Source organism: Scophthalmus maximus, chromosome 5 (genome assembly GCF_022379125.1).
Source record: "Scophthalmus maximus strain ysfricsl-2021 chromosome 5, ASM2237912v1, whole genome shotgun sequence".
In the NCBI taxonomy this organism is placed as follows: domain Eukaryota; kingdom Metazoa; phylum Chordata; class Actinopteri; order Pleuronectiformes; family Scophthalmidae; genus Scophthalmus; species Scophthalmus maximus.
Genome location: NC_061519.1, coordinates 21,031 through 143,927, shown reverse-complemented (window position 1 = coordinate 143,927; position 122,897 = coordinate 21,031). Strand labels below are relative to the sequence as shown.

Below are 122,897 nucleotides of genomic sequence, written 5' to 3'. Positions count from 1 at the left end.
CAATTCAATTCAATTCAATTCAATTTTATTTGTATAGCGCCATATCACAACATACATTGTCTCAAGGCACTTTACATAGTGAGGTCAATATTACAATATTACAGGGAAAACCCAACAAATCCCACAATGAGCAAAGCACTTGGCGACGGTGGAGAGAAAAAACTCCCTTTTAACAGGAAGAAATCTCTGACAGAACCAGACTCAGTTGTGGGCGGTCATCTGTCTCGACCGGTTGGGTTGAGGAGAGAGAGGAGGAAGAGAGGAGAGGTGGGCAGAAAGAGGGTGGGAGGAGAGACAGTAGGAGAGAAGAGAGAGAGAGGACAGTTGTACAACCGCCGCTGTAATCTCTACCAGACTGATACTTATAATTAAAAAATACAATTATGTTGTTGTCATTATTAGTGATGATATTAACATTAATATTAATAATAGCAATAATAATAATGACGGGTTTGGGTCCTGCAGCTCTGGGGTCAGAGATACACTAGGAGAGATAGAAAACACAAACAGGGTTAGTGACATGTACTGTAAACATATCGGGGGATGGGGGGGTAGTATAACAGTTGCTTTAATTTCTACCAGACTGATACTTATAATTAGTGAAAACTGATACTTATAAAAACAATGATGTTATTAATAATAATGATAGTAATAATACTAATGACGGGTTTGGATCCTGCAGATCTGGGGTCAGATCTACTAGGGGAGAGAGAAAACAGAGTTAGTGACATGTAATGTAGATACATGGGGGCAGAGAGAGAGAGAGAGAGAGAGAGAGATTGAAAAGGTGGGAGAAGGAGAGAGATATAAAGGGAGAGAAAGAGGGAGAAGGAGAGAACGGGAGAGGGAGAAAGATGCTCATGATATAAGTTCCCCCAGCAGTCTAGGCCTATAACAGCATAATAAAGAAATGGTTTATTAAACACCTGAGCAGTTCTAACTATAAGCTTTATCAAAAAGGAAGGTTTTAAGTTTAACTTTAAATGTAGACAGGGTATCTGCATCCCTGACAAACTGGGAGCTGGTTCCAGAGGAGAGGAGCCTGGTGGCCGAAGGCTCTGCCTCCCATTCTACTTTTACAGACTCTGGGAACCACAAGTAATCCTGCATTTACAGAGCGAAGTGATCTATTGGGATAATATGAAACTAGGAGCTCTGTAAGATATGATGGAGCTTGATTATTAAGGGCTTTGTATGTTAGGAGCAGTATTTTGAATTCTATTCTGAATTTTACAGGAAGCCAATGCAGAGATTCTAACACTGGAGAAATATGATCTCTTTTTCTAGTTCCTGTCAGAACTCGAGCTGCGGCATTTTGGATTAGCTGGAGGCTTTTCACAGACTTATAGGGGCATCCTAGCAGTAATGAATTACAGTAGTCCAGTCTAGAAGTAACAAAAGCATGGACTAGTTTTTCAGCATCCTTTTGAGAGAGGATGTTTCTAATGTTCTTGATATTGCGCAGGTGAAAGAAGGCTGTCCTAGAGACTTGTTTTATGTGTGAGTCAAAGGACATGTCCTGGTCAAAGGTAACTCCAAGGTTTCTCACAGTAGAGCTGGAGGCCAAGGTAATGCCATCCAAAGTAACTATATGATCAGATAATGTTTCTCTGAGGTGTTTAGGGCCGAGTATAATGACCTCAGTTTTTTCTGAGTTTAGAAGTAAAAAATTATAAGTCATCCAGGCCTTTATGTCTTTAAGACAATCCAGAAGTTTGTCGACCTGATTAGTTTCATCTGGCTTTATAGATAAATACAGCTGGGTATCATCAGCGTAGCAATGGAAATTGATGCGGCGTTTTCTTATAATATTGCCTAAAGGAAGTATATATAGAGTGAAAAGTATCGGTCCCAGTACAGAACCTTGTGGTACTCCATGTCTCACTTTTGTATGAATGGAAGATTTGTTATTAACGTTAACAAACTGAAATCTATCAGATAAGTAGGACTTAAACCATTCTAGTGCTGTTCCTTTAATCCCACTTTGTTCTAGTCTCTGTAACAGAATTTTGTGATCGATGGTGTCAAATGCAGCACTAAGATCTAAAAGGACGAGAATAGAAACATATCCACTGTCTGAGGCCATGAGAAGGTCGTTGGTAACCTTCAGTAGTGCTGTTTCTGTACTATGATGTTTTCTAAAACCTGACTGAAAGTCTTCAAGCAGACTATTCCTGTGTAAATAGTCACATAACTGGTTAGCAACAGTTTTTTCAAGGATTTTAGAGATAAAGGGGAGGTTTGATATGGGTCTATAGTTAGCTAAGATATCTGGGTCCAGAGTTGGTTTTTTGAGCAGAGGTTTAACTACTGCCACCTTAAAGGCCTTTGGTACATAGCCTGTCAATATAGATAAATTGATCTCATCTAATATGGAATTATTAATTAAAGGTAATACATCCTTAAATAGCCTTGATGGAATAGGATCTAAAAGACAGGTTGATGGCTTGGATGAAGTGACAAGTGAAGTCAGCTCAGCCAGATCTATAGGGGAGAAGCATTCTAAATAAAAATTAGGCGATACTATTGGTTCAGAACCTACAGTACTGGACCATGTGCCATTAGTGGGAAGAAGCTGGTAAATTTTTTCTCTGATGGTAATAATCTTATTAGTAAAGAAACTCATGAAATCATTGCTACTTAGAGTTGGAGGAATAGACTGTTCAGTAGAGCTTTTACTCTCAGTCAGCCTGGCTACAGTGCTGAAGAGGAACCTGGGGTTGTTTTTATTTTCCTCTATTAGTGAAGAAAAATAATTGGTTCTGGCATTTCGGAGGGCTTTCTTATATGTAATTAAACTATTTTTCCAGTCTAGGAGAGAATCATCTAGACTATTGGAACGCCACTTCCTTTCTAACCTACGTGACGTCTGTTTTAAAGCGCGTGTCTGTGCATTAAACCATGGAGCTATCCTCCTCTGTTTGACTGTCTTCTTTTTCAGAGGGGCGACAGTGTCAAGTGTGGAACGTAGTGAGGCTGCTGCACTATCAACAACATCATCAATTTGTATGGGAGTAAAGTTTTGATAACGATCCTGCACTGTATCGACACATGGCAGTAGAGTAAATAACGAAGGAACTGTTTCTTTGAATTTACTAACAGAGTTTTCTGATAGACACCTGCTGTAATAGAACTTTTCTCCAAATTCAGTAAAGTTAATAATGGAGAATTCAAATGTAACTAAGTAGTGATCGGACAGAGGGTTTTGAGGAAATACTATAAGATTGTCAATGTCTATGCCATAGGTCAGAACGAGGTCGAGGGTGTGATTAAAACAGTGAGTGGGTTTGTTTACATGTTGAGTAAAACCAATTGAGTCTATGAGCGAATTAAAGGCAGAACTAAGACTGTCGTTGGCAACATCCACATGAACGTTGAAGTCACCCACTATAATAACTTTATCTGTGCTAAGCACCAACTCAGATAAAAAGTCTGAAAATTCAGATAAAAATTCAGAGTAAGGGCCTGGTGGTCGATAAACAACGACTACAATAACTGGTTTTTGACAATTCCAGCTAGGGTGAAGGAGGCTAAGAGTTAGGCTTTCAAATGAGTTAAAACTATGGTTAAGTCGAGCGTTAAGCAATAAGTCTGCTTGGTAGATTGCTGCTACTCCGAATCAATATTCATCTTCATGACCTCCGATTGACGTAATCGGGTGTCATTACTGCCGACGTGAATAATAATTTTACCATATCTACGTTTATCCTTAGCCAGCAGTTTTAGGTGGGATTCAACGAAATCCCACCTTCCTGAAATAGGAAGAGAGCTGTGAGTGTTTAGACTAAACAAGGGAGAGTGGAGCGGATAGTTGTCCCAATAGATAGAGGAAACCGCAGTGTTAAAGAGAGACGAGGAGGAGCGGTGGATAAACACAGTTCACAGAAGCGACAACAACCGGAAGTGACACAATACGTTACCGCGAGAGTTCCAATCAGCCAATCAGATCGTAGAATTCCACTGTAGACAACCAATCGTATGCCTCGTTTCAAGGCACCGTAGACAACTGTAGACTACCAATTAGTTCCGAGATTTCGACTGTAGACTACCAATCGTATGCCCGTTTCAAGTGTCCCGTCCGTCATATACATAACGTACGTCTTTCCAGGTTGAAATTAACTTACTTCTCCCTAAAAAACAACGTTTGACGGAGACAATTTTCTGGTAAGTCTAAAATAATGGAGTCTTCACCATACTTTGCTTGTATCTAGCTCACGAGCTAACGAGCTAGCTAGCTAGTAGTTTAGTTCAGGGGCGGAATTTTGATTTCAAAGGTGGTGTGGGGAGGGGCATAGTTACAGTACTAGGGCTTTAGTTTTTCAGATACCCCTACCCGAGGTTGAACAAAACGCGACCATAATTTTGATATATCCCCTTCATGAAATGGATGGTTGTAACAAAAGTATTTTACAAAAAAATACGCAAAAAGTAATGATCTTTGGCTTTTGAAATGTGTTTTTGTAGACCTTGGTGATCAGTAAAAAAAAACATCGTAACCCAAAATAAAAAATGGGCCTTTACTGGACCCCTTGTTACACATTTTGATCAGTCTCAGGTGGACATGTATTTATGAATTTTCCAAAAGCTTTTATTTTGAAAGCCCACATCAGAACATCCTGAAAATGACCGAGTGTCACTGGGTGGTCTTCTACTATCAGTCTCAGGTGGATTTAGTCTGTGGAAATAGGATGTTTCCTATTAATTCTAATCTTAATTTAATGGGAATGATGTCTGAAATATGAATTCTCCAAGAGCCTTTATTCTGAAATGCCACATCAAAACACCCTGAAATTAACTCAGTGACACTGGGGAGTGGTCTACTATCAATCTGCAGTGGAACTGGTCTCTGGGAACAGGAGGTTTCCTTTTAATTCTAACCTGAATTTGAGGGCAATGATGGCTGGAATGGAACATTTTTCAAGGGCATTCAGAGCATCCTGGCTGAGTGAGATTTACGGCTCTTACCGATTTACGGCTCTTACCGTAATGCTTAGAATAAACGGTTAACTCAAAACAACGTAGGGGCTGGCTTGACTGTGTATTCCGAGGTGGAGGCTGGCTTGACTGCTTTACCCATGTCCCCTGTCCCCCCCCCGTAAATTACGCTCTTGGTTTAGTTGTCATCCTGCTCTAAGAGATTTGATCTTCCTCACTGTGCTTGTTACAGCCATAGAGCTGTGTGTGTGTGTGTGTGTGTGTGTGTGTGTGTGTGTATATGTTTGTATGTTTGTTCTTACCTCTTCTCTCTTTTGTTTAATTGTAAGTAAATTCAGAATTTGGTGATGGGTTCCTTTTTTTTTCTATCTTTTTTTTTTGTGTTACTCCCCTCATCCCCTGGATTGTTTTTGGGGCATAACAGTACAAAAATGGTATTAATGACCTGTTAACTAACTAACTGTAATTGTTTTCTTAGTAATAATATATGAATAAATAAATTGATATATATTCAGAGATAGTTCTATTTTAATTTGTATGAGGATAACATTATTGTTTCTGCAGTTGTTATCAGGCAACATACTGAAGATATGCCGTCACTGTATCCAAGTCCACTTTAGATGCACATACTGAAGAGGAAGCAGCCGATGAAATGCTGGATGCCATCCTGTCCAAAATTACGCTTACCAGGAACGAAACCCACACTGTTCGCCATCCAGCCTGTGTGACTTACTGGGTGTTTGCTATAATCAATCACAATGCACTGGTTTTTGGTTAAAATACACATTTGAGCTTACTGCATTTTCATTACGGTGCATCCCCCATCCCTAAATGTGCTGTAGTGAAGTGCAATTGACCCCCGCCTGATAGGTCAAAAGCCTACAATGCCTGACGGTGCACCCAAGTGACCAAACAAAGACATTACTCCTACAATGACTGTTGAAAAACCATGAATAGACGGATTAATACGTCTAGTTCATGTGGTACTGTTGTGTGGAGTCATGACAGTTAACACTAATTCCATGTTTTTTACATGTATATTTGTCTGTTGCCATAATGTATATCAATGTTATGATAAATGATAGAACTAAGGGTCAAGAAATTTATTTTCAGATATTATTACCAGGAACAATATGTTTATAGATCTTTAAGATTTTCTTTACATATTATGACAGGTGATTTTCTTTGTGTATGATTACAGGTGAGTCTCCCCCACGACCAGAAATGATGCAGTTGAGATTCCTTCTTTGGGGAGGGAGACCACAGGAGAAGTCTACGATGCAGCCCTCCACCCATCCAAACAATTGTTACAGAGACAGTTGACCTCATCCCATTTATTCCATGTATGTAATATTGGCTGTGACATATTTTCATCATCAATTTACTCCGATCCCTTTTAAAGCTATTGGAGTTTAATGCTATATCATCAGTCTCATGTATATTAGTAGAAGCAAATTTTACAAAACCCACGTCCTTAATTAATGTCACTGCACATTTTTTCCTCAAATAAATGCAGATTATTTTTTCATGTGTATCATCTCTTTCTACATGCCATCTATAAACTGTTTCACTTGCTATCCGAATCCCTTTGGACTACTGGGTGCCTTATTAATATTAGTTCAGTATTTATGTTGCTAATTGTAGCTACTTAAATGTTCAAAATGTTCAGATATTGTTGTATTTATACACATGTATAATTAAACTCTCATTGTAACATTCATTGACTGAAGTTCCACAACACACTATTTGTTTAGTACTGAACACTGTAGTGAATAAATAAATAAATGGGATCACAAAAACAAAACATGAACAATATGAACGCAAAAACTATTAACACAAAACAAATCAATTACCCTGTGTCCAATGAAATGCAATTATTAACAGGTAAATAAGCTTAAATTAAGAATTAACAATATGAACATAAAATCAAACTATTAGAGGCTGCCAATGAAATGCTATTATTTACAGGTAAACAACCTAGATGAAGACTTCACTATATTAATATGAAAAGAAACTGTCTCCACTATTTCAATTGAGATGCAATTATTTACAGGCAAACAGCTTCAGTGAAGAATTGTTCATTATTAAAAGATAATAATCAACAATGTTATGCGATAATTTACAGGTAAACAACATTTCTTACTTAAATTGAGACCATTTACGATTTATACAAGAAAAACTATTTAAAGACTTCAGTGAGATGGAATTATTTACAATGCAATCACAATAATTTTTGTTAGAGGAACCTTGCCTTGCTCAAAACTGGATCCTCCACCAAAATCTGGTGCTGGATTCGCTCATAAGATTTCAAGATGGGGCACCTCTCAGGACTGCTGCGAGAACTCTGAGGTGAAGGCAACCACAATAGTTCCACCAGCGTCAGTCTGTTGTGCTGAGCACTGATGTCCTGTTGTGCTGGTGCGTAGCACTTGGCCATCTTCAGCCTCTGTACCACAGCAGCATCAACAAGATCATCCCTCTTTGTAGGGCAGTAGAAGGTGTTGCCACAGTGTGTTCTGTACAGCTGGTTGAAGTGCTCTGGCTGCTTGTCATGGTCCTCCACTGTATTCCAGAGTTGCAGGACCTTGTTCCTCTGTTCAGTGGAAAGTGTTAGCTTGTCCTGCATCAGACCAATGTCCACCAACACAAAGGAGAACATTTCCAACTTCTGGAAGCCAGGAAGAGGATTTTGACTGCAGATTCCTGCTGTTTGAAAAGCAATTGTCATGTAAATGCAGTAAGCTCAAATGTGTATTTTAACCAACAACCAGTGCATTGTGATTGTTTATAGCAAACACACAGTAACTCACACAGGCTGGAGGGCGAACAGTATGGGTTTCATTCCCGGTAAGAGTAATGTGGTGCAGGACGGTATCCAGCATTTCATTGGCTGCTTCCTCGTCGCTGTGGTATGCTTCATCTGCCTCAGGATCGGGCTGCCCAGGCCTCTGGATCAGATCCATCGTTGACAATGTCATAAAGAGAGAAGAGTCCAGATTCACCTGAGCTCTGGCTGAACAGGTACTCAAACCATGCAGCTCATTGGAAAGGACATTAGCAGGGACCTGGAAATTCTCATCCACAGTGGCCACGAACAGCATCCAACTGCGGGTGTTGAAGCTATTCTGGAGGTTTTGGAAAGAGCATCTTCTCGTCCCGATAACAAGGAGCCTCTTTGGTTGCCATCAAAACAGCCTGTTGATGACTTTACAGGGGCATTTGGATTCAGGACACGGATCACCGGAGTCGCCATCTTCAGTAATGTATGCTGCCTAATAACAACTGCAGAAACAACAATGTTATCATTTGATTTTTTCATAAATTAAAATTGAACTATCTCTGAATATATAAATATGTATTTATTCATCTATTATTACTAATAAAAAAATGACAGTTAGTGTACAACAGGTCATTAATACCCCTTTTGCACTGTGGCTGTAACAAGCACAGTGAGCAAGTGTTTGAGCAGAGTGACAACTGCTAATTAAAAAAAGTAATATAATTTAAGTTTTTGCACATAAAGTTTTAAGTTGTCATAGGTAGGTTATGTTACATATCAGTAGTGGCAGGTACCTAGGAAAGGCTATTAAAACAGCAAACACAACACAGCAATGTTGCTCTAACAAGCACAGTGAGGAAGATCAAATCTCTTAGAGCAGGATGACAACTAAACTAATAGCTAGCTGGCTAGTGAGCTCGTTAGCTCGCTCGCTAGCTAGATACAAACACAGCATAGTATAGACTCCATTATTTTAGACTTACCAGAAAATAATGTCAACGTCAAACGCTGTTGTTTAGGGAGAAGTAAGTTAATTTCAACCTGGAAATACGTACCTGACGTACATGACGAGCGGGACTTTTGAAACGAGGCATACGATTGGTAGTCTACAGTCGAATTCTCGGATCTAATTGGTAGTCTACAGTTGTCTACGGTGCCTTGAAACGAGGCATACGATTGGTAGTCTACAGTCAATTGTACGATCTGATTGGTAGTCTACAGTTGAGCCGACCCAATCACTGGGCGTAATTGTCTGCAGTGTCTACAGTTCTTTGCACCACTGTGCAATCGGAGCTGTGAGTGCAGTTTATATTGTTTAGTATTTTATGTTAAATAGGTAAGCATGTTTCTGTCACTTAAAGAGAAGTAGCTTTTCGCAAGGCTTTGAGTCTTAGTGCCTTTTAAGTTTGTTAGCTCATTGCTTCGAAGTTAACTAGTTCATTCAGTTGAGATTCAAGAACGGACCGAGCCACATGGTTTTCCTGCTTAGTATACTTTTTTGTACGAAAAATACTTTGCTTCCGATACATCTGTGTGGTCTCACAATCTGTGGTGTTTGGTTTTATCCTTTATACCGGAGTGCTGCGTAGTACGGTGGCCCTGAGAGCTTACAGCACTGCAACTTGAGAAAACACATGCAAATAGACAAAAAAGGAGCAAATTAATAAAACATATTCAGCAATTTGACAACACTTTAGAAAAAGCGCTGCAAAGACCGCGACACAACACATTAAGAAAAAGCGCTGCAAATAGACCGCAACGAAACGGGAGTGTTTCCAGAGGACACTTAAAAGTGATGCACGTGCCTGGACACCCTTGTTGTTGCTGCATTTTCTAAATGCTGCGCATGTGTTGTCAAATTGATGGAGATGTTTTCTTAATTTGCTTGTTTTTTTCCTAAGTTGCAGTGCTGTGAGCTCTCAGGGCCACCGCAGCGAAGCTTTTTTCTTCTACGATTGGTCTATCCGAGGAAACCAACGGAACTGGATCTCAGCTCCCACTGCGCCTTTACTTGTTAAACGATTACCGTTGGATATAGCGGAACAAGATCAAGACCAATTAGGACGTTCGCATTAGGTCACATGACCCGGAAACAGGAGCCCTCATCCGAAAATGGCTGCTTCATGGAAAAGAAATAGCAAACAGTAACACAGCAAATGTTTGGGTCTATAAAATAACCGTATTACTGGGAAGTCATTATCTACTCCGTTTTTACGGTTTGTAGTCGGTCAATGCGACATTCTGGATGATTCTGTAGATAATGAAGCTCCGTGTCCAGCTGCAGTGTAAGAATCTGCACGGGTACTTGAAAGAGCTGAGCCCGGACGTCCTGGACAGACTGTACAACCACCCCGCGACATGTCTGGCTGTCTACAGGTACAGTATGACGGAGGTGATCATTTAGGGCAGGACTTCATAAGCACTATAATTGTAATAATACATTATATTTATACAGCGCCAATACCGGCAGAGGCGGATGTGAGGGACCGTGTGTGTTGGTAAGGGGAGAGGAGAGCAGTGAAGGTCTTTTAGGACTGGGGTTATGTGGTGCCAGGATTTGGTGTGAGTGATGAGTCGGTCGGCTGCATTATATGCATATATGTAACTATATAAGCACAATACTTCTCCCTGTTCCTTCTCGAACGCATCCTTGTTTTGTTCTTTGGTGGAATCTCAGTGATTTATCTGTTTGTGTTTTATCTTTGTGTTTTTATCTGATTTTTCTTGTTGTTGATTGTCTGAGATGAATAAAAATGAAATCAGATAGTGTTAATGAGGACTGTGATGCATGTTTTTACATGTTGCTCGATCTGCTCTAGGGAACTTCCCTCTCTGGCCAAGAACTATGTGATGCGTATGCTTTTCCTGGATCAACCCCTTCCACAGGCTGCAGTGGCACTGTGGGTGAAGAAAGACAGTCAGAGGTGAGTGTGTAAAAGTTCCCCCTCTGACAGGTGCTGGGGAATGAACTCCACAGTAATTCTCCGTGACTCTGTCATGACTGTGACACTGACACTCCTGAAAGGTTTGATAGCAGAAACTGTCCTTCATGCCTTAATGAAAACCTGAAACAGGGAAGCACTGATCCAAGTCTTCCTCCCTGATACAGATTCCGCTACCCCAAATCAGGTGTATCCAGATAGAGTACCAACCTGATACCAGTGCCCACTCCAAAACGCTCAACGTGAAAAGGCTTAACGCTATCTTACATTAAGCGTTTTTCCAATAGAGGCTTAACGTAACTTAATGTGCTTAATGTAAGATAACTAGGATTTCAGGTTTGATTTTTTTTCAGGTGTAAGTGGCATTCAGGCACGCGGGGGCCATACACATTAATGAGTAACATTATGAGTTGCTGTGATAAAATTTACACAAGTTGGATCAGCCTGTGATTTAATTTTTTACTTAGATTTTTTTGAGCAATGTATTTGTTTGGGATGGTTTCACCAGAATTATATTCTTTGTGGGTAAAAATCCTTCGTAAACATAAATAAAGATCTTCCATCATCTCTTCAGTAGAAGAAGAACAGTGGACTGCACATTTCAGATGACCAGATGACCAGCTCAGTTCATGCTTTGTTCTTTTGTGTCTGGCTTCCACCTGCAGGGATCATGATGAATGTGTGTCAGTGTTGGCAGGACTCAGCCTGTGGCACAGTCGGCAGCTTCAAGGTGGTCTGCAGGGATACACTTTAAATCCAGTTTTCAAAGACAACCTGAGAATCGCTCTGCTTGGCGGGTAGGTCTGCTCCTCTTGAACACACTTGCTATGCTTAGTTTTTTTTAAACTTAGTTTTTATTTGAGTTTCAGCAACTTGTACAAACATGTCCATACATTTTTCACTCTGTCTGCTGTTTCCCATCCCATAGCTGCTTAATACACCATCAAAAGAAAATAATAATTTAAAAAAATTTAAAAAATGGAAATTATAGTTTTATTTTTTTCAGAGATCTTCAGTGTGGCCCTAGTCCATTCGCTCAATTGGGTTTCCCTTAGGGGGAAGTCTGAGAAAGGCCAGGTCTGTAAGGGCCACGTGCATCCGCTTTTCTCAATGTTGACCCACCGAATACTGGTGGAGTCTTGCATCCAAACTGTTAAAGGTTTCAACTGTGCAGCCCAGAAATAATACCTTAAATTCAGGAGTTTGAGCCCTCCGTGTGCTTTAGACAACTGGAGTGTTTTTAGTCGAATTCTAGGCCGTCTCCCTTGCCATATAAATTTTGAAATTAGCCTGTCCCAATTTATCAAATGTAGATTTGGGAATATCTAGAGGTAGCATCTGGAATGGATAGAGATGGTTAGGTAACACATTCATACGTACACTCTCAATGCGGCCTGACATACATAAGGGAAGCACTGACCATCTGTCCAAATCCCTATTATATTTTGGATCATGCTTTTGTAATTTACATCGTAGAGGTTTTCTAGAGATGGGGGGATTTGAATACCAAGGTATTTGATTCCATCTTTGGGCCAGTTGAACCCACTCTGGATTTTGACCACTTGAGGAATTTTGTTACCTATGTCCATGGCCATTGTTTTATCCACATTAACTTTGTAACCCGAGAAATACCCAAATGTGCAGATAAGGTCCTTTTAGTGTGGAATTGTTGTTGTGGGTTCAACCAGATATAAAAGTAAATCATCCGCGTACAAAGATAATTTATGTTGTTCCCCATTTATCGTCAACCCCTTTATGTTATTATCATCTCTGATAAGCTGTGCCAATGGTTCGATACTTATATCAAACAGCAAGGGTGATAAGGGGCAACCCTGTCTACAACCACGTTCTAGGGAAAATCGGTCTGATAGGAACCCATTCACCCAGCAGCCTGTGGATTGGATTATAGTATTTGTATCCACTTTATGAATTTGGGGCCAAATTGGTATTGTTTCAATGTTTGAAATAGATATTGCCAGGATACTCGATCGAATGCCTTCTGAGCGTCTAGGGAAGGTATTATTGCTTCCTCCTCTTTGGCTTTTGGATGTGTCTAGTGCTTAGTTTAACTTGCTTTTTAGCAATGGCCAACCAGGACATGGTTGGTTAGAATTAGAGACAGGGATTCCAAATGTTTATTGATATTTAGGGTTACTACGACTGTTCTTGTTTATGGAATCCAAGTTTGATTTCATATTTTCAACGTGGCAATCTCAAGGATTTTAGATTCATCACAGGATGAGGCAAAACAAAGGTGACTGAGTCTATGGCCCGCCGATGAACGCATTGCAGTATTCAGTGTGTCTGTGGTGACAAGCTGTATTAGGTACTGCTAATACGAAACAATCATTTCCCACTGCTGCAGCTTCACGTAAAAGCTTTTAACTTTAGGTTAAGGGTTAGTATTTGTCAGTGAGCTTTTCATTCATCAAAAAATGCCTTTAGCAGACAAGACTTCTTTATTAAAGGGGCAGTAAGCGATTCTAAAGCAATACACGTTTTGGCCAGAGCAGTAAAATCACAACAACAACAATAACAAAGAGAGAGACATGCTTTGTGAGGCGTGGTCCGTACCATTTTTTTTCCGATTTACAGAGCCAGGGCTAAGATGAAAACCCAGATTATTTTTCAGCGCGCACACAGAAGCGTCAACTAATGGACCGTGAGGTGTATTGCTTTAGAATTGCTTACTGCCCCTTGAATCCATCTAGACTGATTTGAGATGTTTGTTTTAAATAAAAGACTCCACTGCTGTGTCAACACACAGGGGCCGAGCATGGGCCGATGAGGGTAGCACCCTGGGTCCGGACCGCCATGCACGGGACATTGAGAGTCTTGACCGCTATGCCATGGAGCGTTGGGAGGTCATTCTGCACTTCATGGTGGGTTCTCCCAGTGCTGCTGTTAGTCAGGACCTGGCACAGCTGCTGGTTCAAGCAGGCCTCATGAAAAGGTACAAAATCTTAATACACAAAAGTTTATTTTTATACTGTAAAATGTCCTGCTCTGTACTAGAGCCATGCAGTTTGCAGTGGCAGATAAAGCCATGGAAATTCATAGTATTTCTAGAAGTGAGGAGGAGCCAGGAAAATGGCAAAAGAAATCCTTTTGTGGGGTTAGCTGCTGTATTTAGTTTGGGGCTCAATCCATTTAACATTATTTTCTCCCCGCTGCACTCAGTAGGCCCCTTCTCTGGGGGTACAGATGGGTTTAATCCCGAGGTGGGGCAAGTCCCACGTTCCAACAATGTATGTTCGATATTAATGATGCACAGAGTGCAGAGTGAAAATGATTCTACAACGTTTGTGAACCAGTGTTGTCGTTTTTTTGCGAGACATTTGAAAATATCAGGTTCTTTAAGTCAAATGCTCAAATGTTGCAAGCGGCAGCCATCTTGGTTGTTTACAAAAGTCGCTACTCTCCGTGTCGTGGTATAAACCCTGCCCATTATCAGATAATCGGTTGTGACTGGACCAGCAAGTTTTCTGCCATAGGAAATCATTTCCCAATAGTGGAGATCCAGCCCGAGTCTGACAGCAAATTAAATGAGCTCCCAGAATTAATCTGCTCCTCCAGGCTCCAGGCCTTTGGATTTGTCAGCGCATCTTCATAATTTTTGAATACATAGTTTTTAATCAGTAGGTCGTTGACTTTGGACTCAGAGCCTTAGCTATAGGTTGAATTGTTGTTGTTATTGACTCAGAAATGAATGAAGACCTCGGCCTCATGTTTTCCTGTCATCTTCTCTGTTGGTCAGTGAGGCCGGAGAGGCGCCCTACATCACCTCTGCTGGTTTCCAGTTCCTCCTGCTGGACACTGCCTCACAGCTGTGGTACTTCACCCTGCAGTACCTCAAAACTGCTCAGGTACCTGTGTCCTCTGCTACTTTGACCTGAGGCCTGTGATAACTTCAGGTTTCCCAGTTTCAGACCAGCTCAAAGCTGGTGCCGCTCTGGAACCAGATTTTCCGTCCGGGAACCGGTCCTCTCGCGGTGGAAAACAAAAGAACTGGTTCCCAATTGGGCACCGGCTCCAATCAGGCCCCGATTTTGCCTCGGTGGAAAAGGGGTATCAGACAGACGCACAGTGGAATGGGAGGAGAGAACGAATGAGCTGAGGAAGGAGTTTAGGCGATTTGACCAACCTGCAGAAGGATTTAAATTTCTCAAATCAAAACACATCTCAGATCCATATCAACTTGGACATAGAGCTTGATATCAGATTTAGAGTCAGCAATTAAACTTACCTGCATGTTGTCAGACTGGGAGGAAACCAGGGAGCCTGATGCAAACTCCACACAGAAAAGTCCGGACTGGCAATACCGTTATACTGATGAACAGTCAAAAGGATTGATGCAGCTGGACAGGAGACTCAGACATGTTATCAGCAACGTTATAAAAGAGATGGGGTGAGGTAGAATTGTCAGATTGGCTTAGGAAGTTTCCTAAATCTTCAAGTCACCCGGAAGTATTTCATCGGCAGCCATGATAAGAGCTGTTCTCTAAATGCATAGGAAAGGAGCTTCAATCTCCTATCTTCCTTTCCAGAATTCGTTGCGGCAGCGATATTTAATGTGACGCGCCATGCACAAACGTATACGATTCAATCCGAAGTAGAGGAAGAAGAAGTAGGAGAGTTTGAATATGACCCAGAAGAGACACGTCATCATGTGAGTTACGGTTGCATATGAATAATTTACATCTGATGTCATACGGTGGTAAATTTGTAGTTTCACCATGGCACATCAATAACATCTCCCGTCGCGTGATGACATAGTATAGTGAAAGTCGAGTCGGATTCTCTGAGCAGCGCTCTCCACTTTTCCTCAGTCCTATAAGTTCTCCTTTACACTTTTCCTTGACCTCAGGACATTTTCCACTGAGGTCAAGGAATAGTAGATAGGAAGGATATTTCGACCGCACCCAGAGAAAAAAAGAAACTTTCTTCTAGTGTCTGGGCTTGTACGGCCCTGCTAGCAGCAGTATTCAGCGAGCATATATGTTGTCAGGGTTTCACTTGAAGGCAACATCAACACAGTATCTTAAACATGAAAAGGATATTAATGGAGGATGTTGATGATACCTAGGATTAGGGATGCACCATATGGATTTTTTCAGCCGATAACGATAACCGATAATTTCCTGCTTCTCATGGCCGATACCGATAACCGATAATAATTTCACATTTTTGTATTTTAAAAATAAGTTCATAACTGTAGTTTTCTAAACCCATGAGGGTTAAAAGGCTCAGATGTAGTGAGCTAAGATGAATTATTTAAAATTCCTATTGTTAACACAGCAAAAACAAAGAACTGGGGTCTCATTTATAAAACTGTGCGTAGGATCCTTACTAAAATTAAAGTGCGCCCAAAAGCCGAAAATGGCGTATGGCGAAAAATATTCAGACTTATAAAAACGTGCGTACACACACCTGTGCACAATTCTCCCTTTATAAATCACAGATCACCTACAAGTGTGCGTACGTGAATAAGCCTCATATCCCACCCTGGACACGCCCATTTTAACCATAAATAGTCAATGCATATCACCTCATGAATGCTGATCCGTATATCAATGACCCTGGCATCCAATTGTTCTTTCGTTCCGACAGGTGAGAAAAAAAAAAGTCACTTCTCAGACACTAACATAAACAAGCCTGTAGGGAGGTGGACGCCCGGAAAACAGCGTTATTTGGTGCCACAGCAGTGGGATCACTAATAAAAAGAAGCAATGCGAGTCTGAAGTGTTGCTGCGGTTGTCAACTGTCAGTTGGACAGAGCGTACAGTGGGAGAAATTAAGAAAAATAGGTCCGATCTGAAGGTTCACTAAATCTTTCTACTCCTTTACCAATGTACCATGTATTTAATTTGTGTTGCTTGAGTTTTATTTTAAATGTGCGACATAAAGAATCTCATTCATTCGAGGTGGAGGCAAAGAGGAACGTGTGCGCCCTCCCGCACCCTTTCCCTCTCTCTTGCTCACAGGGTGGGTGTGTGTGTGGGGGGTGGGGGACAGTGAGCAGAGAGGTCCGAAGAAACAGTGTTGCAGTAGTGAATTTGCAGTCTGTCTAAATGCTGCAGTGACTCAGGGCAAAGGGGAAGTTTCTGTGTTTTGACGCTGTTGAGGAACTAAAAGGAGTTGGTCACCGGCGCGAGAAAAAACTATTGCGAGCGCTGTGTGTGAGGCGTCAGTGCTCTTCTCACATTTACTTTCTACAATCTGACTTCAGTTCACTACCTCACCATCTGTGTCGCCTATTCCCCTTGTCTCCAGAATGTGCGTAGCCTGTTTCCAGCCCACGTTTATAAATGAGACCCCAGTTCTTTTTATTTATTTTGAGTGAGGAAGGTTTTTTCTGTTATTTGGTTTTCTTATAACAAAGCTTATCAAATATTCTGCATATAAATGCAAAATGAATTGAATGTACTGATAATCTCAAATTCGACATGTTGATGTATTTAATACTGTATTAAAATAATTAAAACAAAAAATCAAGTGCATCCCTCAATACAAAATAAAGGGATGAAGACAAGCTTATGGCTGCTTAGTCTGCCTACAAAACATCGGCAAAAGACACGTAGTTGGCGTTCACATTTCACAAATCAACAAACAAAATACCTTTCATATCTCAGCTCAGAATGTGTGTGTGGGTCTATCTGTCAATCAGTCATATCTCGAGAACCGTTCATCTTCTCAGTCTCACACTTGTCATGTATGTTGTTAAGGGACCAAGAAAGTGCAGTGCTGGACATGCGTTACGTCGAGTGTTGAATCAACAGCTGGTCAGCTGTGGAGCAGCGACAGTAAAGACGTAAAGACGTTGCCAACCGCGACAGCGTTGTGTTGACCACAACAGTTGCGTCTCTGTTTCAGGGTTCTGTGTTTTCGCCACAGCTGGACAAGATCCGCCCCAGGGAAAAAATATAATATCGCCCCTTTTTTAATCGGACCATTTATCGGCTATATTATCCGATAGATAAATAATAGTATAAAATTCCCACTATTGCGCATCCCTACCTAGGATAATTAATCTATTTTACTCTAATTTGTGATGAAAATATGTTAAGGAGATAACTGTAACTCAACTGGATAATTTACATGTTGATATCCAGCTACCTTTCCTGCACAGGTGCTTCTCAAAAGCCTTCCATTGGCTCAAAGATATTCAGCCCCCATCCTTCTCCTCAGGGTTCCTACGCAGTATGGACAAGTATGGAATTTGATTTTAGTAATTTCCAGTTCTGGATAAGTATGGAAAAAATAAAAGAGTATGGAAAAATATTTGTGTTTCCAGACTGAAGTCTAAACAGAATCTCTTGTCTAGTGAATCATTTTCACTAGTCGCCAAAGCGACACACTCTGCACCTGCCACTGTCACTACTGTATCTACAGAGCCCAAGTTCACATGACTAAGACCTGCAGAAGGAAGAAGTAGTTCCTATCAACCTGGCATTATTAAAATGATCCTGGTGACAGCTAGTTACTTTAATATGAGTATCAGTCCTAGAACAGGTAACGTCGGAATTGGGCAAATCAATATTTCAATATCAATCTGCACATTACAATCAGCTTTCTTGAGAAACCATGACTTTCTGTGTATGAAGTGCAGAATAATAGCAAAAAGTCAGAATGTAATATATTTAAACAGTTGAATTTTAAAATGATTTATTTACATACTAATATTTACTTATATAGTAATAATATATAAAATAACCTATACTATTCATTTATATAATGATATTTACTCAGATGTCAAATATGGTCTGACAATTCTACAGAGAAGTCTTTAAATTTGAGTCTGGAAAAAGTCTGGAATTTTCAAATGTAAAATGTGTAGGAACCCTGTCTACTGTATGTTCGCTGTGAGCAACTCCTCTCCCTCTCAATGCTACTTGTCTTTAGACCAACGTTCATTTGTTCACAATATAGGTATAAATACCTTTGAATACCTGCTTTTATTTGAGAATGTTTTATCTATTCATGTATGTATTTCATCCTTTGTCTTCTGCAGTCCAGAGGGATGGACCTGGTGGAGATCTTGTCCTTCTTATTCCAGCTGAGTTTCTCTACTCTGGGCAGAGTGAGTGTGTTTGATTCTCAGTGTGCTGAAAAGCAACACAACAGTATCATTATGCGGTGGACTTGATTTTAAGAGAATCCTGTGCACGTTGTCTGGGCTCCATGCGACCAAAAATCTGTGAAGTGCGACTCAAATTTTTCTTTGGTCGCACTGGTGCGCCTAACATTAGGGATTGGTACTGAAACCTGGTATTATACTGTGACCTGGTTCATAGTGAAAGGCCTACAACCCTTTACAACAGTAGAGTCCAACAGTCTGTCTGTACATATTGAGTTGTGTTACTTTTTTCCTCTGACAGGCTTTATGTTAGTCCCATCACTCAACACACAACATCATGTACTTTATATTAGTTATTCATTTAAATTATTGCAGTTCAGTGTTCAACAATTTACTGAGTACAGTACCATAAACAAAACATTTGTCCATTCCATTCTATTCTCATTTTGTTTATTTTTTTCCTATTAATTACAGGATCGATTGGAGTAGTAGTAGGTTGGGAACACTGGTTTAAAGGGGCAGTAAGCGATTTGGAGAGAGCTTGTCTCTCTTTGTTGTTGTTGTTGTGATTTTCCTGCACTGGCCGGGCCGCAAAGCCAGTTCCTTGGTGTGAAAAACCACTAGGGCCAAAAAGGGAGTTGCGCTGTCAATCGCCAGCATGTCTTTGTTAACAAAATGTACTTGCTGTGTGGTGCGGTCCGCACTATTTACAGTGGATTTTTGTTCCGCCCACACAGAACCGACAGCTAGCGGACGGTGAGGAAATTATTGCTGATTTTTACTAAACGTGTACTGCTTTACAATTGCTAACTGCCCCTGAATGGATTATATTTATAAATCGCTTTTCGAGTCTTATTGGCCAGTCAAAGAACTTTATGGAACAAGTCACATTCACCCATTCACACACACAACGCGTAAAACGTGAATTTATTGTGCTGGTGCATCTAAATGAAATAGTTAGTCCAGATCCCTGAGTGTTTCTATGTCGTAATCAAGATTGTGTTGCTTTGTGCCTCAGGATTACTCAGTGGAGGGAATGAGTGAGTCGTTACTCACCTTCCTGCAGCACCTGCGGGAGTTTGGACTGGTCTTCCAGAGGAAGGTGAGGATGAGGATGATGGAGATGCTGTCAGAACCTCTTCCCTATCTCTTTCACTAAAACAATACAGAGAGAGTTCTGTGTTGCTCTGCAGAGAGCGGCTACTGTATTGACATTTAGTTGAAAACAAATTCCTTATATTTCAGGACATCAGAATTGTGTGTTCATTCATCACAACAGATATTACTTTTTCCTTAACCACATAGTGTTGCATTATGGGTAATATTGCTAGACTATGAAGTTTTTTCTTTCAGGGTTAATGTTAAATCTAGCAACGGAGGAAATTAATTCATGTCCCGTGAAAATGAGTTTAAGAATCTCCCGACATCTTTACTGCACATCTCAGACACAGATGATGAGGTGACCTGTGCAAAGTGTTAAGAGGAATCTCTAGACTAACTAGGCGTGATGTTCATGTAGTTATTGTTATCGTTAATGGTTTCATGGCAACATTTTGTTAAATGATGTTAAAAGGAAATGTAACCGTAAGTCAGCTGTTTAATAGGGCCGTCTATTCACTGGATGTTTTTCCAGGGTCGTCTAGTTGGGCAGTGAATGTTTCCTAAATCTAATTTCATTGAATTCAAGGCTAAAAATTTCAGCATCTAGAACATTTTACAAAAATTTAAATATGGAACATATATTCGAGTAAACATTAGAATATAACGCCCTTGGAAGGAAAAAACTGCTATTTTTCCTTCTATTTTTTTAGAATGGAGGCAGCACAGACAGTGGTGTCTTTAATTGCCCAGTATGAGTCAGTTCCTGGATATTTCCCACTGCATTTTTCATAGCTTTTCCTAGATCCTTTAAGACTTTCAGGCTAAATTCCCACATATTTCAAATTCCAGTTTGTAACATTGGTTAATTCATTGGGATAACCCTGATAACACAACCATGAAGTTGTAAGGATCATTTATTCAAGGGTTATGTAGGTGTCACTTCCAATGGTGACGGGATATTTTATCCCTCTGCCTATTTCGCTTTTGACTTATAACAGCAGAATTCGCTGAGATGAGAAGACACTCAGTTTAGAGCATATATATATATGAAACTGAACTTGGTGAAATTAGTTTAGATATACTGTGTATAGCTATAGTGTTTGTGTTTACAAATTCTTCTGTCTTTTGTCATCAGAGGAAGTCGCGGCGGTATTATCCCACCAGACTGGCCATCACTCTGGCTGCAGGGGTAACTACCAGCACCTCCTGCGCTTCCTCCTGCTCCAACTTGACTTCCACTCCTGGTTCTGGAGATGCAGGCTTTATCGTGGTGGAAACGAATTATCGTATTTATGCCTACACAAGTATGTCAGAACACTGGGAGCTTTTTGTGTTTCATGTAAATACTAAGAAATAGGTTAACCCGGTGGGAAAATGAGGTGCCTTGAGATAATGTATGTTGTGATTTTGTAGCTATACAACTAAATGGAATTGAATTGACTTCAAATACATTTTACACATTGTTCAAGTCCCTATTCCGCTTCATAGATTTCCCTGTTCCAAGTTAGGTTGCTGTGGTAGTCTGTGTTATATGGTGTTAACTTGTCCACCGGCCTACCATCTGCTTAAATTCTTTATGGGAAAAAAAACCAAAATATAAAATAAAGACCTGGCTGACCGCATGGTGGAGTCTTAATACTTCAAAGTTTGTTTAAATGAAAAAAATTGAGTTTGCCATGTTGGTGGTTTATCAGTGAATAGATTTGATTGATTGTATGGATAATTGTGTTGATTATTAAATGATGGTCAAGTGTCAGTAAGCGATTTTGGAAAACGCTTGTCTCTTTGTTGTTGTTGTGATTTGATTGCTCTGACCTCAAACCCACAACCTAGGGTTATTAAAATAATTAAATTCCTGGTACCTCAATGGTGGACCGACCTCTCCATTTACATCAGGACAGCAGCATCCCTTCAATGCTTTCGTCGCAAACTGAAAACTCACCTGTTCAAACTTAAAACATTTTTTTATAAATGAGCACTTGAAGCTTTTTTAATGTCTATTTAATAAATGTTTATACTCTATCGATTCTTGCACTTTGGGTAATATCTTCATGGTTGAATGCACTTATTGTAAGTCGCTTTGGACAAAAGTTTCTGCTAAATGAATGTAATGTAATAGAACGGAAGCCATGAGTCCATGCTTGTCAACAGTAATCATCATAACATTTACATTACAGCTTTTGAGATGCTGCACAACTGGGCCAGTTTAGGGAATCTGGACTGACTTGTTTGTGTTTTTGTGTCCCGCCCAGACTCAGAGCTTCAGATCGCTCTGGTGGCTCTCTTCAGTGAAATGCTTTATCACTTCCCCAACGTCGTGGTGGCTCAGGTTACAAGGGAGTCAGTGCAACAGGCAATTGCCAACGGCATCACTGCACAGCAGGTACTCAACTACTGCACACACATACAGGGGAGGTTTCCACTGTATGTGTATGTGTAGATCAGATTTTCCTTGAAAACATTGTCTAATCCACTTAAACGTGTTCCATCTACAGATAATCCACTTCCTCAGGACCAGAGCTCACCCTGTCATGCTCAAACAGGTACATCAGACCCATCGGTTCTGTGTGTCAGGTCTTTTCGCTTACAGGTCTGCACAGTCTCTTCATCCTCCTCTGTTCTCCAGACACCGGTACTGCCTCCAACCATAACTGATCAGATCCGACTATGGGAGCTCGAGAGAGATCGATTGCAGTTCACAGAGGGTAAGCATGCACCATCCATTCATCCATCCACCCAATATCTATACCGTTCATCCTTTGAGGGCTGACTGGAACCAACCCCAGCTGACATTGGGTGAGAGGCTGGGTTCACCCTGGACTGGTCGCCATTGTATCGCAGGGCAACATACAGAGACAATTAACAATTTACACTCAAATTCACACGTTGCGGACGAGTCTCCAATCAACCTAACCCCTGTGTCTGGACTGTGGGAGGGGGCTGGACACGGGGAGAACACGCACTCAGAAAGGCCCTGGTCCAACTGGGAACCCAGAACCTTCTTGATTGTGAGGCGATTGTGTTATCCAATGCCATTGATTGCCTTTATTTCTAATTTCCCTCATTTTAAAAGTATATATATATTTTTTTGTATATTTTAGTAATACCTTTGTTATTCTAATTTTGCAGTTTAATGCAAACCCTCACTCCATGTTTGCTTGTTGTCCTGAAAAATTCACTTGAAACTTGAACTTTTAGTTCCAAGAACGTATTTTTCAAGAAAATAAAAGCTTCCCTCGCGTTATTGTTCGCCTGCGTCTCCACAGCAATCTAAACACCAGGGGTGGACATGCAGTTCAGCAGTGCAAGAGATAAATGACATTAGACAGGAATTCAAACACCTTTGAGGAACAAATAAATGCAAACTGTTGGCTTATAACAAGGAATTACAAGAACAAAAGGAAAGTATTAACTAGACGAGTGGTGATGCAGCAGGAGACCCTATTTTAAGACGAAAATGAAATATTCAGAACACTGGGATTTTTACCCAGCCTGTATTAGTTAATACATTTATATATGTTTGCCACAGTCATTCTTAATCATTTTTTGAGTACTGGCTATTTGAGTACTGGCTTTTAGGGGGGGTGAAATTAATTGTTACTACAATGCATCACAAAGCGGGCGTGACGATGCTGCATCGATGCAGTGAAGTACCATAATCGATTATAGACTACTGTTGTTACTTGTTGATTTTAGAGTTTTAGAGTTCAAAATTACTTCCTGGTAGTAGTAACACCTGCCAAGGAAATAGCAGACCCAGCTCAGCCAAGAATTGATGCTCTAACCGAGCATTCATTGCTACACATGTACTGTATCATTTGTACGAAATAACAACACATAGACCGAAGTATGAACCAGAGTGATCCAAGACGAAACAACTTTATTTATCACCGCTCCCTTTTTCTGTTCTGCCCTTCACGATAAAAGCCCAACTTAAAATCACAATTTTGCTGAGGCAACCCAAAAACAGATTCCAAATAAATTGTAATGTAACATAAATAAAGTGTGTTGCTAAGTGTCCTTTTTTAGAGCAGTCAAAATAAAAAAATAGAAAAGGGAGTCTGTATATAGCTGACTGCTTTGTGTCATTGAATAAAACGTAGCTATGATGTGCAGTAATATCTAAAATGGAGGCTGCAATCGCTTCGTGATATCGAATCGAATCGTTGACAGGATAATCGTAATCTAATCGAATTGTGAGACCAGTGAAGATTCACACCCCTGCTGGCTTTTATTTGAGAATTTATCAAATTCTTAGCTTCGGTAACGTTACATATTCTTCATCATTCATTCATTTAGGACTGTGGAGGAATTTAGAATCAGACAAGTGAAAGGACATTTAGTTGAAGACAGTCTGTGTGTGATGGAACAGGAGCTCCATTCACAGAGCTGCGCTTTAACTCTGAGCTGTTGAACTGAGGATGTGCCGGTCTCCATGTCTCCATGTTTCCCTCAGGTGTGCTGTATAACCAGTTCCTGTCCCAGGCTGACTTTGAGGTTCTGCGAGACAGAGCTCAGGTTGGATTTTGTTTCTTAATTGAAAAAACATACATGATGAGCCAAAATATTATGCTTGCGCACAAATTAAGCGAGTACCTTTGTTGTTATCTTGTAACAGTAAGTGAACAGGGCTTATCGTCAGCATGTTGGATGTTGACAACACATTAAGAAAACGCGCTGCAAAGTGTCAAGACCGCAATGAAAGGGAAGTGTTTCCAGAGGACCCTTATAAGTGATGTACACGACTGAACTTATTACAATGTTAGAATAAATCAAAAACACTTACTTTTTATCTAATTTTCCAACACCACTGACAGAAAGAGAACCTTAATAGCGCTGTGAGTCAAAATCCAGGGAAACAACAAGTGTGTCCAGACGTGTGCATCACTTTTAAATGTCCTCTGGAAACACTCCCTTTTCGTTGTGGTCTATTTGCAGTGTTTTAACTTAATGTGTTGTGTTGCGGTCTTTTCAGTGCTTTTTCTAAATGCTCCGCATGTGTTGTCACAGCAGTGCTGTGAGCTCTCAGTTCTACCGTAGACCTGAGATACAGAAAGTTCCCAGTTTGCTGTAGTGAGATGAATCATGAGTCAGAGACAGTCTGGTCTCACCACTGACAGGAATTTGTGTCCTTAACACAATGATCAGGGTGGTCATAGTGTTTTGGCTCATCAGTATATTTTGTAAATTATGTTTATTTCATAAATAATTTGTATATTTGTTTTTTTTTGCCTGTGTTACTCAATGATTATAGAAATATGTGAAGCCTCCACATATTCCATATCTGAATCAGCCAGTAGAGCAGGATTTGTGATTATCGAGGTAACTTCAGGTGTAACTCCTACGAAGATGGTTCACGTATGACTGGGGTTAAATCACCATGGTAACTGATGCTGAACGGCATCCAGATAGAAGTTCCAGATAAGAGATCAAAACCTTTCAACAGGTACTACTGACCAATCAGATCTACGTCATCATTCTACACGTTCCTGACTGGGACAAAAGAGTTTAGAGTAATGTGACGAATATTTAGGCACAGCTTACCTCCTCTACCTCCTGAGGCACAGCTGCCCCCTAACATTATCTGTGTGTATAATGTTGTCATAACTAAGAGAAATGGTGAAAAGAAATCATGATAAAATAGTTATCTGACTAATAACCTGAGCAGTTGTAATAAACCATAATTTTTGTTGTAGCATTAAAACTAGTGACCTACCAGGGAATGTTGATGAGTCAACTCCCATCTGATCTGTTCCCATCTGGGCAGCTGTGGCGGGCTGTCCACTAACCAGATGGTTGATGGTTCAATCTCTGAGCGCTGTATGCATGTGACTGTACTGTAAAGTGCTTTGGGTGGTCAATAAGACTAGAAAAGGACAATATAAATGCAGTCCATATCCCATTTCCCATTTATGCACAGCCTGCTCTTCTATATTTTTGATGATCAGGTAATTCCTGAGTCATCTCATCAATAATCCAGCTCCTCCACCTCCTTCACCTTTCCTACTCTTTGCTCTACTGTCTATGTTTCATGACATAATCATCAGCTCCTTGTAGTTACAGCACCTGTCAGTTCCTCCAGTAGCCGCCTGCTGTCTAACAAAGTGTTTGTGGTGCAGGGCCTGGGCTGTCTTGTGTGGCAGGACGTGGCTCATAGGGTGATGGTGGTGACATCGCAGGGACACAGTGAGGTCAAGAGGTTTTGGAAACGACAGAAGTCCCACACGTAAAAGAAAAATAAAGAAATGTGTTGTTTTTTTTCCCCTTTTTGAGTAGTTTTTGTGTGAATTGCAATTGAGCCAATGCTGAATGACTTTCTCATATACTGCAAATAAAGTGAAGAAGACCGGTAGCTAGTAAACATGGATGTATAATTTAAGTATCAGTTTTGCAAATTATTTTTGTGGAAAGCAATATATTCTGTAGGTTTGTTTGAACTCAAGGACATGCATCACACTGATTGCAATCACAACTTTTGTTTAACAAGAAAACACCACAGGGACCTTGCGTTTTACCTGGGCTCATGGATTACATGTGGATTTCTTGAATAAGGAAACTTTTCTAAAGGTTAAAGGGGGGTTTCATTAATTTTCTGAGGAAATTGTGAGTTTACTTTAATGGCACACAGCAAGAAGTACACCTTACAATTTTTTTCACATCAATTTTTTAGCCTAGTTGTTGAAACAAGACTACACATAGAGCTCAGACATCCAACATCTGATCTGACTGAGAAACAGGAAACCAAAATAAAATGTCACCAACAAAGAAAAGCTGAAATTCAGACGGTCCTGATGTGGCCACATGTTCTCACTTTATGAGGTCTGACACTTCCAATGGCTGTCTAAAAACAGACATTCCATCAAACTGTCAATCAAATGTGGAAAAAAATCCTTATTCAAAAAAAGAGATAATGAAGAGGGATGAAAATACAAATGATGTGCACTTCAAACTGATTCAGCAGTATGAAAATGCAAAAGCAGCCCATGGGTCAGTTAGGAACAAGAAACACGAGTGATTGGGTTATACCAATAACAAAGTGCGGCAAAGAACCTTAATAAAGATGTACTACAAAAGCCTTTTGAAACTGCAAGATACACTTTGCCAAAGTGTCATGTGTATGATTTACCAACCACTGCAAATTCAGAAATTGCTCCCATTCCACATGGGGAGGCACCTTTTTGAGTAATGGCATGAACAATGTCAACTACAAGCATGAGCTCGACATGTATGTTAGACAGCCGCCCTCAGTCGGTCGGACACCCCCCACCAGTACTCTAAGGACAGTGGATCAGAGGAGGCTGTGGAGAACAAAACATCTGTACTCTAGTAATGTTACGTGTCATAGTCAAAGAAAAAGCTCTGTTAGAAGTCAAATTATTATTTCAAAATATTTGATAATATCGAAGTATACAAGTACGTATATGTTTTTGAAGAGTAGGACTTCTTAATGGGCAGAGCTCTTTATATTATTATTTCATGATGACTCGTAACACAATACACGAACCTTTTATGGTTTTAAAGTAAAACTAAAACTCGTATAGCTCTTGCAAACTGATATTTCTTGAATCAATAGCTGTCAACTAAAAAAAAAAGGTTTTATGTTTGAAGGGCAATAGAAAAAATGACTTGGTGTACCAGTGTAACATCATACATTCATGTCCAGAGTTGTTTGAATTCCCTCACAACGTTGAACAATTTAAACAATACCATACTAGTGATGAACAAATAGGAGAGTTTGACCTGCAGTTCGTGCTCCGACCTCGTGAAGAACAATCTGAACTTAATGTAGGGGGAGAACTAACCACAGATAATAATCCATACCATATATATCTTACTATACCTGACTGAAAAAATCTTGGGACGACTTTGTTGCCTGTTGTTTGAAATGAAAATGTTTTTGTTTTACATATGCACTCCACATTGCCAGATATTTCTTCCTGTTAAAAGGGAGTTTTTTCTCTTCACGGTCACCAAATCGCCAAGTGCTTGCTCATTGTGGGATTTGTTAGTTGGGTTTTCTCTGTGATATTGTAATATTGACCTTACTATGTAAAGTGCCTTGAGACGATATACAGTATGTTGTGATTTGGCGCTATACAAATAGAATTGAATCACAAACTGAATAAATATGAATATTTTAAGTATATATTTTTAACAAACTTCACTGATGTAAAACTGTTGGGTGTCAAATGGCTTCCAGTGGGTACAAATGTCTAAAAATATTTGTGAAATCTTTGTATTATTTACAGATTATTGAATGTGTGTGCACGGATGGCTGGATATGCACAGATCATCTTACATGATGTGGACTTTTTGAGACTTTTTTCCATATCAGATTGACAAACGTGAGCTGCATCAAGGCCTGGTGGAAACTGAGACATAAGTGAATTTGTGTAATTTTAAAGTGGAAAAGATTATTTTCTAAATAGACAGAAAAGCTCATCACCCGTCGATTAGAATAAAAACAATATAAAGTAAATGTAAATAAAAGGTAAATAATTTATATTTTAAATGATTATATGCACAGGCGTGCTCAAGCACAAACACTACACCGAAAGAAAAAACACAGCGCTGAAAGAATAAACACTGTGCCAAGAGTGGGGGGACTCAGTCCTCAGAGTTCCGAAGCCCCGCAGATAAGCCCCTCGCATAAGTTATGCAATACTTAAACAATTAGATGACATGGTGTTGGATGAAATTATTTCACTATATAATTATATCTGGGAGGCAGGCAAGTTGCCAACAAAATGGAAGCATGCAGTAGTGATTCAATTTTTGAAGCCAGGGAAAAATCCATCCTGTCCAACATCCTATCGCCCAATGGCACTTACATCTGTTCTGTGCAAATTGATGGAAAGAATGGTGATAAACAGATTTGTATATACCCTTGAAAAAAACTACTGTGAACTATCAAAATGGGTTCAGAAAAGGAAGAAATATCATGGATTCAGTAGCAGTTTTAGATCTGGATATAAGGAAAGCTATTGTCAATAAATAGGCTGTAATCTGTGTTTTCTTGGACATTGAAAAGGCATATGATTCCATGTGGAGAAAGGGTGTGCTCATTAATCTACAAGATTGCAGGTATTAATAGCAAAATGTTTTATTGGGTTAAGGATTTCCTTGATCATAGGTCAATTCAGGTGAGAGTTGGGGGAGTTTTTTTCAAGCTGTTCACATCAACAATGGTAGACCACAAGGCTCATTAATCAGTCCAGTCCTTTTTAACATTATGATAAATTACATCTTTCAAAATGTTCATTAGGGCTTTGGGAAATCTCTATTTGCAGACAATGGCGCCATCTGGAGGAGAGGGAAAAGCATTGGTTATTTGATCTCCCAAACTCAGAAAGTAGCCTTGGACCAGGTTGTTCAATGGGCAGATAAGTGGGGATTTAGGATCTCTGCTGCTAAAAGTAAATATATGATCTTTGGATTTAAGAGAAAGGCCCCTTCTCTAAATCTATCACTGTCTGACAGTTTGCTAGAAAGAGTCAAGGTCTACAAATTTCTTGGTGTGTGGATGGATGAAAGGTTAACATCGAAAACTAGTTATAAAAATAAAGTTATTTGTAAGTGTGAGAAAGTAAATAACATTCTCAGAAGTTTAGCAGGAAGTGATTGGGGGGAAAGAGATATATCCCTGCTTGGTCAGACACGCAGTTAAAAACCCTCAGGAAATCTAATTCCTGAATGAGTATATGCAGATTTTTACTGATGGATCTAAGGATCCAGTCTCTGGGAAAGCTGGATGTGGTATTGATGTGGCTATTCTCCAAATTCAACAGAGCATCCACATTTCTGATCATTTGTCTGTTTTTTCCTCTGAGTTGCTGGTAATTTTGTGGGCCATGTCAAACCCCACAGAAGTGTATTCTGTTCGGATTCTGTAGCTGCTTTGGTGGCTTTGAAAGAGGGGACATCAGGGCCCCGCCCTTACCTGATCCAGGAAATTATGTCCAGTTTACTTTGACTTAAGAACTTGAACTGTCATGATGCCAGGTCATTCAGGGATTGAAGGAAATTAAATAGCTGATAAGTTGGCCAAGCAATCTCTGCTTAAGCAAACTATAGATCTAAAAGCCCAATTAGGAAAGGGTGAATGCTTCAGTATTTGCAAAGAAAATTTAGAGCGTCAGTGGCAAGAAGAATGGAAAGAAGAGCAAAGGGGCAGACATTACTACTCTCTGCAGCCATCTGATAAGAGAAAGAGACTGATGTTGGGTTCTAACTAGGCTGAGACTGGGACATTGTGGTCTAGCCAAATATTTGAAAGTTGTTGGAAAACACCCAAATGGTCTATGTCAATGTGGAGACTTGGAATCCGTCCAGCATGTGGTCTTTGAATGTTACAAATACAGAAATGAAAGACAACAGTTATTCAGGGAGTTGTCAGATCTGGGCTTTTCATCTTTCTCTTTCAAGGCAATATTTTCATCTGAAAATAATTCCAGGTAGAGAGGTCCTAAGGTTTCTGCGCCTAACAGGGCTGTACAAAAGAATTTAGATTAAATAGCCATTCTGAGACTGTGGAGGGCAGCATTACATTCTAAAGTGTACAGCCTGCCGGAAACTCATTAGAAGAAGAAGAAGACGCCCATAGATGCGCAACGGGACAACAGTGACATGTAGCTGACATATTGTAACCTCCATGGAGCATCAGTTAGTCTCATCCCGTCAGTCTGATGTTGAAGCAGCTAGCAGCTAGCTAACTGTTGATCTTGTGAATAATCTCAGTGAGTGCGGTTATTACAGCTGCTAGTTTACTGAGCACCTGCCTGCGCGCTGCCTTCGGGGTCTTCTGTACTCCCTCTGCTACACATCAGGATATAACGTTCCACCTAAACCGTAAAGACGTATCATGGAGTTTCCTTTTGATATCAACCAGTTATTTTCCGAGAGGATCTGCTTCTTGGACCAAACTTTTGCTGCGGAAAATGGTCAATCAGCAGCAAGGTAAGTTCAAAAATCTAACGTTCCTATCCTCTTTGTTGTCAGTTAGCGGTTTCCGTTGTACCTACCAACATGCAGCAACTTGTCTGGACCTGCTCAGCAGAGATCATAATCCCAATAACTCCATTCAGAGATCTCAAAATGTAAGTGCTGAGGGTAAAGTGAATGTGTTGTTTTTTGATTGATCCTTAGCTTTGTGTGTTCACTTTTTTCTTTCGCTATTGGCATAGAAGAGACCACCTCTTTGTTCAGCCTCTCCTCGTCTAATCATAATTTGCTCCACCGTGTCCGTCTTTGCAGGTCAGATCTTCAGGCCCACATAGTCACAGTTATCGATGAACTTGGGAGAGCCTCAGCGAAGGTGAGTTTCTGTAGTTGTGGGAGTTATATGTGAATGTTACGATTATGCACAGTGACCACAGAAATGGAAACCTTGTCACTGGACAATATAATACCTCAATAGCAATCGTTGACCATGCAGACATCAGCGCTTTGTGCCTTTGTGAATGCTTCTGTTTTACAGTGCTGCTCCTCTTCTACACTTTGTGCATCTATACCAAACCCATCAACAGTAGTGTCAAGATGTTATGACATCACCACAGCAAGGGCTGTTCATGTATGGAGTTAGAACAGTGACAGTAAACAGGTTTTAGCACAGTAAAAATATTCAACCCAAAAATAAAACACAAACATTACAAATTATAATCTCACAATCATATTATTTTATATCATTTTTATATTTTTATGCATTATGAGGGGTTTTTCAAATTCAATCTTAACATTATTCTTGATGTCTTTTTATAAATGACAGTATTTTACGGAAAAATATTGGGGCCAGGCATAAGAAAAAAAATCAGAGGAGGATTTTTTTTTTATCTTGCATTTCTAGAATAAAGTCGAAATGTCGAGAATAAAGTTGAAATACTACGAGAAAAATGAAATTTCGAGAATAAAATTGAAAAACTATGTTGAGAATAAATTCGAAAATTGTGACACAGAAGCACTTTTTTAGCAGGACCAAACAACTGGATGTTGTTGTTTTGTTGGCCAGTTTGCTAGCTAATGCTAGCTGCTAACCAAGTTGTAAAGTTGTGATATTATTACTGACAGCTGAATCTGGAAGAAACGATGCCTGACAACGGGTGTTTGCACATGAACGTCAACGTGTGTCCTGACACGACAACGTTCATTTGCAAACAACCGTTAAGGAATTTTGAGAGGCGTGCAGTTACCGAAGCTAGCGTAGCTTTGCTAACGTTAGTGAACGTGGATGTGTGACAGCTGGCTGAACTAGTACCACAACACGGACGCTTCAACTTTAATCTCGAAATTTAGACTTCATTCATGAAATGTTAAATAAATAAAAAAAATCTCCCCCCTCATTTTATTCCTTATGCCTGGCCCTAATACTGTTCCGTATTTTTTTATTTACGCGTCAGGATTTTTACAATGTCACTCGTTTTCAGTTTCAACTTTCTGTCACTGTTTTGGAGTGGAGAGGAGGGGCTTGAGGGGAGGGACAAGGAGTGCGCCATATTTATGGTTAAATTCACCATCCGGGGCCGACAGCAGAGTCCGCGGGCAGCGGAGCTCTGTGCCTGGGGTGCTTATGGGCGAGGTGCTGGCAGTGTGGTGCAGTCTTTAACGGGCCAAAATAGATCTGCTGATTAACCATGTTGATCAATTTGATCTGCTAAGGATAGCATGCTCGGAACCCACTGATGTCTTCCATAATGTCCGCACTCTTCTTCTCTTGCGTTACAGCTCGGTATGAATCTGAGAGATAGCCACGCCCCCTGAAATTATCCGTAAATCGCGCCCTCCTTGTCCCTCCCCTCAAGCACCTCCTCTCCACGCTAAAGCAGTGACATTGTAAAAATCCTGACAGCGTAAAAAAAACTGTCAGTGCCAAAACATGTTGCTTCAACGCCAATTTTTAATACCTCAGTTTACTGTCACAGTTCTAGCTCCATATTCATCTTGTTGATAATGATTTTGTCTCAAAAATGCCTGAACCTTTTCTGATATATATATATTAGGGGTGTAACGGTTCGATGCAACACAGTTGTGTCAAGGTTCGGTACATTTTCGATACAGCAAAAAAGTATAAATGCCAGTGAAATTTCGTTGATTTATTAAAACTAACATAATAATAAAAAAATGTTTTTTGACTTTGAACAATGACCCATCCTCTGGGGTGTCTTCTTAGCAGCTTACAAAACAAAAGCAGATCTGAATTTTAAATGGAACTCACAGTCTGTTTTTACTCAAGTTTTAAGTTTTTTTCAGAAGAAACATGAGAATGTCCTCATTTTCTGTAAACACCACAGATCTGCTTGATGTGACAATGTCACCTGCAGTGTAAAATACCCTCTCACTAGGGACAGACGTTCACAGACAAGTAGCGCTGTGCGCTGAGGTACTGTGCCCTTACAGTCAAGTAGCTTTGTTTAGCCCTTTGTTTAGACATGCAGACGCCTACGGTCAGAGCAACAGCGGGTGCGTTGGATAGTTGGCTCTCTGTTTGGGCTTTTATTAGGAATATGCGGCTATAAATGCACCAAATTCCCAGTTATTAGTTTTTCCCTGTTTGAATCAGTTGAACTGCTGCCTAAATGCTGCAGGGACAGTTTGTAGCGTGTGTGTTGCTCCTTGTTTCCGCCTTGTTCCACCTATTGACATGCTGGGGTGATGTTGGCGTAAAATGAGTTGACATTTCTGAAGTAGTCCCATTGATGTAACCTCTCGGCACATGCGACATACCATTGTTTTAATAGCATCACTAGCCATGTTGCAATGAGCTTGCTTAGCGTAGCGTGCCTCCCGACTGCCTTACTGGACATAAATGTTTTGCTAAGGGGAGGGGAGGAGTAGACAGCACCCTGACGCTGCCTGTTATTACTGTTACTGTGGGTTGTGTCTTTGAGCGCAGTGGCTCTGAGAACATTATATTTCACAAAATGTAATCTTTATTTATTTTATTTTAAAAAACTCACGCATCATACTGTACCTGCACTAGTATAGCCAACCCTTTATGCAGGGTCATGTTCTCATCGACAGTGTGGATGCTTGTTTTCCACAGGCCCAACAACTCACAGCTCCCATAACAAGTGCTTCCAAACTACAGTCTCAGTTTCATCAGCTTTACCTGCTGAAGGACGGAGAGAGCAACAGGTACAAATGCACACACACACACACACACACACACACACACACACACACACACACACACACACACACACTCACACTCACGCTCACGCTCACGCTCACGCTCACACTCACACACAGAGACAGACAGACAGAGACAACACAAGACTGTGTTTAATGCTCATGGCAGCAGCTTGTCTCAAATCACCCAACTAGTTTGGTGCTTGTGACATGAAAAGTTATTCAGAGCACAGTCTTCCTCGCTTCACTTTACTATACACAAAACCAAACTTGCTACCCCTTCTTTTTCCTGCATACAGAGGACATGGTGTGGTTGTGGGATTTCTCAAGGTGGGCTACAAAAAGTTATTTCTTCTCGTGAGTCACCCTTTTTTCTTCTTGAAAACACAAATATGTATTTTCAGGCCAGCTACAATTCCACCTGTTTATATCTGTTTCAACATCCTTCATCAGCTGTACAGGTATATGCTTGTTGTGCTCCCTTAACAGGACAGACGGGGTGTGCACATAGAGGCAGAGCCACTGTGTGTTTTGGATTTCTACATAGCAGAGAACTTGCAGCGACATGGCTGCGGATTAGACCTTTTTGATTTCATGTTGCAGGTGAGACATTCCTCTCTCTGGGCCAAGTGACTAGAAACCAGACTGTGTGTTGGAGTCACTTTTTCATGTTCTTCAGTTAAAGAATCCTGAGCAGTGTGTAGTCTTGAAACATCTCAGTGAGAATGTTTACTTAGCCTCATTGCTTGTGCCCTTGTTATGTCGGTCCACTCCTGACTTTTTCTCTCCAAAAGAGCCTTTGGAAAATGCTCAAGAAAGTGATGTCTGATTTGCTGACCAAGATTTTTTCTAACGACCACTGCACAACGACACACTTGACGTTTGCGGAGGACACATTCTTTGGCTTTCCTCATACTCCACAATGTGTTTTGATTTGAAGGGATAGAAAAGATTGCTTGTCCGACATAATTTGCTGAGTATCATTTTCTGCTTGATACCTGACCAAAAACCCAAACCATGTCCATGTAATTGAAGTTGCACCGGTCTTTTTTTACCAACTCTTTCTCCTCTTCGATATGTGCAGCACTTTTAGTCATTTCTTTGTTTCCAAACAAACGGCGTTTTCCAGAAGATTCGCCAGCGCAGGCTGATGACGATGGTGTACTTTCTATAAAATTTATACTGTCCAAACCTAAAATTGAATTTATCTTTCCAACTCCAATAAACAGTACTATAGAGCTGCAACAGTTAATTGATTAAATTATTAGTTTGAGTTACATAAGTTTGAAGTTATCAAACGTAATCATGAAGTTAATGAATTCAAATTTCAAAGTTTTATTTATTTAAGTTTCATTTTTGATGCTGCAAATTAACAGGATTTGAGGAAATCATGCTTTTCACAAAGTAATGTGAGAAATGGAAAACTGAAAAAAAGTATTAGTGGCAGTCCAGATGCTCACAGTTCATTGCTACATGCTGTTTTTCACTGAATGCAAGTTTTCTCTTTTTCTACTATAGCACAAGAACTTAGAGCCGGAGCTGATGGCTTATGACAGGCCCTCACACAAATTCTTGTCCTTCCTGGCAAAGCATTACTGCCTGATACACAGTGTTCCACAGGTACAATCTTCAATTTCCTATTGTGCTATGAATGTGTATGTACTGTTAGTTCTCTCTTCCAGTTTTACAAATTAGATCTCTCTATGATAGCACACATAGAAAATAACATGTGCTTTAATCTGACATATGAACATCTAGGACTATGGGTATGAGATTTTGATGGTATGATAACCGTGCCAAAAATACCGCTATTTCACGCTATCACGGTATCGCGCACCTCTAAAATTTGCTATTGTAAAATCTCTGGGTAAAAAAAAAATTACTATTTTTTTGCCATTGACCAAAATGTATTATATTTCTAAATAACATATAAAACATTTGGAACATTAGTAAATGTTGTATGTAAACATGTAGAATATAATGGAATTATTTTCTTTAAAAAAACAAACACTTCTAGATGAAATTAAAATAAATGCAGTCTCTTAAGTTGTTGATGGTGATGTTTGACGGCTCTGTACTGCTCCTGTTGGAGACAGTTGCACCTCTGCACATTACGTGACCTGGAGGATTCCACTGCACTTTTGGTTCCTTAGTAAGGAGATCTGTAAACACTGGTGGAGATGCGAGTGGTTCTGGCTCTCAGCTGTAGGAGAGAGAAGAGATGCAGAGTAGAACCAGTGTTGCCAACTTAGCGACTTTGTTGCTATATTTAGCGAGTATTCATACCCCTCGGGCGACTCTTTTCAAAAAAGCGACTAGCGACAAATCTAGCGACTTTTTCTGGTGTTATTGGAGACTTTTGGAGACTCTGACGTGAAAGCATGTATCGTTTTTACTCTTCTTAACGAGCAGTGGGCGCTGCCTAGGCCCCTCCCCCGTCGCAAAGCACTCAAAGGCGGCGCAGCAGTCACTCCCAGCTGCAGTCAGAGCAGGGGATGACGTTCACCCCTCCAGGTCCAGACTGCAAATGAACCGCGCAAGCACGTAGGGCGAGATGTAAATGTAAAATTTTCTTTGTCTAAAATAAATCACTGTTTTTATTGAGATAAAAAAAACAAGAATCGACAAAAGAAAGTTCATTTGTAGTTCTAAAAATATTTAGGGTGTTTTTTACTCCCTTTTTGTCTCTCCCACGACGTTATTCCTCTCTCCTACAGCATCCGTTACAATTACATGCACATGGCCAATTATGCAAGTTAGTCGATGACGTCATTCAGTGACTTCTAGCGACTTTTAGGACAGCCAATAGCTACTTTCCTCACTGAGGAGTTGGCAACACTGAGCAGAACCGGCTCAGCGTAGTAGTGCTAGGTGTGTCATTAGCACAGCTGCGGTGAGTCAGCTCTACTTTAAACTTAAGGCCCTGCGGCATTTATTAGAGTGAGACAGACTGCAACTGGCACTGCACGTTAGCACATTAGCCAAACAAACGGCAAACGCGCTCTCTCTCTCTCTCTCTCTCTCCCTCTCTCTCTCCCTCTCTCTCGCTCTCTCGCCTGCTCGATCATACAACACCGGGCAGCGCACAGGAATTAAAAGACAGTTTATACCGTCAGGACGATTTCACGGGAAATGTTAGTGGTTTCGGAACCGTGGCTTTTTGATACAGTGGTTTACCTCAAAAGCTTAACATTTACATGGAAACATAGTGAGTAACAATATAGTGGATTTTATCCTCTCCTCAGTGAAAGACACCATGAAAGCTCCTAAGGACTCTGAGACTGTGAGAAATAGGATTATCTGGTCTGATCAAACCAAGACTGAACTGTTGGTAATGTCTGTAGATAATGCTCATCATCTTCCCAATACCATTCCAGCGAAGAAGCATTATGCTGTGGGGGTGTTTTTCAGCAGCAGGGACAGGGATATTGGTCAGGTTGGAGTTTTTCCTTTTTCAATAAATTTACAATTTTTCAATACTGTTTTTGCTCTTCATTATAGGGTATTCTGTGTAGCCAAAATTAAATCAATCATCAAACAATTGTAATCACAAAGCTGCAACATAACAAAGTGTGAAAAAAGTGAAGTGGTCAAAATACAGTCTAATGTAACCACTGAATGAAATGATTGCCTCATACCAGTTAAGTCACATTCAACTTTATCCTCATTTACATGTAAGTACATATACGTATCGATTGGACTTGGTATCAGTAGATATCCAATATTAAAAGACTAAAATCAGGATTTGAAAACTTGATCACCAAAAAATGTGTACAATATCTGCCCCCAGGAACCACTAATTTAATGGTCCTCATTTAATTAGAGGTATCTGTACTGGTCTTCAGTCAGGGTGGGATTCTCATCATCTGCTCCTTGTATATGTTGGCCCAGAGTGGCAACCCCTTGTTACCTCCGCTAAGGAGGTTATGTTTTCTCCAATGTATTTAGGGGACTGATCATCATTAGTGTGAATTGAATCGGACTGTTGGACTTTGGAGACGGTACACACCCTTACTGAGTGCCATTCTAGTTTTCCTTTCATCACACCTGAGCAAGCCAAGATTATTTTCGGCTCCATACATTGTTCCCAGAGGTTAAGACTGAACTTCAAGGATCTAGTCTTTACTGATGGCAGACCAGATCCAGTTCAAATTGGCATGTACCCAGTGTCACTGCCAGAAAAGGGGCTCCTGTACAACAAGCTCAGTAAATTGTTCACTCTCTAAAACAATGTAACTTCACTAAAAAGGTAGTGGGAATCCGGGGAAACACACAAGGTTACAGACAGACAAAAACTTAAAGCTACAAGTGTGTAATATTTAGAAGACGTTATTCACAGAAAATTCAATATATTTTCCATTACTATGTGTTCATATATGTTTAATCACCTGCAACAAAGAACCAATGTTTTTTAGGCAACTTTGAATGAGTTACATGAGGTGGACCCGACCTCCGTGTAAGTCGCCATGTTTGCTACGTCATGTTGAATACGGTTGCACAAAACGGTCCAGAAAATTTCGCATTCACATTGAATTTTCAGCGCTACCGGAAATGGAATTAGCAGTGCGCCACCATAAAGTGTCCCTGTCTGGTGTTCAGTTGATTGCGGTTTGCAACTTCACCACCAGATGCCGCCAAAGTAAAAAGAATTACACACTGGGGCTTTAAAGTAAATTGACCGTGTAATACACTTGGGAATGTTGTAATGTAATTAATTGAAGTCCTTTCCTTTTTATCTGCCTTGTATCAATTCTATTTTGTTATCATGTCTTTCTTTTTATTCTGTCCAGGTCAATAACTTTGTGGTATTTGAAGGATTCTTCCTCAACAAAACAGGTAACCTTTTCACTGTCTGAGAAACATGAGTGTGGGCAAGTGGGTGTTTTCAAAAATGTAGTCTGGCTGAACCTGTGATTGGTTAGGATTCTTGGCATTTCTATATCAACCCTAAATCTGCTAACATTTGATCTGAAAAAACAAACTGCACACATTGTAGCACAACAAATTAAATTTTTAGTTTTGGAAGTAAAAAAACCCCACACTGACTGAGAGATTTGAGTCTGAAAAAAGGTCTCTCGACCCAAAGTACTGATTTGCCTTCATTTTAGTTGCTTTTTTGTTTCACTAAACTTCCTCAGGCTCACCCTCCTCTTTGATAGGTCAGGAGTACAATTCAATTCAATGCAATTCAGTTTTATTTGTATAGCGCCAAATCACAACATACAGTGTCTCAAGGCACTTTACATAGTGAGGTCAATATTACAGTATTACGTGGAAAACCCAACAAATCCCACAATGAGCAAGCACTTGGGACTGTCGAGAGAAAAAACTCCCTTTTAACATAGAAAAATCTCTGGCAGAACCGGACTCGGTTGTGGGCGGTCATCTATCTCGACCGGTTTGGGTGAGTAGAAAAATGTGGAAGAAAGGAGAGGTGGGCAGAAAGAGGGGGAGAGGAGAGACAGGAGGAGAGAAGAGAGAGAGAGGACAGTTGTACAACCGCTGCTTTAATCTCTACCAGACTGATACTTATAATTACAAAAATAATACTGACACTTATTAATGCAATTATGTTGTTGTTATTGTATGTTATTATTATTATTAGTTATAATAATATAACAATAATAATGATGGGTTACGGTCCTGCAGCTCTGGGGACAGGGATACACTAGGAGAGATAGAAAACAGAGTTAGTGACATGTAATGTAAATACATGGGGGGCAGAGAGAGAGAGAGGGAGAGAGATGCTCATGACATAAGTTCCCCCAGCAGTCTAGGACTATAGCAGCATGATAAATAAATGGAAACAGGCTCTGCCTCCAATTCTACTTTTACAGACTCTGGGAAACACAAGTAGTCCTGCGTTTACAGAGCGAAGTGATCTATTGGGCTGATATGGAACTATGAGCTCTGTAAGATATGATGGAGCTTGATTATTGAGGGCTTTGTAGGTTAGGAGCAGGAATTTGAATTCTATTCGGAATTTTACAGGAAGCCAGGTAAAAGGTCTCATTTTCTTTCACATAATTTTTTTTGTATTTATCTACCTTTATACGGACAATATAAACTATTTCATTTATTATGCATTATATTGAACCTACCATCGTAGGTTTCAGGTCATCCACAGAGAGCCTCACCCCCTCAGAACAACTAACTGACTTTTTAAAAAGCACTATATACAGAAGCGCTGTATGAATGTTTGTTCTATTTCATCCTTACTGACCGCCAGAGGCAGTGCTTAACACTGGATATCTATGGTCTCGCGCATTCGCAGGACGAATATTAATATCACCAGTCACATGTGACCTTGGATGACCCCCGGCTCAGGTATAAGTTCTAGTGTCATCTCGAGATCGTTTACTTTTCATCTTCTCGCTTATGCAGGTTAACGCACGCTACTGCGATAACATTAACTTTGGCAAAATTATGAACTATTCAGCTCGTCGCTTGTAGCCTTGTGATCTCATCAGTCGTAGTTGTGGGTTGCTCGCCCTTCAAAGGCTGCGGCAAGCTTTTCCTCTTACAGAACGGAATCGGCGGATTCGCTGTTCATATTTTCGCTCGGACTGACGCCGCTGTTTTTGGGTCCTGTTCTTACAGTTAGCAGAGTGCTCTCACTCAGTCTAACTTGGTGGGACGTTAGCACAAGCGTGTGCTCTCCCCTCTCACTGCATAGACTGTAACATACTATTGGAGCCACTACTACGATGGACTCTCATGCTTGTAGGATCTGTATGGCTCCTCTCCAGACCGAAGATGGCCATGACCTTTGCTCCTCTTGTCTTGGCCTCGGACATTTGAGGGAAGGTCTCTCAAAAGACCCATGTATGAATTGCAGTTACATGCCTCACGCAGAAAGAGCTGCTAGACTGGCTGAGGTGGAATGCCTGACGGATGATGCTGGCTCCCCATCAAAACAATTGACTCCAGCCCAGCCAACTCTTTCCAAGTGGCAGGCCGCAGAGGCTGCAGGTGCTCGCTCCAGGAAGACAGCTAAATCTGACAAGCTGTCCTCTAAGGTGGATTTGCTAACTGCAGAACTGGCCCAGATGAAGTCTCTCCTCCTGTCCCTCCATTCTGATGCTGGAACTGCACCCGGTTCGGGTGGTTCACCCATGCCCAAGTTGGTTCTGGAGGAGGATATTAATTTCAGTGGCAGCTTCTGTCACTAACTTTCATGACGTTGGGGGGATGAGGGGCCCTCCCAGGCCTCTGAGCCTGGCTCTCGTTCTTCGATCAGAGCTCTTTGGAAGGGACGACCATGAGGTCCATCATTCGCACAGAACTAGCGCACCAACAGCTGTATCTACAGCAGTCAGAGCCGGCGCCTGCTAGTGCTTTCTTTAGGCGCACTCCAGCCCTCACCACATTCACTGTTCCTCCCTCTGATAAATATCTGAAGGGGCTGCATGCATGCTGGAGGGACACTAAGGTTCTCATCCACCTTATATCAGATGGCCGGTCTCTGGCAGCCATGCAGGATGTGGATTGTTCTTGACCACATGCCAACTATTAAGCCGACTATTGCGTCCCTCATAGTTTCCCCTGATGAGGCCCTGAGGCCAGATGCCAGGTGCCCTCGACCACAATGTCGGTTCACAGATGACCTTCCTCTCTAAGGCTTACGACACATGTGTCATATTGGCAACTCTGTCTCTAATCTCATGCCCCCTAGAGGTCAAACCCTCTAGGGGGGTACCATGCCCCTGGAAAAATCCATCCATCTGGTGAACTTTGATAGGCATTTTCTGTATAAAATTATGAGCAGATTATTTTTTGCGAACATTGCAATGTATCAGATGATTTTTCCTCATATTTTTATCTCCATAATTCTGTCTGTATTATGATTTTCATTTTATTTAAAGTTAATTTTCAGACATATTATATATATATATATACACACACATACACACAAGATTAGTCAGTTAGTCTGTCTGTCGGTCATATCGCAAGAACGTTTTTCTTATAAGCCTGTCACTTGGTATGTGTGTTGTTTAGGGCCCAAGAAAGTGCAGTGTTGAATTTGGACGCACGTTATGTTCAGTATTGATACATTTTGAATAAACAGCTGACCAGTGCTCTGTTTAAATACTGCCAGACATCAGCTTCTGACATTCTGTTTTGGTTTACCCGTCTTATGTGGAAAAATCTTGATACTAACGCAAAGGATACAGTAAATGGCATATATTAAAAATTTGATCTAAGGATTTTATGAGTCGATATCTGATGTTTGAAATTAAGATCGATATAAATCAGATTTTTTTTTTTCTTTTTAAACCCAGTTTTATATGCGTTACTTGTAATACAGTTGTTACCATCATAATATCTCTCAATTGATTCTTTATTGCTCATTTATTGGCACTCTTCTGCCAATTTTTAGAGGCTATGTAGGGCTATCCTGTTTTTGGCCTTGCTGAGTTTGTTTTCCTCCGCAGCTGTCCCGTTGAGAAAGGTTCCCCTAAAAAAGCCAGACGGAGAGATCAAACCCTACTCTTTGGTGGAGAGAGAAGGTAAATGGTCATTTTACTCAGCCATACACAGAAATTAAGAAGACTCATTCAACAGATGGGAACATTGGTGTCTGAAAACCTTTTAGCCATGTTACCGTGAAAGGACAAATCATAGTTACAGTATTAGGATGCAACAGATGAATGCATTGTATAAACCCCTGACATAAATATTTAAAATCAATTATATCATGTTTGTATTTGATTTGGTTAACTTAAATGAAGTCTTCGTGTTAAATCAAGGCCTATTGGCCTTTGAACCTTTTATACCATATAGATAGAAGTAGAAATTATATTTTGTAGCATTGTGAAAGCAATGCTAAGATCTAATGAACAGTTAAAAAATAAAATTCTATTAGATATTAATGAACACATTTAGATAAGCATTTACAGCCAGCTATTTGTGTGTGTTACCAACTCCATCCATCCAACCAATCTATCCATCCTGTTCCGCTTATCGGGGATCGGGTCGCAGAGGCAGGCAGCTAAGCAGGGTGTTCTAGACATTCCTCTGCCTGGCCACACTTTCTAGCTCCTGGGGGATCCCAAGTCGTTCACAGGCCACATGGGATATGTAGTCCATCTAGCGTGGACTGGGTCTACCTCTAGGTCTCCTCCCAGTTAGATGTGCCTGGTAAACCTCCAAAGGAAGGCACCCATGTGGCATCCTGACAAGATGCCTAAACCACCTCAACTGACTGCTTTCGGCGAAAAGGTGCAGCAATTTTACGGTTCTCCCTCCCAATGTCCGATCCTCACCTTACCTCTAAGGCTTGAAGAGCACAAACATGCTCTTCAAGGGGCAAGGGGCAATCTGGGCGAAGTCCAACACCCACAGGGAACGAATTTGACTTTATGCCGTGAATATGGACGCAGCTCTCACTTTTGTTATACAAGGACCGGGTGGCCCATAGCAAATGGTCAGGTACCCCATATTCCTGCAGTATCCTCCAGATGGCTCCCTGGGTACACTCTCCCAATCTAAAAAACACATGTTAACTGGCTGGTCATACTACCATGACCCCTGCAGTAACCCAGCTTGGGTAAAATGCTGGTCCACAATTCCACGACCATGATGATCCTGGTTCTTCTTGTATCTGAGGTTCAAGAATCAGTCTGACCCTCCTTTCCAGTACCCTGTAATAAACTTGGGGAGGAGAATAAACTCCTTTAGGCTGAGGAGTGTGATTCCACAATATAATACAGTACTTACTTAGTTCCTAATTTGGTACACCAATTTTACTAATTCAGAAAACCAAGTCTTGAACTAAATATTTGAAAGATGATTAGCATGACTAAAGAGATAAGGAAGAAATGAAAAGGAAAATACCTGGGAATAGGATCATGATTGGAAATATTTTAGATTCTTGTGCTTAAATATCTCACAAAAAGCACATTTTTAATTTACTGTTGTTTTTATATAAATGGATTATCCTTGATTGAGATTGGGTGTACACCATGTGTACACCCAATCTCAACATGGTGGCCATGTTAAACAAATCTTATTGTTGCCTACAGCCAAGATATATAAACATGTAAACTGCTCTTTGCATGTTCTCTTGATAATACGGAGACTTCAAGTTTTCACTTGAAGTCTCCGTATAAATTAATTTCTTGTGCAGTGGTACATCAGGAGCAGAGGACTCTTCCTTGGCCATTCGTTCCTCCTCACTCTCCCCAGCGGCTGGTATCCTCCCAGTGCTCTGACTCCCTCAGCGCGGGATCCTCCCCCAGCAAGGTGCCCCTTCAAGTCACCGCAGCCTCTGCTCTTGCAGGGAATAGGGATCAGAGCCCACATTCCCCTGTTATTGAGCGCTCCAGTGCAAGACGCACCAGGTAAGAAACTGCACACATCCAGTCCTTCATTGGAATTACAATGTGATCTTTTTCTTGTTTTCTTTTAAAGGTGACATATTATGCTCATATTCAGGGTCATGCTTTTAATTTGGGATATAACTTGAAAAGGGTTACATGCTCTAATGTTCAGAAAAGGTATCAGTGTTCTCATACTGCCCATTCCTGCAGCTCCTCTTTCCACCCTCTGTCCAAAACGCCTGGATTTCATTTAGCTCCTCCCTCCCGATAAACCCCAGTCTGCTCTGATGTGTCTGTTGTGATTTCAAAATGTCTAGGAAATGTCACGCCCCTTCACTAGAAAAGTGAAGATTCTCGGATTGCAGGCAGAGTTAACCCAAAAGAGTCCAACTGTGACATCACAGTGAAAGAGAAGTCTGAACCAGTGGTTCAGATCCAGGCTGTAGCTGTAGTTTATGCAGTGTGAACAACATATTAAGTCCCTAACCTTTTTGTCTATTTCATTTAAGAAACATTGCAAAACTCACCCGTATCGTAACAATACCGGAACTAGAAATGATCATTCATGTATTTATTTCATCCAGACTCGATTACTGCAATTCCCTTTTCACTTCCCTCAGCAAATCATCTCTTGCCCGCTTACAAATGGTAAAAACGCTGCTGCAAGGCTCCTGACTGGATCCAGCAAAATCACTCACATCACACCCATTCTATTTTCTCTATACTGGCTTCCTATTCAATTCAGAATTAGTTTTAAGGTCTTCGTTTTAACTTATAGAGCACTTCACGGACAAGCCCCTAAATACATCTCTGATCTATTGCTACCCTACACCAGGGACCCGCTGGTGGTAGCAGGTCACTTAGGTCTTCCGACTTACCGTCCCCCGCACACGACTGAAAACTAAAGGTGATCGCGCATTTGAATCGATGGCTGCGTCATTATGGAATGCTCTTCCGGCTCACATAAAATCTGCAAGTTCTGTCACTGTATTCAAGAAAAAGCTCAAAACTCAACTTTTCAAACTGGCCTTTGAGTAGTTTTCCTCAAATTTACTATTGTCTGGGGCTTTTATTGTTTAATTTTTATAATTGTATGCCTTTGTATTCTTGTATGTAAAGCACTTTGTGACCTGGTCTGTGAAATGTGCTGTATTAAATAAACTTTACTTTCTTACTTACTTACTGTAGGGTTTAGCCAGGGTGGTCTTTTTTCACAGTTTGTGGGCTGGCATGCTTCACAGATACACACATTTATGTGCACAAACACAGAAAAAGTGATTTTTGCATAATATGTCACCTTTAAAAGAGTTATCATGTAACTCTCCAAGGGAGACATTTTACACTTTTTGATGTAGGTCTTCTTGGATATCCCAGAAATATAATCTGTGCAATGTGTTGGCCTTTTTTTTAATACTTTGTGAGCTTACAACAGTGTAATTTTCTCTGCCATTACTACTGTCATGCAACTATTATCCTAACATCCCTGCATATTCGGTGGATTCCAGCCACAACATTTCAATGTTCAAGTTTTCACATAGGATTTATTATCATTCTCTCCATATGAAACACATTTCCATTCCTTCAATCCTATACTGTACACAATAATAGCAGATACAATTTCAAAATAAGAAAAAATTTAATTACTGTAACTGTTTTAAGTGTATTGTTAGGAATGAACAGTGCCATCACACTGTTCTAAAAGGTAAGTGAGTGTCTGTCACTGTGTGGGAGGAAGGAGAGGGGTTGTCAATTATTATGCTGCGTTCACACTGGATGCACGATGCGAATCAGGCAAAATTCGCGGCGCGTCCATCGCTCGAACTGAAAGAATTTGAACTCGGGCGACATTTGCATGACGCGATAGCCAATTAGCGTTGAGATCCTACCTCCATCACACTTGACAGACGTGCTGTCATTGTATCAGGAATGGAGGATCACTACGCTGTCGCTGTGTGTAGGCAGCCCGACCAAGTTGCTTTTTGCCTTCTTGATCAGGTGAAGGAGGAGAGGGCTCGGCAGAATGTGAGAGAGGAATTTGGACCCTAGCCCCAGTTAGCACAACCGTTTTGTGTGGCTTTGCCATTGGCATTCCTGTCTGACTTTGTTTTCCTTCAACAGTTCATGTTTACCTTTGTGTGTGTCTTTGTCTGCGTGTGTTTGTTCAGATGAGGTTTGTCGGGGAAAGTGGAAGGAAGAACGAGCAATTCGCCAAGGACACATAAGCACAAATGTTTGCTTGCGACCAAACTCAAAATTCATAACGCGTCCGGTGTAAACGCACCATTAGAGGGGTTCTGTCTGCAGTGCTTGGTAGGATGGAGTAAGCAGTTGAACCTATGTGGAGTCTTTGATCGTGTGGATGGCCCTTCTGTAGCAGGGCCTACGTCACGTTACATAACAGTGTCAGCCACTGAGAAAAAATGTATTGGTAGATAATTTTGTAAACCTATTTGTTCACCTAGCCATACAAGGCCAGACCGTTTCACACCATAGAGCAATCTGACCATATGGCTCCAAGTATTAAAGAGTAACTTCAGACACTTAACACTTGTAAATGAGACGCACATGCTAAAACATATAATAGGGGATCAGATCCCGCCCGAGCCAAGGCCTAATCACACAAGTAAACACAAATCAAAACACTTCTTTAAGCCCTATTCAGTGATGGCACAGTACTCCTGGTGGCTCCTGATTAGTGTGCCTTCGAAGCTTAGTTGCATTATGTTCCTGCATGCATGTCTTTATTATTTACTGATGTTTAAATGCTACATTTATTATTTTTAATGACAATTGTAAATAAGGCTGGCGTCAATGTTTGGCAGATGATTACTACATTCCTTAATAGTAACTAAATTGTGTCCAGCACATAGAGGCAACACTTGCTTTCTCCTGACTTTTTATTCTACCACAGCTTAACTCTCTAAACACTGTCCCTTTCTCTCTCTTTCTCTTCTCATTTTTTTTGTTTAACCATCCCACCCCATTTATCTTCTTCTACTCACTTGATAAATGCTGTTATCTCCTCTTTACACTGTCATTATCAACTACTATAACAGTTCTCTTACTAGATCTCAGCTGGGCTTCCATTGACCAGCCTCTGACTTGCACCATAGTTTCTTCCCTTTAAGGGAATGGCTGTGGTGTCTTAGCTTGATAGACAAAGTGTTTGCCATGGAGAAGGAATATGTTGTTGTTAGAATCTTTATTTAACCAAAACAAAAAAAAACGTTCTCACATACTCATTGTCTATGCAGCAGAGGGGAACATAATAGCTATGTTATCTGCTTGCTTTTGCTTCTTTGTTTGAACAAATTAAACTATGTGCCACACAACTGCATGTGAGATTGCCTTTTTTCATACTGTCACATGTATTATTATTACCATTGTTGGTAGGCAAATAATACCAAAGTTTGGTATGAGATAGGGCTAACTCCATTCTGTGGCTTTTTAGTTTGGTCTCATTTAGCTGTTTGCAGACATGAACTCTGAACAATGTCCACAGAATTTCATCCAGACATTCTCCGGACTTTGCAGTTCATATACGACACACGCAGCAGGAGATTGTCCGAGTCAGCCGTGTTAACAAAAGCAGGATAATCTCTGGAGGATTCTGTGGTGCCTGGGTAGAGAGGAGGCTCCAGTAGCTGTGGAAAGCAGAGTTTTTTTGATTACAGTCATCAACATGGCCACTCGCTCGTTGTGAAATCTCCAGAGATACACCATCTCGAATGGACTCACTCAGACTAGATTATACTTGGGGGCTGACAAAACAAACTCTCAGAATGTTTGGTGCTGTGGACATCCGCGTTATGATAAACAGACCCTCCGGAGAAGTAAATCCGGAGAAACTGTATAGCTGGTATAGCGTTATACCCTCAAAGCATTTGTTGTTTTTTGTTTTAACTCTGTTTTGTTATTGTCCTTCTTTCCTTTTGTAACCGTGGTAACCTACTCTAAGTAAGAAACACATCTGCTCTGGGTTCTAGAAGACCTAAGTGACACAACCACACTCTCCGAAAATTATCTTAAGAGGTACTCAACGGTGGACACCATATTTAGTGCAGCAATTGCAACAATAAGAGTTTTGCAGTGCTTCACAGTTTAGCATACAGTATAAACAAATTCCATGGATCTGGTCAAATGCACAGTTCCCTGGAATGCAATAAAATGTTCCTCGGCTGTGGCCTTGTTCCTGTTTCAACACTCCTGTGTTGTTATAAGTCAAGGTGTCTTCAATCCGGAATGTAATGTCAAGTCACTTAGTCATAAAATAAAAGAAAACAGTCAAGTTTAAAGCAGTCTTCAAAAGTCCTACCGCACCGTTTGACTCCAATGATGAAGAAAGAATAGGTGATCCTTCCCTTAGGCTAAAAGGTATCAGCTTCAACTCCTCTGGTGAGAAGGTGATTGGGTTCAAGGTTGGCTCGCCATCTCCTTCGTCGAGGAGAATTCAGGATCCAAATCCAGATCAATAGTTGTTCTCAGGAAAAAAACCTAGCCGAAACAATGCCAGAAGCAGTTCACCTCTGGTACACAGGTTGTCCTTCACTCTTCAAAGAAAGCATAAAACTGTCGTTTCACTCCCGCTTGTAGTTCAACTAGTTTTAATCAACGTCTCTCAGTGTGTTTTATTTCCCTCAATGCCGTGTCGAACCTTTTAATTTTTTTCTCCCTCATCCAATCAGGAATCTGCATTCCTTGACATAACCAATGAAACGATTCAATGCAAGAATGACATTGATTGACATACTATTTAAGCGAATAGGAATAGTGGAAATAAAATAAATGATAAAATAATCTTATAATAATACATTCTAATAATCTTAACATCTACTGAGTCACAGGACATTACATTGTCTTAATAATGTATTTATTTATTACTTTTAACCCTCTATTTGTCACTGGGTTACACTTTGTTCCCTTTTTTACTTACTGTTGTCTTACTTAACTGTCACTTGGCTTGCCCCACCTTCCTTTCTTTTACTCCTGTCTTCTTTTTTTTTTTTTTTATCTTGCTCTCTATATTTTTGTTTTTCTTCTCATCCTCCATGATGGCTGTTGCCATCTCTCTGATAGCCAACAGGGTCTAGTTGCCAGATGCCGCCTATACAGTCGGTACTTGGACAGCAGAGATGTTGGACAGCTGGACAGAGACTTACCAGGTAAGATTCAGTGAAGATGTTTAAGTTAAAAACCTAATCTTTTACATGGAAGTCATACTGACCTCATCAGCCACACTGAAAGGGATGCCTGATTATTTGCATCCTGCCTTCAAAAGCAACTTGTTGCTCATGGTTACAATGTGAGACATTCAAGAGGTTAAGTTGTGTGAAACACTGCTGCTAGGTAACGGCAACATAGACACAAATATTAAAGGTCCCATTTTACACAAACAATACACATTTTCATGGTTTTCTAACATAAATTTATGTCCCCGTCATATCTACAGACCCCCCCCCCCAAAAAAATTGCTTGCTCCACCTTTCAGAGAACTTGTATTCAAATACACCATTCAACTTTCTCGTCCTTATGAAGTCCTCCAGGTAGGGTGACACTTTCCGGGCAAAGTTAAATTTACCTCGCCAACTGGCCATGTTTTATTTCCTCACTAACGTTGGCTTTGTCAAACAAAGATGACGAAGGTATGAGAAAAGCGAGCCCGTTGTTCTGTTCTTGACTTCACAAACACACAGAAGTTTCCATGTTCACCAAAATGTGACAATTTGAAGAAAAAACAAATAAACACTTAACTTGGGAGCTGTAAGTTTGGGCATTTTTTGTTGCTTTACAATGTATTTTGATGGGTAGCCTGGCGTTGGCACAGCAGCTAATGTGGTTAGTTTTAGGGATGCACGATATATATCGGGCCGATAGAGGGAATTTTATACTATTATTTATCTCTCGGATAATGAAATGATAGCCCATAAATAGTCCAATAAAAAACAGCGTGCGGTTGTCCCGCTCATGACGTCATACTGTGGCGAAACCGCGGCTCACAAGCGGCATGCGGCTCTCTGGCTGCTCCTGCGTGGCTTGTGTGTGTTGAGCGTTAACAACCGTTAGCAGAGCTGCTCTCACACTGAACCCTCGCTCCGCTCACGTTCTAACTTCACACGCGCGGATAACAAACTGTATCGGTGAATCGCGGCCATAGGCTTGTCTTTATGCCTTTATTTTTGTATTGAGGGATGTACACAAACTTTTTTGTTTCAATTATTTTAATACAGTGTTTAATACATCAACGTTTCTGATTTGAGATAATCAGTGCATTTAATTTATTTTTAATTTATATGCAGAATATTTAATTGTTTGTTATGTGAAAACCAAAGTACAGAAAACCTTCCGCCGTGTCAAATGTTTTGGATAGGAACGTCAAATAATTCATTTTAGCTCACTCCTTCTGAGCCTTTTTACCCTCAGTGGTGCATAAACTACAGTTATGAACATATTTTTTAAATACAAAAATGTACAATTATTATCAGTTATCGGTATCTGCCATGAGAAGCACGTAATTATTGTTTATCGTATCAGCTGGAAAAATCCATATCGTGCATCCCTAGTTAGTTTCTATTGTGGTATCAGGTGTTGGAGTACATATTGATGAGTGAAAGCCAACTAACTAGTAAGGGTAGAAGCATTAATCCGGATACCTGTAACAATTTTTTCATGTAGCTTTTTGTGTAATTTCTTCATCTCATAAAGCTCAGATATGTTAGACACCATAGATTAGCCATTTGAGGCTGTAGGAAGTAGGACTTTGTCCAAATCACTAGATAACCATAAAAATATTTAATAATCTGAATTAGGGAAGGGATAGCTTCATCTGGATTCCAAACTAAAACAAGATATCGTCAGCGTAAAGTAAAAGTTTGTGTGTAAAGCCCCCAAACATGATCCCAGGAATGTTGGGGTCCTTAAGAATCACTGCAGCAAGGGATTCTATTGCTAAGCAAAATAATAAAGGTGAAAGTGGAGAGTCCCGCTTGGTCCCACGGCTGAGCCCAAACTAAGACAAGATCTTTCAAACAGCTGAACAGCTGCCTCAGGAGCACCATATAATAATTTCACCAATTTTATGAATGTCTGACCGAAGCCAAAGATCTCCAACATTTGAAGAAGATATGGCCATTCCATGCTATTACTGTATCGACTGACATAGCTGCTATAGGCGTATTATCAGTCCTTTCTTTCCACATTATATAAATAAAGGATCAAATATTGTCATAGGCAAATCTAGTGCAAATAAATCCTTCTTGGCTGGGGTTTATTAGGGTGGTTATAACTCTACTGAGGCAATTTACAAGGATTTTATAAAGTATTTTGGTATCTATTGAAATCTGAAAAATATACTGATAGTTTTTGTGTTCAGTAGGTTCCTTAACTCTTTTTTAAAATTATGGTTATCAGGGCCTGAGTCAGAGTGGGAGGCAGCCTGCCCCTTTAAAGGCCTCATTATACATTTGTAACAGCGAGGGAGTGACCTCTTTTAAAACTCACTTGAAAAAATTGGTCGTGAGACCGCCAGGCCCGGGGCCTTGTCTGATTTCAGTGACAGCTACTATTTCGTCGTTGTAATTGGGGCATCAAGGGTATTGCGCTAATCAACCCTCAGTGTAGGAACATCTATCCTTGAAGAAATATCCTGCTAAGGTACCATTGCACCAGTTATCACCCATCCAGACCCCTCGCTCCAGTTTATGGTGAAGGTGGATGCCTCAGAGACAGGAGTTGGGGCAGTCCTGTCTCAGCAGTCCCCGAGGGACCAGAGATGGCACCGGCGCATGTCCACCACTGAACGAAACTATGATGTGGGCAACAGGGAGTTGCTAGCGGTGGTATTGGCGCTGGAGGAATGGAGGCACTGGCTGGAAGGGGCTGAGCATCAGTTCGTAGTGTGGACGGACCACAACTCCCATCAGGCTCTGATGGCTCTTCCTCGGGAGGTTCAGATTTACCCTCACCTACCTTCCGGGGTCCAATGCTTTGTCCCGCCAAACAGAGCCGGAGAAAAAACAGGTAACCCCAGAACCCATCCTACCACCCTCCTGTGTAAATGGCAGCTGCAGCCTGGGATGTAGAGATGGGAGTCTCAGCGCACACATCCTGATCCAGGTAACGGTCCCCATAACCACTTGTTGGTGCCTGATCCAGTTAGGTCCGAAGTGCTGCAGGGGGGCCACTGCAACCAAGGTTTCCACCGGACAATCTCCTTCATCCGCCAAAGATTCTGATGGCCGTCCATGTCCTCTGATACTGAGGCCTTTGTGTCAGTCTGATGCTAAGGAGGTGTTCTCCAAGGGCACTTTACAAGCTAGAACCGCCACTGCCTTGAGGAAATATAGCTGAATTTTAGAAAAAGTATATTGGATTCAAATCGCTTACTGCCCCTTTAAGTGAGAAGATATCATTTTCATGCTGGGTAAACTAACCCCATGCTTAACTTTCCAAGCACAAGGGTTCACTGCTTATCAGATGTCAGCATCTACAGTGGCAAGAAAAAGTATGTGAACCCTTTGGAATTACCTGGTTTCCTGCATTAATTGTTTGTAAAATGTCATCAGATCTTAATCTAATTCAAAAATATAAACAAACACAATGTGCTTAAGCTAATAACACACAAACAACTATAACTTTTCCGTTTTTTATTGAATACACCAATCAAAGTGCTAGTGGAAAAAGTAAGTACCGTTGGTTTTAAAGCTGATCATACATTCTTTGGCAGAACTAACCTTAAGCAAGCGCTTCTAGTAGCTCCAATTAACCTAAGCCCAATCTGCATGTCTTTGGACTGTGGGAGGAAGCTGGAGTAACAAGAGAGAACCCACGCATACACGTGGCTAACCACTACACAACCATGCAGCCCTGTACCATAACAATGCAATGTTATCAGTTAAACCAGATTGAGTGTTGTTCTTCTTGTAATTTAGAAGAATATCAGACTGTTTAATGGCAAATTTGTACATAGATGCTGGTAACTTTAAATAACTTGTTCGTTTTTCTTGTGTTTACACATATACATGTGTTTATGTATATGCTTTTTGGCGAAATGTGTTCAGCTGGAGCCAATCTCAGCTGACGTTTGGCAAGAGGCGGGGTTCACTCTGAACAGGTCTTCAACATATCAACATACAACCATTCACACTCACATTCACATCTATGGTCAATTTAGAGTTTCCAATTAACCTAACCCAAATCTGCATGTGTTTGGACTGTGGGAGGTAGCCAGAGAACCTGGAGAGAACCCACGCAGACCTGCAAACTCCACACAGAAAGGCCCTGGTTGGATTGAACCAGGACGCAAACCAAGAACCCTCTTGCTGTGAGGCAACAGCGGTCTGCTCCTAGTCTTAAAGCTAAACTAAGCTAACCATATGCTGGCTCTAGGATAATGTTTTTTCCAGATATTGTTAGGCAATACTATCTTACTTCACACAGACATGAGATATTGGTATTAATCTAAAAATCCCAAACATTTCCCATAACAAACTGACTGATGTAACTGAACTAAACACAGTGTCCATGGGCATCAACATTTTCTCCAGATATGGTATATTTTTACACAAACTTACTACACATCAGGTCTGCCTTTTGAAAACTTGTTTAGTTTTATGATCTACAGATTTAAGACAATCCACTGAGAAAACCACTGAGCCACTTTCCTCCTCGTGAGTCCAGGTGTGTCATCAACATGTGATTTCTAGTCAGCCTCTTGGAGTAAGGACAGGTAGATGTTGGACTGGAGGAAGCGGGGATAACAATCTGCATCCAAAAGTGAGTAGATGCGTTTCTGTGCATGGGACAGAGAGGTGTGGGAGGGAGCTTGCAGCAACTGGATGGTCAGATCTCTGGTCTTACTGTCCAGGTTCACCTACAACAAGACAACATAGTGATTGTGCTACACTACTTTACAGCCAGATGAATACGAATTTGGACTCTGTACACAACCACAATGGATTTGAAATAAAATAATCAACATGTGATTCAAGTGTGGAATTTTAGCTTTATTTCAAGGGGTTTAGCAGAAATATTTTATGGCTCATTTAGGAATTACAGTTGTTTTATACATAGTCCCTCCATTGTCAGAGGCTCAAAAGTAATTGGACAAACTTGCATAATTAAAACACAATGATAAATATAATGATTGTTTTTCATGCTTGGATGAATATCCTTTGCAGTCAATGAGTGCTTGAAGTGAAGAGTTTCCTTCCTTGAGATGCTTCGCCAGGTCATTACTACAACTAATTTCAGTTGCTGCTTGTTTGTAGGTTTTTCTACCTCCAGTTTTGTCTTCAGTAACGGAAAAGTGTGCTCTAGGTTGCCTTCAAAGACTGTATTTAAAAAAAATGGACGTAGACATCGGGTCCAGAAAATGAAGCCAAGGCATTTGGCTGAATCTGAGCAGAAATTAAAGCCCAATACACCTCATAAGTCCTCCTGCTACTTCAATCAGCAGTCACATCATCAATAAACATCAGAGACCCAGTTAACATGCCCATGTTATAACACTGCCTCCATCATGTTTGACAGATGATATGGTATGTTTCAGGTCATACGCTGTTCTTTTCCTTCTCCATACTTTTCTTGTCCCATCTATCGTTAACCATAATGAGTTAGTTAATGTCAATATTGTTTTCATCTGTCCAAAGCATCTTATTCCACAACAGGGCAGGCAATTTGAGATGTTTTCTGGCAAATTCTAATCTGGCCTTCCTCAATGCACTGCTATCAGTAGTTTGCATCTTGTGGTAAATCCTCTTTATTTACAGTCTTGAAGGCATGTCTGGATTGTAGACTTTGACAATAATGCGCCCACCTCAACAACTAGTCAAGTGAGTTTTACACCGCACTGCACGCACTCGAATGGCTGGACCACCATTACAACCATGCACAACAAAACAAAAAATAATTAAATCTGCCTTCCAAATATTCGAGCTTGGTGACATTCTGAAATGCTGTGCATTGATCAAGGCTGATGGAACCAGGATCATTAGGTAAATTAGCTGCAATGTCATCTATTGTCTCAGGAACACGATTGCTGACAGTGGGTGGTCCATTGCGTATTTTATCATTCTATCACACTATAGACTGTTATAGACGATATAGCACTTTACTTAGTTTAAAAATTTCTATTTTAGGTATTTTATATGGTCTATTGGTGAAGTAGCATTGATCACTTTGAGGGGGGGCAGGCGGGGCATTTTGTCCCCACTGGGGATAAAAATAATTCAGCAGAGGTGGGATATGTAGACCAGAAAGGGGGAAATCCCACTCATCCCCCCGGCAAATCGCTCCCTGTATACATATGCATAGGTGCAGCTCAAAAAATCGAATATTGTGAAAAAGTTTAATATGTTTCATCAGTTAATTAAGGAAAGAGAATATTTTATATACTGTATATTAGACTCATTACATCTATACTAAAATGTGTCAAGCATTTCTATTTTAATTTCGATAATTACAGCCTACAGCTAAAAAAAAAATCAAAATATTAGAATATTTCGTCTCACTAAATTACTTCTCATACAGTATTAAACAAGTGTTTCTCTCTGTCTAATTCAGCGCATGCTACCACAATCATGAAGAGGACTGTTGACTTGACAGTTGTCCAAAAGATGATCATGGACACTTTCCACAAGCAGGGTAAGCCACAGAGGGTCACTGCTGAAAGGGCTGGCTGTTCAGAGAGTGCTAGCATATTCATGGAAAGTTGACTGGAAGGGAAAAGTGTGGTAGAAAAAGGTGCACAAGCGTAGGGCTGGGTGATAAAACGATAACAATATATATCGCGATAGACAAGTAATCAATATCAATAGAAAATGCGTTCGATACAACGTTGATAATTTTTTTTTCCTCGTTGGAAAAACTGGAGCAAAGAGTCTAGCTACGCCGGCCGCTGGATACGCCGGCACACGCCTCGTGGCACATAGCAACGTATGGAGTGACACGCCTAATAGCCAATCATGTAACAGTATCACGTTTGGTTGCGCCATCTCGTTGGGCCGTGTTTGTGTTTCTTAGGTCATGAAAATTATCAATAATTATCGATAACGACCGATATGAAACACTTATATCGTGATACAGTTTTCAGCCATATCGCCCAGCCCTACACAAGCATAAGTGATGACCACAGCTTTGAGAAGATTGTCAAGCATAGCCGATTCTCGAACTTGTAAGAGCTTCACAAGGACTGAGGCTGGAGTATCAAGCCACTCCTGAACCAGAGACAGTGTCAGAAGTGTCTTAACTAAGAACAAAAATAACTTTATTTTTGCTCAGTGGTCTTAATTCCTCTTTTCAGATTAAAGTCAATTTAGCATTTCATTTGGAAATCAAGGTCCCAGAGTCTGGAGGAAAAGTAAAGAGGCACAGAATCCAAGTTGCTTTAAGTACTAAGGGTGTTGGTCCACTGTGTTTTATCAAGTCCAAAGTCAACGCAGACGTATACCAGGAGTTTTTAAAGCACATCATGCTTTGGTCTGCCGACAAGCTTTATGGAGATACAGATTTCCTTTTCCAGCTGGACCTAGGACCTGCACACAGTTCCATACCTACTACTAAGTGGTTTGCTGACCATGATATTACTGTGTTTGATTGGCCAACCAACAATGACTTGAACTCCATAGAGAATGTATAAGGTATTGTCAAGGGGAAGATGAGAAACAACCAACCCAACAGTACAGATGAGCTGATGACCACTATCAAAGCAACCTGGGCTTCGATAACGCCTCAGCAGTGCCACAGGCTGATTTTCAGAATTTGGACATTTGTGTATAGTAAATCCTTTTAAATCCTTTTTTTAACGATCTTACTGATATATATATATATATATATATATATATATATATATACACATATATATATAATATATACATATATATAATATATAAAGGAAATAATTCACCTTAGGTGTATTGAATCTAACATATATGAAATTTTTACTTTTTGAATTGCATTACAAAAATAACTTTTCAACAATATATTTTCTTCCGTATACTTGTTATCATGTACATGATAACCAGCTGTTTTTGCAGATCTTCTCCAAAATTTCAGTCTAATTTGTTGTTGAGTTTGTATAACAGATTTTTACTCCTGCTCCACATAAATTGATGTTATACTGTAAAATTAAACCACCCACACAAGCTTATGAAAACACAAGTAGCATTCAAAAACATACATGGCACATTGTTTGGAGGAAGCATACTGTGAGTAATAAAACAGTTGGAACTAAATTTAGTGGGGAAAAAGCAATGTGTAGACATAACAGGACTTGAATCTGGGATCTTGTTCCGTTGGTTTAATTTTGTAGCTTATGGAATGTTTCATATTGCAGCAAGATTGAATATAATGTTAATATTTCATGTAAATTCATTATATGTATTATTCTTATTCTCTATATTTTTCGCAATTTGTATATTTTACATTTATTTGTGTATATATTGTTTGTTTGTTTTTTAAAGTGTGCTGTGTGAAATGTGCTACTGTAACACCCGAATTTCCCAGCTTGGGAAGTCAAAAAGTGGGGCCTAAATGAAATAACTATCTATCTATCTATCTATCTATCATAAAAGCAGGTGTGTACCTCCCGAGGGGCTCCTGGTTGGATGTAGGTGGCACAGATGTCCTTGGCCCTTCTCTGCAGGCTGAAGTTGTTGGATGAGTGTCTGTATTGCTCACAAGCCAGAAAGAACTGGAGATTTTCCTCACTGAACTCAGAGCGCAGGAATGCTCCAAACACTGAAACACCAGCTGAGAGGAGGAAGGAAATAAGTGGGGCTTAACTTACCATGCAACATCACTTGACATATTACAAAAGGAGGACATCCAATCAATTCAATTCAATTGAAAGGAGCTTTATTGGCATGAGAAAATTATGTTTACATTGCCAAATCAAGTGTGAAGTAACACTGAATAAATAAAGAATGTACATAGCAGTAAACTCATATAAAGTGTAAACAGATCTGTGGAATGTTGTGTTTATATATATATATGAAATAGATCAAGTTTAATTTAGAAATATGAACAGCAAAATTTTGGGATTTTTGTCTTTAAAAGGTTATTTACATATAGAGCTATCTAAATTAAATGTATTATTATCATTATTATTATTATTATTATTATTATTATATGTACACAGGTGAGTAAATATAAATTAAGATACAAATATAAAAGTGTGAAAATTGCAATAAAAAAACATTTACAGCTCAAATTAAAGTATAAATAAGGAGTGAACGTTGACTCTTTTTGGGGGTGGGGGTAAAATGTATTCAAATATGTGTAGTGTATGTACAGTGAGTCTATATTCAGGGTTCAGCACAGTGCACATGTTCAGTGCAGGACAGCTTGACAGTCTTTATGGTTTTGTGCCCTTTGACTCCTCTTCTTGTCACAGCAGCTCACAAATGGCGCTGCATTGTCATTATAACTACTATCAACAAGTGTCAAAAATTAAATGGTGAATTAATATTTATATAGCACTTTTATAGTCTTATCGACCACTCAAAGCGCTTTTACAGTTCAAGTCACATTCACACATATTCATACAGCGCCGCTATTTACAGCGCTTTTTCTGTCATATTCATACACTGTCCCGGAAGAGAGGTCGGAGGCAATTTAGGTTTAAGATTCACATGCAGACTGGGTGAAGAGGAGATTGAACCGCCGGCCTTCTGGTTAGTGGGTTAGGGTTACTATTGTTATTTTCACTATTGTCATTATATGAACCAGTCTGACAGTGCTTAAAATCATGGCCACACAACTATTCCAGGGGAGTGGTTAACATAGCTGACTCCAGTTAGCTTATCACTCCCCCTATCAAATGTGCAGGAATGGACAGAGAGGAAGCTGTTCTGAAGCTAGGCAAACCACAGGAAAATTTAGATTGGATTATAATTGTTGTGTTGTTAATAAAAGAGTGTTACCGGTGAGTGGCTGTCTTTTGATGTGTATTGGGTGACCCATGGTGGGCAGTTTGAATGAGCAGTCAAGAAAATTGACGAACAGACAGACTGACAGAAAGAAAGTTAGAGATCTCTGAATTTATTTGTATAATACTTTCTTATGTATCAAGCAATTGATAGAGTGACAGCCAACATTGCCAAACTTAGTCCCTTCAGAAGTTATTCTTGTTCACAATTCGTTAGACCAGTAGAGCCAAAAAAAGTTCAAAAATATTATACATTTCTTTACCTCCCCAAAGAAAGGCTTCCATCAACCAATAAAATGATTATTGCTTCCAAAGAGTGTTTGGCTAAACAAAACTCCAATCTCAGAAAGAAACGGACTTACTTTGGCTGGCCAGCAAGGTGTTCAAAGACTCGGCCCATTTTTCCAGCTCTTTTTGACTGATCCTCCTCTTCTTACTATGGGCCATCTGACTCCACTGTCGCATGAAGAGCAGTCGAGACCGTCTCTCTGTGGCACTACAGATCAGGGAGTGGCAGCAGACGTCAACGACAGATTGTACCAGTAGATACTGTAATCATCACATTCCAGAGGGTTCTCAAAACAAATGCCAGGACAACATGTGGTCAAAGAAAAATAACATTGATAGCATGAAATAATTGTGACTCACCATCATGATCAAATGGATTTTTAAGACATTACATTTTTGTCTAAGCCAGTAAATGAAATGCCTTGAATGAGGTGAAGACATTCACAGTTGTGAATATTTTATGTGAGATAAGATGAGACAACTGGCGGCACAGACGGCCCAGTAGCAACACTTGACATCCACTAACGAGAGTCGTTGGTGGTTCAATCCCCAGCTTCTCCAGTCTGCATGCCTTGGGCAAGACACTGAACCCCAAAATTGACCGAGACAGCTGTGTTTGAAGGTGTGTGATAGAAAAAGTGCTGCATATAGAAGTGTCATATAAATGTGTGTACATGACTTGTACTGTTAAGTGCTTTAGGGGTAAATTAGACAAGAAAAGTGCTATATTAAAAAAGTGAATTTACCATTAGTCTATTTTGAAAAATTGCAGAAAATAAACAAGATTCTTACCTATCAATCTGTTCTGTGTTGGACAGGTTGCTGTTCGAGGAATGAGGACTCTGAAACAGCAAACAAGCAGTTCAGTGGAGGTGTTCCACCTGTTCATCTCTCTTTTTTTGGAAATCCTGCCAGGTTTCACTGTGAGAGCCTGGTCAAAATGATTGGCAGCCCTGAATCTCATGTGTATAATCCAGAATATCTTCAGTAATAAATGCAATTCAATCAACTTTGTACAGCCAGCATATCTTAATAGAAATGTTCAAGGTTACAGAACAAAAACAAAGAAAATCAAGTGCTCAGAGCTGCAGAAAAATTAGCTGTCTCCAAAGGGCTTTAGATTGGATTACGGTCAGGAATAATTGTTGGTCAGTTCAAAACAGTGCATCTTTAACTGCTGCTAGATGAGTACTTTGGGTTGTTGTCCTGATAGTTTTCTACCACTGGGTAACATATTTCATTCCAATTTCTTGGTATTCTTCTGATCTCATCATTCCTTTCATACATTCAAAGCCTCCAGTACCAGATGCTGCAAAACAGCCACACAGCATAAAACTTCCACAATGTTTCACTGTAGGTAAAGTGTTATTTTCCTCAGATGGGCTTAATTTCGTCATCTTTAACAAAATTATGCTGTAAATTCACAATGAGCTCCACGTTAGTTTCATCTGTCCGTAGAACATTATCATAGAAAGACTGTGGCTCGTCTTCGCATTTCGTTCCTCTCATAGTGCTGTCCTCTAGGTGCCATGTTGAGGAGGCATTCTAAGCTTTAATACTAAAAATTCCTGACAATATTCCAAACTATTGAAACAGGTATTTTTAAGAACTTTGGTGATTACTGTACTGCCTTCGGAAGTGCATTTCTGATGCTTTCAGCTCTTTGGTCTTTGCCACTGTGAAAAAGGAACTGGTAACAATCAGCCCTGTTTTTTTGTTGTTGTTTGGCAACTTTGTACCTTTTATTAAAATACTCGATATTGAAGTATGTACTTGATTTTTAGGGTTGCCATGAAATTTGACCAAGATTATAGGTGTAAATGCCCACACAAAATACTACAGTAAAGGAGTTGAGAGCCTTGTAGGATAACATATAGGTTATGATGATGCAGACCAGGATATGTTTAAAGCTTTAAAAATTTACATAGTATATTATATAGTGACAATCACTTCATTATACATCAACTTGTAGCACTTCTTGTACAGTGTCCCAAGGCTTAAATTGGTAAAGGTAACTTTTGAGTCAACCAATTATCAGCTCTATGAGCTATACTTAATATTTAATATAATCAAATCACTATGTATAATGTGAAAAGTGTCACTTATGGTGATGAACCAACTAAGAATTATCTAAAACTGCATCTACCCTCATCTAAACTAAACTTCTTTAAGCTCAATGTTTTGGTTTAGTTACGCAGTGTAAACTTTAAGTCAACTTTAACATGTTTTCAGCTCCTGAAAATCCATTTTAAAGCACATCTGAATTTATAGAGTTGTGGGGAAAATAAGGGAAAAATCTAAATCAAAAATCCATAATCTTAAAGAGGGTCTTATGATTGCAACCTTTAATAGGGATAATCTAAATCAGGTCTAGGTGTAGGACTTTTTAAAAACCTGGCTTAGTGCTGCTATAGAGTGAATGTCCCACCTGCCCAAACAGAGTTTTGAGGTGCAGTTTAGCAGCTGTCCGTTTGGGTTTATGGTTTTGCCTGGACTGGGAACTAAAAGAGAATGGGTTGGAGGAGAATGGAGGAGATGGGGGAGGCAGATCCTCTCTCTCTACAGTGTCAGAGCTGCCCTGGGCGGCAGAAGCCAGCTGGCCGTCACTGTAGGCCCTGCAGCCCTCACTGATGACACACACTCGGAGGTGGCTGTTGTCCAGTTTCCCGAGCTCGCTCATGTTCTCTGCACTGAGGCTGTGCTCCTTGGTTAGCTCCTCGTTGCCGCCCTCACCAGCACGTGGTCTGGGCTCCTGGATAGTGGGAGTCAGGCCAGCTGACATTTGCAGCTCGACTTCCTCCATGTGAGGAGTGTAGGTGCCAGACCCAAGGTTCTTCTTCTGGTTCTTCAGGGCTACCTTCTTCCACGGGAGGAAGTCAAGATCCAAGAGGGATCCCTCCGAGCTGAATCTACGCATGGTAGCTGTATGAGAAGTGATGCAGCAGGGTAGGAAAATGAAGTGCTGCAAAAAGTCAAAAAGACAGGCAAAGACTTCAGAAGAGACCAGAGGTGCAGTGAAGCACAGCCTGCTTTCAAAATAGCCTCAGTTCTTTGTGATATGAATTCAAAATGTTAGAACTTTCCTTTGAGATTCTGCTTCATGTCGACATGACCGCATCACACTTTTGGTCAACTGCACATAAATGCTGCCAATCTCCTGTTCTACCAACTGGCGACTGAGGTCACTGAAGTTCGCTGACCTCACTGTTGTGTTCTCCACGAGGGTGTTGAATCAGGAGCAACTGGACTTGGTTGTAGTTTCTTGAAGTCCAGTTGCTCCTGATCCAACACCCTTGTGGAGAACTATGAACTGAATGAATGAGAATATCCACAGACATTAGAAGAACTGTGGCCACAAAGAAATGAAAATGGTCACCAACAACACTACAACTGACTGGTATTAAGGGCCCAAAGAGGAACATTTTTGTCTCATCAGACCAGAGTCTTTTTCTGAATGCCTCAAAATTTGTAGCACCGCTGCAAACATTGAGAATACTTTTGTAAAAGAGATATTGCAGATTCTTTTATTTTTATTAATGTTTGGCATGGGGTTGCTGTGTATGGACTTAAGGTAAAAAATTGAAATCTTAAACATTAAAATGTAATTCTTCAAGGACAAAGAGAGCAAAAAGAGTGATGGCATATTTATACAGATTATAAAGTCTGCAGGTGATGTCGCTTACAACAATTTGCAAGCATGTTTGTATCAAATTACTATACTACTATTACTAGAAGTCTAATGGAAAAAAAATTATAAATACAGAAAATAAATTCAGAAACTGTTGAAATATTACATAATATGTTGTAATTTTGTCTTACCAAGACTATTTTAATAATTCATAACCTTTCATGGTTGTTTATAAAGCATTGCTATCAATCCTAACTTAATTAACAATAACCTGTGCTTCCATAATTAGGCTACTAACTGAAAATAAGAAAATACAAATTTTCATTGTTATTGTCCTGAATGTCCTTTTTTTTTTTTTTACTGTTTGAGACCATTTAAGTCCACCTCATAAACCCAACCTACAGAAACCTCTGCTCGCCGCTGCTGTAGGAAAAAGACATTTGGCTGACCATTGTACTGCTGTGGGTTTATCGTTCCAGTAGAACTCGGAACTCGGAATTACCGGAAAAAAAATCACCACCCCGACTTCCGGGTTCTGAGATCCGAGTTCCGAGTTATAATGGAACGCAGCATTAATGATTACCTCTTTGACCAGCAGTTAAGCTCTCTTCATGGCAGACCTCATGAGCTGAGAGTTCGGGATCTAGAAGTGACATTCAGGTCCCCGGAGAAAGCAAACGCCAACCTGCAACGCTCCTTCCGCTGCTGTCAACTCGACCAGCTGCTAGACTTGACAGCCGCTCGTCCGCACACCTCCTTCCGCCTACAACACATGAACTCAAAGGGCTCGGGAAACGACGAGAGACATCATGTAAAGTTCATGTTCAGTTTTTCGCCGGGACACACCTTCACTTCTGTCTCAACTTGTTAGTCAGACTAACAGAGAGAGAGAGAGGGACAAATGTCCAACACATTTATATGTTGATGTGAAAATATAAATAATTATTGTATTTAGATTATTACCAAATATTTCCAACAATGGTTAAACTCAGAGAAATCTGTAATTTCGCTTAAGTTAACAGTCACGCCAAGCAGTGTAGTGACGCATAACGCTCCACCAGTACAATGGAAACACCCCGTCAATATTTGCTAATTCTCATTGATCTATCAGTTGTGGGTAGGACAGCTTCTGCGGGTCCGGCTCAAACGATAGACCTGATCCAAATGAGGAGGTGCAACTCTGGAATGCAGTGGAGGACCATGACAAGCAGCCACAGCACCTCAACCAGTTATACAGAACACACTCAACACCCTCTACTGCTGCACAAAGAGGCATGGTCTTGTTGATGGTGCTGTGGTACAGAGGCTGAAGATGGCCAAGCGCTACGCACCAACACAGGACATCAGTGCTCAGCACAACAGACTGATGTACATGCTGGTAAAACTATTGTGGTTGTGCTCTTCTGCAGACCTACCTCCAGCACCACACCAACCAGCAGTCCTCCCTCCACCAGACTACCCTGTGATGAATTATGTGCCCACACCCAGCACAGCAGATACAAAGTTGTTTAAGGAGAGGAAAGACATAATCATGCCGCTCTCCCAGCCTCACCCACCTCTGCCACCACTAATTAGAAAAATCCCTTCCACTACTATCATCACCAGACCTGCTCCCTCCATCTCTATTCATACAGCAACCTCTGGGATTGCTGCCCCCCCTTCTCATAGCCAATAGTGTCAGATACATTGACATCAGTCCTTCTAAATCTGCCCAAAACTCAATTAGTTGGCTGGTCTAGATCAACACAATATAAACATATAGTGCAGGAACACCCCTCTGAAGTTCGTAGCAAGCTGTTACGGGTGCAAAAATTGCCTATCTGTTCTCTCTGTGGCCAAATAACCCAGGGACATTAAAAGATACAATAAAAATGACTTTATGCCCAGCAACCATTACTTCCTCTTCAAAGGATCTGGGCATCAGAGTGTTCTCCAGCTACGAGCACTTCACCTCTGTTGTTGACATAAAAAACTGAACTGTAAATGAATTATTTTGATTGTATTGTAAATAATTCCATCTCAAGATACAATATAGCTCACCCTGCGAACTAATGAGTGATCGCTTTCATCTATCAATAGTACACTGAACTGTAGCGTCCTCTGCTGGATGATAAAGATAACTGCAGCTCATTCATCACCTGCTTCTCCTGTTAGCTACAATTTTTTCAGTTAGTCGAGTTATATCTTTATCTACGTTTCTCTATATTCAATTCACAGCAAGAGGAAATATTAGAACATATGTGCGTGAGTGAGGAAATTTAGGAAATAGATTTGACAGGGGAAACTAGCTGAGAAACAGCAGCAGCATAAATCATGCAGAGTGGATTTTCACATCTGTCTCACTCAACAGTTACTACTTTGACCAATTTAGAAATCACACCAGGTCAGTGCAGCCTCCTGCCTTTACAACAATGGTTACTTAAACAGTAAAACCAGAACAGTGTATTACAGATTGTGTATCAATATTTAAGGTAACTTTGCCCTGATCACAATCGATTCCGTGCATGAAAACTCCTCCAATTTTTTTAGACTTGCCAGACTGGTCAACAAATATGTGGAAAATGAATCTTTAGCATGGGCGTGGCAAAATGCATCTATAGCGCCCCCTAAAGTGATGCCCCGACATTGCATTTATCCCACATGTACGAAATTTGGGTGGCAGAAGTATTATGTCAAGACCTACAAAAAAGCCTCTTACTGTCAACAGGAAGTCTGCCATTTTGTGTTAAAGTCAAATTTCTGCTCAAACACTTGATGATGTCATCGCGACAAATCTGTGGGTTTTCGTCAGATGCCCTCCCCGTGGTATACATTTGGTTGAGTTATGGCAGTCTGATGTTTCATGGCAGCACCTTGATGTTTGCGGCCACAAAATATCAGACTGCCATAACTCAACCGTATGTGGTCATATCTTGCCAAATTTGTCAGGCATGATAACAGTCACGCCCTCTAAACATCTACATGTCAATCTTGACTGAACGTCATAGCGCCACCGACTGGCAAGAGGAAGTTACAAGTTTCAGACTTGTCATCTGCCTTGCAGGTTCACTAGATCCACCTCAAATTTGGTCTGTATGATTTGTGAGACATGGGTGATATCATTATATATGTGTTGCCATGACGACCTATAGTTCGCCATCAAATACGAATGTGTGTTAGAGGGACTTGGGATGCTTAGAATCTGCAGATGGGTTAGGAGTGGCAAATCGTCATTTCTGAAATGGCACTTTTGTCTAAATTTGCCAAAATGGCTCCAATTGCTGCAATGAAACATCAGAATGCCATAACTCCACTCCACATGCTCATAGCTTCACCAACTTTCTCAGGAATGATAACAGCCCCACCCTCAACATATTTACATGTCAATATTGAGCCATGGTCATAGCGCCACCTACCGACAACAGAAAGTATGACTTATGTGACAAACCGATTTACATGGTGCACCCAACGGATTATGTACGTGGACACAGGATGTGAAATCCGAAACACATCCCGACTTGCGACATGTACGCGAGGGCCTGCTTGACACTCCTTGCAGTTTCAAAAAACTGTACACAACGACAAGCTCTAGTTAATGTATCTTATTTGTTTGTATGCTCTTTGACTGATACTTAATTTAATTTGAGGGTTATTTCATTTGAATGATCTTCCATTGTAGCAGGACTATGTTGTCTTGTTAAACCATCATGGATTTTACCAATGCCAGAGATAGACTCACTATGTTGGAGACAGTAAAACCAAGTAAGAGTACTGCAGCTTACAGTGGTTTAGTGGGGGAAAAACTGAAGAACTCCCGGGGGCAGTATATTCAAATGTATACAGACGGGGCCCAAGACCCCAAAACTGGGAAGTCAGGGTTCGCATTTTGCGTACCAGATTCAGGGATTATAAAATGTAAGCAACTGCCTGAGGTAGTTTCAGTCTACACAACAGAGCTGATGGCCCTTCAGTGGATAGAGAAAGTGAAACCAGTTGTATGTTCAGACTCTGCGTCAGTTCTCATGACACTGAGAGAGGGAAAGTTGGTAGCCAGATATGACCTTATGGTGGAGCTTTTGACAGCACTGTACAAAATTGAGTGGGCAGGAAAGTCAGTGGGGTTCTTGTGGGATAGAGGATAGAGGGATAGAGGAATGAGCTTGTTGATGGGGAAGCAAAAAGGGCATTGACATCAGAGTGACTGTAAGGTTAACTGAGTGGAAGTCCATCATAAGGAAACACATCACAGCTGTACAGCAGAGAAAAGAAGGGGCGGGATTACTTAAACATTCAGAGGAATGTGATAAAGAGCTAGCCTGGCGAAGTCAGACTAATTATACTCAAATACGTATTAGTCTGAGACTTTTCGGTTCATTTTCGATTTTCAAGAGTCGTTACCAACGGACGCAGAGCAATGCGACTAGAGCAGAGAGGAGATGTCTGTGATGATGACGGGGCATAACAGAGGTTACACACAATATATATCACAGAAATACCCAGGAAATGCATCACAACACACAATACTCACTCTCTCTTCACGAACACATTCCCCGTGAGAGAGCTACAGTTGCCCTGTAACATGTATAAACAAACCCGTAAAAATGTAAACAAAGGTCAGGACCCGCAGCTGCACTACACGGGCAGCCAAAAAGGTGCATGAGTAAATAATGAAAATGTAAATCAAAATAAAGGGGGATTTACATGGTTATCGGGTACTTTCAGTCAAATGCTTGTTCATTAGCGGCAGCCTCGGTTGTTTACAAAAGTCGCTTCCGTCTGCGTCATGGTATAAACCCTGCCCATTATCAGATAATCGGTTGTTATTGGACCTGCAAGCTTTCTGCTGGAGAGAAATCACTTCCCAATGGAGGGAATCCAGAACGTGGGTAAGGTCGAATTGTCAAATTGACTTCGGAAGTTTCCTAAATCTTGAAGTGACCCGGAAGTATTTGATCAGTAGCCATGATGAGAGCTGTTCGGATTCTCTAAATTCATAGGAAAGGAGTTTCAATGCTTCTTTTCCTATCTCCTTTAGCATAGGGTACACTGGACCTTCCTATGCAAAAGGAAAGGAGATATAGACACCCCACAATTTATTGCGACAGTGATATTTTACGTGACGTGCCAATGCACGAACGTAAACGATTCAATCCGAAGTAGAAGAAGAATAAATAGGAGAGTATCAATATGACCCAGAAGAGACACACGTCATCATGTAAGTTACCATTGCATTTGAATCATTTAGCTGCGTTTCTTTGTAGTTCCCCTTTGGAAATTTGTAGTTTCACCACGGCAGTGGTGAAACTACAAAGTGAAAGTGAAGTCAAATTTTTCTGAGCAGTGCTGTCGGCTTTTCCTAAGTCCTATCAATTTTCCTTTACACCTTTCCTTAACCTCATGACGTTTTCCACTGAGGTCAAGGAATAGTAAATAGGAATAGTAGATAGGAATGATATTTTGACAGCACCCTGTATTCTGGCAGAGCAAATGAAATGAGCTCCCAGAATTCATCTGGGTCCCAGGAGGAAGGGTAAAGCAATGTGCCCCAGGCATCTTGTCTGCCGAAAATCCAGAAGTAAAAGAAGAAAAATCAAATGACGTTACCCCAACACCGAAATTCGTAAAGCGCTTATCATGGAATTACATCCATTTTCTTCAAAAACAGAATCTCAATTTAACAGTATTTTTCCAAAAGTGAGGCTAAGATACTTAAAAGCAAGTTTTTTAAATTCCCAATTGCAACAGGGAAGTCCACTTGAAGATTCTTAATGGTATATATCACTCTGGAGGATTTTTAAGATGTCGCTTTGGTATAGGTCATAACAATTACTAATTTTGTGATGAACATATTGAAACAACTGAACATTTAGTTTATGAATGTTAGTATCTTTTGGGAAGATTTGCATTACTGGTTATTTCCTAAATTGTCAATTTCTCTGAACTAAAAAAAAAAAGATTTTTGGTGTAATAATGAAAAACACATGATTTAACAATTAACACATTTATTATTCTTGGAAAATATCTTATGCACAAAAAAAGATTCCTGAAATCAGTCAAAATTCTCTGCTTTTCACAAGGAGCTATGTCAATATATCTTCCTATCTCCTATATTAAGAAGAAGAATGCTGGGAATGCTGGGAATCAATAACTTAATTAATGAACTTAATCTTACAGAAAACCCCTAGAATTCCTTTATTTATATATATATGTATATATACTTTTTTTGTATAATTGTTTTTTTATACTATGTATATGTCATGCTTGTCTGTTATATGGCAAAGGACTGTTCATCACTATTTTATGCCACATTTGTTTGTAAAGAATCTACAAATGTAAATAGAGTTTGTCAAAAAAAATGAAACAAATGATGTTTCAGTATGACAGTGAGGAGGACGCAAAACTGTGGATGGAGGTGGATTGAGTGACAGCGTGGAAGAAGCAAATTATCAAATTTTCCAAACTTTCGCATATGCGTTTGGGATAAACTGGTTTGTGACTGGATCAGCATGGCGACTCAGGTAGACGATTAAGATGGTGATATAGCGTTTGATGACTGGACACCAGTAAATTGTGGGGGCAGACAGGGACCAGACAAATTAATCTCAGTTCAATAGCGTTATCCAGAGAGGTGAAAAAGAAGCTAGGAGAGGTGGAAATGGCTAAGATTATGAGAGATGGAAACTTGTTGGTAGCATGCAAAAGGGAAGACCAGACAAATAAAGCTTTGCATGTTGAAAGTATTTGCAAGAAGATAATAAGTGAACGGAGGATTTGGGGTGATGACAGGGATACAGGTAGATGAAGATTTAGAAAGACTCAGACGGAGTATTTATGGGGGCGAGGTGAGCAAAATTAAGTGACTATTGAGAACAGTTGATGGAAAAAGGGTTGATAGATGGTCTGTTCTGCTGGAGTTTCAGGATTCTGTACTACCAGAAAAAGTCAGAGTCAGATGTATGAGCTTTCCAGTTTGGCCCTATATCCCTCTGTCACTTTGCTGCTACAAATGCCAGAGTTATGGACACATCGTAACATATGGAGGCTGTGAAGTCAGGAAGAGTGCTGTGGAAATTGAGCAGCTAAAAGCAGTTGACAATGTCAGCAATGCAGAGGCAGTAAAGTAGGTACAAGGACAAAGGAGAGAGGATGAAACTGATAAAATTAACCAACATTCAAGATCAGAGGTCAGACAAGCAGAGGAAAATAAAGCACTGGCAGTGGATAAGCTGATCTTATTCATTGCTTATATAATCAATTGCATCAATCATGTCAAACACAAAACTGAGAAAATTCAAATCATTGTGAAGGGAGCTCAGAAGTTTTTTGGTAGAAATGATGTTTCCTGGGAGCAGAACGCTAAAAGACTTGAAGCAGATGCAAAGTCAGGAGGCCCAGTTGATAAGACAAGCTGAATATTCTACAATGGAATGCAATAAGTTTAATAGCAAATGGTCAAGAGTTTGAAGGATTCATTGAAAACATTAAAAATAAACCAGAAAACATATGTATTCAAGAAACTTGGCTTAAGCCAGCATTACATTTTGTTATTAAAGATTATGAGAGTATCCGCAGAGATAGAGGGCAGGGCAGAGGATGAGGGAGCATGATATTTTTAAAGGAAGGGATACAATATAGAGTGTTGGAAGAAGGAACAGATTTGGAGTATTTCATAATTGAAATTTGGACAAAGGAAGGAAATATCAAAATTGTTAACTTTTACTATCCATGTAAGAGGCTTACAATAGAGATAATGGAGGAACTAGCAGTACATTTAGGAGGGAAAGTGGTTTGTTGTGGGGATTTTAATGGAGTTAATGGAGATGAAAAATCTAGTGTGCCTAAATGATGGAAGTGGTACGAGAATTAATATTAGATCAGCCACAGAGCCTGCGATAGATCTTACACTAGTCTCAGATTCACTGACTGGGTCTTGCTCATGGGAAGTAGCTAGAGGAACGATGATAGGAAGTGACCACTATCCTACAGCAATTGAGGTGGGCCTGAATATAGAAGAATATGACACTGGGGGATTACAGAAATGTCATTCAGTAATGCTGTAGTTCCAATACACAAACCAGGGAAAGATTGCACAAATCCAGGAAATTATAGACCGATTGCCTTAACGTCCAGCATCTGGAAATAATGGAGAGAATGGTAAATGAAAGTTTAAAGACTTTCTACAAGGAAGAGCAATACAAATCAGAATAGGAAAGAACTATTCAGGAAAATTTATTGTGGAAAATGGAACACCTCAAGGAAGCATAGTAAGCCCCTTTATTGTTTTCCGTCATGATAAATTATGTATTCATGGAAATAGAGAATGGGATGGGGTTTTCTCTTTTTGCGGACGATAGGGCAATTTGGAAGAGTGGAAGAAATGTGGATTTTATTATAAAGAAACTGCACTGGGCCATTGGGAAAGTAGAACAGTGGTCATATAAATGGTGGTTTAAATTCTCATTTGATAAAACAAAGACAATGTTCTTCTCAAGGAAAAGGAACAGGTAATGAGGTGAAACTAAAACTGTAATCAAGAATTGGAGAGAGTAAAGCACTTTAAGTTTCTGGTGTTGTGGTTGGATGAAAAACTTACATGGGCTGTTCATACTCAGAAAATAGAGGACAAATGCAAGAAAGTATTGTATTGTATAGTGTTGGGAAAAGGAGAGGAGGGAAACAAAAAGCTTTGGATGGACAGTGACACAGGATACTTGCAGAAGCCACAGTAGATCTAACACTATTAGAAAAGAAAAGGGAGTTTATTGGTCATTCACATACCATAAAGGCATATATTGATGGTTACCACAGTTATGTTCAGATCTACACAGACGCATCAAAGAGGTCAGTAAATAAAACAGGCTCAGCATTTGTTGTTCCAGAATTTCAACTCAAAACAGGGAAAAGGATCAATGATGAACTATCAATTTATACAGGAGAATAGCAGTGCAGTGGGCAGAGGACACAAGACCATTGAGAGCAATCAACTGTTCAGACTCAAGTTCATCATTAGCCAGTCTAAAGTACAATCATTCCGACAGCAGACCAGACATTTTGATAGAAATACAACAAACATTATACAGAATTCAAATGATTGGTTTTACAGTAATCTTGTAATGGGTACCAGCATATATTGGTGTTAAAGGAAATGAAATGGCAGATAAGGTTGCAAAGGAGGCAGTGAACCTAAGCAAGACAGAAACCAAGTGTTTAATTAAACAGAAATTAAAGGGAAAGTGGCAAAAGCAATAGGAGAATGAGAAGAAAGGACGATGGTTTTACAGAGTTCAATGGAAAGTGGGAGAAATGAGGGTTGCAGGAAGGAACAGGAGACAGGAGACGATAATATCAAGACTTAGGTTTGGACACACTGGACTAAACAGTACATTATTCAAAACAGGTAAACATAATACAGGTACTGTAGCCAAGAAGAAACAATAGAGCATTTTATGCTGTACTGTCAAAAATATGAGGAAAAACACCTCAGAAAGAAAAAAGTACAGTTTAATCTAGTAGATATACTACAAAAGAACACAAATGAGTGTTATCAAGTCATATTTCAGTATCTTAGACAAACAAATGTTATTGAGAAGATATACGTTTTTTTTAGTTTTTTGTTTATTATAATTTTTGTTTGTTTGTTTTCTTTGGTTAGTTTTATTGTATATAGTAAATAATAGCGAATGTGGAGCCACACTCCATACCAGTTGGTGGCGGTAATGCACCACTTTGTTGTTTGCGAAACCCCCCCCCCCAAAAAAAAAGACAGAAGAAGAAGAAGAAGAAGAAGAAGAAGAAAAAGAAGAATGCGTCAGTTAGGAGTTTAAGGACCCCGATTCTGTTACCGTGCAGAAGAGCTTTTAGTAATTTCTAAGACAGCTTTTTTTCGAGAACTGTGCTTTTATTGTTGGTTTTCGACGTTTACACATTTAAAAGGTAAGCAACTTATTTCCGGTCTGAAATTTAAAAAATGCTGAGGCTGCTGAATCGAATTCAGTAGCTATCACGTTAACACGTGCTAAAGTCACATGCTCCATTTAATTCTGCCAAGATATTGATTGTCACATTTCAGTAATTAAGGAAACGCAATCCCATGTTGATATTTGAAATTTATTCAGGAGACACGTTCTAAAATGTGACCATGAAAGTGTGTTTTTAGTGTTTGACAGTGTTGATATTTAACAGTGACTAAATTAGGATTTCTTCACATATAGATGTCGTATTTTGGTGGTGATCCTAACTTCTGCCCAGAATGTGGGAACATTCTTCCTGTACCAGGAATACAGGACACTGTCAGATGCCCCCGCTGCGCCTTCTGCATCCCTATCACAGGTACCAACTGTCTGTCTGCTCCTCTGTTGCCTCCAATGCTACCTTCCATTCAAATCATTACACCTTGCAGGAAGCTGTACATTAGCACACAAACCTCCACATTACACTATTTAATTTTGAAATATACCTGTAAGGGACAATCTCTTCTCTACACAGATGAAATGTCACAAAAAAAATCAGTGATCTGCCTCCCAGACGCGTTCCGTAGGAGTGGAGCGCTTACTAATGCCGAGTTCACACTACATGATTTTAAGCCCCATTTTCAGGTCGCCAACAAATCACAAACAAACACGCGAGAAGTGTCACATGAAAATATGCAATACAATGCGAAACAGTAACTATTTTTCACTTTCATGATGGACGTCAGAAAGAAACTTCAATATATTGCAGAATACTCTTATGTTGACATGTCAGAAACAGGAAGTAGTTTGATCGGACGCTTTCTGTTTTGTGTGGATGGAGAGAAATAACTTGACCTGTTAATATGTGGTTTGTCAATAAATAAAGCCAGCTAGAGGTTATGAATGAAAACAGGAGATGGTTCCACGACACGTCCAGATATCTAGCCAGCTACAACACACACAGAGCTTCCGCTCAAACTACTTCCTGTTTCTGACATTTCAACATAACACTATTCTGCAGTATATTGAACACAGTTTCTTTCTGACGTCCATCGTGAAGGTGACAAACAATTCCTGTTTCAAGCGTGTATCGTGTATTTTCCGGGCACCCACTGCATGATAAGCTAACGTATGGAAGCATTTTGTCTTGTTTCCTCCGAGATGCATCGATAATCATTTGATAATCAAATAGTAGCCTACTGAATTGGAATCTGAACAAATCGTGAGATGCCTAAAGATTCCCACCCCTAGTGTCTATCCGGAACAAAAATAACTCCTCTAACATTTAATGAGCTACACACCTCACTGTCAACTTCACAGGAAAAAAAATGTCCGTATGCAAACCACTTCATATTGTACATTATTGATTACGGTACAGATTACTACGGTTTATGCTTAAATACGTATTTTAATTGTCCAGATTTTTCCGGTCTGGAGATCCACTCTACAGTCATCTTTAACCCTGTGGAGCTGTCATCAGTGGCTCTGGAGGACAAGGACTTTGACCTGAAGGGACCTGTTGTAAGAACAGACTGACTAATGCTCACTTGTTGTGTGTGATGATAAAAAAATGTACACTGTTGATGGGGGCATCTTCTTCTTGTAGATTGACAGGCGCTGCTCTCGTTGCAATAAAGAGGGGATGGTTTACCACACCAGACAGATGAGATCTGCAGATGAAGGACAAACTGTCTTCTTCACCTGTACAAACTGCAGGTAAACATGCATTTAAGTTAACTGATTTCTACAATGTCATGTAAACAAGAAACCTGAATCTGGAATTCCCTCTGCTAAATATGTTCAAAAATGGCAGGACTGGTGTTAAAGGTGACATATTATGCTCATATTCAGTTTCATACTTTAAATTTGGGTAACCACTTGAAAAGGTTTACATGCTCTAATGTTCAGAAAAGGCATCAGTGTTCTCATACTGCCCATTCCTTCAGCTCCTCTTTTCAGCGTCTAAAAACGCTGTGATTTCTTTTAGCCCACCGCTCACGATAAACCTAGTCTGCTCAGATTGGCCAGCTGGCCCAGTCTGTTTTGATTGGTCAACTGATTTTTCAAAATGTGTAGGAAAAGTCACAGCCCTTCACCAGAGAAGTGGAGATTCTCAGATTGCAGCCGGGGTTACCCCAATAGAGTCCAACTGTGCACATTAGAGTGGTAGAGAAATCTGAACCAGGCTGTAGGGTTCAGCCCACAAAAAAATGACAGGGTGTTTTTTTTTCACTGTTTGTGGGCTGGCAGGGTCCACAGATACACACATTTATCTGCACGATATGTATGACATATGTCACATTTAAACTGTCTTCCCGTCATGTGTCGGGTTGGGTATCATTTGTTTTTTTCCCCTAATACCTGTGCTAAATCAATACTTTTAAAATGGTACCACTGCGTAAACAGTGCCAGAACCAATACATTTTTCTTTAAAAAAGCAGAAAATGATGGTCGACGATAAGAACAGCTTAAATGGTCGACTGGTCGACAATCAGAACAGATTAAATCATGCTAGGGCAAATTGTAACTTAAAATTGAACATTAGTATATTAGTATATTTAAATATGGAAATATAAATAAGTATAAAACTTAACAAATTTACATAACAAATAAAACCTAACCCAAGTACAACATTTTAACACTATATACCTAATACAGCGAAATACTCCACCTCCAACTTTACGCACTGCGGCGTGTGCCTCTCAGCCGCTCGCGGATACTGTCTGTGTACTTGCAAAGTAGAAACGCTCCCTTGCAAATAATAAATAAGGGTCTTACATCCTGGTGTCGGAATCATGTTGCGTGAAACACACTGTATAGCTTCAGTCATTGTGTTGTCTTGTTGACTCATGTTGTAGTAGCTACTGTGATGTGTATGTTGCCTGTTAGCGACTGTTTCAGTACATAGCTTTGGGACAAAAATGAGGCACCGGAAACTGCGTTGTGATTCGGTCCGTTAGGTGCCTGACTGGCACCAGATTTCAGTACCCAACCCTTGTTACAGCGAAGGTGAATTCTGAGTACTGTCACCTGAGGACAGAAAGACCGCTGCACCCAGCTCTGCAGCGAAGCAATGATGTAAATCACAAAGTCAGAGATCTGTTATGTTCAAAATCTTTTTTTATCAATGTAAAACTTGCAGGACACATTTAGTAGCCTATCAAGGACGTGCGGTGAGGTTCGTGGCTGGTGAGGCACTGACTTTTTCAGAGTCAGATTTACAAATATATGAACCTAATTGTTATATAGTACCGGCTGTTAACAGTAGAGGGCGCCACTGTTCTATGTATGGTGAGTTAGTGCAGAGTCACAATGTTTATAGTCGGAACAGAAGATGCTGTACTGTCAAGTCAGTCCGGTTAACCTGTTTTACGGAATGGATAAATAAAGCCAGCTCAACTAAAGTACAAGTTGTGGATTATTGATATCAAGATACCACACCAATATAGTAGCTTCAATTCACCATTCATTTGGCAGCTTGCACATTGACTACTGCTTGTGTTTCATATCCCATATCAGCATTCTTTACACACACATAAGTCTGCGTAAAAGTAGGTAACGGAAGCATCCTGTAAACCCTGTGGGCTCATGCATACGCCCCCTTCAGTGAGGCAGAGGTACTGGCTGCAGCAAAAAGCAAAAGGCATGCAAACTGGGTTGAGGATGCGCAATCTGGGGTGAGGCACCAGTACTCGGTGCCTCAACTCGCGTATCTCGTCTCCCCATGGTGAGAAAGCAAAAGGCATGCAAACTGGGTTGAGGGTTGAGCGCATGCGCTCAACCCTGATTTGTGAGGGATTGAGCAATCCTAGGTGAGGCACCACTGCTCGCTACCTCAACTCGCGTATCTTCCCCCTGGGAACAGGAAATATGCAAATTTAGCAATTTTTGATAATAAAAAGGATTTAAATTATTGGAATCGTACATGAATTACATTTATAGCACAGATCAGTAGAAAAATATGAATATATATATATTTTTTAAATGTTAATTTTATCATCATTTGTTTTTTCTTTTCATGATGACAGGTGAGGCAGAGCCTCACCTGCCTCCCCTGACCGTACGTCACTGTAGCCTATATACAACGCACACGCAGGGTATGCATCACCACTCAGATGCTTTTCATTGTGTTTAAAATCCTTTCATCCAAAGCCCTCGAATTTAGGTCAAAGTAGACTCTTGAAGTCTTCACACTTTAAGTTCCCATATTATGCCCTTCCACCATTCCTTTAGTGTGTCGTAACTATTTTGTGTGTAAAAGTTCTGCTAAGTTACAAAGGCTAAATTCCGTAAGAAAGTAAGTCCTTCTCCTGCAGCTAGTTTGGCTTGAATTAGAAAGGCAGAACCAACGCCATTGTTACTGTGGCAACATCTGTGTTTACAGCTAATCAGGATGTCGCTGGGTAAGGAGCTTGACATTTCTGACCCACACTCCAAGGAGCTGATCAATCACAAAAGAGTGGGCTAGGTGACCAATCAGATGGCAGGTGGGCCAATAGCTGAAACAAAGCCTTTCAGACAGAGGGATAAGACGCGCTGCAGTATGGGACCAATAGTCTGTATGTTGAACATTTCAGCAGCTAAACCAGTTCTTATCGAGCTAAACTAAAAATATCATCTTTAAATTTGTTTGTTAAAATAGCCTCTAGAACACATACCTGTTGTGGGGGAGAATGATAAACCCATAACTAAGAGAATATTAATATCTTTCCTCCTTACAAAAATCTTCCTACATTATTGACTATTTTCTTGTAAACAATTAGCTCAATTGGAAGTATCTTGGAAAACACAGAAGTTATATCGATTGATAAATGTTACTTTATTGATCTAGAGGGAAAAATAAGTATTCAGTAGCTTATGTGACAGTTACAATGAGAAGCAGCACACAGGAATACGAGAAAGGAACACAAGAATAGAACAAAAATGATGATGAATCCAGCAGCTGAAGATAAAAGTCACAGCAGATGTTCCATTTCTCTTCTATTCCCGTCACTTGTGTACGTCTTACAGGGCCGCGGTGAAGTTAGTTTTAAGTTGGATATTCCCAACACTGGGTAAGACGTCAGAGTGAATATCCGTCGAATATGTATCCCAGTGGCGGATTTAGGCATAAACCGGCCGGGGGCACAGAGTGCTCGCGATTCTTTTTTTGCCCATAACAAACTGTACTATTGAGAGAATCTATTCAGCTCTCAGTCAGATAAAAACTGTTGCAGGGCATCAATGAATGGCTTACAGAATGAACTCTTTGTCCTTTGAAAGAGAACTGTCTGAATTATTGAACTACAATGAAATCATTGCAGTGTTCAACACCAAGCGCGGTCGTCTCCTTTTGTAATCATTTAAAGTAGGCTAAAATAAGTTATGATTAAACTGTGCTTTCATTCAATTACAGTGGTAGTTGTCTGTTTTGGTTAACATTGGCTATATTGAGAACCTATAAATATATGATTGGTCGATGTGCTAGGCCCAGCTATTTTTTTCTGTACCCACCCACACAGTGATTTCTGCCTACGCCAGTGGCCTAAGTGCCGACCAGCATGTGGTTGGCGAAGGCCGTCTTGTATTTGCTCCGTTTCTTATTAGGGCCCGAACGCCGACCAGCAGTAGGCTGGCGAAGGCCCTCTTGTTTTTGCAAGGATTATTATTATTAGGGCCCGAACGCTGACCAGCAAGAGGCTTGCGAAGGCCCTCTTGTATTTGCTCTGTTTATTGATAGGGCCCGAGCGCCGACCTGCAGGAGGCTGGCGAAGGCCCTCTTGTATTTGTAAGGATTACTAGGGCCCGAGGCCGACCAGCAGGAGGCTGGTGAAGGCCCTCTTGTATTTGTAAGGATTATTATTATTAGGGCCCAATCGCCGACCAGCAGGAGGCTGGCGAAGGATCCCTTCTATTTGCTCCATTCATTAGGGCCCGAGCCATAGCCTGAAAGGCCGGCGAGAGCCCTATTTAAATTGCGTTGATTATTATTAGAGCCCGAGCCATAGCCTGTAAGGCTGGCGAGGGCCCTATTGAATTCGTAAATATTATTATTGTTGTTCATGCACTTCGACCACTAATCGGAGGCGCTAAACATACTCCAAAACTTGCGGGACTCCAAAACGAGTCCCGCCACAGCCTAAACCGTGCATTTTGCAGTGGTGACATCTTCAGGACTGGTGCAGAACCCTGCACTCACCTCAGGCACAAAAATTGACACACTTCTACCACTGGGGGCATCAAAAAAGCATTTTGCCCTATAACTCCCATATCGCACATTGCACATTTATTAACTTTATATCCACGCGTCCGATCGGCACAAAACTTGGCACTTAGCATATCCAGACGGAGCTGACAAAAGTTATCAAAAGAATTTTTCTTCATTGAAAAATGCAGAAATTACGTACAAACAAATTTGTGTAGTTAGCTGCCAAAACACCAACTTGCGCAACAAATTTGTTCGAAGTTTGGCCACTAGAGGGCGGTGTAATCAAGGTAGACGCATTTTGGACTATAGCTCCCACATTACATATAGCACATTTAAAAACCTACATCCCCGTGTTCCTTTAATGTAGCTGAATCAAATTACATAGGCCACGCCCATTTCTGCAAAGAAATAATAATAATTGCGGCATGTGCAAAACCTACTTCTTTGAACTCCTCCTAGGATCTTTGCCCGATCGGTCTGAAACTAGGTATATCCCTTTTTCAGATGGTCCTGACAAAAATGTTTCTATTATGCTTGGTTAAAAAATGCGCACATTTCGAACAAACAAGCTTTTTGTAGCTAGTGCCTAAACATGAACGTTAGCATATCTAGGCTAAAGTAAACGCTTTCAATGCGAAACTTGCCATTCTTGTTTTCTGTGTGACTGTGAAGCTCTGGACCAAAGTTGCAAAAGATCTGCCATTAGGAGGCGCTACAATAAAAACAAAACGCATTTTGGCCTATAAATCTCATACCGCACATCACACATTTATAAAACTCATATCCACGTGTTCCCTAATTGGAGCTGAATGTCCTCAGATAGGACACACAAATATTTACATCTGATTGTTTCCCCATAAAATTGCGATTTATGTACGACACATTTGTGTAGCTAATGTGAAGAAAAAATTTATGGGCCATAACCGGATATGTTGCACATGTTTTATCCGGTGCTGGATCAGTTCACCTTCGTTTATTGCAATAATATACAATATCCAGCATGTTATAATTATTTATCGTTTCTTCTCTGGCGTGTGAAAACAGCTCATGACCTTATGATGCTCCTGTCTCGTCTGCAGGTTGACTAGAAATGTCAAGAGCTTATTTGATTGAATTTTAGGTAGATGGTGTGAAAAAAGTTTGCTTGGCGTTTCTCTACCACGGTGTTTTCAAACTAACTCTGCTTCTGCTGTGAAGTCCTCGTTGCGAAGACGTGAGCTTGGTCGTGACCGAGTGAGTGAGTGTGTGCACAGGTTCTGCAACGCTGCGCCGCTCGTACCCGGATGATTGATAGAGCGGAGAGACGCCCCTGTCTGTGATTGGAGATTTTTGCTCGGGCGCGGTGGATTCTCGCAAATGTCATTAAAGGCAGTAGGGGGAGCTGAATGACCCGTCTCACATATTACTACCAGCATATAGTGACAGTTTCAACAAATATGAAAAAAATATATTTTTGCAAATCCTACTGACAGCACCTTTAACAGCAGAGCAATTTAGGTGACTCCTACGCCAGGTCTCGACCACTCGTCAATTCTGTGTGTATTTGAAAGCAATCGTAAAATACCCCCAAATTTGTGAATGCTTGATGTTCTCCTAAATCACTCGTACCACGATTTAAGAACAAATTCGTACATATGAACGGGTCTTGCATGAGGCCCATTGTGCTTTTTTAACATTTCGATCCAGAAATATAGCCCTGGGGCCCGTTTAATACTGGGTTTCCCTAATGTTAGGGCGACCAAGGGAAATTTTTAGTCGAACTCTGACACTGACGGCAGCTCCAGGAGAAACCCAGCTTCGTTGGCCCAGTGGACTGTCAAAATATCCATAAAGCGTTTAACCACAGACAAGTACAGGCTGCATTCTAATAAAACACATCAGAGTTTATCAGTCAAGTTCCATTTATTGTCACAGTCTCCAACTGTTGTTTTAAAAATTGTTGTGTTTTAAAACATTTCCATCCATCTATAAAAAATATCTGTTGCGCTATTATTTGTGACTTTACTCTTTTGGCCCTGTCAGGGACCTGTAGAATGATGACTCTGGTTTTCCAGTGATCTGATTGGTCAGTAGTTGGACAGTTGAAAGATTTTTGCCTGGTATAGGCCCGAGGAAAATAATGTGTTGTGGATCTTTTTTCTGTCTTGTCATTTTTTTCTTAATTTTTGCTGTTACAGGTATCAAGAGAAGGAGGACTCCTGAGAAAAAAATCTCCTTCACCTCCACTCCTCCACTGTCATTGACTGTCCCTTACAGTATTATTAGCATTCTTACTTTGAGTAAAGTTAAACTAAATCATCTCCACTCCACATACTGGCTCTTTTTTTGGAACACACTGTAAAACTGTTAATACAACACTATACCTAATCAGCTTAGAAAGATATTATGTTGAATATGTTTGCATCCAGTTGATTAATATTTGTTTTTTTTGTTTCCACCAACTCAAAAATATATTTTTTTTTAATAAATTTCTATTGAGATTTCACAGAACAATACAGAACGCCTGTGATTGATCCACAGTGTACATATATGTAAATATCTGTTGTTTTAACTTCTATATGCTAAATTATGTTCATCAGCTGTTCTCTCACAGTCTGTCTGCTGTTTGCTGATCAGCAGGTAGTGGAAAGGAAGTGGTTTTACTAGCATGTTATTCTTACTTAGAACAGCTGCTGCTGTTGAAACATGAGAGCTGAGTGGTCCAGTGAACCAAAGCAATTGGATAAAAGAGGCTAAGAAGCAAAGAGGAACTGCAAAGTTTGTCATGTGTCATTTGATCAATTGTTTGTTAGAAATAATTGATGGAGTGGCTAAATCAATTGTGTAAAGGGGGCATATTATGATCATCTACTACAGTAGATTTACATTATAAAATTAAAATATATATTTTTTTTAAAAGTGTTATCCCCACTGGAAAGGACATGAAGTTTGAGCTCAGCCACGATCCAGTACATCAGCCAACACCAGAGATTGAGGTTGGCACATAAATTCATTTTCTGGGGCTCCAGTACTCTAATGTACTGAGCTGATGTCAGATCTCGTCTTATATACTGTATTCAATAATTCTGACACTCTCTCATTTCATCATTAGTTTCTCAGAGGACCCAGAGCAGAGAGACTGGGTTGATATGGGGCGACTCAGAGTTCACAGTTCCCCTAACCATGTGTCAAGGAGGGCCCACAGCCTACATCAAGGAATGTTACATTCTGTAGCAGGAGAGGAGGAATCATTCAGTTAAATCCACATCTGTCATCCTCCAGCCATGTTGATAAGAGGAAACACCGAGCATTGTTCCTCTGTGGCACATGACTGCAAAGGATTACGAGTCTTCTTTAGAGAAAGCTTGATAAGTGAATCTCTGGGCGTTGTTGTCTGGATTTCCGTTATTAGCCATGATGTCGTCTGTATGAAATCAACATTGTTTTAAGAGAAAAATGTTTTATTCGCAATGTCATTGAGAAATACTACATTACCCACAATCCTAAAGTGTAACATCAACGTCTCTGGAGGAGATCGCTGTTACCATGGAAACGCTTACTTCACCCGCGAACTTTATGTCGGCTAGTTATGCTTTGTTCCAGTGTACTCGGAGCTCGGGCTTTGGGCTTTGTCGTTCCATTATACCTCAGAACTCGAAATCATAGACCTTCGAGTCTCAGGTTCCAACTTCAACACCAACCCCGGACACAGAGCTCCGAGATGTAACTCTGGTGCACTTCTGGAACCGGAGCCTTGGAAAAAGTGGGCGGTCACTCACTGTTGCACACTATTACTGAGCTCCTGTTTTCTTTTGCCTCAACACTATTTTGTTCATGTATGATAAAATAGTGGCCGCACAACGACAATTACTTTAGAAATCCCAGACACGTGTGCTTTGGGCTCACTTTACCGTCTGCTGCACTTGAGCTCCTTTAATCCAAAAACATTGACCCAAACCGTTATACAGAATGTCAAACACAGAATGACATTAAAACTAGTTTAGCAAACTTTATTGACACTAGGAAGGATTTTTCACTATGAATCTATACAGAACTGATGTCACAGCAGTGAATCCTTCAGTTCAAACTTCCAAACATTAGAACAAGTTTACTGAATGGGTTATGACTAAATGTTTTCACAGCTGCAAGGGAGTGCCCCTGTATATGAATTTTATAGACTCAAATTTTGTTTTTCTGTTTTTCCATTCTGGTTTTTTTTTTTTTATTGGAGCTTTTGAGCCTTTTTAACAGAGCCTGTTGAGGTATTCACACTTTGTGTTATCCAAATCTTATTCCTATTCTAAGATAACTTTTTTTCCACATTCTCTGAGCTACACTCACCATTTCCACATTAAATGTCAGGCATGATGGCTATTACTTTTGTTAGCGCTAGCATATTTCTGTGATTATTATTTTTTTTGCACTAAAATGTAGAATGGAAAGTCAATGGGAGCAATGTTTAAACGTTAATACCTTAAAGGAAATGGCCTGAATAATGGTTACTTCTGGTTTCAAAATCAACATGGCACTGGTCAAAATACTACACTCGAGGCTTCAAAGCAACAGCTCGCAAACAAATGGGTGACGTCATGGTGGGCCACTTGGTTAGAGCTAGGGCTCTGACAACTGACTTTGAAATGATTCAAGCGGATGAAAGCAACCTATTTTATGGTCAATTTTATTGCTATTGTGTACACAAAAACAATAGGGAGATGTGGGGTTAAACCTTAATAAAGTTAAGAAAATGGGAGGAGGGCAGTAAAAACTGGTAGATGAACCAATCCACACAGGAGCCTACTCCTGTGTGTGTGCGTGCGCTCTTCAGGGAGATCCCAGATATGACATTTTTCAGTTTGCTAAACTCCATAAGTATTATTGAGATTATCTGAGGACTTCAAGTTAATAGTTTAAAAAAGGACAATATTTGTGATTATGCAGGTTTGCATGCATGCATAACCCTTGTGCTATCCTTTTGCATACTCGGTCCACCAGGGGGGGTGTTTTTAAATCGCCACCGGGCTGCACGCATCGGCCCAAGGCAGAGATCAGGCGAAGGCCTTGATCGCGAGAGCGCCTGCCTGTGTCCCTTTTGTGAATTTTTTTTGGAGTTGGGGCACCCTCTATCACCCGTGTCCAGGGGTCGCCGCTGTTCCTTTCTTTCTTTCTTTCTCTGTGTGTGTGTGTGTGTGTGTCTCTCTCTCTCTCTCTCTCTCTCTCTCTCTTGGGGGGGGGTGGGGGGGGGGGGGGGGTTGGGGTCAGAGAAGCCCCGACCCGACCCAGAGGCTTTGGGGGAGTTTGTCCGACTCGTGGGGTCAGAGAAGCCCCGACCCCGAGGCTCCGGTGCAGTTTGTCCGACCCTGGGGTTGGGGTCAGAGAAGCCCGGAGGCTCCGGGGGGTGTCCGGGGGTCCGAGAGACCCAGAGGGCCTCTGAAAATTACACGCTTGGCAAGCGGGAGGGTTAAGGGGTTAAGTTTCCTTTTATTTATTAAAACCTTATTTGTTAAGGTCTCTTTGATTTTATTATTAAAAAGATAAAAACATTGAAAAATAAAAGATACGAAAAAAAGAAAAAAACTATTTTTTTATTATTGCTATGTTTTTCACTGCCAACGAGGGGGAATGGCAGCAGGTCCGTTACGGAAGACGGGGTCGCTTCCGTGACCAAACCCTTCACCGGCGACCCCAACCGCAAAACCGGGACGGCTCTTCTGGGGACCGGGGAGGAAGAGGGACCGGGGGAAGGACCGTGCATTTCCTGGGCCTCCATGGGGAGGACCAGGCCATTACCCTCGTCCTAAGCTTAATTGAGAGTATAAAAGGAGGAGCCCCAGTAAGGGAGCCCATTTCACACACGCACATCGAGCTGACAGGATCGCTCAAGCTGTACCTAAATCCTATGAATTTACTCTAATTATATGACTTTTATGTGTCCCACTGGCCTGATGAAGACCAAGTAGGTCGAAACGTTGCCAAAGAGAGCCGGACACCATCTTTAGAAAAAGATCTTTTCATTCGCAGAGACGATTTTTCGTAAGGCACAGTCTTGCTTATTTTTCATATGGTACATTTATACCTTTATACTTACCTCAATTTCAACGCACTTTGCTCCGTCCTGGGACCGAGGTGATGGGACTGGGTGGGTGGAGAGTGCCTTTTCCGTCTCCTCCGGGAGACGGGCTCAGTTCTACTTACCTAACCCCTAACCCCTAACCCTTACCCTCGTCCTAACCCTAATTATGAGCTGTATGTGTCCCGCTGGCCTGATGAAGACCAAGATAGGTCGAAACGTTGCCAGAAAAGCCGGACACCAATTTTTATTTCGTAAGGCACAGTTTTGCCTACTTATTTATACCTACCTCAATTTGAACACACTTTGCTCCGTCCTGGGACCTAAGTGATGGGACTGGGTGGCTGGAGAGTGCCATTTCCGTCTCAGTTCCCCTCACCTAACCCGGCCAGGTCCTCCACCCAGAACCCCCGTCACTCCAGTCCCCAATCGACAGACCTAACCCTAATTTTGGGCCCTAACCCTAACCACATTCCCTACCCTGATCTTGACCCTAAGTTTGGGCTGATCCATTGGGTATTGGGGATTATGGGGTTAACAGGCTTTACAAAAAACTAAACAGAGTTAAGAGGAGGAGCTTCTCAGAGAGTATAAAAGGAGGAGCCCCAGGAAGGGAGCCCATTTCATATACGCACATCGAGCAGACAGGATCGCTCAAGCTGTAATTAAGTCCCATGAATTGACGCTAATTATGAGCTGTATGTGTCCCGCTGGCCTGCTGTACTCTTAATGAAGCAGTGCTGAAGGAAGGATTCCCTGAGCCGGCCGACGACCAGGTGTTTGTTTTCTCAATGCCGTTTTCGTTCTCTAAAAGGGGAGGGAGCGGGGAGGACATTCAAGTGGACAATTTGGGAGTTGAACCCTTGTCCACGGCAGGACAGGCTTTGTTCTTATTTTGTCACACAGGTTGGACTGGACCTCCAGGTGTTGTTGTTTCCATCAGCCATGGAACTACTGTGACTGTAGTGGGACCTTAGTTGCAGTTCAGTTTAGTTTTCAAGCAAGTGATGCAGGAAGGAGTCGAACCCTGGGTCTTGCCCAGTGTAGGGTACTGTCTGTCTGGGGGCCCTTGCTTTGAATTTGCCCCCGACCCTGGCCCATCCCCAGAGTCCCGAAGTCACCGCGGGGACACAGCCACGGCTCTCAGTCACACATCATGCCATTGTACATTGAGTTTGAAAAAAATAGGCAGGACTTCACCTCTAGATTCCTGCAAGTAATCATTTCACCAAAGGTTCTCTGGCAATGTATTTGTCTTTGCAGAGACAGAACATTATCTTTTTGAAAGCAAAACATTGTCACATACCACAGAGTACAGTATTTTTCTGTACTAATGGAGCAGTGTGATGTTGCAATATCATTTTTCCAAACAAACAGGGGACTTCAGTTATTATGTAACATCAAAGTGGGGACATCTTCTCTGTCTCAGGGCTCAATGTTCAATACTACATTTTACACATAAGCCTCTTTTCCATAGACGTAATATGCAGCTTGAATTGAGTCGGTTTTACTTGGCGCGTCGGCCCAGCACAGCATCTAGTTTAATTTCCATTATAACAGGGCTAACTGCTAGGTGTGTTTTCAGTTGCATGGATTTTTCTTAACAGGATAATCAGATAGATACAAAGTTCAACCCTGAACTTGTAGAAACTAGTGTGGAGTGAATGTTTTGTCAATTTGCAGTAATCCGTCCAAAGCCGGCATCCTTCATTTCTCTCATGTCTGAATACACAAAACAGGGATGCACTGTTCATCACACCTATACCAATGGCACCTTATAAAGAAAACATTATTGTACTCTATGGTGCTGAACTATCCAAATGGAACCGAGATTATTCATAAAACAGCAGGCACACTAGCAATGATGCATTTAGAGGCAAAGGTTTCAAATCACCTGCAAAGTTAGAAGCAGTGACAAAGTTATAGAGACAGTGTTTGGTTACTTATGAGTTAAGAACATTTTATCAATATTTGAGAAGTAGGCAAAATAGAACACATCTCATCCTTGTGTACCCCTGATCTTATTATTGTAGTGAAGATCTTACATATACACATACATTAACCTTACTATAGTTTGAACTGCAGATATATTTTGATTTGAAAAATATATATTTATAATTGTCATTATAGTTACATTATCCATTGTATCTCATCCACTGTACCTCCTTCCATTTTGTGTGGATAGGCTTAATGGCCATCATCAGCTACAGGTAACCCTCCCCCACACTGCAGACAGTCAAGGTCTGGCACAGATTCACACTGTTTCAAGTTACTCACTTCTCAGACGCACAAAGATATATTTTCTACGGATTGGACTCATGTTCGAGGTTTTCATTGTAAATAGTGTCTAATGTAACAATAAAATTGCAAGAGAGCTTTAAAAATTTATTTTTAAAAAAAGGAAATATGGCATTCAGTGGAAATTCTTTTTTTAGCTGCACATACGTTAAATGCTTGGTTCTGAAAACAACATGACACATGAATACTACAGTGAAATAGAAATTGAAGAGCTCTTTATACATATTTGTACAAAATGACAAACCTTTTTTTTTAGACATGTTATTTTTCCATCTGTCAGCTGTCAAAGGCTTTCGTGTTGCCGTAAAAAGATGAGGTCCTTTGCTCGAATGCTTTTGAAATAAAAGTCAAGTGCAAAATAAAAAAATTATAATTTCTCAAATGTTATTCCACAGTTTTGATCTCAAGTGCTTGGTGGATGGTGTAGAGTCCTCCCATTAACAGACAAAATAAAGGTTGCCATCACACTGTTGATGAACTTTCTTGCTTTGCCCATCTTTGCTGGGGGCCCATACCTCCGGTGGAGCCTCTGATTGATGATGACAACAGTATCTTCATTTCTGGAAACGGCTGGTGGAGGTCATGCTGGTCTCTCTTCATTGCCTTAAGAAGCAGCACGCTTTTGAAATGTCCAAGATCATTGCCCCCACAGTGGATCACAAGCACTTCCAGAGCAGTTCTTCCTTCAAGGCATTGGCGGAAATGGGGTAGTAAGTCATCCAACACATGCCTCCCTTGCCAAACCACTGGACATGTGCAGACACTCCAAGATTGGTCCCCATCATCTCCCTTGCTCTCCTTAAACCACGTCGTACATAGCTATCTCCAACAATCCACACTTTGCAGGATGCTGATAGAAAAGAAAGTAACATATACAGTGTTAGTTTTATTTCTCAGTCTACAGCTTTTGAACTCTACTGTTCCTGTGTTTTACTTATCATTCAGAAGTTGCATAATAGTTATCATTTATCTTTTTTTAAAAATGTAATTTGTTAACAAATGAGCTTGTTCTGAAATAAACTAGCTGCAAAGTTACTGAAAACCCCCCTTAGTTTGATGTACCAAAGATATCCCCCTTTGTTTGAAGTTTATATTCAAAATATATTGTGATAATAACATACCTTTCTCTTGTTTACGATGCAGAAGATGGACAGTTGACTTGACTTTTCTGAAGAAAATAAAAACATGGTAGACACTTTAATATCAGCACTTGTAGAATAACCAGTGACTGGAAGTTCTATGAGCCTATGGCTACCAATTGTATACATTTCTCACTTGAATTGTCAAAGTTTTAATTATGTTAAATGTGTAACTTACCTCATCTTGTAGAAAATGTCGTTGCAATGGGAAGCACCTCCAGGTTCTGTAACGGGTCGGAGGGGGACCCAAATGCAGCACACTTAGGCAGGCGAACAGTTCAAGGCAAACACAGTGGAACAAACTTGGTTCGTGGGAGAGAACGGAGTGCCCGGGGAGGATACCACAGGCAGGGGAGCAGGCAGAGTCCGTTGTCGGGGGGCGGAAGGCTGGGTCGAACACCGGGGCAGAGACAGAGCAGACAGGTCGGGGGCAGGCGGGGTCGATACCGGGGAATCCGTCCGGGAAATGCTGGAGAGACTAGTACGGATGACAAAGAACAATCTGGCGATGAGTGAATGGTGGAGAGAAGTATATATACCGGACTGATGAGTGCTCTGCTGCAGCTGCGGTGAACAGGTGAGTGGAGTTGAGCTGATGAGGAGGGAGTGGCCGGCAGGAGGAGGGAGGTGCAGGAGAGCAGGCAGGAATAGAGAAGGAGGGGGAGATCATGACAGGTTCCTAAAAACTCCTGTGAAATGTCTGAGGAGCCCAGAATATATTAATTTCTGACCAGCTATTTGGACAGTGATTGGTCCTTTGCGTGGAGCAGGAATTGTTAACCACGCCCCCTGATACTGTAATGCAAATGTTCTCAAAAACCTACTTCCAAAAGAGAATGGGATATGGGAAAATTCCTAATCTAATCATGTCTGTATAGACAGTGAATTTAGATTTGATATTCATCAACGTTATGTGCCAAACATTGTTTTGAACTTAATGCTATTAAACAAAAAAGAAGATTTAAAAAAGAGTCCCCTGTTTGTCTTCAGAAAATGACAAAGACCCCCTTTTATATGGTTTGACATGACGCTCACACTCCTGTATACATTAGGACCAAAAAATATGAGATCGCTGTAAATAAGCTGTTACAATTTTTGGTCAGTTTTTGTTTGGTAAAGAAGTGTTGTGCCTGGACATTGGTCAAAGTACCATTTGTCTAAGCAATATAATTGATCAGTTATGGCTATCAAAATAATAAAATATGAATATTAAAAATGTTAATATTAAATAATAACTTTGATTAGTATCAAAGTTCCTCGGGACACCACCCTTCAAAGGAAGGGAAATGATAGCCAATCAATTGATTTAGTCTCATTTACAATATACTAACTATCAATTTGGAATTCTGATTGATAAATAAATTAATAATTACCACCAGAATCACCACCTTGGTAGTTAGCAGAGGTTGAAGGATTTTGAGTTCTACCGGTCAGAGGTTGGCAATACTCACACTTATGCAACATTAAATAGACCAGACTGCATATTTAATAACATTTATTTAAAAGACAAGTTGAAAAAACAATATCTAATCTAACAAACGAAATATATACAAATCTGAGATTGTGTGTGTGTGCGCGTGGCTGTAAAGGTCAAAGGTCTAAGAAGTACTACAAACAAGATGGCGGTGAACAAAGAAACTACAAAATGGCGGCATCAGAGGTGTCCTCTCGGCCATTTGTTGCAGGACAAAAGGGTTTCAGGTTAAGAGAGGGTTAGTCACAGGGTCCTAACATCCAAATAACTTATTGATAGATACAACAAAATTAAGTGAACACATTGAGTCAAATCAATACAGTACACTTTTAAGGTTAAACATTCCTATGTTTAGCCGTGTTGCGTTATGCTATGCTGTATGCCCAAGTTACGTTACCAAGTCCATGGAAAAGAAGAAGAATAGTCCTTTTGGGATGCTGTTTGTGTGTACAGAAAGATGCAGCAGTTGTGCTGTGTGGTTTCAGTGTCCTTTTTGTGTCCTCCACAGAGTTAGATGCTCAACACTAAGTCTGCTTGGTGGTTCCTGAGCTTGATCAGTTGACCAGACTTTGTGTCTGCCACTGATGTAAAACCAGACTTTTCCAGCCTTGGTTGGTCCTTTGGCAGGCTCTCGCGTCGCTGCCTGTGGAAGTTGCAACAGTCTGCTTCTGCAGGCCTGCATGGAGGTCAGGGTCCAAGAGCAGTGGTTTCTCCCAGAGGAGAAAGAGAGGTCTTTCCTCTCCGTTGAGAGGTTGGAGAGGAGAGTGTTGTCTCCTTGAAGTTAGAGGCAGGAAGAGAGGGAAAAGATGGGTGCCCTGGGGTTTTATGGGCCTGATGACCCCCTGGGGTCTGGGGCACACAGTGACCAATGGCAGCTGGAGATTGGAGGAGAGTTCACACCAAGGTGTGATAAGTGAAGCATTCTGGGCATCAGAGTTTTCCAGTCTGTTCCTTTGTCTTTGGAACAAAGGACCAAATGATCAGGTCCTCCATTTTGTGAAGCACTACAGAAGGATAAGAGCTAGAGATAGATAGATAGATATGTACTTTATTGATCTCCAAGGAGAAATTCAAGGCAAGTAAAGGAAAGTGTTAAACTCGTTTTCCACCTGAAACTAACAGTTGGTCATTCCTATGTCTTACAGAAGTACTGTAAATGGGCAAGCACTGATTTCTGGCCAACTGCTGTTTTTTGCATAATGGCCAGTACATTGTCATGTCAGAACATGTTTTAACTGGTTAAATTCAAAACAAATTTAAAAAAAACCTCAATTAGATTAAATGATCCAGAAAATCACTTAAGTATAAACTACTGTGGCAAATCTTCAATATTCCATCATTAAATGGCAAATAAAAGAATGAAATGAGACACGTGCTGACATCCATTGGAAACTGCAAATCTTGAGCTTTAATGTGGTGCTCACATGCTGTGATGTAATGAATTTAATTTAATGCTGGGATTGGTGTAAGGCTGGCTATAATACAGGCCTACAAATGAAGGCCAATTCAGGCTTAATGTACAAGGGGATGTCAAACACCCATTAAATATCACACTACATGTCAGAATATGAATTGCCAGGTTGTTCTGAAACAACCTATTTGGTATCAGTGTAAAGGTCTGAATGTGGCCTTTAATTTGAAGTATAACTGTAGCAAATCAGAGGTCCCTGGCCTGGGAATTTTTAAGACATTTAGATGATCATCTCAGGCTTGGCTCAGCTGTAGAGCTGATTAAAAAGGCCGGTGGAGATACCAGTGGACACCAGAATGTCTGAAGGCCGATGCCCAGCAGGCTACGGGAGCCAGTCGAGCCCTCCGGCCTCTCCACCAAAAGATTTCTTGTTGACTCCATAGTCAAACAGAACTTCCTCATCCACCAACAAACTCCTGGTTGCGAGGAAAATGATTACATCGCTTTCTTCTCCATCCATTTCCATACTGTAGTACTTTGGCTTAATGTTGGCTTTCTTTTTGGAATGATTGATCAACCTGCCGAAAGTCTGCATCCCAGGGTGGCAATCACAAGTGTTTGAGTGGGTGTCAATGAACATTGACTCTCCTTTTTTATCTTTGAAAAAGAAGACTTATCCAGTCTCCCTGTCAGTGGTGCTCTGGTGTATTTTCTGGCCCTCACTGAATGTAACAACAGTTCCATGGTAGTCACAGAGCACCTCGCCAGCCTCAAATATTCGGGTTGAATGATCCCTCTGCCCTTGCCTTCAAATTCACTTATGTGAAGTCCTCTCCACTTCTGTGTTCGCACCAATTTCTGTATCTGTTTGCTGTCCGTGATACAGTCCTCAGATCTAGATGGTGCCCAGTTCTTAAGAACAGCGGGTATGTGCTTCATGCATTTCCAACTGCTTCCTCCCCCAATAAGTGTAAAGCTTCCGCTGAAATTCTTGAGACACATTCCAACGTTGTTTCACTTCTGGCCTTTTCCCATTCAGTGAAAGAGGGTAAGTTTGCAGGAGGGTTTCAAATGCCTTGATGAATTTGACCTTCTCATTGTCAGAGGGGAGCCTCGGCAGACGTATCACTGGCTGTTTGATGGGTGATGAATATGGGACAGCGTAATGGTCACCATGGCTGGAACACTCCTCAGAAGACTCATGCCTGGTACCTTCCCCAGAAGGCTCAGCACTACAAAAAACAATAAATGAATGAGATTATAAGAAAAACATAAGACTTTCAGTGTGCCTAAATATAGATTATGGTGTGCATGATTATGTTTGCATTGTGTTGGCAAATATAAAGCATGCTCACCTTGAGACTTTACTCATGTTGCTCATGATATCACACTGCTTCATGCGGTAATGCTTCTCGGCTGTTGCCCTGGAATGGGTCAGGTAATCGGCCACCAATGACCTTTGTGCTTCTGTCAAGCGATGAGCTGCCGTCTCAAATGTTCTCCGTGCCATCTGGCTGGTCACTGACGGGAGGTTGTATCTAAAATGCAAGTTTGAACAGGATGTTAGAAATTAATCAAGACATCTCATCTGAGACAGCGATGAACAGCAAATGGAAAATGATTCACTTACTTTGAGTGCAGCTGCATCAGGTCATTTGATGGGTTGTAAATTGCCCTCCCTGAGGAGGAGACAAAGAACCTGTCCTCTGCATTACACTCATCCTCCACATCCCTCTTTTGTTTCCTGTTGGATCCAAGGACCTGTGGACGCACCAGTCTGTAGTATGTACTAAACCACTGTTGGCAGAGGAGAAAAGGGAATTAAGATGAATTTCTGCTGTTGAACACGTTCTGACAGGTTCTCACAGGGAATGTGATCTCACTGTGATGAACTTACGCGCTCCTCCTCTGACAGGGCAAACGCGGCCACTTGATGTGCTGCCGTCTTGTGCTCCTTTACCCCAATGACTTAATGTTGCCGTTCTTCTTTCCTGGCAACCCACTCATCGACCTGTAGAAAATTAGGATATCCCATTGATTAGTTAATGTAATGGCTAAACTGTCAGGAGAAATTTATCGACACAGACCAAAAGAGCACAGTCACACTCACAGTCATGTGCTCCACCACGCCTGGTCGTTGGAGGTGTTTCAGGATGATGATGGCCTCGAAATAGTACACCACAAAGATGGACTCGGCAGGCTCCAGGGTGTCAGAACAACCGTCAGACAGTTTACCCATAATTGCCAAAAAGTCCTGCTCGGCAGCCTCCAGAGCAGCCCATCAGTCATGTGGTGTTAATTGATGTTTTTCAATCAACATGTCATGCCTATGAGAAAAAACATCAACTGTATTAACAAATCATATTACAGCAGGCAGAGAGAGGACTACCAGTTCTGTAGTGTAATCCATTTACATGGGTACAAACACTTAAACTGACCTCTTTTGGTTGATCTTTTTGCCCACTAGCTTGGAGATGACTTTCTGCAGAGAACCAATGAAGTCAATAAAGTGCATGCACTCTATATGGAGTGCCTCATCCTCATGCCTCAGATTGGTTTATACAGTGTGAAAATGCAGGAATCTGTTAGAGGAAGTGCAGGGATTTAAGTATGTACATCTAATAACAACCATTTACATTTATTGTCTACACTGTTGACATCATAATAATAAAAAAAACTGCTACCAACCTTTTCAAGCTCTTCTGCTGAGTTTGTTTTTTCAATTTTGCCTCAGAGTGTCACGTCTGAGCAGAAAGCAGGACCCAAATGCAGATGTAGGGAAACAGAATTTTTAATAATTAAACAAAAACCAGCATACAACTAAAGGTGTCCACAAAATGCAGCAAACAAAGGCAATCCAAACACTGGATGCAGGGGGAAAAATGCAGAAACAAACCGGGGGAAAAATGCAGAAACAGACAGGAACAGACCGGGCCAGACAACATGAAAAAACAGACGATCCAACCAGACAAAGGGAAGCACAGAGACTAAATACACACAAGGAGGGCAGGGCAATTAGAACACAGGTGAGACACATTAGGAACAAGTGCAGACAATCACAGGGGCAGGAGACAGGAAAAAACAAGACACCAGAAACAGGACACAGGACAGGAAGTGAAACAACACAATGAACTAATTCAAAATAAAATAGGAAATGAGAACACAAGATCATGACAGAACCCCCCTCTTAAGGACCGAATTCCAGACGGTCCAAAAAAAAAAAAATCTACACAGAGCAGGGTGGATGGAAGGGGGCCAGGACTGACTGAAAAAACTGTCACTGGGGAACTGGACAGGGGTTTTGTTGGGGGGTTTCAGCAGGCGTAGGAGCTCTGGGGGACGGCCCGGAGGCCGGGCATGCGGGCGTAGCAGTTCTGGGGGAAGGCCCAGAGGCCGGCCATGCAGGCAGGCACAACAGTTCTGGGGGAAGGCCCGGTGGCCTTGCAGGCAGGCACGACAGTTCTGGGGGACGGCCAAGAGGCCTTGCAGGCAGGCACGACAGTTCTGGGGGACGGCCAAGAGGCCTTGCAGGCAGGCACGACAGTTCTGGGGGACCAACGACGAGGGACGCGTCGGCCCACCATCCTGGGACGTGGAGCAGGTGACGGTCGGACCACCGACGAGGGACGCGTCGATCAGCCCACCGACCGGAGACGTGGAGTAGGCCTTGGTCGGACCACCGACGAGAGACATGGAGAAGGCGTCGATCGGCCCACCATCTGGGGACGTGGAGCAGGTGACGGTCGGACCACCGACGAGGAACGCGTCGATCGGTCCATCGACTGCCGATGTAAAGGGGCAGAGCTCGGCCGGATCACCGACGATGAACGTGTCGATCGGTCCATCGACTGGGGACGAGGAGCAGACGTCGACTGGACCACCAACGGAGAATGCGTCGATCGGTCCATCAACTGAAGATGAGGGGCAGACGTCGACCGGACCACCGATGAGGAACGCGTCGATCGGTCCTTCGACTGGAGACGAGGAGGGGCAGACGTCGCTCGGTCCACTGACTGAAGACGAGGAGGGGCAGGCGTTGGCCAGACCACCGACGAGGAACGCGTCGATCGGTCCACCGACTGAAGACGAGGAACAGGCGTCGGACGGACCACCGACGACGGATGTGTCGATCGGTCCTCCAACGGGCGATGTGGAGGAGCAGATGTCGACCGGACCACCAACGAGGAACGCGTCGATCGGTCCTTCGACTGGAGACGAGGCACAGGCGTCGGCCGGCCCACCGACGTGTGACGTGTTGATCGGCCTCCCGACTCGGGACGAGGGGGGTTCGGCTGGACCACCGACGGGGAACGTGTCGATCGGTCCATTGACTGAAAACGTGGAGGACGGCTGGAGGCAAGCAAGCCGCAGGCCTGCCGACATTGTTGGCCTGTTCTTAGCTCGAGCCGAATCATCCAAAAATCCCTGGAGTTCTCGTATTACGTCAAAAAGCTCCTCAACTGAAACGCCACTCTTTCCCCTACCAACTGAGGACGAGGAGGAGCAGACATCGGCCGAACCACCGACGGGGAAAGTGTTGATTGGTCCTCCGACTGGCACCGAGGAGGAGCAGACGTCAGCCGAACCAACGACGGGGAACGTGTCGATTGGTCCTCTGACGACGTGGAGACCGGCTGTACCCTCAGAACCCTGATGCTAGCAGGCCTGACGCTAGCCACCTGGGGTGCTGGCTGGATGGCACACTGGGAGGCTGGCTGGATGCTAGCAGGCCTGATGCTAGTCAACTGGGGTGCTGGCTGGATGCTAGCAGGCCTGATGCTAGCCAACTGGGGTGCTGGCTGGAAGGCACACTGGAAGACTGGGTGGGGGTCTGGAGAATTCAAAAAGTCCTTGAGCCAGCCAGGCAACGAACTCTTCAAACAGGGCCTCTGGGAAACTTCCCTGCGTGCCATGCGCAGACACCCCTCCTTGTATTCCCATCCAATCTCTCTATTAAATTGTCCATGAATACAAGTCAGGGTGTAAATTAATTCACGAAGATCTAAATCAAAAAAATCACCTGCTGGGTCCATTTTGAGGTTGGATCGTTCTGTCACGTCTGAGCAGAAAGCAGTACCCAAATGCAGATGTAGGGAAACAGAATTTTTAATAATAAAACAAAAACCAGCATACAACTAAAGGTGTCCACAAAATGCAGCAAACAAAGGCAATCCAAACACTGGAGCCAGGGGGAAAAATGCAGAAACAGACCGGGCCAAAGAGCAGGAACAGACCGGGCCAGACAACATGAAAAAACAGACGATCATGACTGTTGCTTCTTGCTTCATCTTTTATTAACTTTCTAGTTAACGTTTCTAATAAACACAGAGTGTGTAATGATGGTCCTCACCTCCTGTTGGAAACTTTCATTGAGGAGATCTATCTTTAGGTGTTTGGCAAAGGCCCTCAGCAGTGGATGGTCCAGAGAATGTTTCTTATAAAGGCCATTCTCAAGCATGTGCTGCCTGGCCTTGTCGGAATAATTCACATAGTAGATACTTTATTTATCCCGAGGGAAATTCCGGCATCCAGCAGCATTTACAAACATACATACATTAAACATAACATTAAATATTAAACTTACTATAAAAACTAGCTTATTACTACAGTGCAAAACGGGATAATGTGCAAATGAAGGTTGAAATAAATTGTCCTTTTCTATTGTCCTCCCTGCCTTTACTAGGAGCTGTTGTACAGTCTGATGGCCAGGGGGACGAAAGAGTTTTTCAGTCTGTTGGTGGAGCTGGACTGGGACAGCAGTCGGCCACTGAACACACTCCTCTGCCTGGTGAAGGTGTTGTGCAGTGGGTGGTTGGCGTTGTCCAGTATGGACAGCAGTTTGTCCAGGGTCCTCCTTTCTGCCACTGTCACCAGAGAGTCCACCTCTGTGCCCACCACTGAGCCAGCTCTCCTCACCAGTCTGTCCAGTCGACCAGCGTCTCTCTTCTTGCTGCTTCCTCCCCAGCAGACCACGGCATAAAAGAGGAAGCTGGCCACCACAGACTGGTAAAACATCTGCACCAATTTTTTGCAGATGTTGAAGGACCCCAGCCTTCTCAGGAAGTACAGACGGCTCTGCCCTTTCCTGTGTAGAGCGTCCATATTTGCTGTCCAGTCCAGCTTGTCGTCCATCTGCAGCCCCAGGTATTTATATGTCCTGACCACCTCCACATCTACCCCCTCGATGGACACGGGTTGGAGATGTGGTTTCTTCCTTCTGAAGTCCACCACGATCTCCTTGGTCTTGGAGGTGTTCAGCTGCAGATGGTTGGACCTGCACCACCTCACGAAGTCCTCGACCAGTCTCCTGTACTCCCCCTCCTGTCCATCCTTGATACAGTCAACTATCGCAGTGTCATCCGAGTATTTCTGAATGTGGCGGAGCCCTGAGTTATACTGGAAGTCAGATGTATACAAGGTGAAGAGGACAGGAGAGAGCACGGTCCCCTGCGGTGATCCGGTGCTGCTGACCACAGTGTCTGACATGCAGCCCTTTAGTCTGACGTACTGTGGTCTCTCCGTGAGGTAGTCCTTAATCCATGTCACCAGGAGTGGGTCCACCCTCATCTCTGTCAGCTTGTCTGTCAGCAGGAGCGGATTTTGTTGAAGGCGCTGGAGAAGTCATCTCGGTCACTGCAATGTGGGATACGACTTTTGTTATAATAGTGCATAATTATGATTTAATGTGAGCCACACTAAAAACACACATCATCGGATAAGTTGTGAAACTGAGACTCACCATTGAAACACCTTGCCACTGCTGTCAGATGTCACGTCGGATGGCTCAAACTCTCCAGACGGCTCACCCTGGTCTCCTGCCTCAGACTCAGTTGGCTGTCTGGTGGATGGTCCGGCCTCAGCATTGGCATTGGGCAAAGGGGGGGGGGGGGGGGGGGGGGGGGGCTTCCAGTCACAATCAAGTGATGACGCTCCAGCTCCTCAATCATTCTTTCAATAAGGAAAACAAGATATTTGAAAATGGTTAATGAACTAAAGTGTGTGAAACTAAACTCAAAGAAATAGTAAAAGGGGATTGTGATGAAAGCAAAAACATAGTTTTGAGTTTGGAAGCATGTGGCCCATTGGGGGATGGGACATGCGCAGTGACATGAGCTCTGGCAAGAATAACTCTGAGTAAACAAGAAGTATTGTGGAAGCCACCAACCTTTGGATTGGATTTGCATCCGCCATAATTTCAGTAAGGACTACATAACTATAAGCCCTGCCATTCTGCAGGAGGTCCAAAACGTCCAGCTTGACCTTTTCAACCACGGCTTCAATGGCTGCTTCAGTGCTGTTTTTCATGCAGACTCTGCGCAGGTGGCATGACAGGGTTTCTTGGGTTCTAAGACACAATGGGCAAAGCAGATAGTGTCTGTGTGCAGGTTTCCTGAAAAAGAGATGAAAAAAAGGCATTAAGGATAATGTGGTTAATATAGGAATAATAATAGGTTAATTAATAATAGGTTGATTAAATAAGGTGCATGAAATGTACAAACTATAAAAAAAAACCACACAATTCGTCTAACTCAAAAGCTAGGGTTAGGGTTAGCTCGCACTTTGCCGCGTGACGACGGTTTGGTTTCTCCCAGAGCCGGTGCTCTGTGGCTGCGCATGTGCGGTGGTGGTCGGAGCTTGCACTTTGCCGCATGACAAGCATTTACCGAACATTGCAAAAGCAAAACCATCTGCACCTATTTACAATCCAGTATCTAAGCAAGTATTAATGTTCCTTACCTTGGAGCCATTTCTCAGGAATGAGTAAAGCAAACTCTGGACGAAAATAAAAACAAACAAGGTAAAACTCTGGAACTTAGAAGCAATGAAAACTTATTTTCGTAGAAGAATAGAAGGTAGGATTTCCCCAGTAAATTATTCGGAAAATTGCTGTTGTCACTTGTCTGTAGATCTCTGGCACAGTCTCCAGTGCGTCAGTCTCAGATTCAGTGAAGTGAGTGGCCTGGTTTGATATGTACCAACCATATGACAATATAGAGAGGACCTAAGAGAAGATGCAGGTGAACAAAAGATGGTGCTGATTCTCATCCCAACCGCTTCACACTCGGCTGCAAACTGATCCAGTGAGTGCTGAAGGTCACAGACCGATGGTGCCATCAGGACCACATCATCTGCAAAAAGCAGTGATGAGATCCCCAGCCCACCGAGCTGCAACCCCACCCCACCACGACTACGCCTCGATATCCTGTCCATGAATATTTCACTAACAGGATGGTGACAAAGCGCAACCCTGGCGGAGACCAACCCCCACCGGGAACGAATCCGACTTACTGCAGAGAACCCGGACACAGCTCTTGCTTTGAGTATACAGGGATTGGATGACCCCAAGAAGTGACCCCCTCACCCCATACTCCCGCAGCACCTCCCACAGTATCTCCCGGGGGACCCGGTCATACGCCTTCTCCAAATCCACAAAACACATGTAGACTGGATGGGCATACTCCCAGGCCCCCTCCAGGATCCTTGCAAGGGTAAAGAGCTGGTCCGTTGCTCCACATCCAGGACGGAATCCACATTGTTCCTCTTCAATCTGAGGTTCGACTATTGGCCGAACCCTCCTTTTTAGCACCTTGGAGTAGACTTTACCCGGGAGGCTGAGAAGTGTGATACCCCTGTAATTGGCACACACTCTCTGGTCCCCCTTTTTGAACAGGGGAACCACCACCCCAGTCTGCCACTCGTTTGGGTCTGCCACTCGTTTGGCACTGTACCCGACTTCCACGCAATGTTGCAGAGACGTGTCAACCAAGACAGCCCCTCCACACCCAAAGCTTTCAACATTTCTGGGCGGATCTCATCAACCCCCGGGGCTTTGCCACTGTGAAGTTGTTTGACTACAACAGTGACCTCCGCCAGGGAAATTGACGATGATCCTCCATCAGCCTCCGTCTCTGCCTCTACCATAGAGGGTGTTTAAGTCGGATTCAGGAGTTCCTCAAAATGCTCCTTCCACTGCCCGATTACCTCCCCAGTTCAGGTCAACAGTGTCCCATCCAGAAGCATCTTGGTGCCGACCTAAAGTCCCTCTCCATGACTTCTCCGAACTTCTCCCACATCCGCTGTTTTGCCTTTGACACGGCAGAGGCTGCAGCCTTTCGGGCCCGTCAGTACCTTGCAACAGCTTCCGGAGTCCTCTGGGATAACGTATCCCTAAAGGACTCCTTCTTCAGTCGGACAGCTGAAGAAGGAGTCCGACTGAAGGTGTCCACCACAGTCCCTACCACCGGTGTCCACCACGGTGTTCGAGGGTTACCGCCCCTTAAGGGAACCTAAGACCTTGAGACCGCAGCTCACCGCCACAGCTTCAGCAATGGAAGCTTTGAACATTTCCCACTCGGGTTCAACGCCTCCAACCTCCACAGGAATGCCAGAAAAACTCCGCCTGAGGTGTGAGTTGAAAATCCCCTGGACGGGGGCCTCCTCCAGATGTTCCCAGTTCACCCGCACTACACGTTTGGGCTTACCAGGTCTATCCAGAGTCTTCCCCCACCCCCGGATCCAACTCACCACCAGATGGTGATCAGTTGACAGCTCTGCCCCTCTCTTCACCTGAGTGTCCAAAACATGCGGCCTCAGATCGGATGAAACGATCACAAAATCGATCATCGACCTTCGGCCTAGGGTGCTCTGGTACCATGTACACTTATGAGCATCCTTATGTTCGAACATGGTTTTCATTATAGACAAACCATGGCTAGCACAGAAGTCCGATCAGGGAGGCCGTTCTTCCCAATTACACCTCTCCAGGTGTCTCCATCATTGCCCACGTGGGCGTTGAAGTCTCCCAGCAGAACAACGGAGTCACCTACTGGGGTCCTATGCAGGACTCCATTCAGGGTCTCCAAGAAGGCCGAATACTCTGAACTGCTGTTTGGTGCATATGCACAAACAACAGTCAGAGTTTTCTCCCCCACCACCCGAAGGCATAGGGAGGCGACCCTTTTGTCCACGGGGGTAAACTCCATCACAGCAGCGCTCAGCCAGGGGTTTGTGAGTATTCCCACACCCGCCGTCGCCTCTCCCCCTGGGCAACTCCAGAAAAGAAAAGAGTCCAACCCCTATCCAGGAGTTGCACTTCCACCAAGTGGACATGTTTCTCCCCCCCCTGAGGAGGACTGTGCTGGCCGGGTGGCTCGTGTCCATTTGGTGGAAGTGCCACGTCCACCAAGTGGAAGAGACCACCTTGCCATTGTCCAATTTGGATACCCGGATCCGAGCTCTAAGGTATTTGAAGTGTACATCCCACTTGCAATACCTTAGAGCTGAGGTCAGGGTATTCCAAGTGGACGATGGCAAATCATTGCTATTGGACACTGGGTGCCAACACTTGGTGACAGTACGGGACCTAAAAAGCAATTGGGAGATATGCCCTCTGTCCGCCCAGGTCCAATCACAGACATCGGAGCAAGTCGATTTGTCCACTATATGCAGCTTTAAGGCAGGATTAAAAAAAAAAAAAAACATCTTTGCAATGGAATGGGCCACACGTGAAAATGTAACCATGTCATCCTCTCCTCATACAGAACACATGGTGTAAATATCAAAAAAATCGGAACAAGTGAAATCCCTGTCCACGTTGTTCTTGCTCGTTAATTGTTGTACACTCTGATTGGCTGGCCTATTGAAGCATGCCTGCTACAGAAGTGGAGCGTTGAATGCCATTTTTTATCATTATTATTATGACTGATTTGAAGATGGTCCATGTAATGGATTAATTAATTGAAGGGAGGTCAGATCATCTTTAGGTAGACTCGGGCACATCGATAAGCCTCGCGTCCGGGGCCGCGGACCCGTCAAGGGACACTTGTGGGAAGTCGCAACACACACAAAGGCGAAGGCCTTAATCGCGAGAGTGCCCGCCTGTGTCCCTTTTGTGAGAAGCCCCGACCCCGAGGCTCCGGGGCGTTTTGTCCGACTCGAGGGGGGTCAGAGAAGCCCGGACCCCGAGGCTCCGGGGCGGTTTGTCCAACCCGGGGGTTGGGGTCAGAGAAGCCCAGAGGCTCCGGGGGGTGTCTGGGGGTCCGAGAGACCCAGAGGGCCTATGAAAATTACACGGATGGCAAGCAGGAGGGGTATCACAGTTTTGAACCTATTGAGTCAAAACTAGAATTTTCTCATTGAAATATGATAGTTTTGAAACAGTGTCACCTATAGTGTCAAAACTAGAATTTTCTCATTGAAATACGACAGTTTTGACAAAGTATCACTGGTTTGAACCTTACGTGTCAAAACCAGCGTTTTCTCATTGAAATACGACAGTTTTGACACAGTATCACAGGTTTGAACCTATTGTGTCAAAACCAGTGTTTTCTCATTTAAATTAGTCAGTTTTGACACAGTATCACAGATTTGAACCTATTGTGTCTTGAAACAGTACCACCTATAGTGTCAAAACTAGCGTTTTCTCATTGAAATACGACAGTTTTGACAAAGTATCACAGGTTTGAACCTATTGTGTCAAAACTAGAATTTTCTCATTGAAATACGATAGTTTTGAAACAGTGTCACCTATTGTGTAAAAAAACAGCGTTTTCTCATTGAAATAAGACAGTTTTGACAAAGTATCACTGGTTTGAACCTATCGGGTCAAAACCAACGTTTTCTCATTGAGTTACGATAGTTTTGAAACAGTATCACCTATAGTGTCAAAACTAGCGTTTTCTCATTGAAATACGACAGTTTTGACACAGTATCACAGGTTTGAACCTTACGTGTCAAAACCAGCGTTTTCTCATTGGGTTACGCTCGTTTTGACACAGTATCACAGTTTTGAACCTATTGTGTCAAAACTAGCGTTTTCACATTGACATACGAAAGTTTTGACACAGTATCACAGGTTTGAAACTATTGTGTCAAAACCAGTGTATTCTCATTGAAATGCGTCAGTTTTGACACAGTATCACAGGTTTGAACCTATTGTGTCTTGAAACAGTATCACCTATAGTGTCAAAACTACCGTTTTCTAATTGAAATACGACAGTTTTGAGAAAGTATCACAGGTTCGAAGCTATTGTGTCAAAACTAGCATCATTGAAATACGATAGTTTTGAAACAGTGTCACCTATTGTGTCAAAACCAGTGTTTTCTCATTGAAATGCGTCAGTTTTGACACAGTATCACAGGTTTGAACCTATTGTGTCTTGAAACAGTATCACCTATAGGGTCAAAACTAGCGTTTTCTCATTGAAATACAACAGTTTTGACAAAGTATCACAGGTTTGAACCTATTGTGTCAAAACCAGCGTTTTCTCATTGAAATACGACAGTTTTGACAAAGTAACACTGGTTAGACCTTACGTGTCAAAACCAGCGTTTTCTCATTGAAATACGACAGTTTTGACAAAGTATCACAGGTTTGAACCTATAGTGTCAAAACCAGCCTTTTCTCATTGAGTTACGTCCGTTTTGACACAGTATCACAGATTTGAACCTCTTGTGTCAAAACCAGTGTTTTCTCATTGAAATACGACAGTTTTGACAAAGTATCACTGGTTTGAACCTATCGTGTCAGAACTAATGTTTTCTCATTGAAATACGATAGTTTTGAAATAGTATCACCTATCCCTTGTGCTACCCTTTTGCATACTCGGTCCACCAGGGGGGGTGTTTTTAAATCGCCACCGGGCTGTGCGCATAGGCCCAAGGCAGAGATCAGGCGAAAGCCTTGATTGCGAGAGTGCCCGCCTGTTTCCCTTTTGTGAATTTTTTTTGGAGTTGGGGCAGCCTCTATCACCCGTGTCCAGGGGTCGCCGCTGTTTCTTTCTTTCTTTCTTTCTCTGTGTGTATGTGTGTGTGTGTGTGTGTTTGTGTGTGTGTGTCTCTCTCTCTCTCTCTCTCTCTCTCTTGCTCCGGGGTGATTTGTCCGACTCGTGGGGTCAGAGAAGCCCCGACCCCGAGGCCCCGGGGCGGTTTGTGCCACTCGTGGGGTCAGAGAAGCCCCTATCCCGAGGCTCCGGGGCAGTTTGTCCGACCCGGGGGTTGGGGTCAGAGAAGCCCAGAGGCTCCGGGGGGTGTCCGGGGGTCCGAGAGACCCAGAGGGCCTCTGAAAATTACACGCGTGGCAAGCGGAAGGGTTAAGGCGAATGATAAGGGCGTCGTCATCCATGGAGGGCGCCGCAAACATAAAGTATTTCAATGCGAAAACGTTAGTTTTGACACAACAGGTGATACTGTTTCAAAACTGACGTATTTCAATGAGAAAACAGCTGCTTGGTGCAAAAATAAGTTGAACCATCTGATACTGTATCAAAACTGACGTATTTCAATGAGAAAACGCTGGTTTTGACACGATAGGTTCAAACCAGTGATACTTTGTCAAAACTGTCATATTTCAATGAGAAAACCCTGCTTTTGACACAAAAGGTTCAAACATGTGATACTGTGTCAAAACTGTCGTATTTCAATGAGAAAGCGCTAGTTTTGACACAACAGGTTCAAACCTGTGATACTGTATCAAAACTGTCGTATTTCAATGAGAGAACGCTAGTTTTGACAAAAACAGGTTCAAAACTGTGATACTTTGTCAAAACTGTCATATTTCAATGAGAAAACGCTAGTTTTGACACAATAGGTTATACTCTGTCAAAACGGACGTAACTCAATGAGAAAACGCTGGTTCTGACACAATAGGTGATACTGTTTCAAAACTATCGTATTTCAATGAGAAAATGCTAGTTTTGACACAATAAGTTCAAAACTGTGATACTATGTCAAAACCAACGTAACTCAATGAGAAAAAGCTGGTTTTGTCACAATAGGTTCAAAATTGTGATACTGTGTCAAAACGAGCGTAACTCAATGAGAAAACACTAGTTTTGACACAATAGGTGATACTGTGTCAAAACTGTTGTATTTCAATGAGAAAACACAAATTTTGACACCATAGGTTCAAAGCTGTGATACTGTCAAAACGAGCGTAACTCAATGAGAAAACGCTAGTCTTGACAGAATAGGTGATACTGTGTCAAAACTGTCGTATTTCAATGAGAAAACACTAGTTTTGACACCATAGGTTCAAACCTGTGATACTGTGTCAAAACGAGCGTAACTCAATGAGAAAACGCTAGTTTTGACACAATAGGTGATACTGTTTCAAAACTATCGTATTTCAATGGGAAATCGCTAGTTTTGAAACGAGGTGATACGGTGTCAAATCCAACGTGACTCAATGAAAAAACGCTGGTTTTGACACAATAGGCTCAAACCTGTGACACTGTGTCAAAACTGTCGCATTTCAATGAGAAAATACTAGTTTTGACACAATCGGTGGTACTGTTTCAAAACTGTCGTATTTCTATGAGAAAACACTAGTTTTGACACAATAGGTGATACTGTGTCAAAACAAACGTAACTCAATGAGAAAACGCTGGTTTTGACACAATAGGTGATACTGTATCAAAACCAACGTAACTCAATGAGAAAACGCTGGTTTTGACACAATAGGTTCAAACCTGTGATACTACTACAAAACTGTCGTATTTCAATGAGAAAACGCTAGTTTTGACACAATAGGTGATACTGTGTCAAAACCAACGTAACTCATTAAGAAAACGCTGGTTTTGAAACAATAGGCTCAAACCTGTGATACTGCTACAAAACTGTCGTATTTCAATGAGAAAACGCTAGTTTTGACACAATAGGTGATACTGTTTCAAAACTATCGTATTTCAATGAGAAAACGCTGCTTTGGTCACAATAGGTTCAAAATTGTGATACTGTGTCAAAACGAGCATAACTCAATGAGAAAACGCTGGTTTTGACACAATAGGTTCAAAACTGACGTATTTCAATTAGAAAACACTGGTTTTGATACAATAGGTTCAAAACTATGATACTGTGTCAAAACTGAAGTAACAAAATGACAAAACGCTGGTTTTGACATAAAATCAAAACAATGGTACTGTGTCAAAACTGACGTATTTCAATGAAAAAAAAGCTGGTTTTGACACAATAGGTTCAAAACTGACGTATTTCAATTAGAAAACACTGGTTTTGACACAATAGGCTCAAAAGTACGATACTGTGTCACAACTGTCGTATTTCAATGAGAAAACGCTGGTTTTGATACAATAGGTTCAAAACTATGATACTGTGTCAAAACAGACGTATTTCAATGAGAAAACGCTGGTTTTGATACAATAGGTTCAAAACTATGATACTGTGTCAAAACTGAAGTAACAAAATGAATAAACGCTGGTTTTGACATGAGTTCAAAACTATGATACTGTGTCAAAACTGGCGTATTTCAATGAGAAAACGCTGGTTTTGATACAATGGGTTCAAAACTATGATACTGTGTCAAAACTGTCGTATTTCAATGAGAAAACGCTGGTTTTGACTCATAGGTTCAAAACTATGATACTGTGTCAAAACTGTTGTATTTCAATGAGAAAATGCTGGTTTTTACACAGTAAGTTCAACATTATGATACTGTGTCAAAACTGTCTTATTTCAATGAGAAAACACTGGTTTTGACACAATAGGTTCAAAACTGTCGTATTTCATTGAGAGAACTCTGGTTTTGACACAATAGGCTGAAAAGTACGATACTGTGTCACAACTGTCGTATTTCAATGAGAAAACGGTGGTTTTGACACAATAGGTTCAAAACTGTCGTATTTCAATGAGAAAACGGTGGTTTTTACACAGTAAGTTCAGAACTGTCGTATTTCATTGAGAGAACTCTAGTTTTGACATATTAAGTTCAAAACTATGATACTGTGTCAAAACTGTTGTATTTCAATGAGAAAACGCTGGTTTTGATGCAATAAGTTAAAAACTGACGTATTTCAATGAAAAAAGGATGGTTTTGACACAATAGGTTCAACACTATGATACTGTGTCAAAACTGACGTATGTCAATGAGGAAACGCTGGTTTTGACACAATAGGTTCAAAACTATGATACTGTGTCAAAACTGAAGTAACAAAATGACAAAACGCTGGTTTTGACATAGGTTCAAAACTATGATACTGTGTCAAAACTGACGTATTTCAATGAGAAAATGCTGGTTTTGATACAATAGGTTCAAAACTATGATACTGTGTCAAAACTGTAGTATTTCAATGAGAAAACGCTGGTTTTGACACATAGGTTCAAAACTGTCGTATTTCAATGAGAAAACGCTGGTCTGACACAATAGGTTCAAAACTATGATGCTGTGTCAAAACTGTCGTATTTCATTGAGAGAAATCTGGTTTTCACATATTAAGTTCAAAACTATGATACTGTGTCAAAACTGAAGTATTTCAATGAGGAAACGCTGGTTTTGACATAAGTTCATTAATATGATTCTCTGTCAAAACTGACGTATTTCAATGAGAAAACGCTGGTTTTCACACATAGGTTCAAAACTGTCGTATTTCAATGAGAAAATGCTGGTTTTGACATATTAAGTTCAAAACTATGATACTGTGTCAAAACTGTCGTATTTCAATGAGAAAACGCTGGTTTTTACACAGTAAGTTCAGAACTGACGTATTTCAATGAGAAAACGCTGGTTTTGACACAATACGTTCAACATTATGATACTTTGTCAAAACTGTCGTATTTGAATAAAAAAAAAGCTGGTTTTGACACAATAGGTTCAAAACTGTCGTATTTCATTGAGAGAACTCTGGTTTTGACATATTAAGTTCAAAACTATGATACTGTGTCAAAACTGACGTATTTCAATGAGAAAACGCTGGTTTTGATACAAGAGGTTCAAAACTATGATACTGTGTCAAACTGTCTTATTTCAATGAGAAAACGCTGTTTTTTACACAGTAAGTTCAGAACTGACGTATTTCAATGAGAAAACGCTGGTTTTGACACAATACGTTCAACATTATGATACTGTGTCAAAACTGTCGTATTTCAATAAAAAAAAAGCTGGTTTTGACACAATAGGTTCAAAACTGTTGTATTTCAATGAGAAAACGCTGGTTTTGACACAGGTTCAAAACTGTCGTATTTCAATGAGAAAACGCTGGTCTGACACAATAGGTTAAAAACTATGATAATGTGTCAAAACTGTCGTATTTCATTGAGAGAACTCTGGTTTTCACACAGTAGGTTCAGAACTGTCGTATTTCAATGAAAAACGCTGGTTTTGACACAATTGGTTCAAAACTATGATACTGTGTCACAACTGTTGTATTTCATTGAGAGAACTCTGGTTTTCACATATTAAGTTCAAAACTATGATACTGTGTCAAAACTGACGTATTTCAATGAGAAAACGCTGGTTTTGATGAAATAGGTTCAAAACTATGATAATGTTTCAAAACTGTTGAATTTCAATGAGAAAACGCTGGTTTTGACACAGTACATTCAGAACTGATGTATTTCAATGAAAAAACGATGGTTTTGACACAATAGGTTCAAAACTATGATACTGTGTCAAAACTGTCGTATTTCAATGAGGAAACGCTGGTTTTGACATAAGTTCATTAATATGATTCTCTGTCAAAACTGACGTATTTCAATGAGAAAACGCTGGTTTTCACACATAGGTTCAAAACTGTCGTATTTCAATGAGAAAATGCTGGTTTTGACACAATAGGTTCAAAACTATGATACTGTGTCAAAACTGACGTATTTCAATGAGAAAACGCTGGTTTTGATAAAGTAGGTTAAAAACTATCATACTGTGTGAAAACTGAAGTAACAAAATGACAAAACGCTGGTTTTGACATAAGTTAAAAACTATGATACTGTGTCAAAACTGACGTATTTTAATGAGAAAACGCTGGTTTTGATACAATAGGTTCAAAACTATGATACTGTGTCAAACTGTCTTATTTCAATGAGAAAACGCTGTTTTTTACACAGTAAGTTCAGAACTGACGTATTTCAATGAGAAAACGCTGGTTTTGACACAATACGTTCAACATTATGATACTGTGTCAAAACTGTCGTATTTCAATAAAAAAAAAGCTGGTTTTGACACAATAGGTTCAAAACTGTTGTATTTCAATGAGAAAACGCTGGTTTTGACACAGGTTCAAAACTGTCGTATTTCAATGAGAAAACGCTGGTCTGACACAATAGGTTAAAAACTATGATAATGTGTCAAAACTGTCGTATTTCATTGAGAGAACTCTGGTTTTCACACAGTAGGTTCAGAACTGTCGTATTTCAATGAAAAACGCTGGTTTTGACACAATTGGTTCAAAACTATGATACTGTGTCACAACTGTTGTATTTCATTGAGAGAACTCTGGTTTTCACATATTAAGTTCAAAACTATGATACTGTGTCAAAACTGACGTATTTCAATGAGAAAACGCTGGTTTTGATGAAATAGGTTCAAAACTATGATAATGTTTCAAAACTGTTGAATTTCAATGAGAAAACGCTGGTTTTGACACAGTACATTCAGAACTGATGTATTTCAATGAAAAAACGATGGTTTTGACACAATAGGTTCAAAACTATGATACTGTGTCAAAACTGTCGTATTTCAATGAGGAAACGCTGGTTTTGACATAAGTTCATTAATATGATTCTCTGTCAAAACTGACGTATTTCAATGAGAAAACACTGGTTTTCACACATAGGTTCAAAACTGTCGTATTTCAATGAGAAAATGCTGGTTTTGACACAATAGGTTCAAAACTATGATACTGTGTCAAAACTGACGTATTTCAATGAGAAAACGCTGGTTTTGATAAAGTAGGTTAAAAACTATCATACTGTGTGAAAACTGAAGTAACAAAATGACAAAACGCTGGTTTTGACATAAGTTAAAAACTATGATACTGTGTCAAAACTGACGTATTTTAATGAGAAAACGCTGGTTTTGATACAATAGGTTCAAAACTATGATACTGTGTCAAAACTGTCTTATTTCAATGAGAAAACGCTGGTTTTTACACAGTAAGTTCAGAACTGACGTATTTCAATGAGAAAAAACTGGTTTTGACACAATACGTTCAACATTATGATACTGTGTCAAAACTGTCGTATTTCAATAAAAAAAAAGCTGGTTTTGACACAATAGGTTCAAAACTGTCGTATTTCATTGAGAGAACTCTGGTTTTGACATATTAAGTTCAAAACTATGATGCTGTGTCAAAACTGTCATATTTCATTGGGAGAACTCTGGTTTTGACACAATAGGCTCAAAAGTACGATACTGTGTCACAACTGTCGTATTTAAATGAGAAAACTCTGGTTTTGACACAATAGGTTAAAAACTATGATACTGTGTCAAAACTGACGTATTTCAATGAGAAAACGCTGGTTTTGATACAATAGGTTCAAAACTATGATACTGTGTCAAAACTGAAGTAACAAAATGAATACACGCTGGTTTTGACATGAGTTCAAAACTATGATACTGTGTCAAAACTGTCGTATTTCAATGAGAAAACGCTGGTTTTGACACATAGGTTCAAAACTATGATACTGTGTCAAAACTGTCGTATTTCAATGAGAAAACGCTGGTTTTGACACATAGGTTCAAAACTATGATACTGTGTCAAAACTGTCTTATTTCAATGAGAAAACACTGGTTTTTACACAATAGGTTCAAAACTGTCGTATTTCATTGAGAGAACTCTGGTTTTGACACAATAGGCTGAAAAGTACGATACTGTGTCACAACTGTCGTATTTCAATGAGAAAACGGTGGTTTTGACACAATAGGTTCAAAACTGTCGTATTTCAATGAGAAAACGGTGGTTTTTACACAGTAAGTTCAGAACTGACATATTTCAATGAGAAAACGCTGGTTTTGACACAATACGTTCAACATTATGATACTATGTCAAAACTGTCGTATTTCAATGAGAAAACGCTGGTCTGACACAATAGGTTAAAAACTATGATAATGTGTCAAAACTGTCGTATTTCATTGAGAGAACTCTAGTTTTGACATATTAAGTTCAAAACTATGATACTGTGTCAAAACTGTTGTATTTCAATGAGAAAACGCTGGTTTTGATGCAATAAGTTAAAAACTGACGTATTTCAATGAAAAAAGGATGGTTTTGACACAATAGGTTCAACACTATGATACTGTGTCAAAACTGACGTATGTCAATGAGGAAACGCTGGTTTTGACACAATAGGTTCAAAACTATGATACTGTGTCAAAACTGAAGTAACAAAATGACAAAACGCTGGTTTTGACATAGGTTCAAAACTATGATACTGTGTCAAAACTGACGTATTTCAATGAGAAAATGCTGGTTTTGATACAATAGGTTCAAAACTATGATACTGTGTCAAAACTGTAGTATTTCAATGAGAAAACGCTGGTTTTGACACATAGGTTCAAAACTGTCGTATTTCAATGAGAAAACGCTGGTCTGACACAATAGGTTCAAAACTATGATGCTGTGTCAAAACTGTCGTATTTCATTGAGAGAAATCTGGTTTTCACATATTAAGTTCAAAACTATGATACTGTGTCAAAACTGAAGTATTTCAATGAGAAAACGCTGGTTTTGATGAAATAGGTTCAAAACTATGATAATGTTTCAAAACTGTTGTATTTCAATGAGAAAATGCTGGTTTTGACACAGTACGTTCAGAACTGATGTATTTCAATGAAAAAACGATGGTTTTGACACAATAGGTTCAAAACTATGATACTGTGTCAAAACTGTTGTATTTCAATGAGGAAACGCTGGTTTTGACATAAGTTCATTAATATGATTCTCTGTCAAAACTGCCGTATTTCAATGAGAAAACGCTGGTTTTCACACAAAGGTTCAAAACTGTCGTATTTCAATGAGAAAATGCTGGTTTTGACATATTAAGTTCAAAACTATGATACTGTGTCAAAACTGACGTATTTTAATGAGAAAACGCTGGTTTTGATACAATAGGTTCAAAACTATGATACTGTGTCAAAACTGTCGTATTTCAATGAGAAAACGCTGGTTTTTACACAGTAAGTTCAGAACTGACGTATTTCAATGAGAAAACGCTGGTTTTGACACAATACGCTCAACATTATGATACTGTGTCAAAACTGTCGTATTTCAAAAAAAAAAAGCTGGTTTTGACACAATAGGTTCAAAACTGTCGTATTTCATTGAGAGAACTCTGGTTTTGACATATTAAGTTCAAAACTATGATACTGTGTCAAAACTGACGTATTTCAATGAGAAAACGCTGGTTTTGATACAAGAGGTTCAAAACTATGATACTGTGTCAAACTGTCTTATTTCAATGAGAAAACGCTGTTTTTTACACAGTAAGTTCAGAACTGACGTATTTCAATGAGAAAATGCTGGTTTTGACACAATACGTTCAACATTATGATACTGTGTCAAAACTGTCGTATTTCAATAAAAAAAAAGCTGGTTTTTACACACTAAGTTCAGAACTGACATATTTCAATGAGAAAACGCTGGTTTTGACACAATACGTTCAACATTATGATACTATGTCAAAACTGTCGTATTTCAATGAGAAAACGCTGGTCTGACACAATAGGTTAAAAACTATGATAATGTGTCAAAACTGTCGTATTTCATTGAGAGAACTCTAGTTTTGACATATTAAGTTCAAAACTATGATACTGTGTCAAAACTGTTGTATTTCAATGAGAAAACGCTGGTTTTGATGTAATAAGTTAAAAACTGACGTATTTCAATGAAAAAAGGATGGTTTTGACACAATAGGTCCAACACTATGATACTGTGTCAAAACTGACGTATGTCAATGAGGACACGCTGGTTTTGACACAATAGGTTCAAAACTATGATACTGTGTCAAAACTGAAGTAACAAAATGACAAAACGCTGGTTTTGGCATAGGTTCAAAACTATGATACTGTGTCAAAACTGTTGTATTTCAATGAGAAAATGCTGGTTTTTACACAATAGGTTCAAAACTGTCGTATTTCATTGAGAGAACTCTGGTTTTGACACAATAGGCTGAAAAGTACGATACTGTGTCACAACTGTCGTATTTCAATGAGAAAACGGTGGTTTTGACACAATAGGTTCAAAACTGTCGTATTTCAATGAGAAAACGGTGGTTTTTACACAGTAAGTTCAGAACTGACATATTTCAATGAGAAAACGCTGGTTTTGACACAATACGTTCAACATTATGATACTATGTCAAAACTGTCGTATTTCAATGAGAAAACGCTGGTCTGACACAATAGGTTAAAAACTATGATAATGTGTCAAAACTGTCGTATTTCATTGAGAGAACTCTAGTTTTGACATATTAAGTTCAAAACTATGATACTGTGTCAAAACTGTTGTATTTCAATGAGAAAACGCTGGTTTTGATGCAATAAGTTAAAAACTGACGTATTTCAATGAAAAAAGGATGGTTTTGACACAATAGGTTCAACACTATGATACTGTGTCAAAACTGACGTATGTCAATGAGGAAACGCTGGTTTTGACACAATAGGTTCAAAACTATGATACTGTGTCAAAACTGAAGTAACAAAATGACAAAACGCTGGTTTTGACATAGGTTCAAAACTATGATACTGTGTCAAAACTGACGTATTTCAATGAGAAAATGCTGGTTTTGATACAATAGGTTCAAAACTATGATACTGTGTCAAAACTGTAGTATTTCAATGAGAAAACGCTGGTTTTGACACATAGGTTCAAAACTGTCGTATTTCAATGAGAAAACGCTGGTCTGACACAATAGGTTCAAAACTATGATGCTTCGTCAAAACTGTCGTATTTCATTGAGAGAAATCTGGTTTTCACATATTAAGTTCAAAACTATGATACTGTGTCAAAACTGAAGTATTTCAATGAGAAAACGCTGGTTTTGATGAAATAGGTTCAAAACTATGATAATGTTTCAAAACTGTTGTATTTCAATGAGAAAATGCTGGTTTTGACACAGTACATTCAGAACTGATGTATTTCAATGAAAAAACGATGGTTTTGACACAATAGGTTCAAAACTATGATACTGTGTCAAAACTGTTGTATTTCAATGAGGAAACGCTGGTTTTGACATAAGTTCATTAATATGATTCTCTGTCAAAACTGACGTATTTCAATGAGAAAACGCTGGTTTTCACACAAAGGTTCAAAACTGTCGTATTTCAATGAGAAAATGCTGGTTTTGACATATTAAGTTCAAAACTATGATACTGTGTCAAAACTGACGTATTTTAATGAGAAAACGCTGGTTTTGATACAATAGGTTCAAAACTATGATACTGTGTCAAAACTGAAGTATTTCAATGAGAAAACGCTGGTTTTTACACAGTAAGTTCAGAACTGACGTATTTCAATGAGAAAACGCTGGTTTTGACACAATACGTTCAACATTATGATACTGTGTCAAAACTGTCGTATTTCAAAAAAAAAGAGCTGGTTTTGACACAATAGGTTCAAAACTGTCGTATTTCATTGAGAGAACTCTGGTTTTGACATATTAAGTTCAAAACTATGATACTGTGTCAAAACTGACGTATTTCAATGAGAAAACGCTGGTTTTGATACAAGAGGTTCAAAACTATGATACTGTGTCAAACTGTCTTATTTCAATGAGTAAACGCTGTTTTTTACACAGTAAGTTCAGAACTGACGTATTTCAATGAGAAAACGCTGGTTTTGACACAATACGTTCAACATTATGATACTGTGTCAAAACTGTCGTATTTCAATAAAAAAAAAGCTGGTTTTTACACAGTAAGTTCAGAACTGACATATTTCAATGAGAAAACGCTGGTTTTGACACAATACGTTCAACATTATGATAATATGTCAAAACTGTCGTATTTCAATGAGAAAACGCTGGTCTGACACAATAGGTTAAAAACTATGATAATGTGTCAAAACTGTCGTATTTCATTGAGAGAACTCTAGTTTTGACATATTAAGTTCAAAACTATGATACTGTGTCAAAACTGTTGTATTTCAATGAGAAAACGCTGGTTTTGATGTAATAAGTTAAAAACTGACGTATTTCAATGAAAAAAGGATGGTTTTGACACAATAGGTTCAACACTATGATACTGTGTCAAAACTGACGTATGTCAATGAGGAAACGCTGGTTTTGACACAATAGGTTCAAAACTATGATACTGTGTCAAAACTGAAGGAACAAAATGACAAAACGCTGGATTTGACATAGGTTCAAAACTATGATACTGTGTCAAAACTGACGTATTTCAATGAGAAAATGCTGGTTTTGATACAATAGGTTCAAAACTATGATACTGTGTCAAAACTGTAGTATTTCAATGAGAAAACGCTGGTCTGACACAATAGGTTAAAAACTATGATAATGTGTCAAAACTGTCGTATTTCATTGAGAGAACTCTGGTTTTCACACAGTAGGTTCAGAACTGTCGTATTTCAATGAAAAACGCTGGTTTTGACACAATTGGTTCAAAACTATGATACTGTGTCACAACTGTTGTATTTCATTGAGAGAACTCTGGTTTTCACATATTAAGTTCAAAACTATGATACTGTGTCAAAACTGACGTATTTCAATGAGAAAACGCTGGTTTTGATGAAATAGGTTCAAAACTATGATGATGTTTCAAAACTGTTGAATTTCAATGAGAAAACGCTGGTTTTGACACAGTACATTCAGAACTGATGTATTTCAATGAAAAAACGATGGTTTTGACACAATAGGTTCAAAACTATGATACTGTGTCAAAACTGTCGTATTTCAATGAGGAAACGCTGGTTTTGACATAAGTTCATTAATATGATTCTCTGTCAAAACTGACGTATTTCAATGAGAAAACGCTGGTTTTCACACATAGGTTCAAAACTGTCGTATTTCAATGAGAAAATGCTGGTTTTGACACAATAGGTTCAAAACTATGATACTGTGTCAAAACTGACGTATTTCAATGAGAAAACGCTGGTTTTGATAAAGTAGGTTAAAAACTATCATACTGTGTGAAAACTGAAGTAACAAAATGACAAAACGCTGGTTTTGACATAAGTTAAAAACTATGATACTGTGTCAAAACTGACGTATTTTAATGAGAAAACGCTGGTTTTGATACAATAGGTTCAAAACTATGATACTGTGTCAAAACTGTCTTATTTCAATGAGAAAACGCTGGTTTTTACACAGTAAGTTCAGAACTGACGTATTTCAATGAGAAAAAACTGGTTTTGACACAATACGTTCAACATTATGATACTGTGTCAAAACTGTCGTATTTCAATAAAAAAAAAGCTGGTTTTGACACAATAGGTTCAAAACTGTCGTATTTCATTGAGAGAACTCTGGTTTTGACATATTAAGTTCAAAACTATGATGCTGTGTCAAAACTGTCATATTTCATTGGGAGAACTCTGGTTTTGACACAATAGGCTCAAAAGTACGATACTGTGTCACAACTGTCGTATTTAAATGGGAGAACTCTGGTTTTGACACAATAGGTTAAAAACTATGATACTGTGTCAAAACTGAAGTATTTCAATGAGAAAACGCTGGTTTTGATGAAATAGGTTCAAAACTATGATAATGTTTTAAAACTGTTGTATTTCAATGAGAAAATGCTGGTTTTGACACAGTACGTTCAGAACTGATGTATTTCAATGAAAAAACGATGGTTTTGACACAATAGGTTCAAAACTATGATGCTGTGTCACAACTGTCGTATTTAAATGAGAAAACTCTGGTTTTGACACAATAGGTTAAAAACTATGATACTGTGTCAAAACTGTTGTATTTCAATGAGAAAACGCTGGTTTTGATGCAATAAGTTAAAAACTGACGTATTTCAATGAAAAAAGGATGGTTTTGACACAATAGGTTCAACACTATGATACTGTGTCAAAACTGACGTATGTCAATGAGGAAACGCTGGTTTTGACACAATAGGTTCAAAACTATGATACTGTGTCAAAACTGAAGTAACAAAATGAATAAACGCTGGTTTTGACATGAGTTCAAAACTATGATACTGTGTCAAAACTGACGTATTTCAATGAGAAAACGCTGGTTTTGATACAATGGGTTCAAAACTATGATACTGTGTCAAAACTGTTGTATTTCAATGAGAAAATGCTGGTTTTTACACAGTAAGTTCAACATTATGATACTGTGTCAAAACTGTCTTATTTCAATGAGAAAACACTGGTTTTGACACAATAGGTTCAAAACTGTCGTATTTCATTGAGAGAACTCTGGTTTTGACACAATAGGCTGAAAAGTACGATACTGTGTCACAACTGTCGTATTTCAATGAGAAAACGGTGGTTTTGACACAATAGGTTCAAAACTGTCGTATTTCAATGAGAAAACGTAGGTTTTTACACAGTAAGTTCAGAACTGACATATTTCAATGAGAAAACGCTGGTTTTGACACAATACGTTCAACATTATGATACTATGTCAAAACTGTCGTATTTCAATGAGAAAACGCTGGTCTGACACAATAGGTTAAAAACTATGATAATGTGTCAAAACTGTCGTATTTCATTGAGAGAACTCTAGTTTTGACATATTAAGTTCAAAACTATGATACTGTGTCAAAACTGTTGTATTTCAATGAGAAAACGCTGGTTTTGATGCAATAAGTTAAAAACTGACGTATTTCAATGAAAAAAGGATGGTTTTGACACAATAGGTTCAACACTATGATACTGTGTCAAAACTGACGTATGTCAATGAGGAAACGCTGGTTTTGACACAATAGGTTCAAAAGTATGATACTGTGTCAAAACTGAAGTATTTCAATGAGAAAACGCTGGTTTTGATGAAATAGGTTCAAAACTATGATAATGTTTCAAAACTGTTGTATTTCAATGAGAAAATGCTGGTTTTGACACAGTACGTTCAGAACTGATGTATTTCAATGAAAAAACGATGGTTTTGACACAATAGGTTCAAAACTATGATACTGTGTCAAACTGTTGTATTTCAATGAGGAAACGCTGGTTTTGACATAAGTTCATTAATATGATTCTCTGTCAAAACTGCCGTATTTCAATGAGAAAACGCTGGTTTTCACACAAAGGTTCAAAACTGTCGTATTTCAATGAGAAAATGCTGGTTTTGACATATTAAGTTCAAAACTATGATACTGTGTCAAAACTGACGTATTTTAATGAGAAAACGCTGGTTTTGATACAATAGGTTCAAAACTATGATACTGTGTCAAAACTGTCGTATTTCAATGAGAAAACGCTGGTTTTTACACAGTAAGTTCAGAACTGACGTATTTCAATGAGAAAACGCTGGTTTTGACACAATACGCTCAACATTATGATACTGTGTCAAAACTGTCGTATTTCAAAAAAAAAAAGCTGCTTTTGACACAATAGGTTCAAAACTGTCGTATTTCGTTGAGAGAACTCTGGTTTTGACATATTAAGTTCAAAACTATGATACTGTGTCAAAACTGACGTATTTCAATGAGAAAACGCTGGTTTTGATACAATAGGTTCAAAACTATGATACTGTGTCAAAACTGTCGTATTTCAATGAGAAAACGCTGGTTTTGACACAATAAGTTCAAAACTGACGTATTTCAATGAGAAAACGCTGGTTTTGACACAATAGGTTCAAAACTATGATACTGTGTCAAAACTGACGTATTCAATGAGAAAACGCTGGTTTTGACACAATAAGTTCAAAACTGACGTATTTCAATGAGAAAACGCTGGTTTTGACACAATAGTTCAAAACTATGATACTGTGTCAAAACTGTCGTATTTCAATGAGAAAACGCTGGTTTTGACACAATAGGTTCAAAACTGACGTATTTCAATGAGAAAACGCTGGTTTTGACACAATAGGTTCAAAACTATGATACTGTGTCAAAACTGTCGTATTTCAATGAGAAAACGCTGGTTTTGACACAATAAGTTCAAAACTGACGTATTTCAATGAGAAAACGCTGGTTTTGACACAATAGGTTCAAAACTGACGTATTTCAATGAGAAAACGCTGGTTTTGACACAATAGGTTCAAAACTATGATACTGTGTCAAAACTGTCGTATTTCAATGAGAAAACGCTGGTTTTGACACAATAGGTTCAAAACTGACGTATTTCAATGAGAAAACGCTGGTTTTGACACAATAGGTTCAAAACTATGATACTGTGTCAAAACTGTCGTATTTCAATGAGAAAACGCTGGTTTTGACACAATAAGTTCAAAACTATGATACTGTGTCAAAACTGACGTATTTCAATGAGAAAACGCTGGTTTTGACACAATAGGTTCAAAACTATGATACTGTGTCAAAACTGACGTATTTCAATGAGAAAACGCTGGTTTTGACACAATAAGTTCAAAACTGACGTATTTCAATGAAAAAACGCTGGTTTTGACACAATAGGTTCAAAACTATGATACTGTGTCAAAACTGTCGTATTTCAATGAGAAAACGCTGGTTTTGACACAATAGGTTCAAAACTATGATACTGTGTCAAAACTGAGTATCAATGAGAAAACGCTGGTTTTGACATATTAAGTTCAAAACTATGATACTGTGTCAAAACTGACGTATTTCAATGAGAAAACGCTGGTTTTGACACAATAGGTTCAAAACTATGATACTGTGTCAAAACTGTCGTATTTCAATGAGAAAACGCTGGTTTTGACACAATAAGTTCAAAACTGACGTATTTCAATGAGAAAACGCTGGTTTTGACACAATAGGTTCAAAACTATGATACTGTGTCAAAACTGACGTATTTCAATGAGAAAACGCTGGTTTTGACACAATAGGTTCAAAACTATGATACTGTGTCAAAACTGTCGTATTTCAATGAGAAAACGCTGGTTTTGACAGCAATAGAGTTCAAAACTGACGTATTTCAATGAGAAAACGCTGGTTTTGACACAATAGGTTCAAAACTATGATACTGTGTCAAAACTGACGTATTTCAATGAGAAAACGCTGGTTTTGACACAATAGGTTCAAAACTATGATACTGTGTCAAAACTGAGTACAATGACAAAACGCTGGTTTTGACACAATAGGTTCAAAACTATGATACTGTGTCAAAACTGACGTATTTCAATGAGAAAACGCTGGTTTTGACACAATAGAGTTCAAAACTGTACGTATTTCAATGAGAAAACGCTGGTTTTGACACAATAGAGTTCAAAACTGTCGTATTTCAATGAGAAAACGCTGGTTTTGACACAATAGGTTCAAAACTATGATACTGTGTCAAAACTGTCGTATTTCAATGAGAGAAACGCTGGTTTTGACACAATAAGTTCAAAACTATGATACTGTGTCAAAACTGACGTATTTCAATGAGAAAACGCTGGTTTTGACACAATAGGTTCAAAACTATGATACTGTGTCAAAACTGTCGTATTTCAATGAGAAAACGCTGGTTTTGACACAATAAGTTAAAAACTGACGTATTTCAATGAAAAAACGCTGGTTTTGACACAATAGGTTCAAAACTATGATACTGTGTCAAAACTGACGTATTCAATGAGAAAACGCTGGTTTTGACAAAGTTCAAAACTATGATACTGTGTCAAAACTGACGTATTTCAATGAGAAAACGCTGGTTTTGACACAATAGATACTGTGTCAAAACTGACGTATTTCAATGAGAAAACGCTGGTTTTGACACAATAGGTTCAAAACTATGATACTGTGTCAAAACTGTCGTATTTCAATGAGGAAACGCTGGTTTTGACACAATAAGTTAAAAACTGGCGTATTTCAATGAGAAAACGCTGGTTTTGACACAATAGGTTCAAAACTATGATACTGTGTCAAAACTGACGTATTTCAATGAGAAAACGCTGGTTTTGACACAATAGGTTAAAAACTGACGTATTTCAATGAGAAAACGCTGGTTTTGACACAATAGTTCAAAACTATGATACTGTGTCAAAACTGACGTATTTCAATGAGAAAACGCTGGTTTTGACACAATAGGTTCAAAACTATGATACTGTGTCAAAACTGTCGTATTTCAATGAGAAAACGCTGGTTTTGACACAATAGAGTTCAAAACTGACGTATTTCAATGAGAAAACGCTGGTTTTGACACAATAGGTTCAAAACTATGATACTGTGTCAAAACTGTCGTATTTCAATGAGAAAACGCTGGTTTTGACATATTAAGTTCAAAACTATGATACTGTGTCAAAACTGTCGTATTTCAATGAGAAAACGCTGGTTTTGACACAATAGGTTCAAAACTATGATACTGTGTCAAAACTGACGTATTTCAATGAGAAAACGCTGGTTTTGACACAATAGAGTTCAAAACTGCGTATTTCAATGAGAAAAACGCTGGTTTTGACACAATAGGTTCAAAACTATGATACTGTGTCAAAACTGACGTATTTCAATGAGAAAACGCTGGTTTTGACACAATAGGTTCAAAACTATGATACTGTGTCAAAACTGACGTAATCAATGAGAAAACGCTGGTTTTGACAAAGTTCAAAACTATGATACTGTGTCAAAACTGACGTATTTCAATGAGAAAACGCTGGTTTTGACACAATAGGTTCAAAACTATGATACTGTGTCAAAACTGTCGTATTTCAATGAGAAAACGCTGGTTTTGACACAATAGAGTTCAAAACTGACGTATTTCAATGAGAAAACGCTGGTTTTGACACAATAGGTTCAAAACTATGATACTGTGTCAAAACTGACGTATTTCAATGAGAAAACGCTGGTTTTGACACAATAGAGTTCAAAACTGACGTATTTCAATGAGAAAACGCTGGTTTTGACACAATAGGTTCAAAACTATGATACTGTGTCAAAACTGTCGTATTTCAATGAGAAAACGCTGGTTTTGACACAATAGGTGATACTGTGTCAAAACTGTCGTATTTCAATGAGAAAACGCTGGTTTTGACACAATAGGTTCAAAACTATGATACTGTGTCAAAACTGACGTATTTCAATGAGAAAACGCTGGTTTTGACACAATAGGTTCAAAACTATGATACTGTGTCAAAACTGACGTATTTCAATGAGAAAACGCTGGTTTTGACACAATAGGTGATACTGTGTCAAAACTGTCGTATTTCAATGAGAAAACGCTGGTTTTGACACAATAGGTGATACTGTGTCAAAACTGACGTATTTCAATGAGAAAACGCTGGTTTTGACACAATAGGTTCAAAACTTGATACTGTGTCAAAACTGCGTAATCAATGAGAAAACGCTGGTTTTGACACAATAGGTGATACTGTGTCAAAACCGACGTAACTCAATGAGAAAACGCTGGTTTTGACACAATAGGTTCAAAACTGTGATACTGTGTCAAAACTAACGTAACTCAATGAGAAAACGCTGGTTTTGACACAATAGGTGATACTGTGTCAAAACTGTCGTATTTCAATGAGAAAACGCTGGTTTTGACACAAT

The 122,897-nt window shown here is 40.4% G+C and overlaps 3 protein-coding genes across 8 annotated transcripts; 2 read left to right on the top strand and 1 right to left on the bottom strand.

Moving 5' to 3' along the window:
• Positions 1 to 9,523: 9,523 nt before the first annotated feature.
• On the top strand, positions 9,524 to 52,903 carry gtf2h4 (general transcription factor IIH, polypeptide 4). Of its 5 annotated transcripts, none has more exons than XM_035634244.2 (22): positions 9,524 to 10,090; positions 10,534 to 10,638; positions 11,322 to 11,453; positions 13,424 to 13,609; positions 14,414 to 14,522; positions 18,668 to 18,736; positions 19,752 to 19,835; positions 20,970 to 21,138; positions 22,087 to 22,217; positions 22,330 to 22,377; positions 22,461 to 22,539; positions 24,291 to 24,352; positions 30,833 to 30,930; positions 31,088 to 31,148; positions 33,870 to 33,961; positions 34,255 to 34,312; positions 34,445 to 34,558; positions 35,474 to 35,575; positions 38,746 to 38,791; positions 42,391 to 42,465; positions 44,085 to 44,298; positions 49,354 to 52,903. In XM_035634244.2, exons 1-22 carry the CDS (start codon positions 9,975 to 9,977, stop codon positions 49,451 to 49,453), a joined length of 2,250 nt encoding a protein of 749 aa, XP_035490137.1. In that variant the 5' UTR covers positions 9,524 to 9,974; the 3' UTR covers positions 49,454 to 52,903. The 5 variants fall into 5 exon arrangements, with proteins under 5 accessions (XP_035490137.1, XP_035490139.1, XP_035490141.1 ...); XM_035634246.2 differs by lacking the exon at positions 49,354 to 52,903 and adding an exon at positions 47,334 to 47,609 and having other exon boundaries at positions 9,525 to 10,090; XM_035634248.2 differs by lacking the exon at positions 49,354 to 52,903 and adding an exon at positions 46,443 to 47,609 and having other exon boundaries at positions 9,525 to 10,090.
• Position 52,904: 1 nt separating this feature from the next.
• On the bottom strand, positions 52,905 to 63,891 carry si:ch211-152p11.4 (regulator of G-protein signaling 8). The gene is made up of 6 exons (XM_035634253.2): positions 63,700 to 63,891; positions 61,917 to 62,450; positions 60,281 to 60,330; positions 59,563 to 59,696; positions 57,857 to 58,023; positions 52,905 to 54,145 (listed from the first exon to the last, which is right to left on the bottom strand). The coding sequence occupies exons 2-6, from the start codon at positions 62,403 to 62,405 to the stop codon at positions 53,975 to 53,977; spliced, it is 1,011 nt and encodes a 336-aa protein (XP_035490146.1). The 5' UTR covers positions 62,406 to 62,450; positions 63,700 to 63,891; the 3' UTR covers positions 52,905 to 53,974.
• Positions 63,892 to 72,859: 8,968 nt separating this feature from the next.
• Positions 72,860 to 83,327, top strand: polr1h (RNA polymerase I subunit H). Of its 2 annotated transcripts, XM_035635012.2 has the most exons (6): positions 72,860 to 73,028; positions 73,307 to 73,424; positions 74,466 to 74,566; positions 74,652 to 74,761; positions 82,132 to 82,207; positions 82,324 to 83,327. In XM_035635012.2, the coding sequence occupies exons 2-6, from the start codon at positions 73,307 to 73,309 to the stop codon at positions 82,357 to 82,359; spliced, it is 441 nt and encodes a 146-aa protein (XP_035490905.1). In that variant the 5' UTR covers positions 72,860 to 73,028; the 3' UTR covers positions 82,360 to 83,327. The 2 variants fall into 2 exon arrangements, with proteins under 2 accessions (XP_035490905.1, XP_035490906.1); XM_035635013.1 differs by lacking the exons at positions 82,132 to 82,207; positions 82,324 to 83,327 and adding an exon at positions 81,410 to 81,745 and having other exon boundaries at positions 72,864 to 73,028.
• Positions 83,328 to 122,897: the final 39,570 nt, after the last annotated feature.

Bases quoted from the DNA above. Each gene is read 5' to 3' on its own strand.
- gtf2h4 (XM_035634244.2), top strand. From the start codon at position 9,975: ATGAAGCTCCGTGTCCAGCTGCAGTGTAAGAATCTGCACGGGTACTTG. The intron at 24,353-30,832 runs GTTGGATTTTGT...CTTTGTTGTCAG, and splicing joins TTCTGCGAGACAGAGCTCAG to TTAGCGGTTTCCGTTGTACC. The intron at 34,313-34,444 runs GTGAGTCACCCT...CTCCCTTAACAG, and splicing joins ACAAAAAGTTATTTCTTCTC to GACAGACGGGGTGTGCACAT.
- si:ch211-152p11.4 (XM_035634253.2), bottom strand. From the start codon at position 62,405: ATGCGTAGATTCAGCTCGGAGGGATCCCTCTTGGATCTTGACTTCCTC. The intron at 60,331-61,916 runs GTGGGACATTCA...TTGCTGTTTCAG, and splicing joins TCAAAACTCTGTTTGGGCAG to AGTCCTCATTCCTCGAACAG. The intron at 59,697-60,280 runs GTAAGAATCTTG...CCTGATCTGTAG, and splicing joins AACACAGAACAGATTGATAG to TGCCACAGAGAGACGGTCTC.
- polr1h (XM_035635012.2), top strand. From the start codon at position 73,307: ATGTCGTATTTTGGTGGTGATCCTAACTTCTGCCCAGAATGTGGGAAC. The intron at 74,567-74,651 runs GTAAGAACAGAC...TTCTTCTTGTAG, and splicing joins TTGACCTGAAGGGACCTGTT to ATTGACAGGCGCTGCTCTCG. The intron at 74,762-82,131 runs GTAAACATGCAT...TTTTTTTAAAAG, and splicing joins TTCACCTGTACAAACTGCAG to TGTTATCCCCACTGGAAAGG.